Here is a 144,179-nt window from a genome sequence, read left to right on the forward strand (position 1 = left end):
GGCAGGTTTCAACCCCCCCCCCCCCAATTTTCAACCCTCCCCAAAATTTTCAACCCGCCCTCCGAAATTTTCAACCCCCCCCCCCCCCGAAACAGCGTGAGCTAGGAGGCAGGTTTCAACCCCCCCCCCCCAATTTTCAACCCTCCCCAAAATTTTCAACCCACCCTCCTCGAAATTTTTTTCTGGCTACGGCCCTGCCCATTGGAACTATGAATACAGAACATGATCTAATTCCATGAAAACCATTCAGTTCCTATGGTAAGAATGACCATTTTGGAGGCAGCACCTGACATGTGTGTGGTTCTTTTTTGTGTGAGATTCCTGCTCATAGAAAACAAACACACAACATTAAATGACTGCTTTATTGTGTTAATACATACCCACCACATCAAAATTGGCACATTCTGTGACTAAGAGGCCCATCTTGATTTACCCACAATTCCATCTCACCTTTCTTACATCTTTCTTACAACTTCTTTCAATATTAATATTCTCCTGACCTTCATTCCTTTTTCCTTTAGAGTTTGCCATTGGCACAGATGAGATTTATAAAGTAGTAGTGGGGCATCTCCAAAGCCAGCTTCCACATCTGTTACTTTTCAATATGAAAAACTTGGTTGTCAAAAATGCTAGAATCCCAAAGTGCTGTATTGGAAATATTCTTCCTGAGCAAGTGGGAATAAGAGAAGAGGATGGAGCCTTTGAAAACAACACATAGGAACTGCTTGATAACAATTACATTCAGCTTGTTTTGGTTTGTTGTACATGTGTTTGTGCATCTTTTGAAATAATGGAAATATCTATTGTTAGAAGCAACTTTGTCCTCCATTGGCTCAATTAAGCTTCTTCTACAAATCTTTGAAGTGACACAGCAGCCTTGCCCAATGTGGCATCCATTTGATGTTTTGGGACTACAATTTCCATCATTCCTGTCACCATGAGCTATGCTGTCATGAGCTATGCTGTCAACATATCTTGAGGACACCAAGTTGGGGAAGGCTGCGGGACAGATACACAAAGAAATGTGAGGCATCCTAGCTGTAAAAAGTACACGTACACATAGCTTAGAGTATTCTTCTTGAAACACAATTGGCCTTCCCCCTTCTAATTCCTTACAGGAAGGAAAAGTCTAAATTGTACATACCTCTATTCTCCACAACTGCCATACACAGTACATGTAGCAAACCTAAGAGGCTGGTTGCAGACATAGCTACTACCACCTCGTTTCACAAAGTCCTCTCCTTGAAACCCTTAGGAAGTGCAAATCAAACTATATTCTGCAGAAGAACTAACTCATGGGACAGCCAGTGCTTCTCCATTCAAGAAAATGAGGGGAAGATTGTGATCCTTTTGGGGAGAGGAATCACAATTTTCTCTCTCATATTGGTTCTCTGTAGGGAATGCTTGGATTGTTCCCAGGAAGATGTAGCAGCAGTCACAAGGTGAATACTGCCCTGCGGTGGAGAATATCGGAAATACATGGCCAACATCATTTGGAGCCATTAGAAAGCTGTTCCCATGCACAGATGCAGTTATTTGGTATTTGCTAGAACTTCATTATTATCTTGACAAATCAATCCAGTAAATGAAGTACTTCTATACCATTTTTATGGGAAAACATCAAGTCTATTTGGCAAAGGAACTGCACCCTCCTCTTTTGTAGAGACAAAGCCTGCTTCTTAATTCCTAGGTCTGCAAGGGCAGCTGAATAGTGGCTGGGCATCCCTACCCATCATATTTGTGGGGAGTACAGCTATGCCTTGCAGGTTCTCACTGCCTTTAGCATCCAGGGGAAAGGCACTATGTGGGGAGGCACTAGCAAAAAGATTGTGTTACTACTGGCACAAGCAGGGATGAGACCAGCAAAACCCAACAGTTTTGGCCATAGTTGTGCATCTAAGGGTGTAAGGAGGTCTGATTCTTCTGAAGAATGCATCATGGTTGAGCCTCCCAAGCCCTTCCAAATTACTTACATACTTGCTACTTGAGGCTATTGCTGCCATTCTGGCAATGGGAACCAAGAGATCTGTCTCTCCTTGTCTCCTTCAGTCATTGGTCCAGCCATGGCAGTCAACAAGGTGACAGAAGTACTAGAAATGTATCTTTCCCAGAGCACTGTTTCTCCTGGTTCTTTAACTCATCTTCCCCTCTCAATAGCCAGCAGTATTCCTAAACTTCAGTCATAAGGTCTAAAATCATGGTAAGCTATAGATCTGGAATCATGTGCTTACTGTTTCTTTTTACCATGTGTCTCTACACATGACTCCCATAGAGCCCTAAGTTGGTGCCAGCTGGAAGCTTCCATGTCAGTAGCTTGCTAAATGAACTCCAGGCTTTATCTTGAGCTTTAAAGAAGTGACCCCTGTCCTCAGAACAGGTCCACTACCTTGGACAGCATTTTCCGATGCAGACTGGGTTCATCTCCTTGCTGACATGAGAGGTCATGAGCTGCTACTGGCTTACAGTGCTGCAAAGGAACCTAATGATTTTAGATGTATGTCCTGAAAGAGTAGTGCATGTATAGTATAATTGTTCCTTCTTAAGTCATAGCTTGCCCCCAAGGAGAAAAGAAAAATCATAGTGGGAGCAGAGTGCGTTCATAGAGTATTTCAGTATTCAGAACCTGACTTTAAAATCCTGAAGTCACAGCAGCAAAAACTAGAGCTAAAGGGAAGTGAAAGGCAAATAATGATTCGGTATTTTAAAAGAAAAATAATACAGTGTCAGGATTCATAAAGGCTCCAAATGGTCTGATCGTCTCAGACTTTTCTCACCAACAGGAGAATTGAGGGGAGTCTGCATGCAAGAAGGTCAAGGGTGGAGCAGGGTGCAGAGTGCTAGAGGGCCCTAAAGAAGGCATATTTTTCTGACTTGCATATTGAATGCACATTATGAAGAGCTATTTGTTCCATTCTATTCCCAAAGACTGGATTCTGCTCACTTTCAACCAGACCAACGAGTTCCAACTCTATCCTTCCATAATGTATTGTACCCCGCAAGCACTGCTTGTATACCATAAATAAGAAAAACATATTCGCTGCAGAGAAGTACTCCTTAAATCCTAGGACAATCTAATGCCATTTTACAGATGAAAACTGGGCCATGTGTTGCAAAGCAATATCAGAGTATGGTCAAGACATACAACTGGGAAGAGGCTGCAGAAGTTTGCTTTTGTCTAAGCCAACTCTCAGTTCCACCATCTCCTTCCCCTGTTGAATTGTGTACAAATTATGTTTGCACTCTGAGCTCAGTTGGTAGCAAATGAAGTAAGCTGAGGATAATGAGAAAGCAGGAAGAAAAAAGACTGAGAAACCTGGACATTTTAAAAACAGCTGAAAAAGTGGATGGGCAAAGGATTCATTAGGTCTGTGCCTGCCAAATTGGAAAGGGTATATAGAACATTTACCTGCAATGATATTTTGCTTTCTAAAGTGAAAGATAAAAATGGATTGAATGAATGGCTAGCTGATCCTTCCTTGAACATGGGATGTGATACTATTTCACACTATGCCTGACACAACAGACTTGTTTAGGGGCACCAGAACAAAGGAAAAGCTTGGGAGGTTGACAGCATTGGGTCTCCGCCCCACAGTTGGATGGAGTCCTCCTAAAAGTTTTCTCATAGTAGGGATTTTTCTCTTCCTAGTTTGCTCTCTGAGAAACACTCTGGCTAAACACAACATAGATCTGTGTGTCAGAGAGAGAGAGAGAGAGGGAGGGAGATTGCAAGAGAGAAGGGGGAAGTGAGAGCAGTTTGTACTGTTTAGTCCCTTGTCCATTTCTTTCTTTCCTTCTTTCATCATCATCTTCATCTCCATCTGCCACATATTGACGATACATGCCCAGTAATGTACCCATAGTCCTTTGGGCAACAACAGCCCCATTCCTTCAGTCAGAAGCAAAATCCTAGTGGATCACTGTGTGGTGGGTTTACATTCATCAGTAAACAATCTGTTAATAAATATATCAGTGGTTCTGTTGTGTCTCTGGGGGTGGGACGCACATTGCTACACATATGCACACAAGGTAGGTGGACTGGGGAAGAAGTTATGGGAGGAAGGACAACAGGGGGCAAACAGCCTGCTATTTGAGGAAGAGTTCTGAGCATGGGATTCAGCTCCCTTTGCAAGGTGCTCCACGGGGCTGTCTTGCCACTGGAAAATGTCAGAGCACCACTAAACGTTCCACAGTTGGAGGCTGGATTAAAAACAAAATTCTGGGCAGTCAGTGAATGGAAATGAACCACAACTCCTGCCAACATTAATTCCCACTGCACAGGGCACCCAGGAGATGGCCTTTGTTTCATTTGGCCTTTGGAGGCCAGTGTCTCCATCTTTGGTTGTGCATTATGGAACAGGCAGGGGTGCAGAACTCTTTGTCTTATCAGGTTCTGTTTCTTCATGCCAAGTTCAGAAGAGCAGCAGCTAAGTGGCTATGATGACAGCAGCACTTCCTCTACAGGCTACACATGAAGGCAGGGGGGAAGGAAGTTCTCTCCCTGCAAATCAGATGGGTCACTCTACCCCTTTCAGTCACTCTCTCACCCTGCCCTTCCTAGCCATAGATGTTGTCCAGCTGCGGCCTTTGCAGGTCACCAGAAGTCTGTGCTCCGGGGACCCCTTTCCGAACGGGGAACTTCATGTGTTCTACGACTGCGGGCCCTTTTCTTCTCTTCTAAATGCTTCCACTTGTGATTTTTGGCCTTGACACTAAGTGGAGGGGGCAGCAGTGGCTTTCTTTTGGGCTGATGGTTCTTGCGGCTCCACAGTTGCTCACAGACCTGGTCCATGGTGCTGAGGTTAGGGTGATCTACAAGCTGCAGGAAGTCTTGGTACCAAAGCTTGCGATGGAAGGGCTGTGTGGGTTCCTCTTCCCAGGAAAAGGAGAGAGTTTCGGCCTGCTGGGCATTGATGACTTCAAGTCTGAGATGCAACAAATTCTGGGTAAAGCCATGCTCTGTGGCTTGGCAGTGGTAGAGGCCAGCATCTTTGTGTTGCACACTGCGCAGCAGGATTCCCCGCTCCATCTTGATGACCCGGTCATCCCATGACACCTGAAGGTCAATACAAGAAAGAGAAATGGATTTCTGGGAACAGAACTAGAGAACAGAAATCAGGATGAGTGAGAGAGAGAGAGAGAGAGGAGGTAGGCGAACACCAGGAATCAAGAGGCAAATGGTCCCATTAACAGCAATTCTATTTGAAAACAGATTCAAAGCAGGGGTGGGCAAAGTGTGGCTCATGGTCTGAATGCAGCCCTTGGATCCCACTTTTGTGCCCCCCATCCCACAATAAAGAAGTTATCTTTTAGCCCCAAACCACACAGAAAGCTACCCAAATGGGTGAAAATATACAAAAATACCGTCACACAAAGTATATTACCCTAAATAGTTTAATTATTTCCTCTCACCATTTTGAGAGGGACTACAGAGGAAAAAGGGGTTTCTATGGGATGGAAGTGTGATCTATGAGGGCTTCTTGGAGCATACTGGTCCCTGGTCCCAAGCAGTTGCTTACCACTGTAGTAAGGGATGGGACTCAATCTGATTTTGCTGGACCTGTTTCTATTTTGCTCTGTCAGACTACTCTCACACAACAGCCAGATTCATACCTCCTTCCGCGGGGCACTGCTGGTTTTCTGGTATGTCCACATAATCTGGGCCTGCAGGGATTTAGGAAGACACTCCAGGAAGGCACTGCTGCCCTCTACTCCATACAGTTTCTTTTCCTGCACACTGTTTCGTTGGGGATCTGAACAGATACATCAGGAACAACATAAGATATGTGGTGGAATGCCGCTAGCAGTGAACACAGTAAGGTAAGGATAAGTAGGAGCAAACATAGATGTCCAAGATAGAGACAAAGCTTGACTGACTGCTTATTGGTGAAAAAAAATGCTACAGTTCCTGGTGTACAACTATAAGTATACATATAGTATATGGATTCAGTCCTGGTTATATATGAAGGTTCACTATTTTGAGATAGTTTGAGATTTTTGTATGCAAGGGAATTGTTCTCCTTGCAAACAAGCACAAACCCTTACACTGCGAGTCACTTCTGGAAAGTTCAGGTGCCAATATTTTGTTGTCAGAAAAGCCCCACAACCCCCACAAACAAACACAATCAAAACTGAAAGAGGCCTTTCAGTTTCAGATATAACTCAGTGGGTCACGGAGTTATATCTCCTTGCAAACCCCCAATTCCTGGAGGCTTTTAGGAGCTCAAAGTTACATTTTTGTCTGAAAATTAAGACTTCAAAGGCTATCAAGGGTTCTCAAAGATAGCCCTGGACCTCTGGGCCCATCCTTGCCTCAAAGCATGGATTCTACTTAGTCATAAATATTTACTAATCTTTCAGGTTACTAAAAAGGACAGGAAGCTACTTAGACGAAGTTGATTTGAGTTGATTTTCTTATTCATTCCAAGTTAGGGTAACCTTGCTTCCAACAGCTGACAGACTTGTAAACTTCTTATATGCCAAAGTGTCCTGGTGTTAAATCTTGTGCATCAAGTTTGAGACAAACAGTGAGTGAAGGCAAGGAATCGGAGAATTGTGGTGAGAAAAAAAATATATGTAGTCATTGTACCAACAGCCAGAGCCAGCATGGTGTAGTGGTTTGTGTCTATGTGTGTCAGAACTGACTTGAGAAACTGCAAGTCAACTTGCGGTGTAGTGGTGTGATCACTGCACTTATGAGCCTGGAGACCAGGGTCTGAATCAAGGGCAAGGGGCAAAACCCCTCTAAACAAATCTTGCCAAGAAAATCCTGTGATAGGTTTGTTTTAAAAGGTAAAGGTAAATGTTTCCCCTTGACATTAAGTCTAGTCAAGTCTGACTCTGGGGAGTGGTATTCGTCTCCATTTCTAAGCCGAAAAGCTGGCATTGTCCGTAGATGACTCCTAGATCATGTGGCCAGCATGACAGTATGGAGCGCTGCTACCTTCCTACTCACATTTGCATGTTTTCAAACTGCTAGGTGGACAGAAGCTGGTGATAACAGCGGGAGCTCACCCCGCTCCCTAGATTCGAACTGCTGACCTTTCAGTCAGCAAGTTAAGCAGCTCAGCGGTATAACCCGCTTGTCACCGGGGGCTCCAGGTTTGTTTTAGGATTGTCATAAATCTGAAACAACTTGAAGGCACACAACAACAAACCAAAAACTCACTGAATGAAATAATGAAACCACACTATCCTGACACTATTTATATTTTGTATTTTTGTAATGATAGACCCACTTGATATGAAAAATAGAACAGGGGGTTTAATCACACTGACCTCCAGAGCACAAGATACTGGGATCTCCATTCCTCACATCCTGGCGCCGGAACCGCCTATCAGATGAGAGAAAGAAAACAGACAAAATAGTCAGGGAGCTGGGAACTTTCTGACCTGAGGGCTTCACCTAGACTTGAGTATACAGCTGTCAGGCCAATTTTCCATGCAGGAGCCATACGGGAGGAGCAACCCAGTAATAACAATCTAGAGATGTATCTTTATTAAATGTGGCACGTCTGCATAGAGTGATGCTGCTGACTGCCATGGATGTAAGTCACATCATCTCTGGACTTTTTCAGGGCTATCAGAAATCATTGCTTTCAAACAGAGAAGAATGGTGCTCTACAAATGGAGATGATGTTAGGGTTTTCATTTGAGGTTCAGCAATTAAAAAATGGCTCGAACTACAAAATAGGCTCCATCCTCCCCATATTGCCCATCATCAAGAGGAGGGTACCCATCATGACCTGTAGTTTCCTGGCTAGCCATTACCGTTTGGTGTTGTGCATGTAGCGAGTGCAGGAAGTGCCATCCCAAGCACAGTAAGGGTCCCTTGCAAGGCAGCATTCTGCACAGGCTTTGCCATAGATCCCACAACGGTGCAAAGGCAGCTGGGAGATGGCTGTCCTGGAGCCCACATAGAGCTGTTGCTGTGAGATGACAAAGTAACATAGCCTTATTAAAATCTACTAAGTGCTTGTTGCAGTCACATCAGATTCAATAGTATGATCCAATCTTGACCACTCTTCTCCAGAGAGAGGAAAGGCAGGAGTTCTCCCTAGTTTGGTGTGGGAAATGATAGCCAGGCCCTGGGCCAATCTGGGGCTTCTTGACAATGACTGATAGATAGAAGAAGACAAAGCAGCCTTTTGGTTCTCATGGGAGAAGTACTACCTTCTGCTCCTAAAGTCCCATGTCTTGTTCAATCAGGTCTTGCCTTAATTTCCCTTGTATCCCAGTCATTCCTAGCAGAACATCAGTCTCATGAGACTCCCTTCTCCAACCACATCACCCAGAACTTGTATAATTTTGGAAGCCCAGCAATAATACCAGGAATCTCCAGGTAGGAGTAGGTTAAAAATATGCTCATGAGAGTAACCTTGGAGACATGCTAGCACTCAATACCAAAAATACTTAGCTAGATGGGTCAATGATCTGACTTTGTATAAGCCAGTTTCCTGTGTTCCACATTGTGGGCAATGGTGAGCAATGATGAAAGCAATGCTTCATCAACCAATGGGAGAATCAAATCAAAACAGCTATTTCCAAGTCATAGATAAGGGATTCAGAGCAGAGAGCCCCTTAAATCCTATAGATCAGTGCTTCTCAACCTTTGTAATGCCGTGACCCCTAAATAAAGTTCGTCATGTTGTGGGGACCCCCAACCATATTTTTGTTGCTACTTCATAACTGCTACTATTATGAATCGTAATGCATCCCTCTCCTGGCATTGGAAGTGCGCGTGTAATAAGGCTGCGTGCTTACTGGCCTTGGGCACATGCTCCCTGCACCGGAAAGGGGGCCCGTGCTGGGGAGCGTGCCAGCCCTATTCCTCCACGTGCTTCCAATGCTGGAGAGTGTCCCTTTCCCGGCATTGGAAGCGCTCGAGGGAAGGGCCGGTGGAGCGAACGCGCACCGTGCACCAGCTCTCCTCCCCCACACACTCTTCCCCCACCCGCTTGTGTTCGCAAGTGGGTGGGGGAAGAGCACACTCCCTCCACTGTCCCCTGGGCACGTGCTCCCTCCCCCAGCCCTCATTCACCACACTCTTTCCAATGCCAGGAGAAGATCTAGGTTTCTTGGGGCCTTTTGGCACACTTTGGATGGTGCATTGGCATGTAGGAGGGGGAGGGGGAGGGGGTGGGGCCTAATGAAGTGGCTCCACGACCCCTCTGAAATTGCCAAACGACCCCTCTGGGGGTCGTGACCCCCAGGTTGAGAACCACTGCTATAGATGAACCCCTCAGTCACCATGACAATTGCACTGCTGATTGGGAGATTCTGGATGTTGTAGTCCAAAAGAGTTAACATTCCAGATCATATGGATGGATATCATAGGATGTATTGAAAAAGTTGGGACATAACCAATATTATCATGAGGAAAAATATATATACATTCCAGTCCCTATTCAGGCCCTAATGGATATCCCTCTTTCTCTGGCAGTATTTATTAAATGTAACTAGAATATATCTAGGTAGCCTTTTGAGGTCAAAATAGAAGCTCCCTCCAACCAAAGAGACATCCGATTTTTCAAAATCATTTTGTTGTACCACATACCCGCTTGGAGGAGACCTGCATACTGGTAACTGGAGTAGGGTCCTGTCAATAAGGGAGAAAAAAGGAAAGTAACATGTCTGGATTGCTGGTAACCTCAATTCCCAGATATCCTTCTCAATGACTGCTCATTTGCAATCAAGGATCCAAGCACCTTCCCAGAGTACCCAGGATTTTGCCTCAGTTCCAGTCCACCCTCCTTTTGGCCAAGCTTACCTTGAACACTTGCAGCTCCTCCAGTAGCAGCTCCTCCATGTTTTGCCACGTCTCCTTGGGCACAGAGACCACCTTCAGGACCGTGCCAACATCTGCCAGAGAGAGGGAAAAATAAGACAACTGCACTCAAATAAGGAGGTTGCAGGCAGGAAGAGAATTTCTACTGGCTAAAAATACAAATGAATGGGTCCTAGAACAAATCAGGCATGATGACTAAACAAATCAGGCAAGATGACTAAACAGAGGCTGTTTTATTTTGACGTATCATTAGAAGAGATGGCTCACTAGAAAAGATGACAGTGCTTGGTAAGATGGAGGTTTAGGAGAAGAGGCAGGCCACATTCCAGATGAATAGATCCTATCAAGGAAGTCACAGCCCTGAGTCTGCAAGACCTAAGCAAGTCTGTTGAGGACATGGTGACTTGGTGATCTCTCATTCATAGGGTTGCCATAAGCTAACGTTGACTTGATGACAGCTAACAAAAAAAGTATTTCTCTGGAAGCTATGCAGAATTATTATTCTCTCCTCCATTCTCCACATCTCAGGAAAGATTTCCCAGAGGCCATGCAAAGGCCCACAGCCAAACTACTTAATTTACACAAAAGTGGGCAAGATCAAAAAGAAGTCTCTTTTGCAAGGCTTTGCTTCTGGTCTCTGTTTAACTTACAGGGATGGGAAACCTCCCAGTGCTTCATTTAGATCAATATGTATGTTCCCAGTCTCTATTGGCAGTGAAATACATAAATGCTCCTCAATGCATTCAATAGCTAGGTATTCTTTGATTGATACACCCAGCTTCATTACTTGCTGATGCTTCCTTTGGCCCCCTGTTCTGTGATTATAGTACACATGTGTTTACTCATGTGAAGTTCAATGGCATCATGAGGAAATATAGCAGCCATCTGTGAATCTCTTACGTGATGTTAAATGACATCATGAGGAAACATGGAAACATGGCTGTGAATCTCTGTGACCATGGAGAAGCAGAAAAATGATCCAGCAAATGAAATGATGGTGGAGGGACATCTTTTACATGCCACACAACTACTCTACAAACATTGCCCATGGTTGTTCCAGAATAGGAACTGATACCTGATAAGGAAAATGGCAGCTCATAACTCACACTGGTATGAGAAAAAGGTCTTAGAAATACACATTTCCTTGACTTCTAAAGTAGGGACATCCCCTGGTAGGTAGCTTTATGGAGCACCTGGTGTTAACCTGGCCCCCATCAGAAGGGGAGGAATGCAGACAGACCTGTGCCAACGAAGAGAACATCATAATGCCCATCTGCAGCTGCTACGCGGTCTACTGCAATGCGAGTGAAGCTGTAGCCCACATTGGTTTGTAAAAAGATAGGCTTCTGGCCATGAGGCAAGACAGGGTTGTACATTAATGGGTGGTTGCGGGCAAATTGGATCACATCGTCTGGAAAATCCTTGGTGGAACTGAAAGTGCCAAAGGTTTTGCTGGGACACTGAGGGGGTAGAAAGAAAAAATAGGTGAATGGGGACAGAATGTCCCAACATGGCAAGGTTCTATATGTCAAGAAACTCCCAATTGCAGCCCTTCATGTTTTTCTGCATTGCTCACCTACTGTTCTGGAACTTGAGCAAGTTACTGCTTTTGGAAATATAGCACCAAAAATTCCAGTAGTCCTGCTAGCTGGGGGACTCTGGGTGTGGTACTCTAACAATTAACTTTTTAAAGCTTAAATTGGTGCCAGTCATAATCTCAATACTTCCCGTATTCTTCCATGCAGCTTATCTGATGCTCCTCTATTTTGACTCTTATTTCCTTTGTGTACCTCAATACTTCCCGAATTCTTCCACACAGCTTGTCTGATGCGCCTCAGTTTTGACTCATATTTCCTTTCTGTACTGAAGCTCTCAAGTCCCAGAGAATGCTGGCAAAACAGTCCAGTTACAACATCCTGCCCCACCTTCCCTAATCCCTTCCCTTCCGTTATATCTATTTTCCAGCTCTCCTCAGTCTGCTTTTATCTTTCTAGACTTATCTTTATGCTTTTATCTTTCTAATTTCTAAAGGCCTGGTTCTTTGTGTGTCCACATCTCAAAAGGGGAAGAAAAATACCCCGGCCCATTCCATGTCCCTAAGTTCAAGGCACGTACCATTCCTGGGCGGGGGTAAGGGACACGGCCCTGGTAGGACACCCACTGGAAATTGGGCCCCTCTTTGTGAGCAAAGGGCCCTAAGAAAGCCCTGCGGATATCATTCATGTGGTAGACGCAGACAGCAGATCCTTGGAAAACAGTGCTGTAGGGGCATCGTAAAGAGAACCATTAGTGGAAGCTGGGAGAAAGTATGGAAGTAGCCACAGGATGTCATCCCATTTACAGAGTGGAAAAGTTACCTTTTGGGCTAAACTTCTTAAAATCCTTGAGCCAGCATGGGCACTGTCTATGCTGGTTGGAGAGTGTGAGGAATTGTATTCTATAAGATAATGTTTGAAACCACTCTGCACCCACCATGTCTGGATAAACCTTTATTAGAAGGCCAAGTGGGAAAATACAGCTTTGAGTGAAAATGAGATAAGGATGGGATCGAGAGAAAGTACTGGGATTTACTGATCTATAACCAACCAGACAGTATTCCTAACTCTCAAGAACAGCAACAAAATTACTTTTCCGACTTTACTATAGAATCATAGAATCCTTGATTTGGAAGAGACCTCATGGCCATCCAGTCCAACCACCTGCCAAGAAGCAGGAAAATTGCATTGAAAGCACTGACAGATGGCCATTCAGCCTCTTTTTAAAAACCTCCAAAGAAGGAGCCTCCACCACACTCCAGAGCAGAGAGTTCCACTGCTGAATAGCTCCCACCGGTAGGAAGTTCTTCCTAATGTTCAGGTGGAATCTCCTTTCCTGTAGTTTGAAGCCATTTGTAAAGGAACCGTGTTGTTTAATCAAATCAAGTTTGATTAAATAACTTAGAGGCTGACTCCAAACTCAAATGACTTTCTTCTCTGGTGTGTGTGTGTGTGTGGGGGGGGGGGGGGGGGGTTAAACTCACAATCCCAACGCTGTACCACTACTTGTAAAAAGGATTATTATATAAATTCAATTAAGTGTTTGGAGGCTGCTGAGACTTTGCCACCAAAACACTATTTTCTGAGGTAATGTTCTGTGATCACTGGCTACCACCACACTTAAAAGGAATTTTGAGTTTCTGGTTTGGCAAGAGGTTTCAAGTAAGCTGTGTTGTGCTGGATTCGCACTCAGGGCTCAGAACTCTGAGGTAAATAACACTGAGATTCTTTTAAATAAATGCTGCCACCAATCTTAAACTCTGTTTCCTTTAACTGCTATGGAACTATTTTGCATAGAGGCACTCTTGAGACAGTTGTTTAATAAAGTACGAAGTTGTTTATTTGAGAGAATATCAATAATACAGGCACTTAAAGCTTAACGGTTGCTAGATTGAGTTAGAGCGTATGGTTACTTTAAAAACAGTTCAATGCTTAGTTCCAAAAATAACTCTTCACTCCCTCAGGAAACTAGCAGACTTCCCTCTGACTAGAATTCCTTAAAACTCCAGACAGTCCTTTCCCTTGGATCTGCCTATTCTCTATACCAGCTATTCTACCTAATAGCTATCCATCTTTACTAACTGATCACTTTTGACTTCTTTGACTTCTCTTCTCCTAACATTCTCCAAAACCTAACTTTCTTCTCCAAGGCACAAACCCAAACTGAGCTGTCAGATTTTAAAACCCACCCTTACAGGCAATTTTTTTTCCTCCACTCTGGCTAAGCTCCGCCCACTTTCTTCCAGCCAATTACAAAGCTTCTCCACATTTCCCTCCATGCTGCTCCTAAGCTCCGCCCCCTCTAGGAAATGGGTTCTCTAAGATGGCTGCCTCCATGCACCATCTCATAAAATGGCTCCCGAAATACTTGGGCCTAGGTTGTTGTAGGTTTTTTCAGGCTATATGGCCATGTTCTAGAGGCATTCTCTCCTAATGTTTTACCTGCATCTATGGCAAGCATCCTCAGAGGTAGTGAGGTCTGTTGGAACTAGGAAAATCGGGTATATAAATCTGTGGAATGACCAGGATGGGACAAAGAACTCTTGTCTGTTGGAGCTAGGCGTGAATGTTTCAACTAACCACCTTGATTAGCATTTGATGGCCTGGCAGTTTTTTGGTGTGGCTTGTTAGTGCCTGGGGGAATCTTTTGTTGAGAGGTGATTAGCTGCCCCTGATTGGGCCTACTTTCTGAGCTTTCCCTGGCCTAAAAGGTAGGCAATTCATCACACCATTGTTCTGCGCCCTAGTCTCCAGGGCAGCAGAAAACAAACTTGCTCCCTCCTCTCTATGATTTCCCCTCACATATTTATACATGGCTATCATGTTTCCTCTCAGCCTTCTCTTCTTTAGGCTAAACATGCCCCACTCTTTAAGCCACTCCTCGTAGGGCTTGTTCTCCAGATCCTTGATCATTTTAGTCGTTCTCCTCTGGACACATTCCAGCTTGTCAACATCTCTCTTCAGCTGTGGTGCCCAGAATTGGACACATATTCCAGCTGTGGTCTGACCAAAGCAGAATAGAGGGGTAACATGATATAAAGGATAGGGATTTATTTGTGAACAAATCCCAACCGCTGCAAACCAAAAATAATGGATTGAGGCTTAATTGGGGAACAAAATCCTAGCCCCTTGCCACCAATATAATATAGTTGAGGCCTTATTTGTGAATGTAAAAAATACCAAAGCGCTGAACCAGTTATAAAAAAATTGAGGCTAATCTCCCACCAATATGGCTTCTGGGAATTAAAACCCAAAATCAAAAAGCTATAATGAAACTGGAGCTTTCTTCAGGCTGAAAAACCTTTTGAAAGAACTCTGGCACCCACCAAACTCAAAAGCAAAGCCTTTAGCTTCCCTGAGGTATCTTTAGGCAAGAATGTGCTGGATTCGCACTCAGGCCTGTGCACTGAGGTAACACTGAAAGGATTTCTCCTTTAGAACATATGCTGCCACCATTATACCTTTTACTTCTTCAGTAAATTGCTTTTAAAACTTCCTACACCGAGGCACACATGAGGCAGATGTTGTGAACAATAAAACAATTATGTTTATTTAAGAAAAGTTGAACAAAATAGGCATTAAGCTTAGTTGATTTGGAATATTGTCATAAAAACGTGTGGTTTCTTTAAGCAGTTCAAATCTTAGTTGCAAGTTACCCTCCTTTCTCCCTCCAGAGATTACTGACAGGATTTCTTCTCTGAAAGTAACCCCAAACTCCACACAGACAGTCCTTTTCCTTTGGGATCTGTCACTCCACTCCCCAGCTATCTTCCCTAATAGCTGTAATCTTCCCACTAACTATCTCTGCTAGCTAACTGACCACTTTAGGCCTTTCTCACTAATCTCTTCTCCACTCCAAGCCCCTAGCTCCTTCCCCTTTGACACCCAGAGTCAATCCCCTCTGACAGGGTTTTAAAATGTCCCCTTAAAGTCATTTTCTTCCTTTTCTAAGTTAAGCTCCGCCCACTCTCTCCCAGCCAATCACTAACTCCTCTCATTTCCCTCCAAGTACCTAAGCACACCCCCTTCAGGAAATAAGATTTAAAATGGATACCCCCGGCACCCTTTTCAAAATGGCTGCTGAACTTCCTGGGCTTACTTTCTAGCTTTACCAAGCCCAACAGGTAGGGAATTCACGACACATGCCTTCCCTGGATCTAGATACTATACTCCTATTGATGCAGGCCAAAATACCATTGACTTTTTAACCGCCACATGACATTGTTGGCTCATATTGAACTTGTTGTTCATGAGGACTCCAAGATCTTTTTCACAAGTACTGCCATGTATCCCCCATTCTGTTTTTTTATTTCATTTTTTCTACCTAAGTGGACTATCTTGCATTTGTCACTGTTGAACTTTTATTTTTATTTATATTTTATTAGTTTTGGCCCATCTCTTTAATCTGTTAAGATCATTTTGAATTCTGCTCCTGTCTTCTGGTGTATTAGCTATCCCTCCCAATTTGGTGTCGTCTGCAAACTTGATGATCAAGCCTTCTAACCCTTCATCTAAGTCATTAATAAAGTTGTTGAACAGGACTGGGCCCAGGACAGAACCCTGCGGCACTCTGCTCATCACTTCTTTCCAAGATGAAGAGGAAGCATTGGTGAGCACCCTCTGGGTTCTCACTTAACCAATTATGGATCCACCTAACCATAGTTTTGCCACATTTGTCTATATTTGACTTATTTTCAAATGCTGAAATGGGGAAAAAAGCTTTAGGTAACTAGGATTGGACAGTAAAATGAATAAAGTAAATAATAAAAGGGGCACCAAAAACAAGTTGCTAACTTCAGAATGTGATCATAGGCATCCTATTATTTGACTCTGAGTGCTCTCACTATACATCATTATAGAACTTTCATGCCACTTTAACTGTTGTTGCAACATCCTACGGAATACTAGAATTTGTAGTTTCATGAGGCATTGTAGCTCTCTAGCCAAGAATTCTAGGTTTCCCTCCCTAAATTGCAAATCCCAGGATTACATAAGAAGCAAACATGGCTGGTCAAGTGGAGTCACTGTGCTATAATTGTGTAGCATGGAAGGATGATATGTGTACACTGTGTCCCAGCTCTGTTTGCTGATGTTGGGATTCTTATACTAAAACTAAGTAGAGCTGACAAACATGAAGCCTTCCCACCCTGATGTAAGCCACTCACTGGAGAGTATTATCCTTACCTGGAGGTGGTGAAAACTGCATAAAGCAATGGGTTACGCTTGTCTCTGGTTGGCAGCAGGAAGACATCACCTGAACATGGCAGAAGATGAATGGAAGGAATGATTAGCCTCTACATTTCCACCCAAACCATGGCAATACCCTTTCCATCCAAAGGAAACAGTGACCTTCCTCAAGAGTGACCATTCTGAAATCCATCCACCAAAAACCTCAAGGAAAATAAATATCAAGCCCCTCTGTGGTGTGATTTAATAGGAATTAAGAGGTACTATAGCTATGGGCTTAAAAAATTAAAAATGTAGAAAATCATATTGTCAGTCTGCAAGAATACAAAAGTACTCGAGTTTACAACTCAGGTTATAGGATCAAGTTATGATACAGAGGTGGGAGGGGATTAGGAAGCTATTATTAAATATTAAAATTAAGAAATTATACGTTCACATTATTTCAAATGAAATTGTGTTATTTGCTGACATTTGAAAGCAGCAAGTATGTAGATTTTCAAAGGTAATAATTACTGTGGAAAGAACTCTAGGTTTAGCATGAAAATTATTGCATAGTATTAGAACTATAATTATCATCATCAAGCTCGTTTTTAAAAAAACAAATATCACAATTGGTTCTTCCAGGTCATGTTCTAAAAAGTCTTCACCCTTGGCTTGGTTCTCTATGGGCACATATGCCCAGAACATTCTAGACTAAGATCTAGACCAGAGGTGGTGAACTCATGTTTGGTCAAATTGTGCCAGATGTTTTGGCCCACAACTCTCTGACTCTCTAACCAATAGACATGTTGTCTGAACTTTCCAAAGGATGCAACAACCCACGATGCCTGGAGGAGAAAGTTTCACTCCGAATGGTCAAGTGACTGGACCACAAATCTCCCATGATAGGGGGAGGCTCCTTCTTTGGAGGGGAGGAGGCTTCTTCTTTGGAGGCTTTTAAGCAGAGGGTGGATGGCCATCTGTCAGGGGTGCTTTGAATGCAATTTTCCTGCTTCTTGGCAGGGGGTTGGACAGGATGGCCATGAGGTCTCTTCCAACTCCAGAATTCTATGATTCTAGGGCTAAAGTTTCCCTACTCCAGTCTAGAAAATTGGAGAGATTCCTGTAGCTTTTAAGTTATCCCTTGTGGGAAAAACAAAGATAGCATAGGATGTACATCTTGCCTGGACAGCTTCAATGTTGTTTCCTGCCTATCACTTTCTTCCTTTTTCTGTTTTGTACTGATTCCAGTGAAAGCTAGCTCCAGCAACATCGATCTCTTTTGGGTCCAGCCTAACCCAACCTCTCAAGTCACTCACGGAGTTGGTCAAAGTAGGTGTCACTCCCGTCACTCCCCTGCACAGCACAGACCAGCCGGGCTTTCAGAAAGGTTGTCCATTTATTCACCAGGCTCCTTTGTCCACCCATGTCATTCTGCAAGGAGACAAAGAGACTGATTAAAAAGCCAACCAGGCACCTTTCCCCTGTGTTAGTTACACACTTCAGTTTTTTCTGTTCACTCAGACATCCCAAATTCACCTGGCTGTTGCCATAGGGCTTGGTTCACAGGAAGGCTAACTGCCTCACTCAGCCCAGCAAGCTGCTCAAGCATGTACAAAGTAGAAAGATCTGAAAATGGGGATGAACTTAAGAGTCATAGAATCCTAAAGGTAGAAAGGGCCTTGCGGGTCTTCACATCCAATCTTCTGTTCAATGCTAAAGCACTCTCAGCAGGTTCAGCCTCTTTTTGAAGACATTCACAGGAGACCTTACCAAGCCACTCTAGGGGATAGGTTCCTTTGCTGGACCATTTTTTCTCTCAAGAAGTTCCATCTGGTGTTCAGCCAAATCAGCCCTTCTTTTAACTTGAGTTTGTTAGACCTGATCCCACCTTGAACAGCGCTTGGGGCTACAGCTCCCATGATCCTCTAACCAGAATGATTAATGCTGAAGAATTAGGGGAATTGCAGTCCAAGGATACTTGGTGCTTTATTGGCATAGCTGAGATGAACATTCCCCTGAGTTCTAGTAGTAAACTATCTGTTAGAAGCTTCAGTGCTTGAGACACACTACTCCTGGCCTCAAAGCTTCTACCCTTCTGCCAGGTTACTTCTTAGCCAAAGCAATCCCCCCTCTCTCTCACACACACACACCTGTTTGACTAGTAACAACCCACTGGCCCTTGCCCTCTTCCTTGCATCCACCCTCTCTCCAGGGATCCTGTTCACCCCCAGATGGCGCAGGACTCTCACCCGGCAAATTTGGCCAATCCGGGCAAAAGTCTGCTTGCCCAGCCCTTGGGATCCCTCCACAGCCGTTTCCCGGAAGAAAAAGAAGATCTTGTCATCATCTGGGTTCTCACTTTCTGGGATCCAGAAGACATCTACAAACTTAGGCTCTTTGATCAGAAAGAAGGGAAAGAAGGTAAGTAAAGGACAAGGAGTCAATCTTGCAGAACTGAGATTTGGAAGTGTAGCGACTATGTAGCTTCTCTTCCAACTGTGCCTAAATGTTGGCTATTAGCAATGCTCTCCCATACAATCTGTGCCAAGCTCTTTCAAGGGAGAAATTACATTCAACACAGGAGGATTAACAATCAAGCTCTCCAATGTTTTCTTAGTAACAGCAGTACTGGTATTCACAAAGCTTTTTAGATTGGTCTACTGGTCTACCAATCTTAGGATCCTACCTGCTAGGATGAGAAATGGCTCTCCAGAACAACAACATTTCTTATTTACTACCCAAGAGGACCCTCCAAATGTTAATAAGACTGTAAATCCCATAAACCCTAAAAGTACAACCAATAGTGAGTGATGCTGGAAACTAAAGTACAACAGAATTATCCTTGCTCTCATTGGATATTTCAGGAACTGAATCTAGGATTTTAAGCATTCAAAGCACTAAGTCTATCATTTTATGTATGAGTATGTTGATATGTATGTGTGTGATGGACATGTGAAAACCATGTAGGAGGCAAATTGTTCCCAGGACCCACTATTTTCATGACTGAAATCTGTGGAACTTCATAAGGGAGGGGAGAAAAATGCAAATGCAGGGCCCATCTTCCTTTTATCAACAGCAATCCAACAGAACATTTCCCCCATAATTTTTGGGCCACAACTCCCAGAACTACAGCAAATGTGGTGAATTCTGGGCACTGTTTAACTTCATTTTGACAAAAGCTGCCATTTCAGTCATAGCCTGTATTGTTTAACAACAACAACAACAACTCAGTGCGACTTACAAGGCACTTCAGGATACACATATAATGTACAACAGCTAAAAATGGTACAAAAGTATAAACAAGTCACACAAAATTATAACAGCAACCCCCATCAACACATATAACATAAAATAAAAATAATACAATTTTAAAGCAACAGTAGATAAAACGATCAACTGTCAATTCACAAGGTGACAAGTGTCAGCTTCATATGGGCCCATTCAGCCTACTCAAGGTCAAATGCCTGTCTGAACATCCATGTTTTCTGGGTCTGGAATGGATTGAAGGGTGGGGGCTCATCTAATCCTCTTTTGGGAGGGTATTCCAGAGCTGGGGGGGGGGGACCACAGAGAAGGCCCTCTCTCACCAACCATGCTTGAGACAGTGGTGGGACCAAGAGAAGGGCCTCCCCTGTCGATCTCAGAGCCTGCGCTGGTTCGTAGAAAGAGATGCAATCACGAAAATAGGTTGGACCTGAAGCGTATAGGGCTTTATAGAGAATAACCTGTACCTTGAATTAAGTTTAACTGAACTATGTCCTATATCAGAAATTCTGTAGTTGCAATATTATGAGCCCAGGACTACTAACCTGATGTTATGGCTACATACAATGACAGACCTTGAGAAATATCCTCATCAAAAAGATGTCCTAAACACATTCTGTACCGGTCACATGAACCTCAGATAAAGATTACCATATATGCATTAGATATTGGTCATGCATGCTTTGTCTTTAGAGACACAACTCTGAAATTCTACAAAATACTCCGTTTTGAGCAGTGCTGTGAAGAGGTTGGAGTAAAAGCAGTTCTGAGGCTTGGGAGATATTTTGGGCAAACTTAGTGTTTGTTGTCTGTTTGTGCTCGGTTTCAGGGCTCATCCTAACTTAATGTTCCAGCGGGGAGGATACTGTAGTGCTGATATTTCAGTTCTACCCAACAGTTCTCTCTGCAGGAAATCTCCCTGATCTTCAAATCTGAAATATGGTGCCATTAATGAACAAAACAGAACAAAAAGGAACAAACAAACAAAAACCCTGGGGAAGATGCTAGTGATAGATTTCACATATTGTGTCTACTCTCTAGCAACTTATCAGCCTTCTGGCCTGTGATGGATAAGGAACTTGCACATCTGAATCTGACCGCTAGATGGCAGCCTTCATCAAATTGCCTCTATCTGTGATGGCCCTGATGGCAAAGAGTTGCCAAACCCATAGTTTTCTCTGGCACTTAAAGAACATTTTTTCTTCTTCCAGATCCAATAACCTCTAAGACAATAAAGTTAGAAAAAGGGCAACAGGAAGACTGAATAAAAAAAACCTTAGCTTTGCAGCCCCTGGCCCAATTTCTAACCCATGTTTCCCATTTTAAAGATGCCAAATCCTTCACTGACCATTGAGCCACCGGGAATCATGCTGCTCTGTACGGATGGATGGCCTAGAGCCCAGGCTGCGGAAGATGGTAAAGTCCCGGCCCATCAGGTCAGTAGCCACACCGGAATAAAGCTCTTCACCTGGACACAACAGATTAAAAAAACCCACATCTTTATGCATGTATTTATGAGTTACATTTATACCTGTTTTTACTTTAGAGAGGCTGCGTGGGTGTTTATCCCCACAATAACAGTGAGGCAGGTCAAGCTGACATAAAGTGATTGTCTTGGGCTCACTCAGGGATCATCATAGGGAGAAGATACAGGCATGGGCAAACTTCAACCCTCCAGGTGTTTTGGACTTCAACTCCCAGAAATGCTAGCCAGCTTACCTGGAGGGCCAAGGTTTGCCATGCCTGGACAAGAATCTTCCAATCCCAGACTACAACAAAGCCACTACAACACTCTTTCTTATTCTTTACATTATCTCAGAAATGTATTAACTACTCCTTAACGTAAACCTCAAGGTTGCAAAAAAATTTATTAGAACATTAATAAATGTATTTCTTTGTTTACCCTATACAGTCTAGAAATTTCAGTCAAAAATCAACCCCCCAAAAATGGTTCGACTTATCCGTGGATCAATGTGAGTGCTGTGCCATAACATTTATCCAAAAAAAGGAACCATCCTTTTGTTCTGGGTAAAGTGGTGAAAGTCAAGAACTTAGCCGATCCTGGGAGAACCTAAAAGAAGTATTGAGCTCTTCTCTCCACTGTTTCTTTCTTTCCTGGAAACTCTCCAGGGATTGGGATCTGATGGTGCCAGTCCATGGATCACTGTTTTGAGTTGAAATGTCTTTAGCTATCCTGTGGACTTCAGAAGTGGTAGAGGGCAGTGTCCCATTTCTCATGTTGAAGTAAGATTCACTGGTCAGCTGAGTTTGCTTTGGGACATGCAATGGTAGTGGGGAAAATCTTTGCCTGTGGCAGTGAAGTGTCCTAGATCAGAACTTCCTAGGATACTTCTGATGTTGTTATTAATAATCAGGAAAAGAGAGGCACATGGTTTGCTCACCTGCAAACACTGAGGCAGCCATGTGGCGTGGGTCATAAGGGCTCTTCCCTTTCCCATCCTCTAAGCTCTTAAGGTCCAGTTTAAACACAGCATCCTGGAGAAGGAAAAAGGCAGGAGCAAACATGTCTACAAGAAGAACCTGACAAGAGAGTCTGGGAATCTCTATTTCCCCAGCCTCACTCTTTCTACATCTCAGGACGTCCCTCTCCCCTGCATTTCTCTTCACTTTATGAAACTCTTACTCCCAGACTTACTTCCACACGCTGCCCAACTTCCACAAAGCCACAGATGGGGTGAAAGGCTCCAGTGCCACAGGCATACAGGTGTGTACGGTTGTAGAGGTGCAGGATCTTGACAAAGTTCATGCACTCGGCCTGCAACATGAAGCAAGAACAGCAACTGTTTCAGTGTCAATCCAGGATGTGACTTTCTGGCTTATTAAAAAGAAAATGAAAGGAAGGACAAGTGGATGAGCATGGAACTAGATCTATAGGCGCTAGGGTCTCTTTCACATGGCACAACTATATTGCTTTGATATAACTTTAGCTGCCATGGCTCCATTCCTAAACTGAGATTTGCAGTTTAGGAATGGAAATGTAAAATAATCTATCGAAAAGCATGAAGAAGTTACAAATCCCAGGATTATGGACGATAGATCTCTGTCATTTAAGTGGCATTAAAGTGTTATAACAATGTTGTGTGACCGTTATATGTCTGGGCTTCATCAAGAAAGGGAGCCAAGGGCTTGGATGGCTGTCAGGAAAAGGAAGCTAAAAAGAAAAGATGATTTCTCCATTCTTGGTCTATTACATTCCATCTCCAGGTTCTGTCCAAATTACTATTTCAGATGTGCCTCCCCCTCCTTGCCAGAAGGAACATCCCATGGGGGAGAGAAAACTGGGAATAGAGAGGGAGAAGGCATGGCAAGATGCCAAAAGGAGCGTGCAAGATTGCTTGCCCCCAGCTGTTGGCATGTGCTATGTCAATCCTATCCTTGCTCCCAGGCATCCTCCTATGGAATTGCTGAAATACCAGAGCCTGTGGGAGCCTCTCTTTGCATTCAGGACTGTGCTGTGTTTCCACCCTGGGAGGGTGAGAATAGCAGGTGCCATGATGTCCATGGCTGATCCACCTAAACTGGGCTCTACAGGCCAATGGATACTCCACCACAGACATTAGAAGAGCTTCAAGACCAAGAACAAGCCAAGAGAGTCAAGACAAAGATCCACGCAGAGGAAAAGTGTTCTTGCCATACATCAAGGGAACCCCTGACCGCATAGGGAAGCTGATGAGGAAACACAACATACAAACTATCTACAGACCCACCAAGAAAATCCAACAGATGCTACATTCAGCAAAGGACAAGAGGGATCCTCTCACTTCTGTAGGAGTGTACCAGATACCATGCAGCTGTGGACAAGTCTACATAGGGACCACCAAATGCAGTGCTCAAATACAAATTAAGGAACATGAAATGCACTGCAGACTACTTCAACCGGAGAAGTCAGCCATAGCAGAGCACCTGATCAACCAACCTGAACACAGCATATTATCTGAGAACACAGAAAACTGCTAGGCCATCAAATGTTAATCAAGGTGGCCAACTGAAACATTCACACCTAACTCCAACAGACAAGAGTCTCTCCTCCCATCCTGGACCTCCCACAGATAAATAAACCCAGTTTTTCCTAGTTCCCAACAGACCTCACAACCTCTGAGGATGCTTGCCACAGATGAAGGCGAAATGTCAGGAGAGAATGCTTCTAGAACATGGACATATAGCCCAAAAAACCTACAACAAACCAGTGATTCCGGCCATGAAAGCCTTCGACAATACAATGCTTGTTGCATTTTACTACCACTCCCTTTCAACAGTAGAGGGCACTGTTGTAAACAGAGGGTCTACAGAATAACATGCTTCACCCAGTAAGTTTGGAGAGGGCAGAGATATTACATGCCTCCCACCAAAAGACACAAAGACTCCAGTTCAACTGCCCTGCTTCAGTTTGTTTTTCCTGCAAAGGAAGATGCAGGGTCAGGGGATGAACATCTGTGTGACTTACTGCTGAGCACAATTAGCTGCCGACAGATCACTTCTGCCTGGACAGCTCATTAAAAAGTGGCTGACTGATCAAATGTCTGGAATAGCTCAGGCAGAAGGGAAACCTTCTCCATGATAAATGGGCTAGAAAAGGCAGTATGAAAAAAAAAAAGATCATTTTGAATGATAACTTTCAGAATCCTTTATGCAACATGCCATACTAGGGTAAGGATTTTGGGAGTTGTAGTCAAAAAAAGTAAATTTCCCAGGCTTAGAGCAAGCATAGAGGGTGAGAAAAGCTCCAACCTACAGTACCCTATGGCAGCCCCTGTCATGGGAAGGGGGGGGGGGGGCAGGTTTGTTCAGAGGGGATTTGCCTTTGCTTTCCCTGGAGACTGATAAACAAAAGTGACTTCACCCTATGTGTTTCCATGGCTAAACACCTTTAAACTATGCTGGCTTGCAACAGATCACAATGTTATCCCGGAATTCCCACTTTCCTTTGACTTTGGAAATTAAGCAGGATGAGGCCTGGTTATTATTATGATTATTATGGAAGAACATCTTCTTGGCAAAGCCAGGAAGGGTTTCTGCCTGAAAACCCAGATAATCATTCCTGTCATTCAGGGCTGAAAACACCAGACTTGATAGACGAAAGCTTTTAAAGCAGCTGCCCATGTTCCTAGGATATGAATGGTGCAGAGGTTTCTCCTCTTGATCTTTTTTGTTGTTGAAGGCAAGCTCAAAAGGAGCAGCCAACGCAAACAAGGGCTCAAGGGAGCTGAATGGCAGGCTGGCTCCCCAAGGACCCACTTCGCACGTGGCCATCAATCACATGGCAAACACAGCCATAGCAGCAAGTAAATATATATTTGAGGCAGCAAAGGAGGAGGGAGGAAGCCAGTGATGCTTAGGGAGTGCTCTTTTCAGTCTTCTGCATCACCCTGGAGTAGTCCAGGGCAATGGGTACATAGCCTGTACGTGTGTGTGACCTGTAGAAATATGCTCCTTGTAGTTCCACAGATGGACATCAGTGAAGTAAGTAGCTGCCATGGGCCCTGTACACAATTGTAATACTATGATTTCACTTTAACTGCCATGATTCCATCCTAGGTGTTAGCTACTATTAAAAGTACTCCATGAACAGAACTGAAAGGCTGGATCTTGCCCATGGTTTTGTATCACTTTCCCCCATAGGCACACAGTTTGGACTGAAATATTTTATTCTCTCCTCTTGAATGCTGTTACAACGGCAGTACAAAAATAACAGTGGTGCTGAATATGACAACATAATGTTCCTGTAATATATGTGGGCATCTTGAAATAGATTCGATAAGATTAAAAGTTATACTCTCAACAGAAAACGTTAACTTGGTGCCATTACTAACAATGGGCATCTGCACAAAATCACTCTGAACAGGAAAGAAGGCTTAGAAGAATTGAAAGAGAGAGTCTGAGAAGAGGATATATAATTGTATCCAGACTAATCATGAGGTGGTATATTGGTTCCTGGTGCTTTTATCAATGACTGACTGATGAGGTTAAGTGGAAGGAAGAACACTGGGCATTCCTTTAGTTAAGCACAGTTTAATGTGTTTGATCTTATTATCGGGCTCATTTACAGTAGGAGTGGAACTGTGCAATTTAGGAAAATGAATTAATGAAATCTGAAGAGTTTGCTGCAGTTCCGGATCAAAATGAAGACTTTTTTATTTTATTTTAATGTATATCCCACCCGATATGGGATTCAAAGTTTTAAGAAGCAATCATTCTGAGCCCAATGCGTCCCTTCATGGAGATAGGGTGGGCTATAAATAAAGCATTATTATTATTATTATTATTATTATTATTACTTTTATTATTATTATGGAAGAAAAGGTGAACAATACTTTCCCCCATCAGTCATTTCCCCTTTAACGGGAAAGGAAGGATTTAGCTTGGTTGTATTTGGAATCCTTCATCCAAACAAATAACTAGGAAGTCCCCTAAAATTAACCACATCTCCCTTCTGATAGTATGAAGTCATATTCACAACCAGAAGCATCCATGTGTCCATGAGTCTTGCACTCATTTGTCTCTGCCACACAATCAAGCTCTTCATTTGGAAAAAAAATCCATATCCAAGGCCTTCTCTTTGGATCTGGAGTTACTGACTTGGACTCCTGATATCCAACATTCTCATTTAGGTCAAGGAGAATTGAAATTTAAGAAGAGGGACAACGTTCAATATACACAAAGGGCTTGGCTTCCCTTACCCCTTTGGGCTGTCCAGCTGCCTAGCTAATGAGAAAGGGAAAGCCTGACACAAACATGTATGGATCAATGCATCAGAGATGAGCCAGATGTTCCAACCCAGTTGTCTGAGCACCTCTCTCAAAGACTGAATATGCACCAGTAAACTTCTACAGATCTCTTCCCTGCCCCTATATTTGTCAAGCCATCTATCATGGAGATGACAAGTCCTAGGGAAGAATAATGTGGCCAATGACCCTTGTGGCACAGTCTGGAAGGCTGCAGCTGGGAAGCACTTTGGGAGGCTGTGCATTTCACACTACACAAAATGAATTAGGTCAAGTTACAGGTTAAGTCTAGTTTCAGTGACAGTGCACTGTGCTTTGCATGCAAATGGCCCTGTTTGGCACAGACCAAGGAAAATCCATAGCCTATAGAAGGAACACATGGGTCTACTGATTTTGTTGGACTGCAGTTCCCATTATCCCCAAGTGTAGCTATGCTGACTAGGGGTGCTCGACGCTACCACCACACGCTCCCCTTACTTGGTCTTGGCAATAGTTAAGAGTGCATATCAATGGGAAAATGTATACAGCAAAAGGCCACACGCTGAGTACTCAGAGTGAGTTCGAAAAAGAATTCTAGCCAAACACACAAACAGTGCATCAAGTGCATAGCAGGGCCATTTTCTCTGCACAGAAAAATATATCCGACCTAACTTCAAAATTCACCACATTTCTTTTCCCATCACACTCCCCAAATTGTACTTTCAGTTCTCTTTCTCTCACACGGCTCTTTGCTGCAACCCACCCCCCTTTCTCCTCTTCATTTACATTCTTATTCAGCCAGAGTGTGAGAGGTTGTGATCTTGCCATAATGCTTAACCTCAACACTCTGGCACCAAATCTGTAGTGCTGAATTTAAAAGAACATTCACTGTAAAGGGCTGAGCTCTGAAAAATGGCTGGAAACTTTCCTAGTCCTGTTAGAATCAGCATGATTCTCCCTTCAAGAGTCTGGAAGAGGGTGAGCACACCATGTTGCCCATGATCCTTTCTTCACAGTAGAACATACATCGGGAGTTTTGCGCTCCTCCAGTGATCATTGTCCTGCCTCTGAATCATTTGCACAACAAAAGAGAATCATGTTCTTATTGTTTCTGTTCCACAGTGGAGTACACTGCCTTCGAGTGTGGTGGAGTCTCTTTCTTTGGAGAGTTTCAAACAGAGGCTGGATGGCCATCTATCAAGAGTCCTTTGATTGTGTATTCCTGCATGGCAGGGGATTGAACTAGATGGCCTTTGGGGTCTTTTCCAACTCTACGATTCTATTATTTCATTTTCTGCAGATGCCTCTCATGCAAGACTTGCTCTCAGAATGGATCTTGGGATATGGCACTCAAAAGAAAAGGCAAGAAATCGGGGAGAGTCTTATTAACCTACTAGCTATGCCCTGCCACGCGTTGCTGTGGCCTATAGTAAAACTTATCAAAGTTGAGGTAGATATCTGGACTATTATGAAAGAGAGGTACCTACCTATTCCTTCCCCCTTTTCCTCCCCCTTTTTCTCCTTTCTTCCTTCTCTACCTCTTTCTTTCTTTCCTTCCAAATTTATATATATAGATGAATCAGACTTGCTTGTTGCAAAAATTATTGTGATATTGAACTGAGTGCAAGAGGATAGCACTTACATGGTCATAATACTGCAATCAGTGCTGGTCCTAGCACTGAATTGAGACAGATAGCTAGCAATTCAAGTGGCATTTACCAGGGGATCCAATGTGCAAAATCCTATACAGTGGGATTTAGTTAGCTTTGGGATTTGTGCACCTTTATTACTGTAGGCTGCTGGCCATTTGCTCCTTTTGCCTCAGGCAGCCAAATGTCTTAGGTTGTCACTGGCTGTTTTTTCTCCCTTTTACTTACACACACACATCTTCTCCAGAGCAGCTACTGAGTTTTTAACCATTGGACAAGCAACTCACCATTCACCCACTTACTGCCAAGCAGGCCTGGCATAAATAGGCCCTGGTGGAAGCTGTCACATCCCACTATCATCACTGCTGAGCCAGCCCAGGAAGACAAACAACTTTGGGACTCTGTTTTCCTGCCCTTTTGCCCTGATGGATAAAGCAGGCTGAATATTGAGAGCTGTTGACAGGAGGAGAAAAAGGAGACTGGGATCCTTGACAGAGAGAAATGTCAGGCTACTATTGCCTTTTACAGCCGGCAAACAAAGCTTCCCTGCCAGCTGTTTCCAGGTCATCTACTTTGCAACTGATTTTTTTCTCAGTGGAGAGCAAGGTGCTGGCTTCCCAATCCACTTACATCAGGCTTCAGAGAGCTTAATATTGAAGCAAAAGAAGGGGGTCAGGTGGGGACTGCCACAATATGACACTATGCCTTGTGTTAGGTTCTTGAGTTTACCAAGAACCTGTGTTAGGTTCTTGAATTTGCCTAGGGACTGGTGGTCATTTTGCTGCATTTGGAATGACCCACTGCACCTCTTGCAAATTGAGTTGGAGGACCTGATCTACAACAGATGAGGAAAAGTGGAAACCTATGAAAGGATCTGGCATGGACTTTTGATGTCAGAGAAGTCACCTGCATTATATTTATATTCCACTCCCCCCCCCCCCCAAAGGAACTTAAGAAAGCATAAGGTAGGTTAGGGTAGAAATTCAGCTGAGAGAGACTGGTCCAGAGTAGTGCAATTAGCTGTGTTTAAACCTAGGTCTCACCAACCTTCATCTAGTACTCCATCAGGATGGTTCTAACTTGTTGTGTTTTGCATAAAGTTTGTTTTTGACAGTTGATGTATGTCTCTTCATGCCTATTTTCTTCTTCTATAGATTCAGTTATTTTATGCTGTTGTTTTTACATTTTATTTTAAACTTGTTTGGATGATAGGAGGAGGGGGATAAACTGTTGGGAAATAGAGGCAAAGGGTGGTGGGAGCTGTTTATTTATGTACACTGATGAAACAACTTGTTCAGTAAAATGTTAATACCAAAGACAAACAATGTGACGTAGGTAGCTCTCATGTGAACATTGTTCCTGTTTACTCCACAATCCAACGGCTTCCCAGAAAACCCATAGTTTCAGTAATTCTGGACTTATCATTCAGACCTCAGTTTCTTCTGAGCAGAATAAAAGCTATGTCTCACAAGTGGAGCTGATCCATTTCATATGGCTGCATTTCACAGAGGCTGAAGAGGGAAGAGATCTTTTCAAAATGCCAAAGGTCGCAGATTGGACACCGGCTTTCAGAAACACTTGGGAACCACTAAGTGCATTTGGAAGTCTCCTCATGCTGATGTGCTGGACTTGTTGTTGCGTGCCTTCAAGTTGTTTCTGACTTATGGACAGAAACATGGGCTTTCTTGACATAATTTATTCAGAGGGTCCTTTGCCATCGCCTTCCTCTAAGGCTGAGAGACTGGGACTTGATCCAAATTTCTGTGCCTGAGCAAGGATTTTAATCTTGGTTTCCTGAAGTCCTAGTACAATACTCAAATCGCTGCACTACACTGGCTTGACATGTGTAACAATTATTCCCATTATCCCTAGTCAAGAATCCCATGGTGATGATGACTCGCGATGGTGGAAATTGTTGCCTGGCACACCTGGAGGTTTCCAGATTGGATGAGGGTGGTTTAAATGATACTGAGTTAAATGTATAAATGGTATGATACTTCCCAGCCTTTCTCATCATCCGCCCCCCCCCCCCACCCCCAAGCTTCTGTACCAGATCAAAGTGCCAATTACAATGCCCAGCAGCATTTTCTAGGGGTAGCAGCCCACTGCACCCAATGAGAAGGGAAGAATGTAGGAGAAAGTAAGATCTTTTCTCCCTACAGTCTGAGAAATGGGGAGAATCTAGCCAGAGGAAATGCATCCAGTCACAATTGCTGTGAGGATTGAAGTGATCAGAGGCAAGGAGATATGGACTGTGGGCTCTAGAAACATTGAAACAGCACACGCAACTCCCAAATTACAGCTATAGTCTCTATCCTAAGGCCCTTGAGCCTGTGTTGCTTCCTGACAGTTTGGGAATTCAGCAATCCCTACTTATACTTTCATGCATTCACAGCAGCAATTGTCAATTCATAGCCCTCAAAATATTGCTGAAACTCCCATCAGTCCTAACTCTTAGGGCAAGGGGAAAGACCAAGTGATCAGGTGCTGCACTATATAAATTCCACTGATAATGTCTTAATCCAGTCTAGTCACTTTTCCAGTTGCTATGTTGAGCTTATGGAAGATTACTCTAGTCCGAGTTATCTGAGGACAATAATTGTCCCACAGATAAGGAAAGCATTTACTGATTTGCAGATCTGGGCAATGCCAATTATAGTTTTGGCTGGCAGATATTGGAAAACTCCTGTGACCCAGAGGGAATGTGTATGTTGAGTTGGCAAAAATTGAGGATCTCCTTTACTATATCTTTTATTGACCACTGCAATTCCCCCAGCAAAGATTTTTGTCTGACAGTTTTGATGGATGACTCAAAAGAGAAAAAAAGATTTTACTCAGTGATCAGGGTCTAATAAGGCTTTGGTCTTGTGACAAGAAAAAAAATCAAGAGAGCCTTATGAAAACTCATCAGTCTTACTGCACACTCTAAATGGTTTTATCTCTGCTTTGCATTAGCCATATCTGTTTTGGGCTGTTTGACAGCCACCTGGATGACCAGTGTTTTTAGGGCCCTGGAAGCCAACAATTTGTAAATAATTTTCTCTTGTGTATGAATCCCTTGTGGACATATTTATGTAGATCTGTCGCATATATTTCATCTGTTTGTATTTTAATATGATCAATATGCATACTTTTGGTCACAAATGAGGGCAGGAAGTAGTGAGGGATCAAGAGCAGGAAACTAACAATAGCAGTAAGGTTTGTGGTTTGGCCATCCCTACTCTACAGTGGGAACCAGCATGATATAGTGGTTTGAGCACTGGACTAAGATTCTGGAGACCAAGGTTCAACTCTTTGCTCGGCCATGGAAACCCACTGGGAGACCTTGGGTGACATGCCCTCAGCCATAGAAAATCACAAGATAGTGTTGCCTCTAAAATGATTTAAAGACAAACAACAACAACGTCTGCAATGCTGGTGTACAAAGCTATTCTGGAACCTTAATTGGCATTATAGACAGCAACTAGCCAACATCTAAGGGATATACTGAAATCTTTTGGTACCCTTCAGGCTGGTTTGCTTTGAACACCCTCAAGAGGAAAATTGGCCTCTTGTCTGGTCCAGGGCCAAATGGCCCTTTTTCAGGGAAACAGAGATTCAATGGTTACTCTGTAAAATCAAGTAAGAAAAAGGTTTCTCACAATGCTCACATTTCCAAAGCTGTGCCTTCCCAAAATGAGTTACAGCCTATATGTCCAAGGCTGTACCCTGATGGTGGCCCTCAGTAATCAAAGACCATCTAAGTGTGTCCTGGTTCATCTCTGCTCCTGCCAAAGGATGGTGGGAACCTTCTCCTTATCTCTTGGAAGGTCAGGATGGGTCACAGCACAGCAGGAATCTCTAAGTGCATCAAACAGTACTTCCACATCAACTTTACTCCTCTGCAACAGTGGGAGGGGGAGATCACAGGCTTGGGACTCAATGGTACTGTTGGGAAGACAAGCTAAGGCCAAAAAATTAATGTTTGCCTCAAGTGGATAGACTCATGCCATCTTTAACAGCAAGAAAAGGTCATGGGTGAATAAGGGAGAGGGAAGCTCCCACAGCACATCATAGTCCAGGAGTATGATGATGTTAATGATTCAGGGGACAAAGCAAAGGGAAGATAAAGCACTGGGAAATGTGAGGTAGGTTAGTGACTTCCAGAATATACACAGAAACCCTGTATCTCAATACGGGGTTGCTGTGTACATTCTGGAAGTCACTAACCTACCTCACATTTCCCAGTGCTTTATCTTCCCGTTGTTTTGTCCTCTGGATCATGCATGAGCTGAGCAGAGGATTATCCCTCCCCCTAGCCACTCCCCATCCTAATGGGCCACTTACGTTTATGTCTTTTCCTGCCCAGTTGCATTCTTCTCTCCATTCCACTGGAGCAGGCCAGTAAATCTGTGGGAGCAAAACAAGGCAGATCATTGACATACGTAGATTAATGAGGCTTTCCAGCTCTGTTGTTCATCACACTTGATGTTAGTCATATAACCCCTAGTAAGATCAAAACCCCTGCCTGTAATGTAATCCAACATAACACTGTTGGATTCCCTTTGTCATGGCTCATTGTCCCTGTGCATTTTAAACGCTGTAGTAGGATGGGGCACACAATAATGTGTAACAACTAGAGTGGTCGTTCTGGATGAATTGCAAGGCTCATGTTGCAAGCCCGGGACTAAGCTGATGAATACCTTGCATACCAGAGGTCACCCCAATTGATTTGCTTCAATGGATTATTGACTAATATATTTATGGATCATCTTTTGGCATAAGACCATCCAGGAAGTATACAAAGTAAATATTAAAACAATGTTAACAGCAAAAAAGATTAAGAACAGAGGAAATAAAATCGCAAGAGGAGTACAATAAAATCAGGTTTGGTATGTTGTTTAAAAATCAACAATCAGGAGAATCATGTCTTGATCATAGACATGAAATTGATGGCCAGTTTTGCAACTAGTTCCTGCCACACACACAAAAAAGCCCCTATCTAATATCCACAGATTTTCCCATTTAAAAAACTGTCATAAATTCAGTGGGAATAATTAAAAATTTCATTAAAAGGAAAAAATGAAACTAAATTTTTTCAAGCATTTTATTTTGTTTAATCCTGATATGAGCATACTAAAAATTGCAAATTTTCCCTACATTGGATAGACAGAAATTGAGATCGAAAAAGTTTAAATATGAGAAAAAGCAGAATGTATATGATTGCCCACCCCTACTCCTCTCATATACCGATCAACTTGAACTTTTCCTGTGTTTAGAAGCATACAATAGGATATTTGAAGAAAATTAGACTGTTAGCATCACCGACATGACCCCCAGTTTTAGGGAGCCCGGCTTACACCTACTGTTGATTAAGCTTGAACCCAAGAAGACAGTTGAAATGATCACATCTTTCTGGTGCAGAAAATAGCTTCTACCTGTACCTCAATTCTAGTTTTTGATCCTGTTTTCCGGAGCTTGAATGATCACCGTTTTGGATTCTAACTCCTAGAATTGTCCAGTCTGCATTGTCCGGGGTGAGTCTGGTTGTGGCGTTCTGAGGGCTGTATTCCAAAAAAAAGACAACTTTTCTAAACTCTAGTGTGTGTGCCCTGCAAATGGGAACAATGGGAGCACTCTGGTGTTCCATGGTAGAAAGAGGGTGCTCTGCAGAGGTACAGAGATGCCCTACATCAAACAACTTAAGAAGCAGTAATGTACCAGTTATTTAGTGTGAATTGTATCCTATATTACTAACTGTGGAAGCAAAGCTCTGTTTGTACTGCAGACACCGAAAGTGAGTCAGAAGATTGGGCATTTAACATGGCAAAGGAGCAAGGGACAGAGCTGGAGTTGTGTTCTGTTGTCCAGCCAGTCTTACATGACAAACAAGAAAAGAAAGAAAGCCTCCATCCTGCCCCAGAGCAAGAGGTCAGTGGAGGAGGCTCCATTGTGTCCCCAGAATGTTTCTCCTGCTGGGCTTGGAATGCAGCCTCTGTTCGCAACCAGCGGTGAGGGCACCAGCAGACTCAAGCCACCCTCTGCCCTGTTTCAGTAAGTAGAGAGGTTTATTATATAAGATTTCACGGAGGAGTCTGGAATGCGGGACCTGTTGTCATGACAAATAGAAAGCCCTTTCCGTATAGCAAAAAGAGTCACTGTAGACTTCAAGGCAGAGAAGGATGGACACAATAATCTAGCCTGTTAAAATCAAGTCTTCTCTCTATTTTTTAAAAAACTTATATACTGCCACTCAATATATAATTCCCAGGGTGGTTAAAAATAAAAGGTTTGAATTTTAAAGGTGATACTTTGGACAAATCATGAAATTGTATGAGTTATTGAAATCAATTATAATGTCTGGTAAAGTTGAATTTACAGTAATAAGAAACAGAAAACAATAATATAGATGGATCAGTTCAGTAAAGCAGGCCAAGACTTCTCTGAGTTCACAAGATTTGAACAGGGCTCTTGATTATAAAGGAGGGGGGAATCTCTTCATTAAAGGACTATGATAAGAGAGATATGCTGCAGTGGTTTGAGCATCCATTGAGATCAGGATTTGAATCCCTGTTCAGCCATGGAAACCCACTAGGTGCCTCTGGGCAGGATACACTCTGTCAGTCTCAGAGGAAGGTAAGGGCAAATCCTCTCTGAATGAATTTTGCCTTAGGACATTAAGGTTTGCCTAAGGATTGCCATATGTCAGAAGTGACGACAAACAATAATACAAATGAAATTCAGCTTGATGGCAAATAACATAAACAACTGATTATCCAGGAGCTCGGGCCTTTTTTTCCAAGCTGGATCAAATAACCACTTCCCACTACCCACAAATGTATTCAAACACATTTGAGATGGGCAGTCCAGCAAGGGAAAGCTGAGAGGTAGGCAAAGTACTTGGAACCTAAACACCAAGAAGCCAATTCTAAATAAGGCAGTGGTGGAAATCATGTGTACCTACAAATATTAGTGAACTGCAACTCCCAGAATTCATTTCTACTGCAGTTCCATAACATCCCTCATGACTCCATTCCAGAAATAAGGGGTGCGTGGTTAAAGAACGGGAGGGGGTGGCCTTGTAGGCCAGAGGTTCCCTATGGCTGCAGTCCAGATATTCATTACCTTCTTGTCCTGCTTGCTGATGTTGTCTAAGCTCAGGGATGCCAGGTAGTTTTTCCCACCCACAAAAAGCCGTCCTCTTTCTTCATCCAGCAACAAGGAGTCATAGCAGCAGGAGCGTTCCAACTCATAGGTGCGTAGTCCATGGCGCCCCCGCAGATCTGGAGAGCAAAAGGACAGAAGGAGGATGTTTGAGAACTGCCAAGCACAGAGGTGTTGGCATTTTACACAACGTGCTGTTTACATTCTTAGAAAAAGGCAAGCCAGGGAGAATTAGCTGGAGCCAACAGAGTATAGCTCTAGCAATGATATGAAATGCAAACAATCCATGATTGATTCATGCTTTTGTAATTGGTTTTAATGGTTACAGATTCCCTTTGCTTACAGAAAGAGAAATAGAGTCATAAATGTTAACATAAGCAAGTAAAACCAAGGACTGTCAAAAGAGCCCATTCCCACATGTGTGGATTCCAAGGGTATCCTGAGGCATAAATTAGGAAGTGACTGTCCTTGCACAGACTACTAAAGTTCTTGTACTGCAATGGATAGTCTGTCACTTAGACCAGGAAGCCCAGGAGGCAAGCAAAAGAGTTTGTCAACATTCTCGGAGAGAAAAGCCAATTTTCAAGTTGTGACTCTACAGATGATCTTTATGCAACTTTGTTCAAACTCGTGCCCCTTTCTAGGCCCCTGAGCTTTTCACACCCTTTTGTTTCTTCAGACTGAATGTTTCTCAGGGCTGCCATTAAATGCCTTTGCTAACTACAAACTCTGACATTTGGAATCCCCCCAAACCTGAGCCAAACTTATGTATTCATTTTGCCATATTTGACAGAAATATGTTTTTACAACATCTACAAAATGGAGCAATGAACATCTCAAACCAGAATTTCTAGTAATCCCCCCAATTCAATATTCTCCAAGTTTAGCAATCATTTTGTAGTGTTTTGCAATGAAAGCCCTATGTATGAGAACAGGCACTTCAGCTCGGGGTTCCTAGGGAACATCCCAAATATGACGTTGCCCGATTCACTCTAAACCTGTGCCAAAGTTTGGTAGTAGTTTTCATAACATCTTGTGATAAAACAAACGTTTTGCAAAGCTCTATTAAATCTTTTACCATTTTGCTGTAACCAGCAGAGCAGGTTCATATATTTTAGCTTTAAAGACCAGTATGGGGAAGGTAAAGGCTGCCATTGGAAAACATAAGGAGTGGCAGCCAGGATCTGGAAACACTTGCATGCCTCTTGCAAACGGAAGGCTTGTATTACGAACATTATCACAGCATTACATGAACACACTCTAACTGTGCATGGTTCAAACAGTTTGCAGGAAGGTGGCAGTAGGTAGAGGAAACACAGAACTCCTCCAAAACCAATGCGTATCCTACGTCAGATGCCATCCCACAGGACACCCCCCTTTAAAGACCCCTTCCCAATTGGTCCTACCAGCTTTAACAGGTTACCAGCCTCATCAGCAATATGACATTAATCTCCCAGCGCAACAGGCATCTGGATAGAGAAAGGGCCTTTTCTCTCCCCATGGAGCCTAATCTGCTTTCGGCAGCAGGAACAAATAAAGCATTGTGGGGAAGTGAAAGAGAACGGCTGGCAGGGGAGCAATCTACCCGTTAATGAGTTATTGCCTTTGAGGGCGGGCACACAGGTCCATAGGGAAGTCACTGTCTGGTCAGCTTCACTATCTTGTAAGCACTGGGTTTCAGAACCTTTGGGTCCAGAAACACCATAGCTTTTGGACAACCTCCCAGAAAATCCACAATAGGTTCACTTATGGCCTTCTATACCTGATATCACTCAAAGGCATTCAACAATAACAACATGTTTCACATCTGAGGGTACATTTGAACCTAGTACTGCATCATTACTGCTACATGATAATAGGCTTCCAATATTTTTCTTCCAATATTTTCCTATCCCAATTTTGATTTAAAAGGAGCTTTGACTCTCCCACCCCTAAAATTATCAATGAAAGCCTATCGGGATGGTAGCAAACCCTAGTACAAATAAAACTTAAATGAGCTAATTGACTTTGACCTTTAAACACTATGGATCTCTTTTAATTTGCATATAAACTGGCATGCTGCTTTGCACCTGACCAGCATAGTCATTCCACCTGTATGTTTACATTTTCACCTTTAGGCCAATCCCCACCTCATGTTCTGTGGGAGAAATATAAAGTGCATGGAGGGGAGGGAGAACTCATGCAAGAATGAATAAGGAAGGCAAGAGTACCTCTGCAAAAATGGCTTTTAATCACATTGACTCTTGGCAAAATAGATTAACTGGGACTCTGGATTGTGTTGTATCCCCCACATAAGATCTCTTAAGAATAAGACACCCCTCAACAATCCTGATTTGGTGGGGACACCCCTCTGTCGTCTCACTTTTCAGTTGCTTTCCAGTTCCTCTATCCTCCTCCTATTTTTTCTTGGTCCTCAGCTTCCTTCATTGTCAAAAACTGAGTTCAAAGTGTAAAAACAGTTTGTTTTCAATTAACTCAGCAGCAGGACAGTAAGGAAAGATGGGAGACTGTCCCTTCCTTCTTACAGGTCACATGGGCTAAGCTGAGATGCAGCTCAATAGTCAGCTGGGAGCAGCTGTGATAACATGGAAGTTGAGATGGTGGTGGAATGAGGCTAATGTGGGTCTGGCTGAACTGTATGGATGCCAACATGATGCCACACAGAGCTTGACTGAGCATGTCTGGCCTCAGATGAAGTGGCCAATGTGGACTCATCCGAAAATACAATAGGTCCTTGGTATCTCCTGGATTCCAGGACCCATTGTGAATACCAAAATCTGTGGATGCTCAAGGCCCATTATTCACAATAGCATAGTAATAAGGCGGCTCTTATATAAAACGGCAAACAACTGAAATGAGTGCTAGCAATTGCCTGAGGATCTGTGGCATGGCAGGAGGCTACAGCATGGTATGCCTACACACATCCCCTGAAAATTTTTGATTCTCTTTCTTTCTGTCCAATCTAGGAAGGGAATTAGGCTTTTGAGATTGGGGGGAGGGGAGTGGTCAGTTAGTGTTCAGTATTTTAGTTTTAGTTTAGTATTATTTCCTGCCATATATATATATAATATTTTTTATTCCTTATTTTAATTTTCTTCTCCTTCCTGCTGTGTTCTTTTTTAATGTTTATTACTTTGATAGAATAATAGGCTGAAATAAATAAATGGGAGTAAGAGGGGAAAATCACAAGCAGGTTGCTGGAGTTAAAATGTTTCCAAAGGAATCTCAGTTGGGATAAGGGACTGCATCACATTGTTGAGGTCCCCTGGGTTGATACACCAGCCTCCATGGCAAATCGGCAAGACAGTGGGGCAATCCTGGCACCTCGTGCTCCGCTGGCAGAGAAGCTCCCCCATTATAAGTGGGGAAGTGTCACTTTACGGCCTATCCCCATGTTAGCCCCATGGTTCCTTATGGAACATGGGGGGTCTCAATCAATCAGTTGTGCTGTAAGTGTTCTAGAGTGCTTGTAGCCCATCGTGTGATGAGGGCTAAATTCCTCCCCCAGAATGCTACAGAACGAATATCTACATGCCAGCATAACATCACTCCTCAACAATTCTGTCATTGCTGCTTCTTCTTTTTCTCCTTCAGTCTCTTCTCAGTGATCCACGTGGCAAACTTATTGCCAGAGGATTGGGGCCACAGGCATTCTAGGTTTGAATTTCTACAGGGTAGCTGGGGAATCTAAAATTTGTCTTGCAATTCATCTGGAATTCATCAGAGTTTAATAGCCACCATGGTGTAGTCAATTGATTGATGACTAGAGTTGCACAAAACCATTGTCTGGTCAAAGAAATATACTGATTGGTGCTGGGAAAGTCATATTCTCTTTGACTCCAAGGAAGGCAAGGGCAATCCTCCTTTGAGCAAACCTTGCCAAGAAAAGTTCATGATACAATCACCTTATTGTTGCTATAAGCTAGAAACCATTTGAAGGCACGGAGCAACAACAGAACTTGGAAAAATCATTTTTTGAGTAGAACTCCCACAATCTTGTATGTGCTGGAGGTGGGATTTTGAGATCATAGAATCATAGAATCATAGAATCATAGAATCAAAGAGTTGGAAGAGACCTCATGGGCCATCCAGTCCAACCCCCTGCCAAGAAGCAGGAATATTGCATTCAAATCACCCCTGACAAATGGCCATCCAGCCTCTGCTTAAAAGCTTCCAAAGAAGGAGCCTCCACCACACTCCGGGGCAGAGAGTTCCACTGCTGAACGGCTCTCACAGTCAGGAAGTTCTTCCTAATGTTCAGATGGAATCTCCTCTCTTGTAGTTTGAAGCCATTGTTCCGCGTCCTAGTCTCCAAGGAAGCAGAAAACAAGCTTGCTCCCTCCTCCCTGTGGCTTCCTCTCACATATTTATACATGGCTATCATATCTCCTCTCAGCCTTCTCTTCTTCCGGCTAAACATGCCCAGTTCCCTAAGCCGCTCCTCATAGGGCTTGTTCTCCAGACCCTTGATCATTTTAGTCGCCCTCCTCTGGACACATTCCAGCTTGTCAATATCTCTCTTGAATTGTGGTGCCCAGAATTGGACACAGTATTCCAGATGTGGTCTAACCAAAGCAGAATAGAGGGGTGTTTGTGGAATCTACAAACACAACTCTTCCAAGCTTTGAAGATGAAAAACTCCAACATGCAGCTAGTTTTGGCCCAAATTCCAGAATATAAGAAAATTTCAGGATAGTATTTGAAGGAGTAAATAGAGTTCAACAAAAGTTTATCTGAAGACCACTCCCTGGGCCAGTGCTTCAGCACCACATGTAGAATAAAACTGGAGATACTAGGATGCCTGGATTTTACAGAGTCTAATTTGACTTACAGCAAAAATGATAAACAGTACTTTGGCAGAATTGACTTATCAACAGTCTAGGATGTATTATAGTTCCATGAACTATAGCAGATAATCTAATGTGTTTCAGAAATCTAACATGTCCAACATTCATAGCAAAATGTTCAAAAACTGAGTAACATATAACTCAGGAATGTGTAGGTAGTAGAAATATGACAATTCTAGGTCTCTATTATTAAACATTTTAACTGTCAGTTAAAATTGAAGATTTTTATGGATCCAGAACAGTCTATAACAGTGTTTCTCAAACTCTGTTCCTCCAGGTGTTTAGGACTTCAGCTCCCAGAAATCCCAGCCAGCTTACCAGCTGTTAGGAATTGGGGGAGTTGAAGTCCAAAATATCTGGAGGGGCACAATTTGAGAATCTCTAGTCTACAGGGATGAAAGACATGTGGCCCACTAGAGATTATAGAATCATAGAGTTGGAAGGGATCGCAAGGGCTATCCAGTCCAAACCCATGCCATTCGGGACTAGACAATCAAAGCACTTCCCAACAGATGGCTATCTAGCTCTGGAGATTTTAATTCATTTCGAATAGTTAGGCATTCCCGGATGACTCTTTACCTATTCTGTGCTGCGTTTCTCCTACTGCATAATTCATTTTCCCTAGGGTGAGCACTGCTTTCTCTTGGTGAGAAGACTGAGGCAAATAAGGTGCTGAGAAGTTTTGCCTTTTTTCTGTTCCCTGTAAGAATTTTGCCATCTTCTCCTCACAGTACTCTATTATTCACTTTTCTTCCTTTTGCTACAGACATAACAAAATAGTCCTTTTTATTGTTTTTAGCCTCTCTAGCAAGTCTGGGTTCATTCTGTGCTGTAGCTTTTCTAACCTTCCTCCTACACCTATGGGCAATTCATTTTAATTCCTTTTTGGTGATCCTCCCCACACTTTTCCATTTCTTATACATGTACCTTTTAAATCTTAGTTCAGCTGAGAGTTCTGTACACATACATCCTGGGTTTTTAAGTTTATTCAAGTTTAATGTCCCATCAAATCTAATGTGTATTTGGGTTCCTGTCACATGTCATGAGCAGTGGCAGAAAGTGCAATCTTTGTCATTTAAAACACCAAGGTAAAGGTTTTCCCCTGACATTAAGTCCTGTCGTGTCTGACTCTGGGGGCTGGTGCTCTGGGAGTTGTGGTACTCTGGAGGTAAGACACCCCCTTACTTACTTACTTTACTTTACATGTGGCTGGCATGACTCCATGGAGGGCCGTTACCTTCCTGCTGGAGAGGTACCTACTCACATTTGCATGATTTAAAATTGCTAGGTTGGCAGAAGCTGGGGCTAACAGCGGGAGTGAGGCAGAAATATAGTAAATAAATATGTAAAATCTAATGTGCATCTTAATTTGAGCAAGGTCATTTAGGCACAAAAAATTGAGAATTAGATTCAAGTAAATAGGTATTTTCCTCCTCACTGAAACTGTCTGAAATTGTGCCTTCAATATCTCACTTTAAAGAAATTTCCATCCATCATGTTGTTGGATTTCCAACAACAGCATACAAGAGCCAACACTGAACAATGATGGATGTTGCATTCAAACAACATGTGCGGGGTTCCCTCTCTGATTTCACTGGACCTGATTTCCCCTTAAATTAAGCAATGAAGTAGATGCCATTCTGTGGTTGATTCCAGCATGAAATTCAGTGAGATCATCTCTTTTAGTGCATTATGGGATCAATCTATTGTTTCATCCTCTCTGAGAAACATGTGCTTTTGTATCTGGTTTCATATCAGAACACCCATTACAAACAAATTGATTATCTCATCTGTAAAACACTTCCAGATACTTTCTAATATCCTTCTTCAACCTGGTGCTCTCCAGATGTTTTGGACTACAACTTCCATCATCTTAGGCCACTGTGAGCAGCTGATGTTAGTCTGCCCTTCAGCCAACATATGGCCTGTGTCTATTTAATACTTGTTGGTTACTGTGAGTCTTCTCAAGATCTTAAATGAGATGAACCTTAATCTGATCTGATTTCAAATCTCATGTTTCTTCTCTTCTCTCTCTTTGAAATATTAATATCCCCTCTATATCCCAAGAGCAAGATATGCACTCTGGACCACTTGGCAATGAATAGTTATGCCTTAAAATTAAGAAGCTCTGAGTATGCCTTCCTAAATTGTAATAGGCCAAAGAGATTCTAGTTGTGTGCTTTTTTAATCCCATTAGAGCATTTAAAACTGAAATAAGCCAAATACTGAGCTACATCTTCCAAACAGCTTGGTTATTATCACCCACAAATTTGGCCTGTTGTTCATTAATCTGTCTAGTCCTTTCTAAAGTGCAGTTGTACTGTTGCCCATGAACATATCTTTCTCAGATTCTTCCTATTCACTTTAAACTAGTGGGGTATAAATATCACAATTTAGTCTATGTCATCAGATAGAAGCAAACAAATGTTCTGGTTTTGGATTTTCTCACAGTACTTGAATTTGTACAGACCCCAAGTCTACTGTCTGCATTCCCCCCCCCCCCCCCTGAGCTGGAATTATCCACTAACTATAAAGTCCAGATTTTTGTGATACCAGAAGATAAATCTGACACCATGAAAACTCATTCTCTGGCTTTATATAAGATAAAACGATAAAGGATCTGTTTTTTGTGCTGCTTTTACAAGAACAGAATTGCTGCAAATTTAAACCAAACGTTGGCTTTCCAGAGCTCTCACACATTTGTAGTTTCAGCATACGTTCTCTGTCCCAACTACAACCAGGAGCATCAGAACAGTGCAGAGTCCAATTGTGTGTATCTTTGTAAAGACCACTTGCTTGGTCATTGCATGCAGGGAGAGCAAGTTACCATAAGATGCAATCACACAGCATGCTGTCAATCGTTACATTTCCTTCCAGTGCTTATCCCTACTTCACAGACATCAACTTCTGTCTCTGTTTACCATCTCACAGCTTGCCTCTCTGCGATTTGCTCCAAGAAAATATATCACCTGCAGTTGACCTTGTGATCAGAGTATTCCCCTTTTCAAAGGGTTAGGGAAACACTACAAAGCTGATAACTTGTTCATAGCTTCATAATGAAAAAGCAAATTCCCCATCCCATTGAAATACTCCACTTACCATGGAAGGAGAGTTTCAGGCGTGGGTTGGTATTGGTACCCGTGACTCTGCTCCCAGCCAGCAACAAGAGCACCAGTGCCTGGATCATAGCAATCGCTGCCCCTTTGCCTCCTTCACAAGTGCTGGACTCTGAACCTCCGGCAGCTGAAAGAGAAGCAAGAGTGAGATGGTCTGCCTGATCAGGTTACAACAGCATTCACAGGATGAATGGAGGGGAGGAGGCAGTGAAGGGGAAAATCCTCACCCCGCCTTAGAAAGGGAAAGACCCATCCAGATAAACACTGGAGTCCTCCCAGACCTTCTTGCCTGTTTGATACTTGTCAAGTCACATCCAGAAGAATTACTAAAAAGATGTTTTCCTACAAAAATGTGGACTATGGCAGAGGTTGAGGCAAAAAGGAATGCATCTGAATCCACAATTAGGCTGCAGTTTAGTGAAGTAGATCAGCTGGAACATTAGGCTTGGAACAGATAATTTGGGCCGGAACTCCTGCTCAGCCAGGAGGTTCACCGAGTGCTTGTCTACACAGAATAGAAAGCAAAACATATGGACCCTGAATCCAGCTCTGGAAGTATTTATGACACACAGCGACTTTGGGTAAGTATCCGGAATGTTTAGCCCTTAACCTGACTTTGTTCCACACTTACACAGGATATTCTAGAGTTTGCAGGTCTAGTGTGGCCTGATGTTATTCACACTTATGTTGCCACCATCACCCTTTCCCTGTGCTAATCAATATGGGGAAAGGGATGAATCATTCATGTGCTGCTGCCACTACTCCTCTCCAGCCACCTGGCCATTGTGTATCTCATCTGCTGAGGTCAGAATTTTGCATTCACCTTAATAGCAAGAAGAAAGAGGTTGCTCTACTCCTCTTCTTGCTGATGACCTCAGCAGGCATGACAACCAATGGCCAGATGCTTGCAGGGAGCTCTGTAGCTGCCAAGAACCAATAACATTGACAAGGGTACAGGCCAGTGGGGCCAATGTGGTCTTGGCCAATGTGATGACACACAGAGTTGGGCCTGGTGACTGATCAAGGGCCAGTCTGGAGTATAATGCTAGTATAGACATGGTCTAAGTAACCTTGCGACAATCAGTAACTTACCTGATCTGCCTGAATCATAGTGATTCACATATATCTTTTAGCAATTAAATTGAAAGAAATGTTGTTTATATAACAAAACTAAGGAGGCAAAGACAATAAATTAAAAATATTTTGAATTTTCAAGGTTTTTCTTAGAATTTCCACAGCTGATACCACTATTATTAAAATTTAGCAAGCATGTCTATATCACCTTCCTCCAAATGCTTCAGTTGGGTCCCTTTTCTCAGAGTTGTTTTCAAGCTAAACTCTCAACTTTCTAAGTTACAGATCTATAGCGTTTGGTACCACTGAGCATTTACATTGAGAACTATGTCATACTCTGGTGCTGATCCAATTATTTCTGCTGCAATGCTATAATGACACAAACATTGGGACTATGTTCAAGCTGTCAGCTTTAACATCTTCCAATCACATCTAGATGTGATGGACTGGATGTGGGCTAAAAATCTGAAGCTTAATACAGACAAGAAAGAGGTCCTCCTGGTCAGTCTTGAGGCCAATCAGGGTACAGGGTGGCTACCTGTGCTCGATAAGGTTACACTCCCCCTGAGAACACAGGTCCTCAATCTTGGGGTCCTCCTGGACTCAGCACTGATGCTTGATGCCAGCGGTACCAGGAGGGCCTTTGCACAGTTATAGCTTGTGCGCCAGCTGCGACCATATCTCAAAAAGCTTCACTTGGCCATGGTGGTCCATGCCTTAGTTACACCTAGATTGGATTATTGCAATCCACTCTATGAGGGGATGCCTTTGAAGACATCTCAGAAACTGCAATTGGTGGAAAGAGTGGAGTCCAGGCTACTAACTGGAGCTAGCTATAGAGAGCACACGATGCCCCTACAAAAGCAGATTCATTGGCTGCCGATAAGTTTCCAGTCCCAATTCAAAGTGCAGGTTACTACCTATAAAACCCTTAATGGATTAGGTCCTGTCTGTCTTTGTGACCTCATTCCTCCCCCGTATGAACTGACACAGGCTCTAAGATCTGCCAGGAAGGCCCTCCTCTCCATCTCACCACCATCACAAGCCTGGTTGGTTGGGATGAGGGAGAGGGCCTCCTCAGTGGTGGTCCCTTGGTTCTGGAATGCCCTCCCCAGGGAGATTAGGCAAGTCCCCAAACTGTCCTCCTTCCATAGAGATCTAAAGACCTAGCTGTTAAAACAAACTTTTGAGAACGACTAGTCCCTAGTTACCTATGCAATTGTTATGCATTCAATGCCATTTTCCCATGGTTACAGCTTGCACTTATCCCATTCTCAGCTCAATTGTTTACTGCCTGGCCATGTTTACCACCATTGGTTGATGAGCGCTGTCTTTAATTCGGTGTTAGTTGTTGTTTTATATGTCTATATGTATTATTTAATTGTATTTTTAAAATGCTTTAATTTTATGTTCTGTTTTTAGGCACCTTGTGCTGTGTGTAAATCACTTCAAGTCCCTTCGGGAATACGGTGGCGGGATACAAGAATAAAGTTGTTGTTGTTGTTGTTGTTGGTGGTGGTGGTGTTGTTGTTGTTTAATAGCACTAGTTTCTAAAGCAAAGCACCTTATCACATTAATGCTTGTAATATTGGAAAGTACCCCAAAGGTAGCCATCTAACAGTGAAGGAAAGTCTATGAATTGCTGAGGTAGTCTGTTCCACTTCTAACAGCTCTTACCATAAGGAAGTTCTTTCTAATATTTAGGTGAAATACTTTTCTTTCAACTTGAACACACAAATTCAGATCCCATTTTCTGTTCTATTTTGCTAATGTCTTTCTTAAATTGAGCAACCGTAGGACTCAGCATGCGATGAAGTAACTTTTCTTGTTGAATGGCAGCAATAAATAACAAAATAAAAATTTCCAATGGATCAAATCAAGCGTCCTTTTGCCCAGTACTTTGTGCATACAATGACCTACAATATGTGATAGAAAACACACAAGCAGAACATGGTGAGCAGAAAATCACCAGACTGCACACGTTCTTCAGCAACTGATATAAAAAGGTGTGCTCTCTCTAATACTTGGAAGTGATGATAATCATGACTGAGATTTATTGCTAACCACGCCTAATCCCCATGCTTCTTCCCCACTACCCCTGCTCTCCACTGGCCAGTAAATAACTATTTAGTGGGGAGGGCTGCAGCAGCTAAATGGTGGCTTTGGTGGGGGAGTTTGGTTGTTGCGAGGTTGGTAGAGAATTTTGATCTCTGCAACAAACAGAAAAGCAAGTTACACAGAATTAAGCTGAATTTACATCTGAGTAGATTACTAACAGGTTGCCAACCTTTGTGCAGTATCTCAAAACCAACAAATGTCATATGGCTTTCATAGATTACCTTATGTCCATTTCATTTGAGTTTCATAGCCAAAACAATAACAATTCTCTAGAACTATCACATTTTGGCTTTGTGCTGCATTCATTCCAATATGCTGTCAACAGTCCATGAAACACAGAAAAACACATGTGCAAACATATTACTGGAGAGCATGGATTAGTCATGTACTCCCCAACAATCCTTTGAAGATAAACCTGGATTCCACAGAATAGCCACTCACATATCACATAAATGAACTGAAAGGCTGAACACAGGCATCCTGTTGACTACAAAGGCCCATATGAATGGGCCTTTAAACCTTATGAAGCCTGGAAAGAAGTGATGAGTGGAGTGCCGCAGGGTTCTGTCCTGGACCCAGTCCTGTTAAACATCTTTACTAATTACTTAGATCAAGGGTTAGAAGGCATGATCATCAAGTTTGCAGACGACACCAAATTGAGAGGGATAGCCAATACTCCAGAAGACAGAAGCAGAATTCAAAACAGTCTTAACAGATAAGACAGACAGGGGCCAAAACTAACAAAATGAAATTCAGCAGTGACAAATGCAAGATACTCCACTTAGGCAGAAAAAAATGAAATGCAAAGATACAGAATGGGGGATGAGTGGCTCGAGAGCAGTATATGTGCAAAAGATCTTGGGGATCTCATGGACAACAAGTTAAACATGAGCCAACAATGTGATTCAGTGGCAAAAAAAGCTAATAGGATTTTGGTCTGCATCAATAGGGATATAGTGTCTAGATCTAGGGAAGTCATGCTACCCCTCTATTCTGCCTTGGTTAGACCATACCTGGAATATTGTGTTCAGTTCTGGGCACCACAATTGAAGAGAGATATTGACAAGCTGAAATGTGTCCAGGGAAGGGTGACTAAAATGACCAAGGGTCTGGAGAACAAGCCCTATGAGGAGTGGCTTAAAGAGTTGGGCATGTTTAGCCTGCAGAAGAGAAGGCTGAGAGGAGACATGATAACCATGTATAAGTATGTGAGAGGAAGTCATAGGGAGGAGGGAGCAAGCTTGTTTTCTGCTGCCCTAGAGACTAGGATAGATTACCGCAGATGCAGACTGTGGCCAGGAAATCAGAAGACGCTTACTTCTTGGGAGGAGAGCAATGTCCAGTCTCGATAAAATCGTAAAGAGTAGAGACATCACACTGGGAACAAAGATCCGCCTAGTCAAAGCCATGGTATTCCCTGTAGTCACCTACGGATGAGAGAGCTGGACCTTAGGGAAGGCTGAGCGAAGGAAGATCGATGCTTTTGAGCTGTGGTGCTGGAGGAAAGTGCTGAGAGTGCCTTGGACTGCGAGAAGATCCAACCAGTCCATCCTCCAGGAAATAAAGCCCGACTGCTCATTGGAGGGAAGGATACTAGAGACAAAGTTGAAGTACTTTGGCCACATCATGAGGAGACCGCAAAGCCTAGAGAAGACAATGATGCTGGGGAAAGTGGAAGGAAAAAGGAAGAGGGGCCGACCAAGGGCAAGATGGATGGATGGCATCCTTGAAGTGACTGGACTGACCTTGAAGGAGCTGGGGGTGGTGACGGCCGACAGGGAGCTTTGGCGTGGGCTGGTCCATGAGGTCACGAAGAGTCGGAGACGACTGAACGAATGAACAACAACAAAAGAGACTAGGATGCAGAAAAATGGCTTCAAACTACAAGGAAGGAGATTCCATCTGAACATTAGGAAGAACTTCCTGTGAGAGCTGTTCAGCAGTGGAACTCTCTGCCCCGGAGTGTGGTGGAGGCTCCTTCTTTGGAAGCTTTCCTGAGTCCCCCCCCCCGGGGGTGAGAAGGGCGGGGTAAAAGTGACGGAAATAAATAAATAAATTAAGTAAACAGAAGCTGGATGGCCATCTGTCGGGGGTGCTCTGAATGCAATTTTCTTGCTTCTTGGCAGGGGGTTGGACTGGATGGTCCATGAGGTCTCTTCCAACTCTATGATTCTATGCCTTAAGCAAGGACAGGGGAAACTATGGTTTGCCAGATGTTGGTGGACTGTGACATTCATTTTATACACAATTGACCATGCTGATATGGCCACTTCTGACCTAAAATGATTTTTATCTATTTATCCAGAGAAGTAAGAACTGGCAGAAACACCTGTGAATATTTCTTGCCTAAGAAACTCCTATAAAATTCATGAAGCTGTCATAAGTTAACAGGATACTTGAAAGCACACACAGAGAGAGTTTAAAGTAGTGATATACTAAAGGAAATGACATTTCGTGTGCAATCCTGTACATTTCTCCTCAAAAACAAGTTCAGGGAGCAATAGTGTTTATTCCCAGACCAAGGGATCATCTTGACTGGTCAAAAGTTTTGGGATTCGTCACAGTTGTTTTATTATTATTATTATTATTATTATTATTATTATTATTATTATTATTATTTCTGGGAGTTTCCAACAGAGGAAAAAGGTAAATTTCCATATGTGCCTCCATCATCTCACTTCTTCTTTTTGTACTAGGCAGTCTCATTGAGGAGCCCTTACTGGATACCTAAGGAACATAATAGTCCAACTTGTACCAGGATGTTGGAGCCCCCGGTGGCACAATGGGTTAAACCCTTGTGCTGGAAGGACTGAAGACTGTGGCTCCCCATGTGGGTACATGAGAAAAGACTCCCACAAGGATGGTAAAACATCAAAACATCTGGGCATCCACTGAGCAACGTCTTTACAGACAGCCAATTCTCACACCACAAGTGACTTGCAGTTTTTCAAGTCGCTCCTGACACGAGAAAAACAAACAAACAAAAACCCAGGATGTTGGCCCATATGGGGGAGCCCTTAGTCAAATATTGATAAGATTAGAAGCATAGTCTGAGAAATCCTGGTAGTACACTGCAAAGATAGGTTTTCCACAGAATTCCTTGTTGACAGCAGCATGGCAAATGGGTTTTTACTACAGAAGTTTCTACTATAATGCAGACCAATCATACAAGGACGTAATCTCATACCTTTGACTTTGGACATCTGCTATCCTTTTCCATAGCATCAGCCAACATAGTTTCACCTCTTCTGTTGTCAAATGATTTGCAGAATCTATCAATTTCTGATCTGTTGTCCACAAATGTCTCCACAAATGCTGGTATATCAGCATAGTCTTTCTTGCAGTCCCATTTCTATATTGTACATTTGTGTATTGCATGTCAAGCCAATCTTGACCCGGACTACCTTCTACCTGGAAATGGATGTCCTCACTGTGGAAGAACATGCGGATCAAGAATAGGGCTCCACAGTCATCTATGCATCCACTGCCAAGACACTACACTTGGAAGGCCATCATACTCGGAAAATGAGGGATCACCTATGTAAGTAAGTAAGATCTGTATACTAATGAGCAAGAAACCCTTGACCTAAACAATCATGGATTACTGGAAAACATGGAGATAGAAATGTCCCATAGAGCATTTCCAAGATGTAGTGGTCAATTGGGGAAGGATGAAGCAAAGTAGTAGGTCCAAAAAGTGTAAAAAAGACCTCAGCAGTTCCCCTCTCTACTGGAATGTGATGTTTTGGAGCTTAAACATAACATTTGTATCCTTGGCTGCCTAGTTCTCACCTACAGTGCTTCCAGTAATGTGTCATGTCAGTTATTAACACTTTTATCCTCATTTCTATCAAATAGAAGATAGTAATTTGTAATGTGGGCTGCATCTATATTGTAGAATTAATGCAGTTTTACAGCACTTTAACTGCCCTGGATCAATGCTATGGAATCCTGGGATTTGTAGATTGATGAGGCACCAACACTCCTTGCCAGAGAAGGCTAAAAATCTTGTAAATCTACAACTTCTGTGATTTCATAGCATTGAGCCATGACAGATAAAGTGCTGTCAAACTGCATTAATTCTACAGTGTAGATGCACCCACTGTTATCTCAGCTGTTATGTTTCTTCAATCTACTCCGACTTCATGAACCTTATTATAGCAGGTACTCCAACTAAAATAAAATACTTCTCCCATTTCCCAGACCAAGCCATAGCAGCATCATATACTTTGTTCATCACAGACACTGGAACAATTCAATATCACAGAAGGATTTTTGAAGTAAACTGTGCTCTAGTACAGTTTGAGTTTATTCTTCCATGATAAATGCATTATGTTTCTGATCCTGGCATATTAAAAGACTATGCAGACTCAAATGCTACCCAGTACAGCAACACCGTTGTATCAGAGTAATGGATAGCCTTTAAGATGATGAGTGGGTTGGCCAAGGAATGTTTTCAGAACTACATTGGTCTGAATGCTGGAATTAAAAATGTTGAATGTGATCTGGTGCAGAATAACACAAGTTCAATAGTGTAAGTTCATAGAGGGTATCCAAGTGTTTAATGCTATTCAAGAAAGACAGAGATCGGTAACTGCAGCAAGTCATGGGGCCAATTTTCTGTCTTGAGATCCTCCAGGAGATGCATAGGCAGCCAAAAATATCAAAAATTGGGGGAAATAAAAAAAAAACTAGAGGCAGATTAATTTTGAACTGGCCTTTTAAAGATGTTAAACAATGTTAGGAACAATGGCAACCAATTTAATAGACAAATTGCTACTGCTGGGAGCATTCAGGTAATAAATTCACTCCTCTCAAATAACTTCTTGACTTTGTTTACCCATGTCCACATGAGTGCAATCATTATTTCTGCCTTTCTAAAAGAGTAAGGCTTTGTTTAGTTTAGCAAACAATCCTATTTGAAACAGGATTGTTCTTTTAAAGAAGTAAAAACCATGGTTAACAAGATGCACATAACATACATACATGGGTAAATAAAACTAATTAGTGTTTAGAGGGGGAAAACAAGTGGAAGGAAGCGAGTTGAACTTTATAATGAAGAAAAGAGAAGACAGGCAGCAGTCAGGAAGGCAGAATAATTCCACTTGTAGGAAGAAGTGAAGGAGAGAAGAGAAAGACAAACAGAAGCAAACTGTGAATAAAGGACGGCAAACAAAGGCAGTAGGAAAATAGAAAACCAACAAACGAAGTGAATCACCCTAGCCTCTCTGAACTATTCTGTCAAGAGTTCTATTTGATTATTTTATTACTTTATTTATAACCTTAAATAAAGTTGAAATTCACAAGTGGCTTATCAAATAAAAAGAATTGAAGATTAAAATACATGAAGCAGTGGTTGAATCCTGTTATGCATCATCTTTATGTCCTCATTGGCTACTAAAATTACAGGAGATTGAGGGATTTGACCCTTATTTCTTTTTCTCCACCTGGCTTCCCTTGCTTGCCCAAACTGGTGTTATAAATATCCAGGGCAAAAGCAGGCGGGAACAGAGGCAATAAATATCAGAATTGTTGAAATCTTCCATTACTACCACATCTCTTCTTTCTGCATGTTTGGTCAACTGTTCACAGAATAGTTCATCCTGTTCTTCAGTCTGGCTTGGAGGTCTGTAGTAGATCCCCACAGCTGCATTTTTTCCAGTTCTTGTTCCCGTAATTCTTATCCAGATGCTCTCAACCTGGTTTCCAGTATTGAAATCCTGCATCTCTTTGCAGGTGTAAACATCCTTGACATATCATGCTACTCCACCCTCTCTCAAGTTTGGCCTATTTCTCTGAAATAAGTCATACCCCCCCCCCCTTTATTACATTCCAATTATAGGACTCGTTCCACCAGGTTTCAGTTATGCCTATTACATCATAACTGTTTGTTGTGCTAAAGGTTCTAGTTGATCTTGTTTATTTCCTGTGCTCTGGGCATTCATGGAGAGACATCTAAGCCCATGGGATGCTCCCGACAGCTGTTTATTTGAGATTATTGTCCTCTCATTACTTGGTACTTGTTCTGTTTGTCCAACTCTCTCTTTAGCCTTTGGTCTCTTCCCTTTGGGCCTTGATATGGGCACCCTCCCACAGAACTCAGTTTAAGGTCTGCCTGATCAGATTTGTGAGTCTCTCAGCAAAAATATTCCTTTGTGAGGTGCAGTCCATCCCAGGCCAGAAGCTCATATTCCTGAAAAAGCAGACCATGGTCCAGGAAGCCAAATTTATGAGTATCCTACAGATAAGAGTCCAGTTTGGCTCTCTTCTCAAACCAACCAGATGTCGCCTCTGTTATAATCAGCGATATTCAGAACAAATTGTTCCCATTGTATATAGTACGTGACTGGAGAACATGAACATCAGCTCCCATAATCTCTCACCACTGCCTCTACAGGCTTGGACTGATGGCAGTTGCAGTCAATAATACATAGAGGGCTAAATATTCCCCAAACCTGTTGTAGATGCCAACCATTAAGAGAATGGTTGGCATCATTCACACTCTGAATGATAGAGGTTTGATGCCACTTGCTATATAATGATAGAGGTTTGATGCCACTTGCTATATAATTCTGGGATCTGTAGTTTTGTGAGATATTTATCCGTATCTCTTAGGAAAGCTCTTGTGCTACAACAAACTACAAATCGCAAAATTCCATAGCACAAAGCCATGCAGTTAAAGTGGTGCCAATTTGCTATAATTCTAAAGTGTGGAAGGTCTCAGCAAGAATTTCCTTCCTTGGTGAAGAAGTAGAGCTGCTTGCCAAGCTCCTAGCAAAGAGAATAGATTCAGTCTCTTTCCCTTTCTTCTCTCAGTCTTCCTTTATTTCACTCCTGTTTTGCATTTTCCCCCAATGAATCTTCCCCAGCCTGTTTTTTTCAGAGAGAGCTGGCCACCTCTGAGCCCATTTGTCTGTGCAATTATTTCCTTGCCTCCCTGGCAATTAAAGGATGCCAGCTTCCTCAAGCAATTATAGAGATGCCATGTAAGCCCATCTATAGTACAGGGGGATTTTATGATAAGCGGGCCATGGTTGGTATGTCAGCTAACGAAGCCTGCCCCGGCCTCAGGCAAGCACAGGGCTCCCTTCCCAGGGAGTCTGTTAAGCTATGAACAATGAGGCAAAGAAAAAAGGACTAGCCCTTTACAGAATTGTTTAATTAACTCTAGATGGTCTTAACTAAGGTCTGACGTGGGGTGGATGTACACCTGGAGGATTATCCTATAATTGTTCCTGGGACATATGGTTTATTCTTGGTTTTTATGTTCTTGGATCTGCAGAAGAATCACTGTTAGGTAGAGTTGGTGGGGCCTGCAATAAAATATTCAAGTGTGAAGTGTTTCTGTTTGGAACTCCAGGCAACCCATTCTATTCTTTCTTTGCTCATTTCCTACCCACCATGCCAGTCCCTCAATAGTCAGTTAGAATATCACTATGTGTGCTTTGTTTACCTTATGCTGTTTGGTTATGTACTCCAATCCAGTTAGCAACACTCACCACCAACATTTTTTGTGCTTTTGCTCTATCTTTATGTAGTCAAGGATTCTTTACAGTCCCAGTTCAGCTGATTTCCCCCATCCAAAAGGAAGAGCATTCTCTACCCAGCAGGGAAGGGCTTTGTGCCGGGATTACTGGAGAAACCCTTCTTTCCACCCAGCAGATGCCTAATGAGAACACATTAAGGTTATGGCATACCAACACTTCTTGAAAAGGAGTAAACAAAAGTCTGAGTAAGAATGTGCTGTTCTCTCCCTGACCCCCTTCAACTTTTCCAATTATCAGAGTATGGGAAAACTACCTTTTTGACTACTTCTCCCAGGCTAACAAATCCATGACATTCTGAGCACTGTAATCCCAAGGTCAACATGGTACGAATACAGAAGACAGCCCAAGGGTGAACAGAATGACCACTAACCCATCTCTCCATGATTGCTCTGACTGTGGCAAAAAGGACAAAAGAAGTTTGCTCAAACATAAAAGCAAAGGATTGAGATGAAGCAGAAGGGGACAGTAAGTGCCCCCCCAAAATGACATCTTGCACTATAAGTGGAAAACACGATAGGGGAAATGGGGAGCTGCCAGGGCTTCTCTCAATCCCATAGGACTGGTGTATGCTGTTTACGCATTAGTCAGATTATCTTTAACTTTCAAGGAGCATGGATCCTGCTTTCAGTGTCAGAATTTTCCATCTCCACCTCATTATTGAAGAGCTACAAAACCTCTTTCCATTTTCTTACCCTTGTCTTTATTGTCTCTTGGCAAGATCTGTTGTCACTCAATACGAACAGCTAGGCTGGGACAGTGTAGTAAAGCCAGTCCAGCATCCATCCATCAAATTTTGGCTTCTTTTCCCAGAGGGGAAAAAAACTAGAGCAAGAAACAAAGGGCAGCAATAAGCCCATCCACCTGGTAAAAATCTGTCACCTGCTGAGCTAGGATTGAGCTGATTTTGGCAAGAAAAGTGTGGAGCAGGCAAGTGGCCACCTCTTTGTTTTGAACTAAGTGGGAATTGCAAGACTAATGTGGCTACTGGGTCAGAAAAGACCTCTGCCCCCTACGGAAAAGACAAAATAATGAAGCTTTTCTTTTTCAATCCCAGGATAACTGTGAAAACCTCTGTGAGATCAGTAGATTTAAACAGCTAGAAGCAGAATAGTCGGAAACTGTACATGCATCATCTACTGGATACACTGATGAAGGAAGAATAGTTGAAACACACACCAGGAGTTGGTTGTATATCAATATATGGAGTTTTCAATGCAATTTGCAAAGCAAACAATGCATATAGGAATGTATATTGCCGTGAAGGATACAAAATGCATGTTACAGAAAAGGGCACAGAAAAAATGTTCATGAGAAAAGTCTGGGTTTTTGTGTACATCTGTAAATTGATTTTTTAAATGCATACATTTCAAATAATTGACAAAACATAACCATTCTCATAATTTTTGATTTGACCTTTAAAAATCCATGTGCACAATATGGTTTGGGTTAACTTTCGAAAAATGACTCAATTTCAGATTCAACCTCTGAAAAATGAGAAACTGAATGAAATCAAGCTGGACAGGTTTGTTTATTGCTAACACACCCTGAGAGCAATGACCAATCTTGATAAAATACTGAAGAGTAGAGACATCACACTGGCAACGGAGATCCGAATAGTTAAAGGAATGGTATTCCCCATAGTCACCTACGGATGTGAGAGCTGGACCATAGGGAAGGCCGAGCGAAGGAAGATAGATGCTTTTGAACTGTGGTGTTGGAGGAAAGGTCTGAGAGTGCCGTGGACCGTGAGAAGATCCAACCAGTCCAAGATGACCAAGAGACCAAGATGAAGTACTTTGGCTATATCACGAGAAGAAAGGAAAGCATAGAGAAGACAATTATGTGGGGAAAATGGAAGGAAAAAGGAAGAGGGGATGACCAAGGGCAAGATGGATGGATGGCATCCTTGAAGTGACTGGATTGACCTTGAAGAAGCTGGGGGTGGTGACACCTGACAGGGAGCTCTGGTGTGGGCTGGTCCATGAGGTCACAAAGAGTCGGAAATGACTGAACAAATGAACAACAATAAAACACACCCTAAATACTCCAAAGGCACCACATCCTGTTTGAATTAGGAATCCAAGCAGGATCAGCCCTGATTAGTATTTGGATGGGAGACCCAAAATATATACACCTTTTATCAGCTTTAACAGCTTAAGGGCATCTAAGATTATTATTTGTACACAAATATATGTTTATACTGAAACATAAAATCTAAAATGCCTTTATATTACAATAGTGTAGTAAAATGGCATCCCTGATATAACTAATTTACGATGCCATAAAATTCTCTAGCAGTGTGCAAAACAATGAGGAAGTATCTTGTGGGTTTTTTTCGGGCTATATGGCCATGTTCTAGACGCATTTCTCCTGACGTTTCGCCTGCATCTATGGCAAGCATCCTCAGAGGTGAGGTCTGCTGGAACTGGGGGGGGGGGGGGGAAGGGGTTTATATATCTGTGGAATGACCAGGGTGAGACAAAGGGCTTTTGTAAGTTGGGCTAGGTGTGAATCTTTCAGCTGACCACCTTGATTAGCATACAATGGGCTCACTGTGCCTGGAGCAAACTCTTCTTGAAAGGTGATTAGATGTCCCTGCCTGTTTTTCTCTCTGCTGTTTTTGCTGTTGCAATTTTAGAATTTTTTAATACTGGTAGCCAGATTTTGTTCATTTTCATGGTTTCTTCCTTTCTGTTGAAATTGTCCACATGTTTGTGGATTTCAATGGCTTCTCTGTGTAGTCTGACATGGTGGTTGTGAGAGTGGTCCAGCATTTTTGTGTTCTCAAATAAAATGCTGTGTCCAGGTTGGTTCATCAGGTGCTCTGCTATGGCTGATTTCTCTGGTTGGAGTAGTCTGCAGTGCCTTTCATGTTCCTGGATTCTTGTTTGGGCGCTGCGTTTGGTGGTCCCTATGTAGACTTGTCCACAGCTGCATGGTACACGGTAGACTCCTGCAGAGGTGAGAGGATCCCTCTTGTCCTTTGCTGAACGTAGCATTTGTTGGATTTTCTTGGTGGGTTTTAGAATTGTTTGTATGTTGTGTTTCCTCATCAGCTTCCCTATGCGGTCAGTGGTTCCCTTGATGTATGGCGGGAACACTTTCCCTCTGGGTGGGTCTTCATCTTTACTCTCGTGGCTTGTTCTTGGTCTTGCAGCTCTTCTGATGTCTGAGGTGGAATATCCATTGGCCTGTAGAGCCCAGTTGAGGTGGTTCAGTTCATCTTGGAGGAGGTGGGGTTCGCAGATTCTTTTTGCACGGTCTGCCAAGGCTTTAATGGTGCTTCTTTTTTGACTTGGGTGATGGTTGGAGTTTTTATGTAGATATCTATCTGTGTGTGTGGGTTTTTCTGTAAACGATGTGACCCAATTGTTGATCTGGTTTACGGATGACTAGGACATCTAGAAAAGGCAGTCTTCCTTCCTTTTCTTTTTCCATAGTGAATTGGATGTTTGGGTGGATGCTGTTAAGATGTTCCAGGAACCTGTTGAGTTCTTCTTCTCCATGGCTCCAAATGGTGAAGGTGTCATCCACATATCTGAACCATATTGTGGGCTTTTTGGTTGCTGTTTCAAGAGCTTGTTTTTCAAAGTGTTCCATGTAGAAGTTAGCTATGACTCCATGTAATTCTAAAATTGCAACAGCAAAAACAGCAGAGAGAAAAACAGGCAGGGACATCTAATCACCTTTCAAGAAGAGTTTGCTCCAGGCACAGCCATCCCATTGTATGCTAATCAAGGTGGTCAGTTGAAAGATTCACACCTAGCCCAACTTACAAAAGCCCTTTGTCTCACCCTGGTCATTCCACGGATATATAAACCCCTTTTTTTCCCAGTTCCAGCAGACCTCACCTCTGAGGATGCTTGCCATAGATGCAGGCGAAACGTCAGGAGAAATGCCTCTAGAACATGGCCATATAGCCTGAAAAAACCCACAAGAACTGAGTGATTCCAGCCATGAAAGCCTTCGACAATACAATGAGGAAGTACTCCATTGGTGTCACAAGTGGATAGTGAAGTGACAGCTCCCCCGGTGGCCGGAATTAAAAAAAAAGCATACCCTCATGAAGTTGGAAAGTTAAAAAGTCTCTGTATCTCTGACTATATATGTTGTGTGTCTATGGCATTGTGACCCGCCCTGAGTCCCCTGCAAGAGTGAGAAGGGTGCAATATAAATATATAAATAAATAAATAAATAAATGGCAAAAGGTTACTTTTTAGATTTTAATTTTTAAAATATATATTTAAAGCTGTGAATGGTGAAATTCACAGGTACAGAATTTACGGAATGTATACAGAGGGCTAACTGTATATGTTTGGGGAAATTACAGTATATTTCAGATGAAGAAACTGGCAAAACCACTTCTTGTGCATTCCTTGCTTAGAAAATCCTATCAAATTCAGAGGGTCACCATAGAAGGCACACACACACACACACCTCACTGTGGTGCACAAAAATATCAAACAAATGGAAATCGGTCAACAAGCTTCTCAGTTTAGCCTTTCTTTGTGGAACAACCTGTCAGAATTTAAAAACTATCTAAAGACTACCCAGATAGTTTTTAACTATGAATCTTAAACTTTCATCCTTTGTTTGATATCTTTTTTGTGTATTTTAATTTTTTTATAGAAATGCAGTTTTAATGTGGATCTTTTATAGAAATATGTATATTTGTTGAATTTTTGCAATGTTCATGTTTTTAATTGACTTTCCTCGAGCCCCAGGATGATGATGATGATGATATGTTGTGTCCCTATATATTTTGTTATTACAATTTATGAATATGTTTGTATTTCTTTTAAAGGGTTGATTTAACCTCCAGGTTGCTATTAAAATTGGATTACTGTGTCACAAAATGATGCGTGTCTAAAAAGTGGGTCACCAACATGAAATACTTGGAAAACTCTGATTAAGTGCTTAATACAACAAATATACCATATTATCCTGAGAATAAGCTACTGAATTTACTGCCAATATAAGATTGCCAAGCTGAAGAGTGTCACAGACCATTATATAACTAACCTAGACTGGATACTCAGGCTGCCAAAAAAAAAAAAAAAGAAAGAAAGAAAGAAAGAAAGAAAGAGAAAAGAAAAGAAAAGAAAAGAAAGGACAAGAGTAGGACAGGACTAGTGACAGATTAGTTCTGATTGAGCTTTCATAGTACTTCGTGCCTATTAGTATTTGGAGGATGGCAATTTATTGATCTGTTGGGTCTCCTGCCAGTCAAATCAGGAAAGAAAACATCCAAATCTGTGAACCTTAATCAGTTTGTGGTGTTTACCTTTCCCTGTTGACAAACCCAGGTTACCTTGGAATTTTTTTCTAATTATAAGATACTTACAATATTGAAGGATAAAACCCTTTGTCACTTTCCCTTTGAAACTGGTAGGAACTGCAAAAGTAGGATGAAGTAGTAACGGAAATTAATAAGGAGGAAATTGGGAAAGACTTGTCAGAGGCCTGATTTAGTAATTTAGATTAATTAACTCAGTGAGTTGTTTCATTATAATTTCAAGATAATTCCTGAGGAGTCAAATTTTCATCATCTGTCTACACGAACTGAATTTGTACAGTATAGATTGAACTGGACTAGTTCTCCAAACCTACATGAGGTCATCTTGGCACAATGGTTGCCAACTGCTGAGTGTGATGGCTGTTGGTAGCTCTCATGTCAGTAAATTTGCTCTGGATTATAATTTCACCATTAAAGGAGCTATTCAAGGTGCTGAACCTATTTTGGGGAACAGAGTTCTATTAAAGTTCAGTCAAAAACATGGATGAAGTTCATTACCACACTGACATGGAAGCTGCCATCTGTTCTTGGATATAATAAAAAAAAACCCTTCTTCCACATTGGTTGTCATTGGGCAGTGACAAAGAAATTGAAAATACGGGAACAAATTCAGCTTTAGGTTCTTGTGGGTTTTTCAGCTTTATTACAGTCATTTTTTGTTTATTCACTTTTTAATGTAGCCGTAATAGGGACAATAATGAAATGTTTCTGGCTTGGTCATACCCCTCCACTATAATCCTGCCACAAATTAATAGCAGCTACACTTATGTTTTTAATATCCATTACTGCCCTCTAGAGGCATAATGCCAAGTTGTGGAAAGGGCTTTTGAGATTCAGGAGCAATTATTTATTCATCATTGCCTCCAAGTTAGAGGACAGAGCCTTGAATCTTACTGCCAAGCAATTGCTCTGAATCAATTGCTCTGAAAATGATGCCATCCTAGGAGCATCCAGGTTTCTTTGGCTGGAAGAAGGAGGGGAGCTTTTGCTGCAGTTGACACATTTCTGCTTTTTGGAGTCTATAATCACTCCTCAGTTTTCATAACAATATTGTAAAAAAGATACCAGAGCTATCTGTTAAATCAAAGGACCAAATTTTCTCCAAAGTCAGGTCTAGACATCATGCTGAATTACATTACAGGTAGAGTATCCCTTATCTGGAATTCTGAAATACTCCAAAATCTAATATTATCCACATAGGTGGCTGAAAATATACTGACCCTTTTGCTTTCTGATGATTCAATATACATAAACTTGGTTTCATGTACAAAATTATTGTATAAAATTACTTTCAGGTTAGGTGTTCAAGGTGTATGTAAAACATAAAGATATTTTGAGTTTAGACTTAAGTTCCATCTCCAAGATGTCTCTCTCTCTCTCCACACACACACACACACACACACACACACAAATATCACGTGCCTTTTTGATAAGGATTACTCAAATTGTATAGATTTTCTTTGTAGTTTTCTACAATCTTTCTGATGTTGCTTTTAAAACACTGAAGTCATTTTAAGTAGAACTCCTGGGGAAAAAAACTATTTGCAACTGGCTATGTTTATGCTGATTGCAAAATAAATGACTACTCTAAAACTATGGCAGTGGGTACTGCTTTGCATGCTTTCCCTGCCTGCTGAAAAAGCAACCTGTTCCAGATGGTGGTTCGTGCATTTCTTGACGACGTGGTACTCCTTTCCAGACCTGTGTTGCCAACATGGGGACAGCATCAATTTCCCTCCAATTTTATTTCAAAAAGTACACACTGTTCCTTTAACTGCAAGAGGTTCAATGCTCCAGTACTGCCAGCAAATGAAAGCAGTGCCAGAAAAAGCTGCTTGAGGACTGTAAAAGTTTATTACTGTACATGGACTGGGTGACAAGCAAAACAAGAGTCAGCTGGTAAAGCACTACTCTGAACTGCCCGGCCCTCCATCCCTCCTCCGCGGAGGGGAAAGGGGGTAGAGAGTAAAAAACAGAGAAGTTGCCTCCAGCAAAACTTGGAGCTGTACAAACCGTGCATCACAGACTCAGCTGCTATTATGCAGTGTTCTGCATTATGAAGGAAACTCTGTGGCCCCAGAAAACCTGTCCATATTAGGCATGTTTAGCAGTGAAGGTTGCTCATGCAAGAGAAAATCCTGATGCAGCCATGCTAAACTCATATTGCTCACTGGAATTAACCACTAAGTTGATCCTCAATATTTTAGTAAGGAATGATAGCTAGGAGAATGGATACTGAAAGTCATACAGGTTAAGTAGCCCTTATCCAAAATCTTTAGGACCAGAAGTGTTTTGGATTTGGTGGAATTTTGGAATATCTATTAGCATACATGTACATAGTGAGATATCTGGAAGATGGGACTGAAGTCTAAACACCAAACTCATTTATGTTCCATGCAAACTTGATACATCTAGCCTAGTGGTTCCCAGTCTTTTTGACCAGTGACTACTTGACCAGGGACCACTCTCCAATATTAGTACCAAAAGGGTTAAGAATCAGCTTCTGGTCAACTTTAGATTCAGTTTGGTTATTTGGGATGCTGAATCAGAAATTTGCATTAGATAGATCACATCAGCTCTAGTTTCTGATACAGAACATATGCTGTCCAGTAGTCACCATCTGGTCTCCCACAGAAAACCGTATTTAATAAGCCTTGGCACTATAAGAGGGTTTTGAGAGACCAGTTGCTCTCGTGGCAATGGTGAAGTAACGGTGAGGCCGGGAACTATATTTTAGTTCTTGCAGACCACTGGTAGTCCACGGACCACAGGTTGGGAGCCACTGATGTAGCCTGACAGCAATTTTATACATAATATTTTAATAATTTGTGCATATAAAAAAGGTTTATGTACACCAAACCATCAGAAAGCATCAGAAAATCAACAGAAAGCTCCTTCCTTGGAGCCTTTTAAACAGAGGCTGGATGGCCATCTGTGGAGGGTGCTTTGGTCGTGCTTTTCCTGCATGGTCCAAGTGGTCTCTTCCAACTCTATGATTCTATCTATATATAAAAAAATGCTCTGTGCATAATGAGTACCTTAAAAACAAAAGAACCAATGAATGAAATCACACCAAATTTGGCAACAAAACGTCTCACAACACAAGGAGTTACCATCACTCAAAAATTATGATTTAGTCATTTGGGAGTTGTAGTTGCTGGGATTTATAGTTCACCTATAAATCCCTCATGGCCTTCCGTAAGGGCCTGAAAACCTGGCTCTTCGAGAAGGCCTTCAACTAAGTGCTATGTTTTTGGAATGATCACCGGAATGGACTACGACTATGAGATTGATTATGACCCAAAACAAAACGAAGCGGATTTTTAGTTTAATTAGTTGTTGTATTAGTAAGATGTTGTGTTATGGTCTTGATCTATTGTAAATTGTTGTTTTTTCTATGTTTTGTACACCGCCACGAGTCGCCCTTGGGCTGAGAGTGGCGGTTAACAAGTGCAAATAATAAATAAAATAAATAAATAAATAAATAATAAACCTACAATCAAAGAGCATTCTGATCTCCATCAATGATGGAATTGAACCAAACTTGGCACACAGAACTCCCATGACCAACAGAAAATACTGGAAGGGTTTGGTGGACATTAACCTTGAGTTTGGGAGTTGTATTTCACCTACATCCAGAGAGCACTGTGGACTCAAACAATGATGGATTTGGAACAAACTTGGCACAAGCACTCAATACACCCAAATATAAACACTGGTGGAGTTTGGGGGAAATAGACCTTGACATTTGGGGATTGTAGTACTGGGATTCACAGTTCACCTACAATCAAAGAGCATTCTGAACCACACGAACGACAGAATCAGGGCAAACTTTCTACACAGAACCCCCATGACCAACAGAAAATACTCAAGGCCATCCAGTCTAACTCTCTTCACCAGGGCAAGAAAACGTAATCAAAGCCCTCCTGACAAAGAGCCATCCAGCCATATAGATAGATATGATTCACACACACACAGATATAATGTCATAGATTTGAAAGGGACCCCTAAAGAAGGAAAATTATACATTGCATGTTCCAGAGTAGTCAAACCAGACACTCTCCACATCAACACTGACAAAGAAACAGCAAGAAATACTGTTTACCCACAAGCATAAAGAAATTACATATATTAGAAAACAACATTTTCTCATTACTTTATTTTCTAGATCAACAGACTGGGCCACAGCAACGCGTGGCAGGGGACAGCTAGTGATTCTATGAAAACAAAGCTGCCACCCATATGAATCACTTTAGACTTCAGAGTATTTTAGATTACAGAATTCTGGATAATACTCAGAGGGCATCAAATGGGGATAGTATGGTTTAATCATGAAGATATTAATATTGACAAGATTTGTTACTGCTACACCTCCAACTTATGGAGACCTTTTCCCTGGAGATTTCTTAGCAAGATTTAGTCAGAAGAATTTTACTCATACCTTCCTTTATATTGAGAAAATGTAATTTGCCCAAGGCCATATTCTGAATTTCCCTGGCTGAGCAGGATTCGAAACCTGGTCTCCCAGAGTTCTAGTCTATACCATACTAACTCTTAACAAGCATTTTATGCCTCCTAAAACCACAAGCAAAGCCCTGTGTCTCTTCATTTTGGATTCATACAAAGTTCTTCCCACAGCATTATTTTTTTCTGATGTTATTACTGATTTAGTGAGTGTTAGATCAGTGGTTCTCAACCTGGAGTCCCCAGACGTTTTTGGCCTTCAACTCCCAGAAATCCTAACAGCTGGTAAACTGCTTGATATTTCTGGGAGTTGTAAGCCAAAAACATCTGGGGATCCCAGGTTAAGAACCACTGTGTTAGAATATAGGTTATACACCCTAACAATTGTCTGTGTTTATTTTATATACTGCTTATACACCATATATATGTTTTAAAAATACTCATCCTGCTATCTTTGTCCTATGTAGGTCTTATTAAAGTCTACAGATCCATATCACTTGATTACTACAGTCAGATTATTGAGGTAGATCTACTCTGTAGATCTACTTGCACTTTGAGGCCAGGAGAAATATATCCCTTGCTTAGACAAAATGTATACAAAATATTACCCAGCTGAGTGCATGTTCTCATCACAAAGGGAACATGTACACATCAAAGGCAAGAAACATCATGCATATGTCTTCCCTTGGGTTAGTCAAAGTCCTTCTTTACTCTTTCAAGCTACCTACTACTATCTGAAAAATGTAATGTTCAAGAGCTCCATCCAAAATCTTCATTGAGTCAACTACATAATCAGCAAATATCTTCTTCTTAATATTTTGGTGAGGAAAATTGTTAATTGCAAACTAGATAATAACATATCCATGAAGGTTCATGGCTAGTATTAAAACAATATCAAAGAATAAAGATGTTCACCGCAGGTTCCTCATCACAAAAAACAGAAGAGCTTGAATCCACTGCTGCTAGACTTTGTCCTTCACAGCCTTGAAGAGTTCTCTTTTATGGACCAAATTTCTCAGTGGATATGCTGGGTGAGAGATCTGGTGAACTGTATTCTTAAAAAACAGCTTTTTCCAAACTCAGGCCCCACATCTGAGCCTCCTGGGACAATTTAATCAATAGCATAGAGCAAGCACCCTCAAACTGCGGCCCTCCAGCTGTTTGGGTCTTCAATTCCCAGAATTCCTGACAACTGAACATGCTCATGAGGGCTTCTGGGAGTTGGAGGCCCAAACAGTTTGAGGATGCCTGGCATAGAGCAAGTATCCTCAACCTGCGGCCCTTCAGCTGTTTGAGCCTCCAGCTCCCAGAAGCCCTAGACAGCTTGTTCAATTATTGGGATTCTGGGAGTTGGAGATCCAAACAGCTGGAGGGCCACAGTTTGAGGATGCCTGGCTTAGAGCAGGACAATAAGGTCAAACAAACACATGGACAGTAACATCACAGGTGGCTAGAAAACATTTCAAAACAACCTTGAAAGAATTGAAAACTTGTCAAAGCCAACAAAATAAATATCAACTATAAATTGATTCAATTGTGAGCAAATAAATAAATAATCAGAATCACATGTATAGAATAGAGAACCTAACAGTAACACAGGATCTTGGAACGATTTTAAAAACCTACAAAATGAATGTTTTCCAGTGGCATTAAACAGCTGAAAAAGGCTAATACAATTTTAGTAATAAAACCCTAGTTTTTAAAATACAATACTGTACAAGAAGTACAGTATTGTATTTTATTGTGCATTAGTCAGTCCTCATTGGGTACTCTGTGCTTTGTTGCTGCAATGATGCAAACTGGAAAGGGAGTACAATGAATGTGGTCAAGAATATGGCCAGTAGAGACAGGTTGAAGGAATCAGACATGTTTAGCCCAGTAAATAGAAGACTGAAGGAAGATATGATAGCACTCTTCAAATATCTGAAGGGCTGTTGCACAAAGCAGGGTGAGACTTGTTTGCAGCTACCCTGGAAGGCAAGACCACATCTAGAGGGGACAGTATCTCAGTTGAACATTGGAAAAACAGGAAGCGTATTGTTGAAGGCTTTCATGGCCGGAATCACTGGGTTGTTGTAGGTTTTTTGGGGCTATATGGCCATGGTCTAGAGGCATTCTCTCCTGATGTCTTGCCTGCATCTATGGCAAGCATCCTCAGAGGTAGTGAGGTCTGTTGGAACTAGGAAAAGGGGTTTATATATCTGTGGAATGACCAGGGTGGGACAAAGGACTCTTGTCTGCTGGAGCTAGGTGTGAGTGTTTCAACTAACCACCTTGATTAGCATATAATGGCTTGACAGTGCCTAGAGCAAACTTTTGTTGAGAGGTGATTAGATGTCCTTGTTTGTTTCCTCTCTGTTGTTGTGCTGTTGTAATTTTAGAGTTTTTTTTAATACTGGTAGCCAGAATAAATCTGGCTACCAGTATTAAAAAACTCTAAAATTCAAGGTTCTGGGGAATTTTAGTTCAAAGACAAATTCCAAGCTTTAACCAGGGTGAATACACTGAGAAATCACTGCAATTTGACACCACTTTAGTTTCCATGGTTTAATGTTATGGAATTATAGGAGTTTTAGTTTTACGAGGCCTTTAGCCTTCTTTGCTAAAGAGAGCTGGGGTGCCACCAAACTACAAATCCCAGGATTCCATAGCATTGAGCCACTGCAGTTAAAGTGGTGTTGAACTGCATAAATTCTAATTAACTGCATGTATTCTTAGTTCGGGGAATGCGAAAGATGGGATAGCTTGCCTTCCCTGGAAGTCTTCAAGCAAGGAGGAACAAGAAAACCCTCTAAGCTCTGTTTCTCTGCCTAGACCAGATGGGTCTTCAAAATCCCTTCTTGGGTTCTGTGTTTTTCGACATGAAAGCTACAAAATAGGAGGGCTGCTTTAATACTTAGTTTGAGATCCCGTGATGTGGGGAATGTTAAATCTCAGGCCGCTCTGTGCAACAGCAGAGAAAATTACAGAGCGAGCTGACACAAGGAAGCAGCTTCTGTAGTTCCCCAAACCCCTATCCCAAAATAATGATGCCCCTGTCCCACATAGGCCTGGCCTCTTTCCACTCAGCCTGGCTCCAGTGGCTTTGCTGGGAGAAGTGCTGACTCGAGGAATACCCAGTTAAAGGCTCCTAAAAAAGATTTCTAAGAAAGGAAGGCCTGCTTTGAGCCACACAGCCTGCATGTAGCAGAACTGAGTCTGAATTTGCCCGCTAGTCACCTGTTCGTCTTTCTGCCATCTCACCCACAAAATGAAAGGCATCTGCTCGTTTGGATGGCACATCAATAGACCCATAAGTGGTCTTCTCAAACTGGGCAAACCCACAGAATCCCAATGTCATTCAGTAGTAGAAAGTTTGGCTTTCTAACAGTGTTGCTGTGGAGATACCCATCCCATCATCAAGTGACAATATACTTAAACAGAATCTAGGTGGTGATTTTGGTCCATGAGGCAAGAAATCCTACAAGAGCTTCTTCCCCTCACTGCAATACAGAAACAGTAACAACCAAGTCAATAACACATTTCATGACACAAAGCTACCTGCAGCCTGAGGTGGCTGCTTCTCTGTTCTTTTACTCTGCCTAATTCTTTTATAGTTTTGCCTTCTTGTCAAAGGACATGAAGGGATCTGGGATCTTTTCTTAGTTCCAGTCCCAGTTTCTCTAACTTTTAGATATGAAGGCCTGGGGGTGAGGGGACGAAGACCAAGGGTGCATCTCAGTTGTAAAATGAAAGCAGTTTGACACTACTTTAACTGCCATGGCTCAATGCTATGGAATTGAGGGAGTTATAGTTTTACAAGATCTTTAATCTTCTCTGCCAAAGAGAGCCGGTGTCTCACCATATCCTGGCATTGAGCCATGGCAGTTAAAGCGTGTCAAACTCCATTAATTCTACAATGGAGTGACCTTAAACTCTGTTCCACTTTGGAATTCCCTGATTCTGTAGTGCGGGCTGACTTGTTCACAAGTATTTTTTGCACACCATTCAGGGTGGACTCTCAATGTTACTGATAGCACCTCCATCCCACCCCACAAGGTCCACCCACAGAAGCTGATGAATTGTGATGGTTCCTTCACCCATGTTACAAGGAGGGAATGTGGAAAATGAGTGGGGGGGGGGGGGCTGTCACAACACATAACACATAATGACAGTTCAGGAGGCTGGGGACCTCACTTAGGTTACCTGAAATATTTTCTGCCAAGCAACACATGTAAGTCAATTTCTCGCTCTGGAGTTTAGTGTTCCTAGACTACCCCATGAAGTATAAAATTATTGAATCACAAGGTGTTCTTCTGTGTATGTGTGTGTCAAGAGCAACTGCAAGTCACTTCTAGTGTGAGAGAATTGGCTGCCTGCAAGGATGTTGTCCAGAGGACACCCGGATGTTTTGCCATCCTGTGGGAGGCTTCTCTCACGTACCCGCATGGGAAGCTGGAGCTGATAGACGAAGCTCACTCCGCTCCCTAGATTCGAAATGCCAACCTTTGGGTCAGCAGTCCTGCTGGTACAAGGATTTAACAAGGTTAGAAGGGTCCACAAGAGTTACCTAGTCCAATCCACTGCTCAGTGCAGAAAATTCAGCTGAAGCCCTGGCAGAAGGTGTCTGACAAGCCTCTGTCTGAAAGCAATTGGAGAAGAAGACCCTGCCAACTTTCTAGGCAATTTGATCCATAGTCAAAACTGCAGTCACTGTCACTGTTCCTTCAGATGTTCAATCATCATCCACCTTCCACTGACTTCAAACCATTAGACCTGGTCCCACCTCTCTGGGACACCCCTTGTGGTACTGAACAAGGACAACAACCCCCCTTCTCTTCCACAGCCTTTAAACCTACACAACATTCATCCAAACTTCTGACACAACAAAGGAAAACCCAGAAGCCAAGAAGGGAGAGGTTTGAACCCAACCTCACCCACACCCTGAAGGTCCCTTCCCTTCACTTTTTGGGGCACTTCTTATGTGTGGAATCTCTTCTGTTCCATAGGTTTTTCTTGGCCAGGTTTGTTCCAAAGAGCCTTCCCCTGAGGCTGAGAGTGTGTGACCTGTCACAGTTGAGCAGGAAATCCTGCCCAGTCTTCCAAGAACAGAAACTAAGAAGAGATCCCTCAAACCGCTTTGCCGGACTGGAATTAATTATCCCCACGGAGTTCTCATCTACAGTTTGACTCACCATTTGAACTGCCAGGGCTCCATGCGGCGGAGTCTTCGGAGTTGTAGTTTTAGAAGGCCCTCAGCCTTCTATGCCACAGAGAGAAGGCGCCTCACCAAACTACAATGCCGAGGACCCCATAGCATTGAGCCATAGCTGTGCAAAGGTGCCATGTCCAGCTGCATTACGTCTAGATCAGGCATGGGGCCTGAGGCTATTAGGAATGGTGGAAGTTGAAGTCCAAAAAACTTGGAGGGCCCAAGTTGGCCCAAGCCTGGTGTGGATGCATCCTGTCAGCAGGCAAGGTAAGCGAGGAGGCGAAGAACCCACCTGCCTGGCCAGTTGGGGCGCTTCTTCGCTGTCCTGCCGCGGCCGAGAGGGGGCGCCACCAGCTGGGGAGGGGCTCAAGCTCTGCCTCTCTCTGCCAAAGGGAGGACAAGCCCACGGAATCCCTCAGCCCCGGGTTCTGCCCGTGCGAAGCCTCCTGTGGCCGGCGGCAAATGACCGAGGGAGGCGTCGAGGGCAGAGCGCGCGAGAGGGCTGCCCGGCCCCCTCCCCACTCCCGCCGCCTCCTCCTCTCTCCGCCCCGCCGGCAACTCAGGCGCAAAGGGGGCGGGTCCGGAGCGGCTCGGCCCGGGTGGGGCGCCTGGGATCCCGCAGAGGGGAAAGGCAGGCGCGGGGCGCGGGCGCATCCTCCTCCCCTGGCTCGGGGAACGGGACGCCTGGCTTGGCTGCCTTTTGCTTTAGTTTGGCGCCCTTGAGCAGAGACAGCGCCAGACCCGGTGAGACGTGGCTTCCGAGGATTCCAGAGCCTTGAGCCGTGGAAGGGTCCCAGCCCGAGCTGCCCGGGGAAGAGAGCTGGGGGGCGCCAGGGAAGCTGATCTCCACCGTCTCCCGGTTCTGTGCCGTTTTCTTGTCACCCGTGGGACGCCCACGCTGCCGCCGCTCCCCCGCGGAAACGCGCAGCCAGGGAAGGGAGGCGCAGGCATTCCCCTCTTGGCCACCTTTCTACCCTTCCAAGGGCCCTTCCACACAGCCCTAGATCCCCGAATATCAAAGCAGGAAATCCCACATTATCTGAGTGTGGACTCTGATCACCTAGTTCAAAGCAGAGATTGTGGGATTTTCTGCCTTGATATTCTGGGACAGGCATGTAGCCGGGAAGGGGGGGGGGGCTTGAGGGGCTTCAGCCCCCCGCCCCGAAATTCTCATGGTGGTTCGCGAAAAGGCCTTACTGGTGCATTATTTAAACCAGGGGTCAGGAACCTTCGGCCCTCCAGGTGTGGTGGACTTCAACTCCCACAATTCCTTGAGGCCAAGGTAAGCCTTTGGGGCAAATGCCGAGCCTCAAGGAATTGTGGGAGTTGAAGTCCACCACACCTGGAGGGCCGAAGGTTCCCCATGCCTGATTTAAACTCTCTTTCACTCAGACTCAGCCCCCCCCCCCCCGAAACAACCTCACCCACCCCCCCAATCGAAATCCTGGCTACGGGGCTCTGGCATATAGAGATGTGTGGAAGGACCCTGCAGAAGAGCCTCATCTGGGTTGTTCGGATTTTTCCGGGCTGTATGGCCATGTTCAGAAGCATTCTCTCTTGACGTTTCGCCTACATCTATGGCAGGCACCCTCAGAACAGGCATGTAGCTGGGAGGGGGGACTTGAGGGGCTTCAGCCCCCTCCCCGCCCAAATTCTTAGGGTGGTCCACGAGAAGGTCTTACTGGTACGTGGCACGGTGGCGTCCTTGTCTGTGCCCGGGCCCTCGGCGCACTCTTTCCTTTTCGGTGCCCCTGGTTTCAGCCTTCAGTGCCGGGAGAGGAAGGGGAGTGCGCTGACAACCAAAGGCGCCAAAGAGGATGCCGCCGCACCACAGACTATTCAGACTGTTTATTCATATCACGATCTGATCACCATGCTCAATAGATCCCATATGCATGGGGGTATTGGGATAACGATGCAAAAGGTTTGCTAGGGTAGATCCTCTCTCACTCACACTCAGCCCCCCCCCCCCCCCCAATCAAAATCCTGGCTATGGCCCTGCCTCAGAGGTTGTGAGGTCTGTTGGAAACTAGGGGAATGGGTTTTATATATCTGTGAAATAATGCCCAGGGCGGGAGAAAGAACTATTGCCTGTTTGAGGTAGGTGTGAATGTAAGAAGCCAGACCTTGAAAGTGCTAGGCCATTCAGTGCAAATCAAGGCGGCCAATTGAAACATTCATACCTACCTCAAACAGACAAAAGTTCTTTCTCCCACCCTGGACATTATTCCACAGATATATAAACCCCACTTTCCTAGGGCCCTTCCACACTGTCCTATATCCCAGAATATCAAGGCAGAAAATCCTACAATATCTGCTTAGAATTGGGTTATCTGAGTCCACACTCAGATAATGTGGGATTTTCTGCCTTCATATTCTGGGATATAGGGCTGTGTGGAAAGGCCCCCAGTTTCCAACAGACCTCACTACCTCTGAGGATGCCTGCCATAGATGCAGGCAAAACATCAGGAGAGAATGCTTCTGGAACATGGCCATACAGCCCGGAAATTCTGGCCATGAAAGCCTTCAACAATACATAGGGCTTCATCTTTTCTTGAGCCAGGAGCCCAGCCAGTACGCTTTTGGGTCCAACATGGTTTTTTGTTGCAAGGACGATTTTTTGAGCCTTCAGCATGCAAGCCAGGAGGCAGGCTTGATGCTGAGTTAATGTGGTTTGACACCAAGGCCATGGCACATTGCTATAGAGTCATAGGAGCCGTAATTTGACAAGGTTTCTGGCCTTATCTCCAGGGGTGCATCCATACTGCAATGGGATTGCTGGAGTTATACTTTTCCAAGGGCTTGAGCCCTCCCTGCCAAAGCCTACTGCTGGTGCCCCAGCAAACTACAAACCCCGTCCTTGAGCCATGGCAATTAAAGTGGGACAAACCTCACTAATTTTGCAGTGTAGAATATGAACCCTGCGAGTCTTAAGAAGCATATACACCAGGCACGGGCAAACTTCAGCCCTCCAGGTGTTTTGGACTTCAACTCCCACAATTCCTACACCAAGGGTGCCTTTAAAAATATGTTGGAAGGCACTTTGGATTTCAGTTCTATGAGAAAGGTGTGATAGAAATCTAATAAATGTGACACATAGTTTTCAAGAGTTTGGAAAAGTTACTTTTTGGAAAAGTTACTTTTTGAACTCTGGATCTCCGCCTAGGCAGTGTTTTTGAAATTATAGCCCATTCTCTAGTTTATACACAGGGAAGCCGCAGTGAGTATAGGCTTGCCATCCCCTCAACTGGTCTTATTTTCCAGTGTTGCTGGTGGGGCTGGGAGAGGAGGCTCCCCCACCCACACACACACAGCCAGAGCGGGGCCTCCTTTTTTGCAAAAGCTCTATGGCCCCAGTATTTGCTGTCTCCATTGTCCATTCTTGGGCCTCCTTTGCAAGAGTGTCTGGGGGTGGAACAGGCACCGGGCCCTTCTGACCTTGCATTCTGCTAACAGAGGCCCAGTCTTTGGCGCAGGGTTCTGGGAAAGTTCATGGCTGCTCTTGCAGTCTGTTCTTACTGTAAGGCATTCTCTTTGCCTCCCACACTTGGACATGGCCCTTCTCTCAGATGTCCTCCCCCACCACAAGCCTCGCCCAGCCCTAGCTTCCTGCAAAACAGGTTAGTGGTCGGAGATCCCTCTGAAGGCAGCTGAAGGGATCAGCAGGGCCATGGAGGCTGCTGCCTTTACTGCTTCTTAGGAAATCCCTCAGCACCTCTGTGACAGCTCTATAGCTCTCTCCTGACTCATCCTTTTTGTTATACATTTTAAATAAATAACAATAACATTGCTCCATGGATAGTGTATAGTACAAATAAAGTCTTCCCCAAACTGCTAGTAACAGTTGAAAGAAGTATACTAGCTTTCAAGGTAGATCTTCCATCTTTCCATGTTTCCATCTCATGCAAAATTTAAGTCAAATTTTTATTTTTTTTAAACAGGGCAACTGTTCCTTCTGTTTCTAACAGTTCTGTTCTCTCTGCCTCTAAGGGTACATTGAAACTACTTGTTTGTGAGAACAGGAGGAAGAGAGAATATATAGCCAAAGTTTGTTATTTTAAAAGGTAGAAGTATGTATGCTGTAAATATCAGTATCTGAGCCACATAGAAGAAAAATGAATGCAAATGCAAACAAGGGATGTCACTGTGCAGAGAGCCTGTTAATCCTAATAAGTGGAATACTAGACATCTAGAGGAGCCCCCATCTAGACATCTAGAGGAGCCCCCGGTGGCACAGCAAGTTTAACTGCTGAGCTGCTGAACTTACTGACTGAAAGGTCAGCAGCTCAAATCCAAGGAGCAATGTGAGCTCCCACTGTTAGCCTTAGTTTCTGCCAACCTAACAGTTTGAAAACATACAAATGTTGGTAGATCAATAGGTACAAGTCCAGCAGGAAAGTAACAGCACTCCATGCAGTCATGCCAGCGACATGACTTAGGATGTGTCTATGGACAATGCCGGCTCTTTGGCTTAGAAATGGAGATGAACACCATTTCCCAGAGTCAGACACAACTGGACTTAATGTCAAGGGGAAACCTTTACCTTTATTAGATGTCTAGAACCATTGCTTGAGTTGCAAACCAAAAATAACCACACGCCAGCCTCTAGTACCACCATTATTTTCTTTAGTCTCCTCTGCCTTCTTTCAGTCACAATCAAGTCCACAAAAGAAGAATCTGTATAGCTTTTGAAGAAGAGAGAAAAATAATAAAAAATTCCACTTCTCCCCCACTATTTTTCTCTTCAAGTATATCTCTTGGACACAATGTTGTGTGCCTAAGATTGTCTGCTTGCTTGCTGGCTTATCCTAGATGTTCCAGGATGTGTGTGGGATGAAAATGTTTTGGCAAGATGAGAAGGACTGTTGATATGTCCAACTGCTGTGCTGAAATGTCCAACAAAGTAACCCTAAGGGCTCCTCCATCCATTGTGACATGCTTTCCAGAGTGTCTGGGTATCCTTGCCTAAGAAAACCCTGGGAAATACATGAGATAGCCATAAGTCAACAGTTGAGATGTACATACACACTTAAAGCTAGATTTTGATACCCAAGGCATAAAATTGCACATGTGCTTCTGACTATCCCTGGTTAGCAAACTATCCTTTTGTGGCACCTAAAATCAGATACCTTGAGATAAAGAGAAGTAAAAGTAAGAGGGGGAAAAACCATAGCAACTGGCATAATATAAGCTTTAGCTTGACATACCTTTGCTACCTCTTTGTTTAAAAACAGAGAGAAGATAGAGATGGTTGTGTTTTGAAATTTCCTAGGACTTCGCTGAGACAGTTAGCTGCTTTCTTTTCTGATGTAAACTGTACATGTTTCTGGTTATGCCCCTGCCCTCTTCATATGTAATGGAAAGCAGGGGCTATTTGTGGCTTTTCAATCAAATAGATGTATCTGCAATCACTGTGATTTTGTGTCTTTTTTACTTCTTTCTTTTTTGTGGGGATGTTTTCTTTGTAGAACACATGTTAACCTTAGATAGGATCCCACAACTACAGACTACCACATGGTGTCAAATGTTTAATTTAGATTCTATAGTCAAAGTTTAGATTCTATAGTATATTTACATGACTAAGTGAAGACTAGTAATTATAATTTTTAAAAATGCATTTTAGCCTGTTAAAGGGAGGGGAGGTATTTAGCATTTTAATACTAGATGATTTCAGCATTAGTTTTTGTCGATTTTAAACTACTTATTTAAATGCACTGAAGGAGTAATATTAAAACCACAAATACAGTATCTAAGCAGTTGTCTAATTGGAATAGGTGAGTGGGATTGTATGTCTCGGGATACAGAAATATACAAATTGTGATAATTTGAATCTTCAGTGAATTAAGTAAAGTGATCCAGGTTTGTCAAATGACAGGTCTTTTGCCCCTGAAGTGTGGAAACAATAAAATCTGTGTCCCCTAAAGTCTATTTCTTGAAATTGGAACATTTTACAAAGGTAATTTTTGTTACACTTGTAGCTGACATAGCAACTGATGCTATGTCGGTATTAATATATGTAGTGTGCCAAGGTATACAAATAATGCAACAACAACATATGAAAGAAATAATGTGTATGAGAAGTGAGAGCCGTATTGTCTTTCAGATGCTGTTGCCTAAAATTCCAGTCATTCCTCTTAATTATGTATACTGACTGGGACTCATACGATATGGAGTTCAACAGTATCTGGAGGACTATATCATCCCTACTCCAACTATATAATAATCACCGCCTTTAACATAGAGTTTGAGTGCCAACAGAAATGAAGCCAAAATGGGCTACTGGAAAATAAAAGGGAAATATCAGCATTTTCTGGAGGCTGTCAGAGTTGCCTAATGTAGGGTTTTAATTTTATTTTAGAAGAATATAGATGTGGTACATGTACCCAAAGCCCTATACATATGACAACGGTTGATTAGTGGCTGATAATGAGAAATACATAGAAAGAGAGGGAAGAGGAGACTAGGTGATATTAGAATAAGAATATATCTTGCAACATTTCATTATATAAAACTTGAAACAAATTGTAATAGATTGCCACACAGTTTGATCTCACATGCAATTCTGTGTAAGTTTACAGAAATCTATGCCTGCTTAATTCATGAGCAAATGTGAATAAAAGTGCTGTCCTGTTGAGAAAAGAAGCCTGTGACGTCGGCATATAGTGTCTTCCAGTGGAAAGAAAACACGGTCTGATTTCATATATGTATACAGAATAAGTATTTTATTTTAGCTAGAAAACAGTCTGTTGTAACGTATTTCACCTATTTGGCCATTAATCACAATGTGCATGCAAAGCAGTTCACATGCCAGGTTATCTTCCACCCAATGGCTGGTTATTAATGCCAGTTAAGGGAATAGTAAATGTTTGCGCTCCTTACATTTCATTTCCCCTCTTACCTCATTCATTACATCCTCTCCCGCAATCTTGTGTATAAATATCTGACAGCTGAGGCAACTCCATGCCTCTGATAAAGTGTGCTGGAATCCACAAAAGCTTGTGCCAAGTGAAATGTGTAGGGTTGATATTGTTGGCTAGATAAAGGTGGATGCTACTTCATGTTATACATGCTGTAAAAATCTAACACTACTACCCTTTTGCAAAAAATTATAAAGTTTTCTTAGATGCAATAAAATATGACACCTTTTCTCCCTAATAAACTGATATCCTTGTATTTTCCTTTGACAAATCCTTTCTGCACCCTTGCCCTTGTTTCTTGGATAGAGTTAGCATTGCAGGGGTAAATGGCATTCCTTTCTTATTCACATTGAATTTATTCAGATGTAAGTGTGAGTGAACAGGCCAAACAAATGTTGAGTTAGTCCATCAAAAAAGATCTTATACAGGTTGAGGCTCCCTTACTCATAAATCCAAACTTTTCAAAAATTGTCCACAATTGTGATTGAAGGCCATAAGCATAAGGCTACAAGGAAAGCCCCGCTGGGTCAGAATAAAAGTCTTTCTAATCCAATGCCTTGTTTCCCACAGGGCAAACCACATTCTTCTCAGAAGGCCACAAATAGGACATGAAACAAAGAGACTTTGCGAGCAGCTGTTGCTCAGAAATTGACATTAAAGCTTTGAGCATAAAGGTAGGAGATAGCCATTGTGTCCAGCAGGCACTGACAGCCCTGTCCGCCATGAATGTGCCTGATCCCATTTCAGAATTATATAAAGTTAGTAACCATCATCACATTTTGTGGCAGTGAGTCCCATCTTTATCTGTGAATTATGTGTGAAAAGTGGTTCATCCTGAATCGGAGGAAACAAACCTAGGGGACTGGTTTGCCAGTGAATTTTAAACAGGCAATAAAAAAAGCTGTGTAGAGTATTCTCTCCACTTTTATTGGGGTTAGGCATGTGGCACAAGTGGGAAAACCATGAATTTTTTAAAATGCTTTTTTTTTTGGTACTTGAGATAACACTTCTCAGGGACACTCTATGTCCTCCAGAATTCGTCATAGAGTCATTGTGGAAGATCTAGAGATTCCTAGGGATGACATATTAATCAAATACGTGAATAATCAAATCTACAAAACTTAAACACTGCAAATATGGAGAGCTGGCTGTACTCTTTTTCTCTTTTTGTTAAAATAATATTTCAATTTAACATTTATTTATGAATTGTTTTTGTGTTATGTTTTACTGCATTGCTTTGAGGACTCTGGAGGGAGAAAATGCAATACATAAATATATTTAATAATTAATACTAAATAAATGTCTGCCGTGGAGGCTTTTTAACAAAAGGACCTCAGTAATGCTCCATGATGTAGCTTTACACTCACAGAGCAATTCATATTCAACATTAATATGAAAGTAAGTGGTCTTCTAGTAAAATAGATTGCTCAAAAATGCAAAAACATTCACACTAGCAATAGGTTTTAAATGAGATTATCAAGAACTGACAGAGTGCTTAGAGAGGAGTGGTAAGTGTGCCCCATATCAAGTAAGTGATTAGTACACATAGCTGTCTAGAAAGAGCAAGCTGCTTTCATAGAATTTGGTAGCAGATCCCTTCATGGAATTTCTGGAATGCTGGGCTGAATTCTTTCTGCAGCCTCTAAATTGTGAGATTTAGGCTAGATTGGAGGCAAGTGTTCTTAGCAGTCCGTGCAGCTGAATAATTTTGCATATAATTGCAACTTTAGACATGGGTAATGTGAATTCTGTTGACATAAGCCTTCACAAGGGTGAAGTCTAACACAGAGTTAAATGTATTTATGGGCATTCTTGCAGTCCCAAACTTTGCTTCCAATGGGCTTAGGCATGTTTAACGCTTTGTTGAGCTGTGGCCAACATTTTTAGACTGGCTGCAGTCCACTCTATTTTAAGAATGGGCATCAGACAGACAGCTGGTATTATACCAAACTAAACAGGTAAAGCTAAAAGGTATGCTTCAGTGTGGAGTGTAAATTCAGTTGCAATTTTAGAAATTGGTGCATATTCTAAGAAAATGAGCAGGCTAAATAAATAGCATGCACTCTAAAAATATATAAAAATTAATAATACATACAATTCTTCAGTAATAAAAATGGGGGTTCAAATATTAGTATTTCCCAGGATTTGAAAACTTTTTATTAGATCTCTGGTAAACAGAAAAGGCATCAGAGAAAGCTGTTGCACCATAAACATTGTGGGAATGCTGTAAGTGGGATTTTGGTGGTGATGGTGGGCTGCCTGGTTTTTTAAATGTAATTTTTATTGTATTTTAACTGTATTTAAACATTTACATTCATGGCACACAAATTTAATAGTTTTTTAAATTTTATATTCATAAGTATATGTATTAGCTTTGTTTTAAAATTCTTTTGTTTTGTGTCATGGCATTGAGAAAAGCAGGTGAAAAATTAAATTTTAAATACATACATAAATAAATAAAATAATATTGGCGGGTTTATTGTGGAATAAATAACTTTATTTGTGGTAACACAATGCTCAAAGTGTCATCATAAAAGCACAAATGTTAAAATGACATGACCAATACTGTCACACCAGACATGAAGTAAAAGCCAGTTCTGTAATTTCTAAATTACATTCGCGTGTTTGGGAAAGGAGGCAAAGCAGGGGCACTCACAGCACACAGAATATGTAATACTTCAGATGCTTAAAAATAACTACATCCACCATTCCTCAGTATTGCCAAGTTGGCTAGGGCTGATAGGAACTGGAGTCAGGATTGTCTTAACAGCATTATAGGTCCCCAAAGCAGTGCTTTGGGCCCTGCCTACTCAACCACACACAGGAATAAACATTTAAATGATTGATAAAATAAACCTATATTTATTGGTATCTCTAGCAAGATCCGTGTTTTGACATGAAAAACATGCTATACAACAAAAAATTAATTAATACAAACATGAGCCTTGAACTTGAAAAACAAACATTTTAATGTAAAAATGGTATTTAGTAAGATTTACAAGTCGTAATTTTTCTCCTTCTGAGTTAGTAGAAGATTTTAATGTTAAGGCAGATGATTGGAAAATTAGTTCAATTCTTGTCTGTGCATAATTAGCATGGGGTCCCTATTCATGGGCCACCCAGACAACTGACCCATGCATTAAGACGGCACTGACTAAGGCAGCCCAACCACATTTGGAAACAGGCCAAGAGATATACAGGTGTTCCCTGGGGATATCACAACCTCTGGAGACAAGCAGCTCTGGATGATGTGATCTACACAGGTTCCCTCTGGTTACTCTCTTTCTCTGCAGCTGTATCCCAGATGCCTGGCTTCCTCCCAAATAAATGGAAACAAATTTCTTTCGAAGGTTCCAGTTTTCCAGCCACTGTTGCCAAGATTATCACATTCTGTCCAACTTCCAAGCAACTACCTCTCTGCCTTTTATCAGAAGGGCCAAGAAAACAAACAACACAAATTGTGACCTCTACGCTGACTTTGATGCACCCTGCCACATGTGCACTCTGGCAGAATAGGGAATCCTGTGAGCAGCTAACAAGTGCATAAGGATGCAAGCTAATGTTTCTCTCTCTCTCTCTCTCTTTAAGCATTCCAGGAATTTCGAGAGGAAAAATGTCTCACCTATACCACACTAATTTGATTCAAAACTTGCATTTGGGAGTTGGTCTCACTTTTGGAGTTTGGTGATTTGCATGCATGTAATGTAGAAATTGATTTTCCATATCATTGATCAAATATTGTGTAAATATTTGAAAGGATGTCACATTGAAGTGGGGCAAACTTATTTTCTTCTGCGCCAGAAACTACGGACCTCATAATGTGGAGGTCTAGAAGCCTGGGGACAGTGTAGGAAACTGGGGCAGCACCCAGTTTCGCCCCCTTACCATTATGGATTGTATACTGCCATCCTGTAATATTTCCATGCTGTCCCCGGCTTCTTTGCATGCTGTCCCTCATGGAAGCTGGGTGAAAACATTCTCCTGAACGCTCATGGGACAGCTGCTGTCTGGTAAAATAGGCAAGAGAGACATTCAGGTCATAGACAATGCAGAAAATGAGCCAATAAATTTTAAATTTGCTGTCAAAACTTTTAACAAATTATTTTTAACAAATTGTGGGGAGAGGGAGAACAAGATGTTGCATTTGGTTATTTTAAGCTGCATGTTCCACCTTTCAACTGGTTGCCTGAGGCTGCCTTCACTTACAAAGATAATACAAGGCAACCTTTAACAAAAAAATATACTATGGGACATCTGTACTATAGAATTAATGTGGTTTTATACCACTTTCACTGCAATGATTATATAATCCTGGGATTTGTAGTTTGATGAGGCACCAGAACTCTTTGGCAGAGAAGACTACAAGCATTGAGCTATAGCAATTAAAGTGGTGTCAGACTTCATTCATTCTACATAGGTGCACCTTATGTTTGTGAATATAATCAGTGAGCCCATTTTAAAGCATAAGATGGAAAGGGTGTTTGGCTACTTTACCAAGGTTTTTAGTTGTACCACCAGAAAACATACAGTGGTGGACTATATCAGATAAACTCTGAAATTCTACCAGCTCCATGGATTTCTGTGAGAACAGTTGAGCAATTTGGCAGTCCATCTAAGGATGGGCTTTAAATTCAATCACAATAATGTTTGTAATCAAAACCATCACTGATTACACCAGGGTACAATTTTTTGGAAGTGGCTACAGCTGGCGGGCCAACTTGTTGACAGTCAAGAAGAATACAGTACTAGTATGAACGATGTTTGGAGTTACTGTTGAAGATACCCTGAAATGTCACAGTGATTGAGGAAAATAAATGTGGGAAAGGAGGAGGTTTTGTGTATATGTGATGGTCAACCTGTTTTTCTCTTTTATGATGGTGAATAGCCATTTGAAGAAGGATTCTAGTCCAGCATACCTTGTGTCCACCAAGAATGACTCAGTGCCTCAAGTACCAGTTCATCCGGGATGAGTAACAAAAGTGGCAGTGCTTTATCTCCCTCATTTAGAGCAGTTAGTGAGGTCATACTATCCAGTGAGATGTAAACAATTCCCAGCATTTCACTCGCTTGCTGTCTGGGCTTCCGTGTGTTGTTTAGGCTGTGGGCAGACTGTTCCTGTGTGAAGGTCTCCTCAGCATATACAGAGCTGCCAAAGTTCAGGGCCAACTGAGGAAAAATAAGTGTCTTTCTTGGCACTGATATCTGAAAAATCTCTCTGCACAACAGGGTTGTCAAGTTCCTGAAAGCTTCAATGCAATGATCTATTGAATGGCCCAAATGTTTTATAATAACTTTAAGATGAAGGGCATTTTTCACTAGCATAGTAATTTAATTTAGTTGCCGTGCCACTAGTTATTATGGTTCCTGAGACTGAATCGGATCTGGAGAGTCCAGGTAATAAAGTAGATGTGTTCCTGGACATTACTTCTTTAACAGGGGCAAAAATAGCAAGAGAAAATAGGGATCATTTTCTACATCAGAAAAAAGGAAGACTAATTCAGCACATTTCATCAATCCTTCTGGTCAAAACAATATACATATATATGAAATGAAACAACCAAGTCAGGTAATCCTTGCAGAAACAACAAAAGGCCTTGTAAAAACCACTTCAAAATGTATTCCAAGCTACATCCAGGGAGCATTTTTTTTCTTTTACCAGACTCTGCTTCCTTGTGATTTTCATTTTTGGAGAAATTTGCAAGGCTTCCTTAACATAGGGATGCAAAAGCCAGAAGAAGCTGATGAAGCAGGCTTATCTGCTTAGCCCATTTCTCTCATTTTCTGTTCACATGGACACAGTAAAGGGATTCTGGAGGCAGCTGCTATTCACTTTGCCTATTGTAGGTAGGCACACAGTTACAGTAGGATTGGGCTAGAACAGAATCTCATTCTTTCTAAGCTCGAGCTTTATTGCACTTTTTACTGCAGACACCTGTAATACCATCTGTGTTTCTTCATCCCTCCTTCACTGTTCTCCCAGTGGTAGCTATCCAAAAGACAAGAAGGGCTTCCCCTGGGCAAGTGAAAAAACCTTTGTAAAAAGACGTTGCTTTGTCAGAGGTTTTACTAATTGAGATATGGCTGTAGTGAGAAAAAGAGAGAAAATGACCCTCTTCACTATAGAAAGGGTCAACACCAATATAGCATCTCTTTGATATCTTAAGGAATGTAACTTATCTACAAATCTTTGCATGCATTTTTCTGAAACACAACCTTCCTCTAGGCTGAGGATGCATCTACACTGTAGAATTAATGCAGTTTGATACCTTAATTACCATGGCTATGGAATCATTGGAGCTGTGGTAATACAATGCCTTATTTGCCAAAGAGTGCTGGTAACTCAACAAAGTAAAAATCCCATGATATGTAACATTAGACCAGGGCAGTTAAAATGGTAATCAAACTGAATTAATTCTACAATGTAGATGCCCCCTTGGAAATGTAATTCCTTGTGACTCCAATCAAGTTCTGATGTTGTATCTGGTCGGAATATTTGGTGACAATAGTAGTATTGATGAGTCTCCCCATTGTGTCTGCTTTGAATTGCAGCCTTAATCACCACTGACTTTATTGCATAGAGGCAATTTGATGCTCTGAACTCAGAAAAGTTATGACATCATCCCTGTAGGAAGCATGCAAAAGCATTTACATGGCCAGCATTGCCCACTTCAAAAAGCACAGATGTTGGTTGCCATACCACTAGTTATTATGGTCCATGAGTACAAGGCCCTAGAGACAGCATATGGGCTAGATGAATCGTCGGGCTGACTCTGTTCCAACACAGCGGTTTCCTTTAAACAAGGCCCAATTCCTGCCAGCTTTGTCAGTATCCCCCCTCTTCCTCGGGGGGTGGGGTGGGGTGTATGACTGGCAACTCCCCAACCCCTGATGTAAACATCTTGTTCCAAAAAATCCCAGTGCCTGACAGTCCCCTTCAAAATATTTTAAGCACAGCTTACTGTATTTACATAGTACTATACTCTAAAATTTTTCATAGGGACCACAGTGTTGTGTGCATTTGTATCTGAGGGCCTACTCTATGTATGCATTCCTGCCCTATGTTTCTTAACATCTCTGTGGTGATGAAGCAACAGTAACAAGACATACACACTTGTCTCGTGTCCTGTCAAAATAACTGGAAGGAATCATCCTAAAGGCACAAGATGCTGTCTGATCTTGGAAGCTATTAAGGGAGTCAAACTTTAGTTAGTTCTTGGGTGGGTGACTGCCAATGAATATGAGGTTTTCAGTATTGCTTGACTTTAAAAACCCTATGAAATTCATGAGGTCATCATAAGACTTGAAGACTTTGTGCACACACAAAGGGACTACCTGGACAGAACTGTTTGTAAATTGGGGGGGGGGGTCAACTTTGTGAAGTAGGTTATTATTCATTTTGTCAGTATAGTATGTAGTTGTCATTTCTTAGCACATCATTATTTCTTACAGGTAGTTCTGCAGAGTCAATACTGATGCAAGGTTCACACTTTGGTCTAGTAATATATACACTGTGCATTGTGTTTCAAGAGTGAGTAACACTTTTCAGGATAGAGTGCCTGCCGATACTCATACTGGATGCAAATACTTGCATTGGGCAGATATACTCCCGAGAGAGAGGACTGAGCATAGCTACCAAATGGGTACCCTGTACCATGGGGCAAACTAAGTCTTACTACTGTATATTTTGCAATGTGGATCTTGAACAGAGTTGTCAATGAGAGAAACTCTAATGTATATCATATCACAAAGCCCAAGAAAAGGATTGAGGAATTCTTGCAGTCCCAGACTTTGCTTCTAGAATATGGAAAGCTACCTTAGAAAATTAATTTATTACATCTTTGATACTAAGAGCAAGGGGCCTAAATACCCTAAGGGCACCAGATCCTGTCTGGTCCTGGAATTTAAGCAGGGTCAACCCAGGTGAGTAACTGGGCAGGAGAATGTCAACAAATATGAAGTTCTGTTGGCTCTATTTCAGAGGAAGGAGTTGTAAAATCACCTTTGAGTATTCCTTGCCTAGGATATCCCTATGAAATTAATGAGGTCTCCATAAGTCAACAGGTGACTTGAACGCACATGTACACCTGTTGCCGCAAGATCCAAAAATAAGTGGTTAGGAGCATAGAAATACAGGGAATAGCTATACACAGGAGAAACCACGGGTCTATCTAGTCTGGTATTGTCGATTCTTACTGGCATAGGCCCTCCAGGGTTGCAGGCAAATCATATTTCCAGTTCAAACTAGACTCCAAATCCAGAGATTTCCAGGGCATTTTCACACAAGAACAGTTATTTTCCAGGGAGACTTTAAATGTAACACTGGCATTTCCTGCAGAACATGCTCTTCTACAATGTACACAACTCTGGCTAGCAAAAAGCTATTTGAGTGAGATTCAAAGGCACAGCTTTAGTATCATATGTATAAACATTCTTAGTTCTCTTTTCTTTGAGCACCAGATTTTATTCCTTCATTTCCTTTCTGGCTCATTCCAAGTAGTTTGGTACATTTTAGCATGTGCAATATTCATGGCATCTACAGATCCTTACAAAATATGAACAGAGAATAGTTTAACACTGACAAGCACATTTAAAGCATATGGCATGTCCTGGAAAAATAAAGAACAAATAAGGTCAACAGTGATGTAGGCTCACTTGCCCAAATTGCATTCTTCTTTGCTTTCCTCTCTCTCTCCTGAGTCCATTATTGATATCACAGACTGCAACCATGAGATGAAAATGACTTGCATGCTTCCTGACACAGTTCCTGTGACCTACCTATTCCTAGTTACTTAACAGATATTGATTTCATTGGATGCTCAAATGGAGCATATGAGGTGACCTAGATGAGAATATTTGAGAAGGAAGATAGAACGCCATAGCTTGAACTGTCCAACCAAGAGGAAATGAGAAGAGAAAAGAAAGCCAAAGAAGGTGAGGCCACGCCAACATGCCTGGGTCTCTGTTGATCTAATTTCTCTTTTTCTGCCTTGGAATGCAATCTGGCTCCCCCTACAAGCTCTGGCCTGCTTCTGCTTTTGCTTGAGGAATCCTGGTTTGTACATTAACACAGACTCCTTCTGGAACCTTTCCTGTCCATCACATGCCTGACCTTATTAAACAAGGCATTTCCAAAGCTTAATTTATAAAAGGAGAGCTTACTGGTGGTGGAGATATCTCTCTCTCTCTCTTAATTCATATTTCCATATAGATTGGTACTGATTGTTAGTGTCAATCTCTGGGAAGGGAAAAACTCTTTTTGTCTATGTTCAGATCTACTCTGGTCTTTTATTTCATAACTTCCAAACTTCTGCAGCCCAGGCTTTGCAAATACGTTTTTCAGAGTGAAATTCAAATTGAGCCACAAGTATTTTTTTATCTCTACTTAGGTGCCTTGCTGTTGACTGTGTAGTTATGGCACTGCACACGATAATCGGAAATCCAGTTGCTATAGCTTTCTCTGTCACATAATGATAGTAAATTATTATCCACCAGGTTACTCTGTTCAGCACCAACCAAGGCTTGGAGGGCGGAGAGGCGGAGTCGCAGTGGTCTATAAGGAGTTTATCCCCTTGATCAGGTGTCCCATCCCACAATCATCTTCTTTTGAATGTGCTGGCTTTAGGATAGGTGACCGGGACAGGATAGCGACTCTGTCGATGCTCTGGCCTCTCGCTGGGACAGTGAGTTGACCAGGGCAATTGACACAATCGCTCCGGAATGTCCCCTCTCGAGTAACCGAGCTAAACCAGCCTCTTGGTTTACTGAGGAGCTGGCAGCGATGAAGCGAAAGAAGAGGAGGTTAGAGTGCGTGTGGTGCCAGAATCCCACCAATCCAGCCCAAACACATCTGAATGCCTTTTTAAGGTCCTACGGTGTGGCAATAGCGGCAGCTCAGAAAACATTCATTACAGCCAATATTGCATCCGTGAAGAACCGTCCAGCTGAGCTTTTCCGAGTTGTCAGGGGTCTGTTAAATCCGCCAAAAAGCGAGGCCTCGGATAACTCGGTGGCCCGTTGTGAAGCATTTGCTCGATTCTTCGCGGATAAAATTGAGCGGATTCGGTTGAGTTTTGATGTCATGTTAACGGCAGTCTCTGGGGATGTAACGAGAGCATCTGCTTGTCCAATTTTGTTGGATTCTTTTCAATTGGTTCAGCTTGAGGATGTGGACAGGATCCTTGGAGAGGTGCGACCTACCACATGCATCCTAGACCCCTGCCCATCCTGGCTGATAAAAGAAGCCAGAGGGGGTTTGGCAGAGTGGGTGAAGGTGATGGTTAATACCTCCTTACAGGAAGGAACGTTTCCAGCGAGCTTAAAACAAGCTATTATAAAACCGCTGTAGAAGAAACCATCACTGGATCCCACTCAATTCGACAACTATCGGCCAGTTTCCAATCTCCCCTATTTGGGCAAAGTCATGGAACGTGTGGTGGCAACACAACTCCGGGGGTTTCTGGTAGACACTGATTATCTAGACCCGGCACAGTCTGGCTTTAGGCCGGGACATGGAACTGAGACAGCCTTGGTCGCCTTGGTAGATGATCTTCGCCGGGAGCTTGATGGGGGAGTGTGTCCCTGTTAGTTCTGCTGGACCTCTCAGCGGCCTTCGATACCGTCAATCACGGTATCCTTCTGGGGCACCTCATGGACATGGGGCTCGGGGGCACTGCTTTGCGGTGGCTCCGATCCTTCCTTGAGGGACGGTCCCAGAAGGTGTTACTGGGTGACACCTGTTCGGCCCCACAACTGTTGTTGTGTGGAGTCCCACAGGGTTCAATTCTGTCCCCGATGTTATTTAATATCTACATGAAGCCGCTGGGGGAGATCATTCGGAGTTTCGGAATGAGATGTTATCTCTAGGCAGATGATGTCCAGATCTGTCACTCCTTTTCACCTGTCACCAAGGAGGCTCTCCAGACCTTGAATCGGTGCTTGGCTGCTGTGTTGGACTGGATGAGAGCTAACAAATTGAAATTTAATCCAGACAAGACAGAGGTCCTACTGGTCAGTCGTAAGGCCGAACAGGGTATAGGGTTACAGCCTGTGTTAGACGGAGTTACACTCCCCCTGAAGACGCAGGTTCGCAGCTTGGGAGTGATCCTGGACTCATCACTGAGCCTGGAACCCCAGGTCTCGGCGGTGGCCGGGAGAGCTTTTGCACAATTAAAACTTGTGCGCCAGCTGCGCCTGTACCTTGGGAAGTCGGATCTGGCCATGGTGGTCCACGCTCTTGTTACATCCCGTTTGGATTACTGCAACGCACTCTACGTGGGGTTCCCTTTGAAGACTGCTCAGAAACTCCAACTAGTCCAGCGGGAGGCAGCCAGATTGCTCACCGGAGCGGCATACAGGGAGCATACCACCCCCCCTGTTGTGTCAGCTCCACTGGCTGCCGATCCAATTCTGAGCACAATTCAAAGTGCTGGTTTTGACCTACAAAACCCTATACGGTTCTGGCTCAGTGTATCTGTACGAACGGATCCCCCTCTACGTCCCACCTCGGAATTTAAGATCTTCTGGGGAGATCCTGCTCTCGACCCCACCTCTATCACAAGTGAGGCTGGCGGGGACGAGGAGCAGGGCCTTCTCGGTGGTGGCCCCTCACCTGTGGAACTCACTCCCTGGGGAGATTAGATCAGCGACTTCCCTTTTTTCATTTAGAAAAAAACTGAAGACCTGGATGTCGGACCAGGCATTTGGACATTCTGGCAGCTAAAGAAAGACCTGATGATGAGCAGGAATTGACGAATCGGAATGGATTTACGGAACTCTGAACACTGAGCATGGGATTCGTTTTCTATTGTGTTATGTACTGATGATTTTAACCTGTTAATTGTTTAACTGCTTTATGTATGTATGTATATTTGACATGGGCATCGAATTGTGCCTTCTTTTGTAAGCTGCCCTGAGTCCCCCCTCGGGGGTGAGAAGGGCGGGGTAGAAGTAACTGAAATAAATAAATAATAAATTATTATTATTATCATTATTATTATTATCATTATCATTATCATTATTATTATTATATTTACTGCATTTCTATAACGTGTTTCTCACCCCTAGGGGGACTCAAAGCAGTGTACAGAATAATAATTAGCAAAAATTCAATGCTTCACATACGAATAAAAACAATACATTACATATCTTAAAACAATAACATAACAGTAAATTAAAATCATTAAAATTATCAGACATGATCGTTTGCCAGTTTGTGTAGTTTTCAATTACCGATCTTGTAGGCAGTGCAATTATAACGAAAGTTTGTGATGGGGACCAGAACCACCAAGGCTGCCCAACACAATCAGTAAGGAATTGATGGAAAAGCCTCAGAGAGCAGTTTAGCTAATCCAGGTAAGTAGTCCTCACACATCAACAGATATTACAGATGCTGGGCAGCAAGGAGGCAAGGCAGTGGGGGTGATGGGGGTTCCCTGCACAGATGTTGTTGGTACCGGGCAACTCCCCATTCAGATGTAGCTGCTGCCAGGTGGCGAGGAAGCGAAGGCCCTTAAAGGGGCCAGGCAGTGAGGCAGTCCCTCTTCTCTTGTTGCTCTTTGGTAGTTCTTTGTCTCAGAATGATAAGCTCTCTGTTGGTTGTCAGCATGAACTGATTTTTTTGCACATGTATAATACTTCCCAGTGGTTTCACCTTGCAGTTGGTGAAACCACTCACATAGTGGGGTAGGGACAACGTGAGAGGTGAAGACCACAGACACCACTCTGTGGACAGTTCGTGTTTGTGCATGTGATTCTGTGTTTGTGTATGTGAATGTGTACAGTTCTCAGAAGATACGTTTAGGAGTATAATGTATCTCAAACTGGCCTACGACCAAGCATTTTGTAATGTTTATGCTGTGCTGGCATAAAGTCTTGAGTGGCCTGGCAGCAACATGCCACAAGTTATGAGATGCTGACATAGCATTCTCTGTTTCTGAATGGAGATTTATGAGAAATTTCTTGTACCAGATTTTAAAAAAATCTTCACTATCTGGACTGAGCATGAAAAATGACCCAATTTGCAGTTGGAGATCCATGCATTTCTGGGAGCATATGTCATTTAATATGTTCATTTGATAATGTTCATAAACCTCAATATAACTGGCACAGAATGTTCTCGGAGAAGAAAGAAGCATGAGAGATCCCTGTATTTCCAGAGCTTTATTATAAAACCCAGAATGCCCTAGCCAGGGTGCCTAGGCTGGCTGCAGGGACTGAAGGAGATTTTCTTCCCAGATTCAATCTTTTACTGATCCTTAGTTTCAAAGACTATCTGCTACCATGTCCATTCACATGATTAAACAATGAAAATGAATGATGGATTTGAAACCAGCAGCTTGAGAACTGGCCACAAGTTTGGATATGGCAACACATAAATACGCTAACAAAGTCAGCTACCAGGAAACATGAGTAGAAAGGTGCTATTAACCTCGCATCCTGCTTGTGGACTCCTCATAAATTTTGGCTACTATAGGATCAGAACATTGAGATAGCCTAGTGCTTGAGCCATGTATGACATTTTGTTATATTCTTACAGAGCTATGGCTGCTCAATTTTACAAGGTGTAATTCTATAGCCTTACAGTAAACTCCTCAAAGGTATTAACCTTTCAGCTGAGTAGGACACTGTAGTCGTTTAAGCAAGTTCAAGAATACAACTACAAAAGGTTCCCTCACTTACTGATAGCACTGAGACATTTTTATTTCTACTACTGTATATACTGAGAAAAATGTTCATTGTAAAATGTCAAAAGCACACAGAATCTGCTTTGGAAACAAGTTGCATGAGTCTCATGATTGGATTATACTAATAGAGGGGTATAATCTATTTCAGAGAAATAGACCAAACAGGAATGAGGAGGAGTAGCATTATATGTCAAGGATGTTTACATATCTCAAGAGATCGTTGACCTAAATCTAGAGAGCCAGTTTGAAAACACATAGGTAAAAATTAAGGGACAGAGAAACAGCACTGATATCATTGTGAGTATCCACTACAGATCCTAAACTGAGGACATGGATAAGGCCTTCTTGGAACAGGTGACAGGGCACTGAAAAAGGAGAAGAACAATAGTGATGGAATATTTCAGCCATTCTGCTATTTTCTGAAAGTTCAGGTCTGCCAAGAGTATTAGCTCCTTGAATAAATTGATAGACACTTCTCTGAAGGGCCTTTCAAATACTTCAGAGGTTTTTACACTCTCAGTCTGAGCGAGATGACAGCAAGACCTGTCAAATGTGTCACCTGCACAGTATGTGGGTAAATAGCTCAAAGTCTTGCAATGCATAAGGATTTTGTGGCAGACACACTCCAGTACTCTATGCACAAAATGTTCCTGAAACAAAAAGCAAAAAAACCGTGACATACTTCTTCAGTTCTCAAGCTCTACACTTCCCTCCTCTCCTGTTTGGATCATCTTATTTAAGTATAAGCTATTCCTAGTGCACTTGCCAATGACATTCTCCGTTCTCGCTGGAAAACTTAACACCCATTAGCATATAGGAATTAAGTGTTGTGGAATTGCTTCAGGACCCACAGCAATATCCAACCACTGGCAGAAGGCACGGAGAAAGGGAGGAGATGAGGGTGGGGTAAGGTTTGGAAAGCAGAAAGGAGTCCTGCCCAAGGCCTGGCAGAAAGTATGCTTTTCTTTACTTGATGTGACCCTTATCACACTATAGAGCAGTAAATGGTCCCAGATGAGGGGACCATTTAGCCAAGGGGAAATCAGTTGCAGACCTGCTTATAGTTGTGTATGCATGCAAAATATTTCCCCATACAAAGCAGAGTGAAGACTTTTAGCAGAATGTCATTTGGTGGATTACCGACCTACAGACTTTGTGGTAACATTAGGGGCAGTGTATCCTGCTGCAATCAAGATGATAGTTCAGAAACCAAATTGAACTGACTTTTCATCAGCATGCACTTTATATTGAGTTGTTCACACCTTTCCACATTGTCAAGGATGTAAAAAAACAAAAAGGGGTTGTGGTGAAGACTGCCACCTCTCAATTTCTGGAACAACATCTTATATCACTGGCCATGTTGTGCTTGTTGGCTACTGCGATGACAAGAATAGGGAAGACGATAAAGGTGGCTGTCTGATGATGGTGAACCAGGTTCAGTGCTGCTGAATGATCAGGACTCATTCCTGCCTATGTAGCAGCCAGGAAGATGCAATCAAAACCATCCCAGGGTTAAATTGGCATTCACTGCCCCAGATTGGGCCAGGGCTAAATTGTCCATGCAGAGCCATCCATGACACTTGGATGTAAAATTGAGAGTGCACTGTATAATCAATGCAATCTGACCCCACTTTAATTACCATGGTTTAAAGCTATTGAATGATGGGAATTATAGTTTTACAAGGTTTTTTAGCTTTTCCTGGCAAAGAATTCTGGTTCCTCTCTAAATTAAGCTCCCAGGATTCCATAACATTGAGCCAAGCTAGTTAAAGTGACGAACTTAATTAATTATACAGTGTATAGTTTCAAATAGAGAAGGAGTTGCACTAGATTGAGAGTTTATGATGCATGAAGAGGAGAGGAAGATGAGAGGAACTAAGCGATAGAGATTAATATGTAGTCTTATTCAAAGAAGACTGCATTACACTTGCAGACCTCTTAGGCCAGTTGTGTGTCCAGTGCCTTTTGCAATGTCTTGTTGCTAGACAACCAGAATTGCAACAGCATAGAGATAAAAGCTTGGAAGTTGTTGATTTTTTCCATGTTGGGTGGCTATTTAAAATGTCTTAGAGTGGGGAACTGGCAATCAGATCAAGGAACAGAATGCAATAATTCTGAAATTCAACCTCTCAATTTTGCACCGTGAAACTTGCTCTATATACTAAAGCACAATTTTTTAAACTTAATCACACTCTTTCCTTCCTGGCAGGGCTTCTGTGGTTTTTGCAAGTGCAGCTTTCTTTTTCACTATGTTTGTGTCCCCCAAGAAGAGTTCCATGTAACCAAACACCTGCCTCATAGGTGCTTAGAAAAGTCACGAGAGTGTTGGAAGCAAAAAAACCAACATTAAAAAAAACAGACATAGTCCGAGTTATTCACCCATTGAAAGCTTGTCGGAAGAGAAAGGTTTTACAGGCTTTCCGAAAAGCAAGTAGGTCTCGGATAGATCAGGTTTCAGCTGGCAAGGCATTCCATAAATAAGGGGCTACAATCGAGAATGCTCTCTGCCTAGTAGAGGACAGATGATAAGTACGGATGTTGGGGACTTCAAGCACATTTTGGTCTTCGGACCGAAGTAATCTCTGGGGTTGGTAGGGGGATAAGTGGGCCCTCAGGTACGCTGGCCCCAGACCATATAAGGCCTTAAAGGTTAATACCAGCACCTTGAAAGTAATCCGGTACTCAATCGGTAGCCAGTGCAGCTGTTGTAGAATTGGGGTGATACGACAGCTCGCCAGCACTCCGGCAGAAGACGAGCCGCCGCATTTTGCACCAGCTTCACTTTCCAGATCACTGATAAAGGAAAGCCAATGTCTTGGTGGGCATTACAGTAGTCAAGCCTCGAGATGACCATCGCCTGGATCACCGTAGCCAGGTCGTTCCTAGATAGGTAGGGAGCCAGTCGCCTAGCCTGATGTAGATGGAAAAACGCAGATCTGCTCACAGCAGAGACCTGGGCCTCCATTGTGAGCAAAGAGTCCAATAAGACACCAAGACTTTTACAGAAGGTGATGGACGTAGTGTCTCGCCATCCAGGGTAGGCAGCTGGATCTCCCTCCCACCCGGATGGCCCAGCCAAAGGATCTCCATCTTCGCTGGGTTCACCCTCAACCTGCTGGCACGCAACCATCCAGTAATGGCCTCAAGGCACTGATGGAAATTTTCGGGTACAGAGTCCAGCCGGCCCTCCATCCTCAGAATGAGCTGAGTGTCATCAGTGTACTGGTGGCACTCAAGCCTAAAGCTCCGCACCAGTCGGGCAAGTGGTTGCATATAGATGTTAAATAATAGAGGAGAGAGAATAGCTCCCTGCGGAACCCCGCAAGTTATTTGCGGGGTCCTGCAAATACCTTGCATTGAGTTTTCTTAGTCAAGGAATACTCAGAAGTGGTTTGCCATTTCCTTCCTCTGGAATAGAGTCATCACCATCTATTATTTAAGCATTCAGGCATTTCCCCATCTGGTTACTAACCAGGATGAGCCCTGCTTAGCTTCCAAAATCAAATAACATCCTTGGTACAGTGGGTCCTTGGTATTTGCTAAGGTTTTATTTCAGGCCTCCTGAAATCAAAAACTGTGGATGCTCAAATCTCATTATGTATAATGGTGGAGTAAAATGCTTTTCCTTATATAGAATGATAAAATCAAAGCTTGCTTTTTGGAATGTGGAGGACCAACTGTAATTTCACTAGGCTTAGGCAGCAAAATTGTAACAAATGGGTAGAGTGATCATAGCAGACTTGCCCAGCTTCTTCTCTAAAATGCGCTCCAGAGACCATTTCTTTCCCTCATGAGCAACCTAAACTCTGGATTCAGCTTTCTCTCAAAGTTAAAATTTCGAACCCTAGAAATCACAAGGAGCATAAGATTTTAGCTGCTGAGCCCTTGGAGAGTAGGAGGCTTTGTAAGTCAGCAGGGGACATCTGTGCTTGTGACTGCTTGTGCCTTGTTTGACTGAGTGCCAGAAATTGTGTGCCAAGTGAGAAAGAAGCCCTCAGGTGACCTGACACAATTCCAAAGCATTTCGCTGTTGGCCTTGTTCATGTCAAGGGGAGCCCAGTGGCACATTGCTTTTGGTTCAATTTGCTTCCACCAATCCCTGAATTTTTAAATTTGTTCCATAACTTAGGCCCCTTCCACACAGCTATATAAAATCCACACTGAACTGGATTATATGGCAGTGTGGACTCAGATAATCCAGTTCAAAGCAGATATTGTGAACTATCTGCCTTGATATTCTGGTTTATATGGCTGTGTGGAAGAGCCCTATTAGGCAGACTCCAGATTAAACTTCTATAATATAACAGTTTGCCATTATATTAAGATTTTCTATACAGGTCCTTCTTTAATTACCCTCTGTAGCAGAAGCATGTACAGAGCTTGAACAATTACTTCCTCAACCACAATGTCCAGTATCCCATAGGCAGCATAGCTACTGATTCAAGGATGCTGGGAGCTGGAATCCAAAAATAACGTTTAAAAGATCTGGATATTTTAGGTGTATATAAAAGAGCTGTTCTGTGTTACACTCAGTTCTGGAGTTTCATTAGTGCAGACACTATTTCCTTTGTTAAATTAACACCTTCTGCCTGGCCAAGTTAGAGAAAAAGTTGCTTTCTGCACAAATCTATCCAAATGTTAACATGGTCTTCAGAGGCCTTTTTCTCAGTACCCCCATCTGTTTGAAGTTACATGAGTAATCAATCTGGCACCAAATTCTATGCCAATCCAGCACTAAGTGGAGCTTTTCTTATTCTTCCAACATGCTATCTAAATGGTTTTAAAAAACAAAACAAAACACGTAACTCTAAAGGGTTGTTTTCAAGGCTCTGCTGAGTAATTGTATTCTTGCTGGCATTTTATACTGTGAATCAACCTGTGCATTTTAGAAAATTGATGGGTGATGGAAAAGTACTATATTATATGCATATAAGTGCATGTATTCTCTGAGGTAATGCATTGGAAAGCATATTTTGTCTAGATCTGGTTACCTTTCAGTCCAGGGCAGACACGGTTGTTCAGCTGGCATTTTCCTTCTTGCTCCTGTAGGCACATGGTTCATTTTAAAATGTATATGTGTATGTATATGTGTGTGTGTGTGTGTGTGTATGGAGCCTCTGGTGGCACAGTGGGTTAAACCGCTGAGCTCTGAGCTTGTTGACCGAAAGGTCACAGGTTCGAATCCAGGGAGTTCAAAAATATGCAAATGTGAGTAGATCAATATGTAACACTCCGGCGGGATGGTAATGGCTCCCCATGCAGTCATGTCAGCCACATGATCTTGGAGGTGTCTATGGACAACGCTGGTTCTTCGGCTTGGAAATGGAGATGAGCACCAACCCCCAGAGTTGGACACAACTGGACTTAATGTCAGGGAAAAACCTTTACCTGTTTACTATATAAAACAACTTTGCATCTATTTTGCACAGAAAACTTGAAAATTGCTTTTTAAAAGTGTCTTGTCTTCATTATATGGTTTAAAAAGTAACATGTTATCATTGCTTATTGTAGGTTTTTCATACTATGCTCATTGCATCATTTCTTACTTTGCTGTTAAATGGGAGAGAAGTCTGATAAAAAAATCCCATGAAATTTGGGGAAATATCCCTTTCAAAATGGATTTTGAAGTGCTTAAACATGCCCTCAAAATGTTTCGAATTGTATGTTTAGAACATTAATGATGACCCCAGTAAAGCAGTATCATTTCAGTTTGTTACATTCTTTTTTTAAATGCATTTAACAGTTTGGAGAGGCTGTTAAAGTCTCCTCCCTAAAATACAAACCCCAGAATTCTGCAGGAGGCAGCAACTAGAAAGTGCATACATTCTCTAGTGTGATGAGGCCCATTATATCTCCAGGAGCAAGAAAATTGACTTGTTAGCATTAGCTGCAAAACTTATAATTCATTATCTCAAGCACTGAATGATATTTTGCTGTTAAGCTTTTAATATTTTGTCCTTTCCTTACACATGGAGCCTGCTTCTTCAGCTTTTCAGCTCAAACTCACATTAATAAGATGCACAGCCATATTTATGTTGTTGTGTTTCTGATTTATATGTCACTACTGTGAAACTATCATGGAATTTTCATGATAGGATTTCTTCAGAGGAAATTGGTATTTTCCTTCTTTTTAGGTTGAGAGAATGCAGATTGCCTAAGAGGTTACACGGGGAGGGGGGAGGGGGTTTCATGGGTGAATGGGGATTTGAACTTTGGTCTTCCAGAGTCCTGGTACAGCACTCAAACCATTATACTTCTCTCTTTCTCCCTCTCCTTTCAGGTTCAGAAGGAAGCCCCTGACCAATGCCATGGGACACCTCACCATTGAGTAACCTCCTTTGGAAAATAGTTGTTCATAGCAAACTTTTTAAAAATTTACAAAAAGAATTTCGTCAACAACTAAAGGCACCAGGTCCAAATCTGTTATCCACATCTCCCAGAATCCCCTAGCAGAGTTTCAGAGTTGTAGTTCAAAAGTAACACATCCAACCTCTGTTAACACACTCTCTCTGATGCCCTGGCTACATTGATATTTTACATCCTATAGACTAGGCTCTTTCAAGAGAAATTTGAGAGCAACCAGAAGTATAGGATAGATTTGGATAAGGCCTGACCTTTTGGAAAACCAGAATCTCCATAACGTTATGGAGAAAAATGGCATTCACAACCATTTGAAAATTGTAACATTTGTAAAAGTGTGATCTTCCAGAGAAGAGCCAAAAACTCTTTTGAGTAAAATCTTCCCTTCAGTAGTATATAACCACATGCACATATGCAGGGCAATTTGGTTTTCATGTTCGATTGATAACCTAGTTGTCTCTGATCTGTTAGGAACAGAGATTATGCCAATGCACAAAATATTGCAGTTCTTTAGAAGTGTTCTTTTGAGTGCCCCAAAACATCTACTCTCCCATAAAACATTTTGTTTCAATATCATGCTCTCGATATTGCTGTGTGATCATGCTAATTTTTAAAATGTCAATTAAATCTGCACAAATTCATAGAACGAAAGCAATCATTAGAAGGAGCAGGAGGGAGAAGAAGAAGAGGAGGAGGAGGAGGAGGAGGAGGAGGAAGAAGAAGAGGAGAGGTGGAAGAAGGGGAAAAATGCCCCCTGGATAAATCAAAGGAGTTGAAAGCTACACTTCCTTCTGATAAGAAAAGGAGAAATTGTGTCCAAAGATGATGACTTCATGCTTTCAGTAATGTAATAAGTATTATTTCTAAAATAATTATTTAATATGTTGCTTAGTTAATCAGGCATGGCATTGTATGTAGTTGAAAAAAATCAATGTATCTACTTAATTTCATTATCAAAACATTACCATTGTAGGTACAAATGCAGGGGTTTTTTTTGTTGCAAGGAATAATCAGTGCCACCAATAATTTCAATAGTGCACTGAAATCAGTCTTTTAAAAATTGTAATTCAATAGTTCTGGATCCTGCAAACACTACTGAATCAGCATAGAACTGTAGTATTGGAGTTGTCAGATCTGACTGAAAGCCACTCTGTTCTCCAAAAGTAGTTATTATTGTGCATGGAAAGAAACACTGTTACAATGCTCAAGAGATCCAGTTCTTCCTTGAAATTGGGCAGTTTCAGTGATCAGTTCATCCAAGTTTCTATGGATCAATGAAAGGACAAATTTTACTTTAGACATCAGCGTGCTTACAGTTGCAGTCTGATTCCTCTTCCACGTAGATATTTATCTGCAGATCATTTTGACAGGATTAGCATGAAACAACCAATAAATCAGAACCCATGCTGTAGGTTTTCCTGTTGTGACCACCTTCCACTGTGGATGGATACATACATACATACATACATACATACACACATACATACAAAATTGCAGTATTACAGGTCAGGTTCCTAGCAGGTGTTTTTGATATTGAGGATATGACTTGAGAGCCATCAGCAAAGTCTTCAGAAATGCTTCACAAATATGGTTTTCTTTTCTGTATCTATCTGCGTGGTCTCTGTGTGTATTTCAAAATTTTGCTCTGTCTGGAAAAATAATCAGTGATAAGAGCTGCCGTGTTCCCATTTCAGAATAACAAATCCATTGCAATTCAGTGCCATAATCTGGCAGGTAGTTTTGCAGAAAATAACGACTTTTGGTATTTTCTTTTCCTTCCCTTACACAGGAATGGTGACAATTCTCTGCCGACTCCAACACGGTCTGCGTTTGTAATCAGCACTTGTTTATATCTTCATTTCACTCAGGAATTTTGCCTCAAGCCTCCTTCCCAGAGGATATATTTGTGGGGATAAAAATATGCTAAAAATGTCAAACACTTTGTAATAGATCATAAAATCACAACATTTCTTCCTGCTTACACCTTCCATCACACGTGATTTCTAACCCTCTTCAAAGTTGTAGCAGTAAGATCTTCTGCTTCCACCTATATGGTGAAATAAATTTTCATGTAATATTTCACACATGTAATGGTAACAGTGGAAAAAGTGATTCATAAAACAGCCTAGGGGGGTTTCTTTGAATGGATTCTTTTGAAAAGGGAGTATAGGCTGAATGTCTTTTATCTAAAAAGCTTGGGACCAGAAGAGTTTTGGATTTCAGATTTTTCTCCTGGAACTTGAAATACCAGCATTTTCATATAAGCACATAATGAGATGGCTACATAATGAGTTAAAGGGTCTTCCTGATAGGCCCAAAATGCGTGACCTGTCTCACTTTTACCTGAGGCACCCAAACAACACCTTGGGTAAAAGTAAATTAATGTGAAAAAACTGAGTTTTCCCAGTTTGCCCTGCATTAATTAAACACCTGGAAAGGTCCAGGCTTTAAGCTAAGGTTCATATCTTTCCAAGTACTGGGCCTGTTGGGATTTTCTCCCAGGACTGCTTCCACAATCCTGGAGGTCAATCCCCATTCCCCACAGCCATCCTAGTTCTTCAGGGCTGGTGCCACCCCTCCCCTCTATCCCCCATCCCCCCCCCAAAAAAAACTTACCAAAGGGGCCTGCCAGCAGTGTAGGCCCCTCTATAGAGTACTTCTGATGTGCAAAAATGGTTCATCAGGAGGTGAGGGGAAATTTTCCTCTCCCTCTATCTCCTGACGTCATTTTTGCATGTCAGGAGAACTGCGTAGAGGGGCCTACACTGCCAGCAGACCCCTCCAGTAGGTCTTTTGGTTGATCCGGGATGCATCTAGCTATCCTTCAAGGGAAAGCCCAAAGCTTGGGTTACAGGTATGGACAGAAACCTGGGAGGATCTAGTTATTTTAATCCATTTCCTCCCAGGTTTTAGGGAAGTGGAGAAGAGAGTGGCATGAGCTTGCACTGTCAGCCCCAGCTTCTGTCAACCTAGCAGTTCGAAAACATGCGAATGTGAGTAGATCAATAGGTACCAGGCATGTAGCCGGGGGGGGGGGGGGGGGGGGGCTTGAGGGGCTTCAGTCCCCCCCCCCCCGAAATTCTCATGGTGGTTCGCGAAAAGGCCTTACTGGTGCATTATTTAAACTGTTATGTTTATTCATATCATGATCTGATCACCATACTCAATATATCCCATATGCATGGGGGTATTGGGGTAATGATACAAAAGGTTTGCTAGGGCAGACCCTCTTTCACTCAGACTCAGCCCCCTCGAAACTCAGCCCCCCCCGAACCCCCCCCCCCTGAAAAAATTCAGCCCCCCCCCCCCCCCCCGAAACGAAATCCTGGCTACGGGCCTGATAGGTACCACTCTGGTGGGAAGGTAACGGCGCTCCTTGCACTCATGCCGGCAACATGACCTTGGAGGTGTCTATGGACAACGCCTGCTCTTGGGCTTAGAAATGGAGATGAGCACCAACCCCCAGAGACAGACACTACTGGACTTAATGTCAGGGGAAAACCTTTACCTTTACCTTAGAAGCGCCCAAAGATGGGATCAAGTCTAAACATGAAATTTATTTAAATTTTGTAGATACCTTGCACCGATGAGCCTGAAAATAATTTTATACATTTTTTTTCATAATTTTATGCTTGAAAGAAAGTATGTGTACCCTGAAAAACCAGAAAGCAAAATTGTAACTGTCACTGTGGACAATGTTGGATTTAGTTATATATTGGATTTCCAATTCTGGATAAGGGCTGCTCAAGTGTAATGTTCCTAGTGTGCCTTCTTTCCAGTTATGGCAGGACTTGCAATAGTGATTCTTGTTAGAAGATTATAGGTTCCTGGACCTCAGCCATTTTTGGGCTGCTAACATTGCACATCACTAAATAATTCAAAGGAAAATCAGTGTGGATACCAGAAGAAAGTGTACAAAGAACAATGAGTCAGGTGTGGAACTGTTCATCAACTTCCTTTTTAAGAAAAAGGTACCCAATTATCTGAAACTGAACTGTAAATGTTTCCCATTTTTCTCTTGTTAACCTTAGAGTAAAGTCAAAATAAAGTCAAAGATACTGTTTAGGAGCAGGCAGGTATATATATATATCAAGACTGTTGTACTGTTGATTATAGTATGCGTTTACCTAACAGTAGGTATTCATCTACCACTCAAGTAAATAAAAGCTGAGTAGTAAATAAATCTCTTGGCCCAGTGCTGTATGCATTTCCATTATGGTAAGAAAACCCCCATTCCTCTGCAGTTCCTCTGTGGGTATTGACAGACTGGATTTCCTCTTTGTGAATTGTGAAAATAGAGTGCAAAGTGGATTAAAGCTGTAGGATTAATGCATAACATTATGGGAGAAAGGACCTGGCAGCCAGCAAAGTTATCAGGAGGCAATTAATTCATGTCACGAAAGCATGAGCAGTCAATGTAATTAGAAATTTCTATGCAACCTGCCCCTGTGCTTAGATTATCACATTCAAGTCATCAGATTTTTTTACTGAAAGATAATGAATGGACTTTTATGAGTCAGTAAGGGATTTATGTCAGTGCAATTTCAGAGTCTCTCTTTCTGATGTTTGAATTAGCCTGAAATATTCTCTGCACATAGAAAACTAGCATGTCAGGAATCAGACTTCACTATATCCTTTCTTGTCGACATGACATCTAATTTTATACAGGGAGCCCCCGCTGGCGCAGTGGATTAAAGCCCTGTGTCGGCAGGACTGAAGACCGACAGGTCGCAGGTTCAAATCCGGGGAGAGGCGGATGAGCTCCCTCTATCAGCTCCAGCTCCTCATGCGGGGACATGAGAGAAGCCTCCCACAAAGGATGATGAAAACATCAAATCATCTGGGCGTCCCCTGGGCAACGTCCTTGCAGACGGCCAATTCTCTCACACCAGAAGCAACTTGCAGTTTCTCAAGTCGCTCCTGACATGACAAAAAAAAAATTATACAGGGGAGCATTGAACAGTGTGAGCTGCCTGCTTTGTGTAACAATCTGAAATGAGGTAGCTGCAGACTCAAGTTGACCTCTGTGAAAAATAAACCACTGGCACGTCTTAAAGAAAAAAAGGCCTTAACAGTAGGACGGTTGAAATGAGGGGACAGAAAAATACTGAACAGGTGCCTGGGATGAAACATTAAGGGCAATTTTTTTAAAAGTTCATATTTACATTGAAAGTAAAAATATTCCTAGGAAATAGTAAAGCCCCTTGCCTCACTGGGATAAGGTAAATCTTGATTGAAGCTGGATTTTAAATGCACTATAACAAACAAACTTCTGCTAACAAAAGGTGGGAGATTAGACAGGATTTAGGGAGCTTTTCTTTCTTAAACTTTTATATTCCATTTCTGCCAAGCGGATAAGGAGCTGAGAGGGAGAGTGCACAATAAAGAGCCCAGGAGTTTCCATGAAGACTGTGGCTCGGTACTAAAGAAAGCCGTGTGAGTTGGAAACACAGACCTGAAAAAACTAGATCCTGGATTAGGGAGACTTCAGTAGGTGTCACTTCTCAGGGGTGGAATAGACCCAAATCGGTGCTTATTAAAAGAGCGGTATTGAGGGGTATTAGTTAAACCCTCTGTAGGAGTATTCCGCTGAGCCAGAAAGGAAACGTGAGACTAAAACACAATTGTAGCAGAAATATAGCAAAGGGTCTCTTAGGAATGCAAATAGATGCCCTTGCAAAGGGGAGTGCTCTTTTTCTCTAGCCAGTTTGGCTATTTGCAAGCCATGCTGAATAATCCCTAAAATAGGAAATTGGTTCAAAGGAGCTCACACCAAAAAGCTGGGGCTGTGTCTGTGTGCATGTGTATGTGTGCACAAGAGAGGGGGGGGGGGGGACTCAGGGGAGGAACTAGACAGCTAAAATCCTTGGCGTGATTGCCTGGTACCGCAATGAGCGTGAGAATTAATTCTGGCGTGCTTCCAGCCCTACTTAAGGGGAATTTTCCTGATAAATAGTTGGAGGCCAGGTACTTTGCTTTGCTTGCCTTTAACTCCTTCTGCATGCTTAGTAACCACATCTGGCTTCTTTCAGGACTTGGGTCTCTCCAACCTGCCACATCCTCCCTCTGAACTGTTTTCTTTTAAAATATTTTTTGTTTGCTCCCAGTTTTATTTATTGTTTCAATGGATGGTTCAGCAGAAATAGTACTATTTACAGCATCAACCTTGACAAAATGGTGTGGCAGATAGAAAACTTAATGGTTATTGTACTTATTTGGAAGGTGTCCATGATTCTACTCAGGATTACATACCTTCCAAAAGCCCAAAGTTGGCAGAGGCAGTCCTGATTAATCCTCCCTCTTCTCATCTGTTCAGCTACATTTAAAATATCCCAGTTTCTCTCTTCTGCTCCCATTATCTCCTATAATCCTCTTCTTTCTTCAATTGCTACAAAATAGGTTCAACTTGCAAAAGTATTTTTCACTGTTAACTCAGCAGGGCAGAGATGATTTAAACAAAGCCTGGATGGCCATCTGTCAGGGGTACTTTGATTTTGCTTTTCCTGCATAGTGCATGGGGGGAGGGGGGGCTGGTAGTTAACTAATGGGAGCCATGATTCTAAGGGCCCTTCCACACTGCCCCTTTATCCTGGGATCTGATAGCATATTATCTGTTTATCCCAGGTTATTTGGCAGTGGCAGTCATATATTCAAGTTTAAAGCAGATAATCTGGGATCAGATCCTGGGATAAAGGGCAGTGTGAAAGGGCATTAAGTCTTGCCCTTCCCATCAAGCTCTGCCAAATAGAGTCTGTTTTATCCCCTCCTATCTTATCTGTTTGTCTTCATTTTTATCCTTTCTTGACCATACTCTGATCTTGCTTGGTCATACATGTCTTGGCTTTCATCTGTGAAATATTGCTGGGTATAGGATTATGTAGCATAAATCTCAATATGCAGAACTAAACAGTGAATGTGTTGCAAATGCAACTAATGCACAACTAAAGAAGTTCAGCAGGAGCAGATGATGTATACTGGGTAAAATGCACATTCATATGTGGAACAGCTACACACCTGCCACTTTGCTTGCAAGACCTTGAAATAGATGCAAATGCTATACATCAAACAAAAATGTCCAACTACCTCCATATGCCATATACAAATCCAGATTATCTGTTTTGAACTGGATTATATGGCAATGTAGAAGAGGCCTAAGACACTGACAAGGTTCTGGTGTCAAAGTCAAGATTCAAGCTTTACTGGGTTGCCCTGGGCAACCCATTATCATTTGATTTCACATATCTAGAAGATATTAAGTGTGAAACTAAAATTATTATATTCCTTTATCAGATTGGCTGTAGTATCATGAACCTTTGAGTGCCCATATTAGAGACTATGGGAAATCTCCTTGGAGCAGCAATTCATCCTTTTAATATAATAATTGAATGGGTTCATACTACCTGTTTAACATAATTAGGGCCATTTTTTTAAGCTAGAAGGGGATGCTTAACTATTTGTGTTGTTTTCTGTTTTTCATTTTAGGCAGTCCATGAAGGGTTTCAGGGAAATAATATCAACTCACTGAGCTGCAGAAGTTGCCTTCCTTAATATAGACTATCTAGTTCCCTGTGAGGTCAAAATGACATGCTGTCACTCATCATCATTCTCAATGTGGCTCTTGAGTAACCTATCTCAACCCACCAAGGGGAACCCTTGGACTCTTTCCATTTTTGGTTGGTGATGAACATCTTGGCACTGCCTTTCCTTTCCTTTCAGAGCACAGTTTGACTTTAGCAGTCAGACAAGGATTGTGATAATGGAAGTGGAAACTTGACCTCTAGGGCAGATCCTATATTTAGTGAAATAAAAGCTCTTTGGTAAGCAAGAACATGTTCTTCTTCCAAGTTTCTAAAATCAACAACTGTGTCTTGTTGCATCTTGAAAACTATGAGATTTATTGTGGCATAAACTTCCACCGTTTGGAATGCACTTCATTGGGTGACTGAAGTATTATTTACTCAAATGGCAAGGAAGTATGCATCCACATACACTGAAATACAGTGTGTGACAATTTAATTAATGTTCAAACAAATGCAAAATAAGTGCAGTGACTGGGTTAAGAACAGATATTAATCTTGGCTGTGGATTCTTTTGAAATGGGCGATTTTCCATCCTAAAAAAGTCTTGTTTGAGAACGCACTGCCAGGTTTTTGTGGTTTATTTTTATTATGATCAATTGATAACAAATGCAGCACTTCTAGTATAAATTTCCCTGTCTGACGTGCTGTGGACCTTGTTTACAATATTTTTTTCTCTATACCCAATCTTACCATCTAGGGACAGTCCTGAATGCATTTGATGAAAGGGATTTTGACCCAAGAAAGTTTATGCCATATTACATGTATTAACCTATATGATGGTATAAGATCATGTGGCTTTTGCTTACAACTGTCTAATAAAGCTGTCCACCTGGAACAAATTATCATGGAAATGAACAGTTTACAGAAGTGTTCTTATTACACCATGTAAAATGATTTTTGTTCCTGGGTTATGAATGTCATTTCCTAATTGGTTCAATCATAAAAACATGGGAAAAAGTTTATTAAACAGTCTGAACAAAAGTTTAAAAATGGCAAATGAAAGGTTAAAATTAGCAGCCACAAAAACAAAGTTTCTGGAGTATAACAACTACTTTCAAAGTAAGTACTGCACAATTAAACAGGAAATAACACTTCCAAAACAGGAACAGACATTTTTTCAAATTTTCTAAGATAGTGTAATTCTTGTGGTTTCCCCCTATGAAAAATTTTCATAGATTTGAAGAGTGAGAGGACAAAGCAGTAATAGAATTAGGTGATGATGATCTTGATCATTTTGCAGATCTGATAGTGTGAAACGGATTTTGTTGTTGTTGTTGTTGTTGTTGCTGCTGCTGCTGCTATTGTCCTATTATAGCACTCTTACAAGTTGAGTATCTCTTATTCAAAATATGTGAGACAAGAAAGTGTTTTGGATTTTGCATTTTATCAGATTTCGGAATAGATGTGTGTTCATAATGAGATACCTTTGATATCATTAATGTCTCATATGCACCTTAAATACATAGCTTGAAGGTAATTTTATACACAATATTTTAAATATTTTGTGCATGAAACAAGGTTTGTGAGCACTGAACCATCAGAAAGCAAAAGTTGCACTATCTCAGTCATGAATTTGTACAGTTTTGGATTTTGGAGTATTTTGTATTTCAGAATTCCAGTCAAGGGATGCTCAACCTGTACTCCATTTTAGCTACCACAATAAAATCCTAGGAAATCTTGGGATTTGTAGTTCTTAAATTTATCAACCAGGCAGTTTTCCTCTTGTGCCTCTGAGCAAACGATAAACCCCAGGATTCCACAGTGATGCAGCCAGAGCAATTATAGTGGAATCATAGCATTATAATTGTGTAGAGTGTAAGGACACTAGGTCTGTGATAAGTGTCCATGCAGGTAAGCACATTTATGTGCATATCACATGCAATGAAACAGAACCACTATTTTTATCCAGAAATTATAGTTACAAAGGAAAATGATCAAGAGAAGTTGGATATAAAGCATATTACAGTTAACCGGTATCCTTGGGGATTGATAGATACAAGATAAAATGTAGTTTCTGGTTGCTTGAGAGTTTCTATTTTAAATAGGACTAACAAATACTATACCACATTCTATATTATATCACATCATACACTCTGTATTTACTTGGTTTTACTGTATTATAAAAATTGATTACTTCTTTGATTTTTTTTTTGCCAGTTACTTGAATTGTGGTTAACAGAGTGTACTGTGCCTAGCTTAGTCCAGTGAAAATGTGTACTGAATCTTTTGATTTTATAAGACTGTTTGGAAATATATTTTACCACTGAATCTGAAAAAATTCCCACTCTCAAGTTTAAGTTGTATCACTTTGTGATGATTTCTTTAGAAAAGTCTATTTTTTTGTACAGAAAGTTCCTGGGATGTTGACTCTTCTTTGTTATTGCTCCTTTTATTTGTTGAATAACTATGCAGATATTCTCTTTTCAGAGTCTCTTCATATGCATGCCTGCCCTGCCTCTGGTCTTTTCCTAGTATGGAGACAGCAATAGGTTTTTAATTATTTGTAACCTTTTTGTTCAAATGTGGGGCTTTATTCATATAACAAATGAGCTACTGCAATGTCAGTATCCCAAGAAGAAAGGGCCTTTTGTCTTAGTTCAATAGTAGGCTGGGAGGTCATCAGGAAAATAACTAAAATCGCCACAGAATTCTTCTAGGAAGACATTATGACTGTAAGATGAAGACAGATGCAGATATAAGTCTTTCTTGAGGAAGATAAAAGTGCAGATTTTGATTTTACATGCCAGGTCTCACATGTTCAAGCAATTTTCTTTAGGTCAGATTTCATGGTGACCCTCTTTTCTGCCTTTTTTCCCTACTATGTAGCTTCAGCTATACAGTCTGTGTAATGAAGCATAATGCTTTCTTTGAGCCTGTCTGGAGTTGTGAACCCTGGTTTCTCTTGTAATCAGGGGTGGTTTACCTTCTAGATATTATGGGTCTGCAACTCTCATCAGCACTCAACAGAATTATGGTGTAACCTTCCTCAAGGAGAGGTGGGTAAGAAATAAAATAATTATTATTTGAAACACAGCAAGATTAGTACACAGCAAACAAGATCACTATGCTGGTTGTTACATTGGATCACACATCGGACACTTCCCAAGTGCCTAGGACATTATTATTATCATCATCATTATCATCATCATCATCAATGGTAAGGGGTTATGGGAGATTCAGTCCAACAACATGTCTCCTATATCTGGTTTAGATAGATCTGATTCTCTTTAAAATCAAGCCAATGAATTAGATAGCATGTGGCTCATTCCGGTGATCATTTTATTTGATCATTTAGGGAATAAGGGATCCCCTCAAGGTTTTATTTTCCTATTTTTCTCAATTTCCTTATTTTTCCTAATTTTCTACTTCTTCAGACTCCAAGCCCATTGATACTTCCCTTTACAAATTATTGTGTGTCTTTAAGTCATTTCAAATTTATGGTGACCCTGATACATGGTTTTCTTGACAAGAGTTGTTCAGAGGAGGATTGTGGGATTGCCTTTGCTTTCCTCTATGATGAGAGAATGTGATTTGCCCAAACTCTCCCAGTGAGCTCCCCTGGTCTCCAGAGGGATAGTGCAATACCCAAACTAATCCATCACACTGACTTTCTTCTTTATACATAGAAAATGCTATTTTTTGGCTGTGACTTAAAATAAACAGAGGGACTGATTATTATTTTAGTATTGGAACAGTCTCTTTTAGTTTGCATGAATAATCTGGAAAACGGAATTAAAGATGATAAAGCCAAATTTCTGGATGGAACTGAAACATGAAAAACATTTTAATTAAAAGCAGTGTGTGAAAAAAAGTCTAGAATGATCCAAGCAAACTGAATGACTAGGCTGCAGAATCATGGATGAGGTTCTTTGTCTGTAAGTGTTAAGTAAGCTATATACGTATTGACAGACTGTGTACTGCATGCAGATACACGGAAAAGAGATCACAATGATCACAGCTGATGTGATCATGATGTTATGCATAGCTGCATAATCTGCAATCATCTAGGGCAGGCATTCTCAAACTGCAGCCCTCCAGCTGTTTGGCCCTCCAACTCCCAGAATTCCTGAGTACTGAACAGGCTGGCTAGGGCTTTTGGGAGTTGAAGGCCAAACACCTGGAGGGCCGCAGTTTGAGGATGTCTGATCTAGGGAATAAGTCTAAAAATGCAACTGTCGTGTGTCTAGGGACTGATCACATTCAGCTGGGCTACAATGTCCTGGGCTAATGGGTCCTATGTCAGTGGGGTGGTGAATATATTCTGATTTTTTCACTAATTCTTTGAAGGAGTTATCCGAGGGACTGAATCAATGACTTGAAACAGTCTCAACATGTTGGATAGCTCATTTAAAGCTAACCAAATGCTGGATCGAATTCAGCAACTCTCTGACATGAGATATACTAGCTGCCACTGCCAGTAGTCACTTTTACAATACAGTCAGTTTTCCATATACCATTCACAAGATCAACCATCCACAACTTGAAATTATTAAAAAGGATCCAAAATACTCACCTTGATTTTACCATTTTATATAAGGTACACCACTTTACCACACCATGGCATTTAATGGGACTTGAGCACTCATGGATGTTAGTGTCCACAGAAGGAGGGATCCCAGAACCAAACTTCAGTGAATTCTGAGAGTCTGCTGTTCAAATATCAGGGTCAAAAGGAAGCTGAACATTTTTCATATCCTCTTTTGGCTACACATCAATGGTGTGGGCTTTGTCTTTATATTCCTAGCATGTTACAGAATAGAATTTTGACATATATTTGTACATATTCACCACTAAAAAAAGGCCATGATTGGTGCTCCAAAATGCTGATCTGATGAACACAAAATCCCATGTTTGGAAGATGATCTGGGAAACAATTGCAAGGTTAAGGTCAGTTTACAGAAGGTTTTGTGTTCATGGTTCCATTTGGACAAGCAATCCCTGTAATGGCATCTGTGCATGGTGGATGAAGAGGCAAGGCATCAGCTCAAAACATTTCACGTATTGTCTGACTCTAACTCTAACTCAACAACCCACTCCCAGATAGATGATATCAAAGGCACTCTAAAGACACAAGAAAAGATAAGCACATTTGTGAGGAAATACAAGCCTTTTTCTTTCAAGGATCAAACAGCAAAATCTGTGACTTAGGTGCATCTGTAGTGGAAGTTGTAGTTTGGTAAGGCACCAGCATTCTGGCAGGGAAGGCTAAAGATCTTGTACAACTACATCTCCCATAATTCCACAACACTGAGTCATGGCAGTTAAAGTTGTGTCAGACTGCATTAATTCTATAGTGTAGATGCATCCTAGTTTACCCAATATTTTCTCCCCCACAATACATTTTAGTTCAGTTACATTTGGAATAATAATAATAATAATAATAATAATAATAATAGCTTTATTTTTGTATCCCACCACCATCTCACCAAAGGGATTTGGGGCAGCTTACTAAGCTCAGAAAAACAGAGTTAAAATATACACAATAAAAATACATATACAAACATCATAAAAACATAATTCTTCATACAATCAATAGCCGGGCTTATTGGACATTTCAAAACTAGGGGGTGGGCAGTGGCTTATGCAATACAACTGCAAGGCCAGGGCTGACAGAAAAGTGCAAGAGCCAGATGATAAGCTAGGGCTGGAAGGACCAAGTCACATTCGTGCACTATAACTACAGGGCAGGGACAATAGTAAAGAGTTATGGCTAGAAGGGCCCATTCATCTAGTGAACAGATTAAGCAAAGGCACATTGGAACATCCACTTTTTTAGGTGTAGGAGTATTCACCAATTTTCCCAGTCAAACCAGCTTCTCTCCCAGACTGCTCTCTGTAAGGGCAGGAAAATGAAGTTGTCTCTAGTTAATGCTATTGTTTTATTTTTAAAAGGGGAAGTTGCATTCAGCAAAGTTGTGATAAAAAGGTGGGATTGCTCAAAACTTCATTAATACATGGGAAACTTATGTGATTAGCCACACTACAAATGAGTCCTGACTATTCCTGTTTCAGCAGAAAACATGGAGGATTAAACAAGCTATAAGAACACAGATTGTGTTTTAGGACCACCGATAAGCACAGTTGTGCCAGAACATTTGCTTTGAGGGCCGGTTGTGGAAAAACTTGGCTCTTTTTGTTACTGCTGTCCTAATCCAATACTTCTTAATGAGGGTAGTAAGGGGAGTGAATGTTGACTAACATACTAATCAGAAGAGAGGTGTTGAGGTGAGGAATTACTTGGCAAAAAAGTCACTGCTCCAGCCTCCAACAGACCCTCTTAGTGCGCTCACTTGCTGGGAATGTCACTGGCTGGGAATAATAGAGCTGGCACGTTCTTGAGATTCACTCCTCGGCTCTTACATGTTTCCTACTTAATTGGCATAGTCTCTGTTCCCACTTTCTATGATGTTGCAGGCAGGTCTAAACAATTGTAGTAGGGTAGGAGGAATGTGACGCAAAAAGGAAAGAAGGTTTTAAACAATGAGTGAAGGAGTAGGAGGCAGAGCAGAGTGAGTCAATGTTTGAATTGTGACCATTTGTATTTTGAAGAGCTGACTTGTAACTGGAGTAACGTGATTATTAAGAAATATAAAATAACAATTCATAGCTGTATAAAAGCAAGCTGAGAACACAGAAATGGTATTATGACTGGAAGAGGGATCATATAGAGTTGGCAGATAATGTCATAGCTTTGCTAACCAAAAAAGTCTTTGGGCTTTGACCCCAAGAGCCTTGGCTCCACTGCACTTCTGCATATGAGTTTATTTAATCAGGCTTTCTTTCCCATATAGACAGGAGCTAACCATGTTTATGGTAAAGGTATGTCTTGGCGCAAATTTATGATTTGCACCAAGAAACAAACAGTGCGAGAAGTAAATCAATTACCCTTGTCTCCAAGGGAATGAAGCAGAGAGACCAAAAATTGTATCCTATCTGCCTCAAATGAAGGAAGATTACAGCTGTCTGGAAAATAAAGACAAGCTTCTTCCCTGTTTTCAGTGGTGAGAATGAGAACTCTCATTCTGATGTGTTAGAGACAGACGAGTGACCACACTACGATTGTTGCCGTTGTCATTGTTGCTGTGTCCCTTCAAGTTGTTTCTATCCTACGGTGACCCTAAAGTGACCCTATCCTGGGCTTTACTTGGCAAGATTTGTTCAGAAGAGGTTTGTAGTCCAACACTCAAATCACCACACCTCACTAGTCTTTGAGCAAACTTTCAGAAAGGGCAAAAGGAGCAGTTGCTCTTATTATTTGGGTTGATTCATCCCTTTCAAAAGGAATGAGAATAACAATACTGTTTATGTGCAATAATCTTGTGATGGAAGATCAGCATTGCAGCACCAGCAATTGCTGAGAAATGCGGATGTTTTCAGAAGGTCAGGTTACAAGTGACGCAGAAAAGTAACAGACCGGAGGATCCAAGTCAGCCTGTTATGTACACTCTGGAGATGGGGAATAGATGACTGTTGTTGCCAAGGGGAAAGGGTGAGATGACACATGGCAGTGGAAGAGAAAAAATCATGGGACTTGCACAATATATTGTAGCAGAGTGTACGACGCATTGATGGTTTCATACAAAAGAACAGAAACAATGACATCTTTCTCCTCAGAATTTTATTGTTTATTTGTTTGCTCAAAACATTCAGGAAAAAATGGGATAAATGCCTCTGGCTTTGAAACTCTTATGTGGAAAGCAATAGTTTATGTGAAATTGTTTGTACATTTTAAGCCTTTTGTTGCACTATACACTTAAGTCAAAGTATGTACGTAGCTAAGCCACATTCATTTCAAGCACAGCTTGATTCTTTTAATTTCCCCACATTAGAAAGTCACACACACACACATTTCACACTAATACTATTTAACTTAGCCTTCCACAAGGAATCCCAGTTGATAATTTAATTACTAATTTAAAAATGAATAAAATAAACCAACCAACTGATTAAACCAATTTGGTAAATTTGGTTTCAATTTTTCAACTTCTTTATTCTTTTCTTTAATATGATCGATGCATAATAATACTATAATGTACACAATTCATGAAGAGGTTTGTGGGTGACCACAGGGAATCATTTCACTTCACATTTGTACCAGATATATGAAAGGGGGGGGGGGATCTGTTTACCACTTGGCAGGATGATCAGGATAAAGTGTCTTGAGCTCTATTTCTAGTGGAAAGCAAGGGCATGAATTGAATGTGAAGGTTTTTTTTTTAATTGACTGTCTGTGAGAAAAAGAATTAAAGAGTGTATAGTTAAATGGTTATAATTTATCTTTAGAGAAGATAATGATGGTGGGGGGAAAGGAAGGAAAAAGGAAGAGAAGCCAAACAAGGACAAGATGGATGGATGATATTTTTGGAGTGACTGGCTTGACCAGGAGCTGGGGGTTGGGACGCCAACAGGGAACTCTGGCGTGAGGTCGCAGAGAGTTGGAAATGACTGAATGAATAAACAACAAAGTTAAATGGTTCCAAAATTTTGGAAATAATATTGAATTGAACTGTTGGGAAATAAGGTGGGTTAATGGGTTTAAAAATATAGAATCTTTTGACTTAAATGAAAACTTTTATAAAATGATGTATAGAGAATACTTAACCCCAACAAAGTTATCCAAAATTTATAAGGGGCAAAAAATGTGTGTTGGAAGTATGAAAGTCAAGAATACACTGTCTACCATATGTGGTGGTCATGCAAATAAGCTAAGAAATAGTGGAAGCTGGCACTGATGCAAATAAATTTTTCAAAATAGAATTCACCTGAAACTAGATCTATTTTTTAACTAGGATTTCCAAATGAGCAAGTTAAAGAGGTGGATTACAAGGTGTGGCATTTTAAGTTCTTAGCAGCAAGACTATTGTATATAGCCCGGAAAAACCTACAACAACCCAAGACTATTGTATACACAAATATTGAAGCATAAAGTCTACTTGCTTAAAATATTGAGAGCCATTTTTATCCTTTATAATGATTAAAAAAAGGAACTACAACACCCATGGAACTTTAAGACTATGTTTTATGGTTTGATTGTTAAGCATAAGTGTACAATTTAGTTATGTAGTAATGAAAGGTTTGCAGCATTTTATTGATGTTTTTGTGCACAGCTATTTTTACTTTGTTTAGGTGTGTAGTGGGTTGGATGGAGGGTAGATTCATGACTTTTCTGGGGTTTCTGTATTGGTTTCTTTGTTCTGTTTTCTTTTTCTTTGTTCTTTCATTGTAGTTTTGTTATGTAGATGCCATTAAAACATAATAAAGTGTATAATGGACTGTGTCTGAGAACCACCTTGAGTTACACTCTGGAGAAAGTCAGTATATAAAACAATAAAATACAATAACAAAATACAACAAAACAAAACAAAACAAATGGATAGATGAATAAATGAAAACCAAAGCTTAGAGATCCCCTGGGTTTGGGCATTTGTATGGTTTCTGCCATGGAAGAAGTTCAAGTTGAATTAAGCAATGTTTGGGAACATCAAAGATTTGTAAACTCCACTCAATGTTCCTTTTAATTCAAAGAAATATGCAGCTGATACAGCTCCACTATGTCATTTTTTGCCATATACATTTGCTCCTCTATAAAATCTCATTAGATGTTCTGCTCTTCCTACTATGAGCTTGTTGTTGTTTATTCATTCAGTCACTTCCGACTCTTCATGACCTCATAGACCAGCCCACGCCAGAGCTCCCTGTCAGCTGTGGCCACCCCCAGCTCCTTCAAGGTTAAGCCAGTCACTTCAAGGATACCATCCATCCATCTGGTCCTTGGTTGGCCTCTCTTTCTTTTCCTCCCATTTTCCCCAGCATCATTATCTTTTCCAAGCTTTCATGTCTTCTCATTATGTGGCCAAAGTACTTAATCTTTGCCTCTAATATCCTTCCCTCCAGTGAGCAGCCAGGCATTATTTCCTGAAGTATGGACTGGTTGGATCTTCTTGTAGTCCAAGATACTCTCAGAATTTTCTTCCAACACCACAGTTCAAAAGCATCTATCTTTCTTCGCTCAGACTTCCTTATGGTCCAGCTCTCACATCCATAGGTTCCTATGGGGAATACCATTGCTTTAACTATGCGGATCTTCGTTGCCAGTGTGATGTCTCTATTCTTCACTATTTTGTCAAGATTGGTCATTGCTCTCCTCCCAAGAAGTAAACGTTGTCTCATGTCCTGGCTGCAGTCTGCACCTGCAGTAATCTTTGTGCGTAGAAATACAAAGTCTGTCACTGCCCCAATGTTTTCTCCCTCTCTTTGCCAGTTATTAATGGTTAGGAAGATGAAAAATATGGCTTAGATCAGTGGTTCTCAGCCAGTTTACCAGATGTTAGGATTTCTGGGAGTTGAAGGCCAAAACATCTAGGGACCCACAGATTGAGAACCACTGGCTTAGATATGGAATCTAAGGGTGGACATTCTGGCATTGCTACAGGCTTTCACAGATAAATATGATGAGTAGAAAATAAGCTTCTATTTCAGTGTTATCTCCTACCTAAAGAGAACCCACAAATGAGTCTAAATAGCTCTTATGACAATGGAATTGAATGAAGGAGAGCCAGGGAAAAGCATGGCAGTTTGAATGTGATGACATTGGTCACATTGTATCTCATACTTCATAATACCACAGTGCTACCTATTAATACACACCCATAGATAATCCGAGCCTAGGCTAGAATAAATATTGACTAAGTTGACTAGCCCTTCAGAGGAAAAGATTGTATCAAGGCCAGAAGAAGCAACATCTAAGCAACAGGATCTTTAGAAGATGAAGGCCAATCCAGTTCACTCATTTAATCAGGATAGTGCAGGAAGCCAACTCTTTAGTATAAAGCAGGGAAGTGTGATGCAATTGTGCAGATACAGATTCAACCATCCATGACTTGAAAATATGCCCCCTCCCCACAAGAAAAATCCCAACAGTAAACTTTGATTTTGCCATTTTATATCAGGGGCACTATTTTGTTATACATGCGAGTCCTGGAAGTAATTCTGGCAGATATTAAGGGAACCCTGTAATATGAAATGTTGCATTTTGAATGTTTAAAAGATTCAGATCTAAACTGCATGTGAAAAGAGGGACTCTCTAGTTTTAAGTGTTGTTATTTGCTATGTTTTTAATCACATGCTTATATCTTCTTTCTCTCCAAGGAATGCCAGGCAGCTTACATTTTCTCCTCCCCTCCTTTTTGAGTTTCACAAAAACAATATGAAGCAATCAGAAGGAGGGTAACTGGCTCCCAGCCTGGCATTCTGTTTGAGAGCAGGAGGTTGAACATGGATTACTCATACTTTGGTCTAAACTCATGTATTTGAATCATGTGTTTTTGCAGATTTGTTGGATACCAGCTCCAACTATTTCTCACTATATTGACAAGGGTTACTTGGTATTTCAGTTCAATCACATCTGGAAAGTTGTATGATTCATACTTCTGACCACTAGGCCAATGTGGATTCTTTTTACTTGAAACCTGGTGAAAATGTGTCCAGTGGTTTTTCCCCCCCACCAGAGTGGTTGTAATACAGGAAAAGAATATTTTAGCTGCTTTTGTGTGCTGTTTCGAATTTCAACTGGCCCTTTGGGGATACTATTTCCTCTGCTGGAGGTGAATAAAGGTGGGGGAAATTACCTGTTGGGGCTAATATAATGGAGATTGAGTGAATTCGACAGGGAAAAGAGTATTAAATGCTTCCACCCTAGTACTGCTTTCTTATTTGTTCCAAAATAGCAATGTTTTAAAATTCCAAGTTCCAGTTATAACTCTCTCTCATCTCATGTGGTTTGGCCTTTGTATTCTGCTGAATTGGTTTGGGTAATCCTCTCTCTTTTCTAAATCCATCTTGCTTAGAATGTTAAACCTCATTTATCAGCTCTGTAGTGAGGAAACTCCCTTGCCATTTGAATTGAGTTTCTTCAGACCAGATGCATGTTTTTATTCAGGTTTTTTAAAACTACGAACTATTATAACAAAAATACCTGTTGGATGAAAATTGACTTTCTCCCCCTCTTCTGCTAAATGATTGGTTTAGTAGCAGACTGGGAAACATATGTTCATGTACTGCAACTCCCAGCATTCTAGGGCTGTCAAAGATTGGGTAAAATGTCACCATAAATTACCATTGATTTGATGGTGGTTAATAACAACAAAAATACTCACTAACTTAGCCTGCTGTCTTCAGATGCTGTGGAGGATACTATCTTATCACTATTAGATGCGTAATAATATCATAGTGTTTTCTTAGGTAAGATGGCTTTGCCAGACCCTTCCATTACAATATAACACCTGGTATTAATTAGTGGTCTTCCACTTAAGCATTAAATAGGGTCCACTCTGCTAAGTTTCCAAAATCAAGTGGGATCTGGTGTGTTAGATCTGTGGTTCTCAACCTGTGGGTCCTTAGATGTTTTGGTCTTGAACTCCCAGAAATCTTAACAGCTGGTAAATCAGCTGGGATTTCTGGGAGCTGCGGGCCAAAACACCTGGGGACCCACAGGTTGAGAACCACTGTGTTAGAGTATTTACACCCATACACTTTTTTTTGGCAAATACCTTGGGTGTTTCCGCAGGGATTGTATCAAAATATTTTGTATGCTACCCCAAAGACATGTAGTCCTTCTTTCAAATCTGAGCTTCTAATTTCATACCTCCTGAAATCACTGTTGAAGTTCCACAGTAGGCTTTGACCATGTTTTATACGAAGCCCTTTCATTTGATACCATACCCTCTGATACTAAGCCCTTTTAAATACTTTTATCCTACTGAGAAATGGTTAACTACTGCAGGGCATGATACTCTTGCCAAAGCTCTGTGGAAGTTGTTCATAATACCATGTTGATGTTGGGTGAACAATTTTCAGAATCATGATGGGCTCCAACTTCTTATCATATCTGTGCTAAAATGCACTAGCCAAACAAAATCCAAACAAAAGAATCAGGCTGAACTTGCAAAAGGAATAATTTCCAAATTATTAAGACTCTTTCCAGGCCTCAAAGAGATCATTCTTGAAAAACATATAGCCCACAAGAACTAATGCTGTAAAGTCTGTGGAGTACATTGATAAGTCTCCATCATATAATCATTTCACAAAGAATTTGTGGCATGAAACAAATTCCACAGAAACATGTCGGCAAGGATGTTTTGGTTCTGTTTTTTTTTTCTCCCAGAAGCCAGCCTGTCATCATCATAACTTTTAATTATGTCAATATGATTGTCATTCTTTGGATTAAAAACAAAAGAACTCTTCTTGTTTTAGAGAAATGCAATTAACTAAATGAACGACTGTATCAGCTGAATATGGCTAACAAATTCAATGGGCAATTTTCCTGGATAACAAACTCTATCATTCTTTACCATACTGTCTAGGGCTGATGAGACTTGAAACCCACAGGACCTGCACTTTACCCATTCCTGTCCTTATGGATATATTGGTTCCTCCTTCCTACTAAGCTAGGGAGTGAAATCAGCTCATGCCAACTGAAAATTCACAATGGCCTCAGCATCTCCTCTATCCCCTTATTCCTTTAGCTCATTACAAGCACTCACACTCCTACACTGCTGTAGGGAAGGTTCAAAAGGAAAGGAGATATCTTCTTATTAACCCAAGTAACTTGCCATAAACCTGCATACTAACACAGTTGTGACCTATGCACTCCAATCTTGTAAAGAAAAGAGCATTTTTTTTACTCTAGCAACTTAAAAAGTGAGCCTAAGAAGAAATAACAACAAAACCTAGTTCTCATTGAAGCCTCCATGCCTGCCCTTTTCCCAAGATCCCTCCTGTTTTTTTTTTTCAAGAGAAGGAGTGGGATGCTAGATAGGCCAGCATGCTTTTATGTTAGCTTGCTTTCAGGAAAAGATGAAACTGCTGTGGTTTTGCACAGCACGGGCTGTGGTTTTGTTTTGGCCAGGCTCTTTTTCATGGCAAAGGCATTGAAAATTATGAATGTGGCCAGGACATGAGGTCCCGTTCCTTATGATGTTGGAGATGATCCATGTGGAGGGTAAAGTGACCAGGAATGACACTGTTCCCCAGGCCAGGCCAGCCCAAAAGGGAGGGAGGGATATTGTCTGGATCCCATTAGTGGGAGGGAGCAACGCCAACAACTATGCAGTTGAGATGGTTTTTCCTGTCCCTTGAGGAATGTGAGTCAATTGCAGAAACAGTTCTGTGTTTGTTCATTGCTGCCAGTGGCTGTGCTAAGGAGTGGGAGAGAGCAAAGGCACAGAGATATCAGCTTGGATAGATTTGCTTTGCACTACCCAGTCTGGAAGCATCTTAGGTGAATACATATTAAGCAGGAAGTGGGGTAGAAAGCTCAAGCTGCAAGAACTGGAGTGTTCAGTGATCAAGAGACAGGGAATGTTGTCTTTGTTCTGTAGTGGTTTCAGGTCTAGTTAGTTCTCCAAATGTTCTTGGACGGCAGTTCCCATCATTCCCTATCATTGGCCATACTGGTTAGGGAAGCTGGAAGCTGGATTTTGCAATGTCTTTTGGGCCAGAATGTTCTTAGCACTAATTTAGGTGAAGGAGACAATAGCCAAGATCTCACGCTGTTTCAGTGCAGCGTAAATATCTAGTGGTGGAGTTACATTACACAACCCCTGTAATGGATGCCAAAACAGTGCCATGTATGGGGACCTATGGACAATCCATATGGCTGACAAGACATTGTGAAATTGTAGTACACAATGACAAAGACAATCCATAGAGGTAGCACAAAGTCACACACGCTACTTTGCATACTTTACTGCATTTACTGCATTCACAGTAAGTCCACATATGCACTTCTGTTCATGCGGCAATCAGATAGATATACCTGTTGTATAGTCTTAGGCTCAATCATTGGCTTCTTGGGCTCCAGTCTGTGACAGATGATACAGTAGAATGGATGCTCCAAGAGACAAGCAGAAAAAAAATTGGCTCCGGATTTTTGTGATTTAAAAAAAAAACAAAAACAAAGGAAGAGTCAGTTGAACACCAGCATGTTTATACTGAGCATTTTCCTCCTAAGCAAGCATGAAGAAAACAAAACAGAAAAAACACAATGTCAATTATAATAAACCCATTAATTTAATTTCTGTTTGGAGTGAGATAGATGAATCTTTATAGTCAAAGAAATGTTGTTCCTAAAACACAGAGAGAAAGGATAAAGAAGCTGCAATAAATCTCTGGAGATGTTCTGCTTGGGTACTACCGTTTTCCAAGCAAGGACACTTGGAAGCAATTCAGGATGGTAATGAGCAGTTAAGTTTCTGGGGAATAGGTCCAGGGCCCCAATTTAGTGGCTCCAACTTGCCTGTTGTACAATATGGGGGAGAGAAACTGGGGGAAAGGGTCAGAGAGGCAGAAATGACATGAGAAGGTTAAAGCATAAAGTATCCATCCCTGAGAGATGCTCTTATCCTCAACAAAAGGACAGAATTGTTCCCTTGCTACTAAGGAAGCCTTTCATGGTGTTCCAATGGATGCAGCTGCCATTTATCATTGCATTCTCCTCAATTAGGTGCACTAGAGCATGATCACAGCAGTTTTGCCTTCTCTTACTCTTGATAACACACACAGAAGTGGAACAGTGTGCTTCCTTGTCTAGTCGTCAGCACCCAGGGATAAGAGAAACAATTCCAAATCTACTGGAAAAATGCAAGATTTTGTCCCCTCTTTTACTCTCCTCCCTGAAATATTTTTATTAAACATTTACTAGGAAAGTAGGAGATTGGGGGGGGGGGGGGGGCAAGGGAAGGAAAAAGAAAAAAATGGGGATAATGAATTAATTATTGGTGACATGCAGCTTTACAAATGTCTAGTATGTTGTAAGGTGAAAACAAAGAGGGTGAAGGTTGCAAAGGAATGAGGGGTTCTTTTACAATATGATCATTGTTACAACAAGCCTTCCTCTCTATTTCTTCAATATTGAGGATTCTAACCATTTTAATTTTAAGTCCATTGGTTGTATCTTCTTTTGTCTTCTCACATTGTTTCCTGGTCTTCATATATTCTTTTCCAGTTCTTCAATGGAAATTAAATTGAATTTTTCATAGCAGATTGTTTCCCATTGAAACTTTTCTTAACATATTTATCATTAATATCTACAAAGAAGGTTCTACAATTTTCATGTAGATTGTTAGTTGGTCAGTGTTTTTAGCATTTTAGCATTATCATGCTGTCTCTCTTTCTGTATTTATATCAAATACATTTTCCATCTATAATTCTTGGTGTCAAAAGCTCTTTTGATTTAACCATAATCTCCCAGTAAGATAATATTCTTATAGTCCATTTTAAAGAACTTTCCCAGATAACTCCTGAAGGCCAGATCTCTCAAACTTCTCTTTCTCAAGGTTTTGTTCACACTAGCCTGTCTAGACTTCTTTTATATCAATCTTTTATATCATTCTCACTCTCTTTCTGTGTGTACGTAGTGGCTTGGACTGTTTGGAGAAGCAATCTAACAACATATGGAGGACTATATGTATCCCACCCCTGGTCATGTGAATGAAGGGAGGAGTTGACTCCTAGGCCAGGCATGGGTGGCCATTTCTCCTTGCAGCATGAAAGGGCCATGTATACCTTCAAGCCACCTGCTTACTTAGGGTGACCTCATATTTTTTTCATAGGGTTTCCTTAGACAATGATTTTTCAAAGATAGTTCTGCAGTTCCTTACTCTGAAATATAGCTCACAGCACCTGGTATTTGTCAGCTGTCTCCCATTCAAGTTGAAACCAGGGTTGACACTCCTTAGCTTACAGGGGACCTTAATAAAATATGTTGATCTGTAAGAAGCCACAAGAATCTCAGTAGAATTAGCCCTGTAAGGGTTGGTTCTGCTGCAGCAGAGTATCACTAAGTTTGTACTCTAAAACCTGACTACGAACCATATAGCTTACTTCTCTCCTTCCCTCCTCCTTTTGACTTCCAGTTGAAAGCCAATGCCATTGTGGCACACCTCCAAATATTAAAAATAGTTCCCCTGTGCCTTTGTTCCACCCTGCCATTGGGCTGCTGTTTTTAAACTGGGTGTGCCCATCATGGAAACTTCTAAAGCATTTTATCTGTCTATGCTAGCCAAGATCTTTTCCTTTTTCCACTTTCACTTTCCACAGGGAGCAAGCATTTTGCCAGGCACTTATGGCTGTATCCACACTGCTAATTTCAATCATCCCTCCTCCAAACTACCCAGTGTAAAAACTTGACATTGCAGGATTGGTTTTCCTGATTAGTCCTCTTTTGGATCAACAGTCTTCACCCCAAACAGTTCCTTCTCATGAGAGTTTAAAAAATGTCTTTCCTTTAGACTGATACATTTCTTGAACCAATGAAAACAAAACTCCGGAGGTAGAAGACTGGATAGTCAAGCTACAGGAGATTAAGGACATGGACAAATTAACCTACTTTTTGAAGAAAAATACGGGAAAAACAATAAAAGAGACAAACTTGTCTTCACTTGAAAATAATTTAAAGGAAAGAACTTAGCGAAATGAGAAGACAAAAATTAACTGAAAATTTTGTAAGCGAAGACACAGAATGGAAGTCAACAATTTTTTTCTTTTATTTTTTCTTTTTCCTTTTTCCCAATTTTGTAATATATTTTTCCTCTTGTTTTTCGATACTTTTTTTTACTATACAGATTCTTAAAATTTCCTACTATCCTATATCTAAATGTTCTCCCACTTTCCTTGTAAACCTTTTTCTTTTATGTAAATGTATAACTTAATAAAAAACTATTGGAAAAAAATCTTTCCTTTAGACTGATACATTTCTTGAACCAATGAAAACATATTTCTAGCATTTCTATCACTTAAAATCAAAGAATCATAGAATTGGAAGAGACCACAAGGGCCATCCTGTCCAACCTTCTGCTATGCAAAAACACAGAATCAAAGCTCTATCTATAGGTGATCACTTGTGGCCAAGTATGATAATCTTCCAAGGTTAGAGTCTTAGTGATGGGTCCATAAGTGACTGTGGAGACCTATTCTAGATCTGCATGATCTTTCACAATGAGGACATACATTTCCAGATAAAAGGCAGTTTATTTGGTGCACCTTCCTCTTGGCATATTTCTCCCTTACACCCTCTATTCATGATGCCAGTGCATGAATTTGGAGATTGGTGCAAGCAATCATCACATAGTCTTCACAGAAAAGGGTTCTGATCCAGTGGTATGGAAATCATGACAATTCGTGGCCTCTTATCTGATATTTAAAGCGAGAGTCATCACAGCAATCTGTGATTTAAAGAAGCCTTTCCAAATATAGCAACCCTAACATGAGAGGAAAGGCTTTGAAACCTGATCACCTATTCCCTAATGATATTTCTCCTGATCTCCTTGAAGTGAAGCTCAACAAAGTAAAATTATTTTCTCCTGAAGCTCTCAGCCTCTTTAAGTAGAAAGTAAATTGGTTCTGTTCTAGAGATCAAAGGGAAACATCTCCTCAACCTTTGCTCTTCACTTTTCCCAAGGTCTGGTCTACCAGGTTTGCTTTGTACTGGGTACTCTTGATTTTTTTTAAAAAAACAATAACAACACAACAGAAGCGTTGAGTTAGGAGAAGATTTCACAGCAAAATCTCCCCTAGATTTCCTTATAGTCTTGAGGAAAAAGGACAGCAACTTTTAGGCTGACTTTAGGTCAGCCTAAAAAAATAAGTCCTCCTTCCACTGAAAATCCTAAGCAATTAACTTTAAACAAAAACAAAACTATCATTTTCTGGAATAAACATCTCTTCAGCCAGTAATGTAAGTAATCAAACTAGAAAAAATATGGAATTTCTGGATCAGCAGCAAGAACATCAATTACTGCCAACAATAAAATGAAGAAAAAGCCCTATTTATAAATGATAAATACTCAGTGCAGTGAAATACAGTCACAAAAAATAAAGTTTCACTAGATTTAAGACAAGGAAGGAATTGGGGTTCACTCTCTTCTTGTGCATATTCTTCTCTTTATATCCCATCTTTCTGCTAGTATGGGATTCAAAGGTTATTCACAAATCAAGACAAAGTGCAACTAAAAACTGTTAATAAAAAACCCATAATTAACATTATGTTTCAATAATTAAAAGTTATTGAAACATAGTAAGATATGAATATTAAACATTCTGCCTGCCACAATAAATTAAGCTAGTATATAGTGTTGTAAAAATAGATCCCATTAGTACTGTAAGGGCATCCCCAGAAAAGGACCCTTGATGGCAAGCACCTCCGTTTTGTCTAGATTCAGTTTTAATTTGTGTTTCCTCATCCAACTCATTACCTCCTCCAGGCATTCATTCAGAGGAGAAACACTCTCTTCAACTGAAGCTGTTTTTGAAGGCATGGAGAAATATATTTGGATGTCATCAGCATACTGATAACACCCTGCCCCATGCTTATGGATGATCTCTCCCAGCGGCTTCAGGTAAATATTAAAGAGCATTGGGGACAGAATGGCACCTTGTAGGACACCACATAACAGCTCCTTTTTGAGGAGCAACTATCCCTAAGCACCACCATGTGGAACCTGCCTGAGAAGTACGGCCAGAACCACTGCAGATTCCCAGAACCTCCAGGAGTTCCAGAAGGATACCATGCTCATTGGTATCAAATACCACTGAGAGGTATAGAAGCACCAACAAAGACCTACACCAGTTGTCAGTGTTAAGATGGATATCATCCGCTAAGATGACCATAGCCATCTCAATGCCATATCTTGCTCTGAAGGCAGTTTGAAATGTGTGAAACTGCCTGAAGTTGGAGGGCAACTGCCTTCTCAATTATTTTGCCCAAAAAAATGAAGGTTAGAAACTGGTCTGTAATTATTAAGGTCCAGGAGATCCATGGAGAGCTTTTTCAGCAAGGTCTAACTTCTGTTTTTTTTTTTTTTTAAAAAAAACAGGATGGAAAATTGCCCTCCCTAAGAGATGCATTAATAATTTGTTGTATTTGAGATCCAATTGCATCTCCTCCCTGGATGACCAGCCAAGAAGGACAGGGATAAAGAAAGCAGGTTGTCTTCCTCTTTTATGCTTTGACTCAGGCAACAAAATGTCATGGCCTATGCCTGCCAAGTAGATTAAGGCATGGAAATAATGTTATATTATGTAACTCATAACAAGCGCGAGGAGAGCTATGTGGCCCATTTTTCATGAAGAAGTTGAGAAAAAATCAACATCCCCTAAATTTTTGAGAGCTATTCCTAAAGCCTTTTGGGGAATAGAAAGCATATTGCCAAAAAGAAGCTAGGATAACTGATCACTGTAAAAGAAATAAGGAAATGTGTTGACAATAAATCATTTATTATTATTATTATTATTATTATTATTATTATTAGCATTATTTTTATGTTTATTTATACCCCGCTTTTTCTCTGCACCAAGAGGTTCAAAGTGGCCCACAATTAAAAGCATTACTTAAAATATACAAATATACAAATATTAAAATATACAAATATTAAAACATTATTAAACATCATTAATATTTAAAAAATCAAGTTTAAACCATAAAAGCATATAAAACCATGGTATCGCTTGACTAGATCTTAAACACCTTCATCTTTAAATGCCTGTCTGAATAAAAACGTTTTAGCCTGCCATAGAAAGGACAGCAGGGAGGAGGCCATCCTGGCTTTCCTGGGCAGGAAGAATTTAGGGGTAGCCACTTGATTCTATGATTCTATGAGAAGGAAGGCCCAATCTCTCATTCCCACCAGCAAAACTTGAGATGAAGGTGGGACCCAGAGAAGGGCCTCTCCTGAAGATCTCAGGGCCCAGGTAGTTTCATACAAGGGGATGCGGTCAGCCAAATAGCCCAGACCTGAACCATCTAGGGCTTTAAAGGTTATAACCAGCACTTTGGATTGTACCTGGAAACAGACAGTAGCCAGCCAGTAGCCAGCCAGTAGCCAGCCAGCCCCAGTTAGCAACCTGGCTGCAGCTCTTTGGACCAGCTGAAGTTTCTGAGCACTCTTCAGAGGTAGCCCCACATAGAACATGTTACAGTCATTTAGACAGGATGTACCTAAGGCATGTACAACCGTGGCCAGGTCTAGTTTCTCAAGGGATGGGTGCAGTTGGCACAAAAGTTTTAATTGTGCAAAGGCCCTTCTAGCCACCTCCAACACCCGGGCCTGCAGGTTTAGTGCTGAATCCAGGAGGACCTGTAAACCTGTGTCTTCAGGGGAGTGTGGCCTTATCTATCAACAGGCTGGATGTAAACTATTCTATTTGCAAGGATAGTAAAAGATGTAGAGGAATTGGTGTGTTACTCTTCTGGTTAAATATTTCTGCTCCTAATCAGAAAATATTATTTTGGAAAATAAGTTCAACAGGCCTTAAATTGAGTTTCATGACCTCTATGACTTTAACTTGAAGTCTGCCACATTAAAAAAAAACTTATTTTCTGCTGATGGTCAGGTGTGCACATTTCAGCAGCAGCCCCAAAGTCTTCTTTGCTTCCAGCAACACTTTCCTACATCTTCATTATCCTGCCATGGCAATGAAGATAAGGGCTTACTACATAGAAGAACTTACTATGCTGAAGAACTCCAGTCAAATGGGTAGTGGTAAATGGCTCAGTGTAGCATAGTTCCACATGTAGACCTATTGGGCTGTGCTGAGCTGTGTAGGGCTGCAGCCTTGAAGTCTCTGTGTCTGCAGCTGTTTGTAGTGTTCAAGTCACACCAGACTTGATGCCTCTTGGTAACCGAGGCATTGCTCCTTACTGTGCCAACAAAAGCCTCCAAAGCAGCTCCAGCTTGTTTTCTTGTATCACATCTCAGCAGGGAACAGGCAAAGGTATTCATCTGAGCCAAGTTGTGATCAATTCTGTCCCTGGGAGCCAGGGAAAATTTACTGTTTGCCTGTGTAAGTGCAACAAAGCTAAGCATAGAAGGTTTTTGTATATCTCTGTGAGTAAGACGCCAGCAGCGGGGGACCCCTTCTCCTTAGTTCCTTACTTAACACAAGTGTCTTAGGGAACAAAGAAGACTGAAGTTCATTAGGACATGGGCTGGTAAAGGGAGGGGGTACTATGCTGTGTCTGGACTGCTAGATCCCAGACTGAACTAGAACTACTGGAAGTCTGGGCCCTGCTGGGAGAGTAGACACAGTACAGTAGTCATTGATCTTCCTTGGTCTCAGTCTTATGCACAGGCCCAGCGTGCGACAGCACAGTCTCACTTACTTAGGAATGGTAGGTTACTGCAGCAAAGAAAAACAGAGAAAACAGCTTTGAGGGCACATCTTCATGGGCAAGAAAATTTGGGGTTGGTTCGAAGAATTGCTGCAAATTATCGGTGAGGGAGAAACTACCAAGTGGGCTGGAGCATCTTGTTCCCTCTTGATTTTTTCTAAGTGGCTACGTGTTTAGCAAATTATTCCACTTTTTTCTTCAAGGAGGTTAGTCTCCCTTTGCTCACCTTTGCAAGAAAGATGTTGTCACTCATTCTAGATAAAGGGTGGGCAATAGTAGTGTTTAGGGGGCTGCGTGCCCCCAGAGAACTTTGGAGATTGCATTTTTGCCACATTTCCAAATCCCTCCATTATTGTTGTTGTCTTGACACTAGATTGCAAGTAGGGATTTTTGTTTTTACAATCGTGATAAGTAAATTGTTGTTGTTAAGTATCTTCAAGACTTTAACTTATGGTGCTCCTATGGATGAAAGACACCAAAGTCACCTTATCATCAACCTTTGGGCATTGCAAAACCTGCTTAGGTCTTACCAACTCAAGTTGTTGACTTTCTTGACTGAGTCCATCCATCTGGAATGAGGACTCTTTTTTCTCCTCTCTTCTTCCTTACCAAGCATCCTTGTCTTTTCCGGTGAGTCATGTTCAGAGTAGTTTCTGTTTAGTCAAATTGGTTTCCAGGGAAATATTTATTTATATATTTACTATTGATTTAAGGTATTTCCATAATGTCTCCCAGCCCAAAAGAGTTCCCAAGGCAATGAACAAATAAAAACCAATTACATAAAATACAAAGATAAAACCCTTTAAAAACATTCCTAAGAGAAGTTTAAAAACACTACTAGAATCTATGTCTGAAACTGTCAAAACATCTCTGTGTTTTCTGGGCTGTATGGCCATGTTCCAGAAGCATTCTCTCCTGACATTTCATCCACATCTATGGCAGGCATCCTCAGAGGATGTGAGGTTCGTTAGAAACAAGGCAAGTGAGGTTGATATATCTGTGGAAGATGGAAGAAAGATGGAAGAAAGAGCTCTTGTCTGTTTGAGGCAAGTGTGAATGTTGCAATTGGCCACCTTGATTAGCATTGAATAGTCTTGCAGTTTGAAAGGTAGTTTCAAAGGCTACTTTATTTTTATCACCATCCTGGTCCAATCCTTGGTTCCTCCTCCAGCTAAACCCCTGGCACACTTAGCCCGACCCGTGCGGGTATTAAGATCCAAAAAGGCTCGAGAGGGTGACAGAGGAGGGAATGGCCTCCTCTGTTTGAAGCATGTGTGAATGCTGCAATTGATCACCTTGATTAGCATTGATTAGCTTCTGGAACATGGCCATACAGCCAAAAAAAAAAACTCATGGCAACCCAGTGATTCTAGCCATGAAATCCTTCAATAACACTGCTATTGCAAACATTGAATGCCAGACAGAATAACACTGATTTGTTGCCCTCTGAAAGCTTAAAAGAGACAGGAGCAGCCTAACTTCCTTGAGTAGGGAGTTCCACAGTTGAGGCACTACTACAGAGACATGGAACAATGGCTTCAAACTACAAGAAAGGAGATTCCATCTGAATATTAGGAAGAACTTCCTGACTGTGAAAGCTGTTCAGCAGTGGAACTCTCTGCCCCGGAGTGTGGTGGAGGCTCCTTCTTTGGAGGCTTTTAAACAGAGGCTGGATGGCCATCTGTCAGAGGTGCTTTGAATGCAATATTCCTGTTTCTTGGCAGGGGATTGGACTGGATGGCCCATGAGGTCTCTCCCAACTCTATGATTCTATGAAAGTCCTGTTACTCATCAACCTAAGTTCACACACAGCAAGGCCTCCCCTGAACATCTCCTCAAATATATAGCAGACTAATATTGGAGGGAGTGGTCTTTCAGCTGTTGTGGCCTCAAGCCATTTAGACCTTTGTAGGCAAACACTAACACCATGAATTGAGCTTGGAAGAAAAATGGCAGCCTGTGTAGTTTTGATAAGATTGGTGTTACATGATTTCTAAAATGCATACTTGACATTAGTCTGGCTGTTGCATTTTTCACTAACCCTAGATTCCAAACAATTGGAAATTATTCTGTTTCTTCCAGTTTTCTCTGACTCTGGTACTAAGTACACTCAAATGTTGAGACTATATACACAAAATCTAGCATTGGGAGCTTTTGTTGAGAGTCTTTTGTTTCTTTTCTCCTATCCCTGAATGGATTTTCTAAGACAATAAATGTTCTTATTTTTTCCTGTTTTGAAGTCATGTGGTTATAGTGCTAATCTTCTGTAATCTGCTAGTAGAAATACCAAGTATTATTACATAATAAATCTTGAACACTGACATATTATCTGTTGCAAGAAAAGAGACCTCAGTGTGCGTGTTTTTATAGTAGATTTCCCAATAAAGATCAAGTTCTTGGTGGGGTTCCAACAAACTAATATTTGCCAGCAGATTAACAAGTATTTAAAAGCCAGAGACACAGTGAACCCAGATGCTTTGCAGTGAGCAACTGCATATTTTCAGAGCCATGATTCCAAATCCATCCCTTTATACCAGTGCTTTAAATAGAGCATCTGCACACTGAGAACCTGTCATATCTATAGCTATGTGTTACGGATAGCTCAAGATATTTTGTATATTTGAGGCAAGGGACAAAATGGGTACACCAAAACTCATTCTATATATTTTTAAAAGTGAGATATAATTGTGTGTCTCACAAGCAGAATCATTAGTATTAATAAGAATAAGGTAAGTAACAATCAGACTATTCCAACTCCCTTTCAAGCAGAGAAATAAACACTCATGAAGTAGGTTTACTAACAAGTATTAAAGGTTTCATAACATCTCATGATAAGACCTGTAGTATGTGCCCTTCAAACATGAAGGGAAGAATCAGTTGTGGGGGCTGCAACAGATAATATGTCAGTGTCACTTTCCCTGACTCTACTTAGGATTCATTGCACTTAGTAATTATGAACCAAACCCAGCACTTAATTTGCTCAGCCATAATATTATTGCTTTTAATTGTTTTTATAATGCCTGATTTTATGTTTATTGATATTTGATATTGCTTGTTCTTCAATGCTTGATTTAACCTGTTTTGTCAGGCATGTCCCTTTGTAAGCCACCCCAAGTCCCTTCGGGGAGATGGAGGCGGGGTATAATAATAATAATAATAATAATAATAATAATAATAATAATAATAATGCAAATTACAAACTGGTGAATGAACAAATTTGGCCTAACTGCACATTGATGTAGGAAGCAGGAAGATGTGTCTAAGATTGTGGATACATGCTATCATCAAACCCTGAGAGACACATGCAAATAAAAACCACTGAGAATGGGCATGCTAAAGTTTTAATCTCTAAACTGAACTGGAAGTTGAAGCTTATTTCACCACTGACAGAAGGATTGGTGGTTTAGAATCATTCCAGGCCCAAATGTTTCAGATACAAAACCCAAGACAACTTCATCATTTGTAGCACCCCACGCCACCCACACACTGTTTCCACACACTTCTAAAAAAGTTTGTAGATGAAGTACCAGGGAGTCCACCATATGATGAAGACAGACTTCCAGCTGTCATCAGTGGTGTTTTGTCAGTGAACTGTGTCAGAAGTGTGGCAAAATGGGAAACTGAAGCCAGGGAGAAATTGTATTTTGAGCTCCTGATGCATCTGGGAACAGGAGAAGGTACTTAAAAACACAAGGGAAGGGATCTGTCAGATTTGACTGTGTTGAATCATTTCAGTGATGTGGAGGAAGGAATAGGTGTTCTTAAGAAAGGTGTCTTGGGTCTCCTCCAAAGTTAGGAGATTGAGGGGAAAAGTCAAGTATCCCAGAAGTGGTGTTTGTCTTAAGAATGATGCCCTTAGGTCTCCTCTAAGTGGATGCTTGAGGCAGGAGGAAGCGATCCTGTTTGATGGGAGTAAGTAAATTCTCTCTTCTTTAAAGACGGAATCCCCAGCTCCATCTGATGAAGTCCCTAGAGACAACTCCAGGTGATTTTACTATGTGTTGCACATTAACCACTACAGTTTCTCACACTTTATTCAAATACGTGCACAAGCACAGAACATGTGTCCTTGATTGGGATGACCAAAAACCTAACTAAAAGGGCTGCTCCCATATCAAAGTGAACCGAAGGAAGCATTCTTTCTCACCTACTTGTGGTGATAAATTAAGGACTATTTCACCTAGCCTACATAAGGCATCAAGTTCTGTCTGATCTCAGAAGTTAAGTAATGTCAACCCTGGTTAGTACTTGGATGGTAGTCACCAATGAATAATAGGGAAAAATTGGCAAAACCATCCCTGGATATTCCTTGCCTAATATAACTCTATGCATGGGATTACAATAGGTTGACATGTAACCTGAATGCACACACACACACACTTCTGCCCAGATGGTGGATGCAAAGCAGGATGAGCCCTGACATCAAAATTTGGAGTGAAAGACATGTTTTTCTACAAAGAGGAAACTAACCAAGTAGATACATAGATCCTCCAGCAAGTAATTGCAAGTTGTAACAATGAATCAATCAACATTGCAAAATTAAACACTGCAATATATATATATATATATATATATATATATATATATTCATGTCAGGAGTAACTTGAGAAACTGCAAGTTACTTCGTTACTTCTGGTGTGAGAGAATTGGCTGTCTGCAAGGATGTTTCCTAAGGGACGCCTGGATGTTTTACCATCCTGTGGGAGGCTTCTCACATGTCCCTGCATGGAGAGCTGGAGCTGACAGAGGGAGCTCATCCACGCTCTCCCCAGATTCATCCTTTGACCTGTTGGTCTTCAGTCCTGCTGGCACAAGGGTTTAACCCATTGTGTGACCAGGGGCTTAACATTGCACCACCATAACTGAGGGCAGTAGGCTAGTTCAAAAGGGGTAGACCAGACCATGTGACAACCATAACTCTGTACTTTAAAAGAGGGGTAGTGGGCAGAGGTCTCAGAAATAATGGTTCAGAGAATTGCTGTTGCTGTCACCCACCATCTACCTGATGGTTGCCTTCCTCTGCCTACTGATGAGGCTGGCTCAATAGCTGGATGCAGGAAGGAGATAAGACAATTTAGCAATGTGATTCAAGCAGGAGTGGGAAGGATGGAGGGAAAAAAAATCTGTGAGACTGGTGCTCACCAAGTGGAAGGTGCTTGCAATGTGTATGTTGGAGGTGAGGTGGAAAGTGTCCATCTTCATTTCTTAACATCCCCTCTCTGGATTAAGAGTTGAATTTTGATTCAGTGTCAAAGGCTGGGGTGAGGTCTGTATATCCCAGCCTTGGTTTTTTAGTAGAGAGAGTAATGGGTGAATGTTGCTTCTCTTTTTTGGCCTAATATCACTCTGCTATGGACTAGCAGTTGGCAGTCCCTTCATTAAAAAAGGAAGCAATTCTGTGTCAAAGAGACCAGACTACTCACCATGCCAAAGAAAGATTTCAATGGTCCTTCTGTTCCTTTCCCTGTAAACAGCAGCTGAGACAGGGTGCCAAACATCCCCTCGATAAGACAGTCACAGTAAATGCCAAGGTTTTTTTTTTTAAAAAAAAAATCTTAATTAATTGGTGTCTGTTCACTTTGAGAATAAGTCAGGGCCAGGAGACTTTCCCATCATATTCCGTATGATCCTTTCACACTATGCAATTATACATAGCACTCTGATTCTGCTTCATCTCCCATGGTTTCATTCTATGGAATTCTGAATGTTGTAATTTCAGGAGCATAGTGAGTGTGGTATAGTTTGAGAATGTGGCATTGTACTGGAGAACTCTCATTCCACACCAAACTACAAGTCCTCAGATTCCATGGGATACAGCCATGGCAGTTAAAGTGGAATCATAGTGTTATAACTGTAACGTCTGAAGGGGTCCTTAGGCATGAGAGTCAAAAGACTAACCTACTCAGGAAGATTTATTATTATCTTCTCACTTCCCTGTACATTTCCCTGCTGCATAGGTGTTCCTTTGCTTGGTGTATAATGGTAGCCCATTGGTACAAACCACACAATTCCCAACATTTCACAAATAATAACTGGAACATGTGTGGTCAAGCAGCATTGAGTTGTGGTCGGGATGACAGACGTTACTAATGAGAAAGAACACAAATGTAAGAAAAGTGAGAAAAGACTGCAGCAGTTTGCTTTTGCCTGATCCTCTTGGGAAGAATGAAACTGCTTTCTCCTCTCCCCCTGCAGGGTTTATAGAGTTTTTAAAACACACTTCACAATTATGAAGTATTGTGCTTTCTAAAGAAAGTTTCAGCTAGAGAAGATAGCCTGCGGTCACAGTAATGCCAGACTGCACCACACAAGGTATGCCCTGGAACTATGGTGAGATCAGGAGCTATTCACAGGATGGTTTCATTATGGAGAGGTGGCAGACTGGCAATGGGTATCATGTATTGATGAGCAAATTTCCACTTCCATATGACAAAGTTTTGCATCATTTGATGTCTGTGGTGAAGGACAAGAGGGTGTCTTCCATCCATTACACATTCTGACAGTTAAATCGTATGCTTCCCCTGAGAAATATTTTGAGGACACAAACAAAACTATGATCTGTTCCTCTCTCCCACCATGAAATCTGATTTTTGAAGCAGTTACTTCTCTCTGCCAGATGGGTCTGTCCTGAAGAGGTGGGCATTGCTAAATCCTATCCCATACCACGTGTCTAAGGCTGGCCTAGGTTAGCCTGTGTTAACCACTCTGAGTCCTCCCCCCCCCCGGGGGGGGAGGGTTTGGGAAGGGCAGGGTACAAATGTTGTAAATAAATAAATAAATAAATAAATAGGCCATGTAGCAGAATTAGGCTTGTATAGAATCATAGAATAATAGAGTTGGAAGAGACCACATGGACCATCTAGTTCAACCACCTGCCATGCAGAAAAAGCACAATCAAAGTACCCCTGACAGACGACCTTTCAGTCGCTGTTTAAAAGCTTCCAAGGAAGGAGCTTCCAGCACACTCTAAGGCAGAGAGTTCCATTGCTGAACAGCTCTTATGATTAGTACTACTAAAGAGCAGCAAAATGGGCAGCTCTGTGTGTGTGCACATGTGAATGCATCCGTGGTTGGGTATTTGTATGGATGTGTATGTAAGTTTACCTAGCATCACCCTGGCTGATGATTAAATCTTATGCTACCCCTGAGAGCTATTTTAGGGAGCATTAGGCTTATGATTTGAATGAATGACTCCTTGCAAAATGGTTCAAAATCAGTAATTTCCTTAAAATGGAGGGTTACTAATTTATCTCATAATACCCAAAAATATTTAGGCTGTCAGCTTAAGTGCAAATATTATGTTTGGTCAAAATTAGTTCATGAATATGTTTCCTAAAGCCAAAATATTGTCGATATGAAGTTATTTTTCAAGAGATACTTTTAGTAATAGATTAACTGATTCTTAAAAATGTAGTATATGGATTTAATTTTGGTCCAGTTAGATAAAATACCAAGTATGGTGATCCTATGAGCAAGTATGTCAATTTCTACAGCATAGGCATACAGAGAAATGTAAAGTTATGGAATAAGATGTCTCCCTGAGAAGTGATTCCAGGCAGAACCTCATGCATTAAAAGTGAATTGGGTTGAGCTTGCTAGCATCAGGTTGGATCCTACTACATTTTGGGAGAGGCTAGGCTTTCCTGACTGCCAAACAAATTGACACCGGGCATCCGATCCAACTTGGCACAGCTGTTGGTGCCTGCAAGATGGGATCCATAATAGAAGATAATCCACAAATGATCCTCTTTTTGTCCACTTGACACTCCCTCTAGCCACCAAGTGACACTCCATGCAAACAGAGAACTCTCTCTGACTCAGCTTCACCAACCCTTGCTGTAGCTGTGACGTAAATGCCCACAGTTTATGGAAATTGGATATGCTTGCTTAAACCTCAGAAATTCTGTTATTCATTTCCTCTCCTCCTGTGTCCAGAGCCTCACAGAAGGTAGGGATACTAACAAGCCAAAGTAATCCAAAGCATATTTGGAAATACCAATTTAAAGACAATTTACTATAGAGTAATTTCCCTCTCTCTGAAAAATCAAATATTTTATTTGCATGTGAGTGCTTGAGAGAAAGAGGGGGGGGGGATTGTTAATCTTTGTGCACTACTGAAAGCTCTTTAACTCCAAACAGCACCTCAATGGGCAACAACTATGGCATACCCTCAAAATTTTCACAAATGTAAACTGATACACCTGTGCCCAAACAACATCAGAGCATAGTCAAGATGCCCAAAAGTTCTTAACTCAAACCTCCTTCCTCTCTTCTCTACTGAGTGAATTGAATGCAAACTTTTGCACTTTTTTATTCAGCAGTTGAAGTAAGCAGAGGACAAAGAGGGGAAGAAGAAGAAGAAGAAGAAGAAGAAGAAGAAGAAGAAGAAGAAGAAGAAGAAGAAGAAGAAGAAGAATAGGAGGAGGAGGAGGAGGAGGCGGCCGCGGAGGAGGTGGAGGAAGAAGTTTATTTTTCTACCCTGCCTCCATCTCCCCAAGGGGCTTACATGGGGCCAACCCCAGGCAGCATACAGATTAAAACAAAAACAACAGTAAATTACAAATTAAAATAGCACAAACATCATAACAGTAATAACAAGTATCAAGCAACAGCAAACCAATTCTGGAGGGGGGAAGGAGGCAAACAAACAAATTGATTAAATGGTAAATAGTTCAATAAGGTGGATAGGAACATATACATTACTGACATAGGAGATATCATGGAAACAGAGCAATTAACCAGGATCAGGATCAACTCGGTTAACTTACATATATGAATAATGATGTAATATAGGAATTCAGATTTAATGGTGAAATCAGATCACGGAATAATCATTTGTCATAGGGGTTATCAGTCAAAGGCACAACGAAACATCCAGAAATTATGTGGAGAGAGAGACTGGGACCTTTTAAATTCAACTAAAATGGAGAGATGGATCCAGGATTGTCCATATCAAATTGGGTTAATTGGAGGCAGGCATGTAGCCGGGGGGGGGGGGGGGGTGTGGCTTGAGGGGCTTCAGCCCCCCCCCCCTAAATTCTCATGGTGGTTCGCGAAAAGGCCTTACTGGTGCATTATTTAAACTGTTGTGTTTATTCATATCATGATCTGATCACCATACTCAATATATCCCATATGCATGGGGGTATTGGGGTAATGATACAAAAGGTTTGCTAGGGTAGACCCTCTTTCACTCAGACTCAGCCCCCCCCCCCGAAGCTCAGCCCCCCCCCCCCGAACCGCCCCTGAAAAAAATTCACCCCCCACCCCCCCCCCACCCCCCGAAACGAAATCCTGGCTACAGGCCTGATTGGAGGGTATGCAGTGTTATGGCTAAGATCAAAATATCCCACATTTCATGACATTTCCAGGAACTGCTTAGACATGATTAATTCTAGTTGCCTCCCCAGGCGTTTAGGCTATTATGTGTCAATTGTTGTTTTAATGTGTTGTTTATCTGTATCTTTTCATGTAGGAAGGGAACATAAGATGGAGTTGGGAAATAGGTTAATCACAGTCCTTCCTGGTTGGGTAGAATGTCCAGTTGGCCACTTGATAACATTATTTAGGTAAAAAGCATTCATGGGATCAGAGAACTGGATTAAGATTGGGAAGATCCAAATCAGTCATGAAACTTCCTTTGGTCTAGTTGTAATCTCTCAACAATTAAACTCCATCATAGATTTTAAATAAATTGGCCTAATGATTAATGAATTCACAGTGTTGAAGCCCTAATATTCTCACTAGAGTTTAGGTTGCCCAAACTAGCCAGGCTGGCATCTCCTCACTGCTCCTTGAATGAGCAGCGAGGAGATGCTTCACAGCTTCACATAGTTACATTTTGGTTCTTGCAGTTGAACAAAGGCATCGCAAACAAACAATCAAATATTAGCCACAAGCAATTCTTCTGCTAGGAAAGGCAAGCATTGCAAGTGGCAAATTTATTTATCCTAACAAAGCCCCATGTCCCGTCCTTCCTCCATTCCTTGCTATGCTGCAGCTTGATATGCCTAAAATGACAGCATTGCCTCTGTCCTGACCTTTTGGGGTGCCTTGTTGCGTCTGCACAGCTCTGCTTTCGTAGACACCAAGTCCAAGGTCTACACAATGGAACATTGCCTTTTCTATACTGAAAGGCAGCACATGATTCCTCCTCCACTCCCACTTCCCATTACTTTTTATCTAGGAAACCAGCAAGAAGAACAACAATAAATGACTTTTGTCCCTCTGTCTAGAATGATTCAAATTCACAAAGAGGTTCTTCAAAGGCTGGGGCTTTGAGGAAGAAGATTAATTATGAAACTGTGGGAAGGGCAAGAGATGTAAAATCTGAGATCATGCTGAGCCCTTTGACCAATTCTGGCTTTTTGCTCAGCTCTAAGGCAATTCTCACGAAGAAAAGGCAGCCTTGGAGCTGGCCATGAGAACAGGACATTCAGAAAAGACAGAACCCCTCTTCCCCTTGGAAGACCAACAAGAGCGAAAAAGGAGATAAGGTCACATAAAATTCTGCTACAATCTAACAGGCAAGGTCTTACAGTTCCTGACTGTCATCTGTTTGTCTGCCTGACTATCTATTCCATTCACATCCTTTTATTCTCTCAATTTGGTACCCAAAGCAGCTGACAGTGTAATTTAAAACAAAATAAATTGTCACATAAAACTGTAAAAAAGCATTACACAGGCCATTTAAAGTATTTATTTTAAACAAATTTAAAGACATCATTGATTTAAAACATTAAAATTGCAATTACTTTGCAATTTTATCCCACTTTAACTTTCAGGGCTCAGTGCTATGAAATCATGGAAGTTTTAGTCTTTTTGCTTCTTTGCCAAAGAGTGCTGAAGCTGCACCAAACTTCAAATCCTAGGATTACGTAGTACTGTATTGAGCCATGGACACTACAGTCCAATGATATATGGCTCTGTATTCTCCAGAACTGATCTTAAACTCTATTACTATGAGATGAGGAGGGGTGTCTCTCTATCCACTTTCTTCACCTCATAACATTTTATAAACCTCTATCTTGTCTCCTTTCATGTGTCTTTTTCTGATTTAAGGAGCCCAAAGTTAATGGATACTCATAGCAGTGGAGTCTGAGATTGCAGCCCACATGCTCTCCAAAAGATGATTGAATTTCATTGCATCCAAAAATGTGCAGCAAATTAACATTCTGCTTAAGCAAAAGCTTGGTTTCTATCCCGTTTGATTCCACTGTTCTGACTTTTTCTCTCTTTCCTCTGCTAACAATTAAACAAACCAACACAAACAAACACAAGTGTTTTGGGCATGTAGAGAAGACTTTGGATGCAAGTATGCTATTCTTCCAAATTGTACAAGTCATTTTAATTAATAACAAGTTTTCAAAGATTTTGCAGCCAACTCTCCAACCCAAGAAGAAAATAGATTCTGCTCTGAAGATTTTATTCAGGGCTACGCAAATGGTTGTGTAAACAGGTTGTTCTTTTAGAAAACAAGTTAAGAAATGTTGGAATGCATTTTTAACATGTATAAGTTGTTAATTCTTACACATTTCTTACATTTGCTGTTATACTATCTGGATGATGCATGAAGAATGTGAATTTGGGAGTATACAACATTTTCCAGCTCCTGCAGATTGTTATTGCTTAATGGAAGAATCCATTTGTTTAGAAATCACCTCTTCTTAGAATAGCATTTTGGAATGACAAAGATCAAGATGATTGATCATTTTCCTGACCTCAAAAGATGATACACAATAAACGGACTACAGTTGGTCTTCCACATTTGTGAGTTTAGCTTTTGTAGATTTGATTAATATGGTCTCTGGTTGAGGTTGTCCATAGAGTCATATTGGAGGACCTAGAGGTCCCTAGAAAAGTGTTCTTTCTGGTTAAAAAAGTGGGTTTTAAAAATATGTTTTAAAAATAAATTTGTAAATCACTTCTAAGTGGGTGAAATCAGGTGTTTTTCTGTTGAAGTTACAGGAGTAGATTTTGATTGAATATAAGAAGGAACTTCTTGCGTGTAAGAGTGGTTTGGCACTAGAACCTTGAGAAATGATGGGGGCCTCCTTCTCTGGATGTCTTCAAAAATAATCTGTACAGTTATCTACTGGGGGTGCTTTAGTTGGGGATCCTGCATTGAGATGAGGATTAGACTCAATGGCTCATGAGGTCCCTTCAAGCTCTATGGTTCTATACATCTATAATCATGAAATCGCTATAATTCTTTGTCCTTTCCTTATTGTGTTTGCCTACAACTCCCACCAGCACCAGCCAGTATAGAGCATGATCTGGTACTGTAAGTGTAGCACCAAAAACATCTGGAGGACTATAGCTGACTATCTCTTTTCTTGATGTTATATGATGGAATCAGCACCAGTAGCCTAAACAGCTATCATTCCATGCTGTGTGGACATGGTGCTGTGACTGGTGCTTGGCTTTTTTTCAAATGCATGTCTTTACATATAAAACAATGGATTTTCCTTTCCTGATCAGGGGTTTTCTTATTTCGAGGCAGGATTTCTTGGCTGAGTGGAGGGAAACATTCTTGGATAATGAGGTTCTGAGCATCCGGATCCTTACTTTCCTAAGCACTATGTGTAGATGAATTTCGTAGCCCATCCAATGGACTATGACTCTTTTGTTTCATGAAATGGCTCCAGTCCAAAGGAAAAAACATTGTAACCTCTGCATCCCACTTGGAGAGCTGAACTGGCTTTGTTGGAATCTCAGCATCCCCCACACAATGCATGCCATTGTAGAACATCTTTCAGCTATGGACAAAACAAGGGGTAACTTTTTTTCAAATGCCAGCAGGATGTCCTGCTTGACTGATGGGTGGCCTGGGATAGGCCTTTGACAGAAGCTCAAATACTGCCAGGTTATTTCAGAGAGAGAGAGAGAGAAGCATATGTTCAAGACTTACCTTCTTGCTTATGTATTGTTACCCCAATACCCCCATGCATATGGGATATACTGAGTAGCAGGCATGTAGCCGGGGGGGGGGGGGGCTTGGGGGGCTTCAGCCCCCCCCCCCGAAATTCTGATGGTGGTTCGCGAAAAGGCCTTACTGGTGCATTATTTAAACTGTTATGTTTATTCATATCATGATCTGATCACCATAATCAATATATCCCATATGCATGGGGGTATTGGGGTAATAATACAAAAGGTTTGCTAGGCTAGACCCTCTTTTACTCAGACTCAGCCTCCCCCCGAAACCCCCCCGAAAATTTTTTAGCCCCCTCCGAAACGAAATCCTGGCTACAGGCCTGCTGAGTAGGGTGATCAGATCATGATACGAATAAATATAACAGTTTAAATAATGCACCAGTAAGGCCTTTTCGTGAACCACCATGAGAATTTTGTACTGGCTACTAAAGTTCCATTTTGGTGGGAAGCCTTAGCATTGAACGGTTGTGTTGTTAAAGTACAAAGTATGGAACCCTGCACAGATGGTCAGTCAATGTGACTTAAGCAACGTGCAGTCCTTGAATTCTTGACTGCAGAAGGTGTCACCCCAAAGGAGATTCATCAGAGAATGCAAGCTGTTTATGGTGATTCTGTTGATGTGAGTACTGTGCATCATTGGGCAAATGAGGTGGGAACATCTGACTTGCATGACAAACAAGGAGTTGGATGTCCTGTGATAGCAACCATCAAGTTTCACAAACAAAAGATTGACAGATTGATTCAGGATGATCGTTGTATCACTCAGAGAGAAATTGCAAGCATAATCAGCTTTTCACAAGAACATGTGAGTCACATTATTGCTTTGTTTGGCTATCGGAAGATCTGTGCACGATGGGTACACAGCAGAATTCAGAGACTGGATCTCACCACCGTACGGCATCCTCCATATAGTCCAGATTTAGCACCGTCTGACTTTCTTCTCCATTGGGTGGCTCCAAGGAGCCCTGTTCCAAGCCCCAAAATTCTACCTTCAATTTATTCACCAGTACATCAAATTTTCAACTTGTATGCAGTTGAAAACTTTTCAACTTGTATGCAGAACACATCATGCGATGTACGGGGCTTGATGAATGCAAAGCTGGGGTGAAAATTGCTGGAAGAAACATTAACAACCTCAGATATGCAGATGACACCACTCTGATGGCCAAAAGCGAGGAGGAGCTGAGGAGCCTTCTAATCAAGGTGAAAGAAGAAAGCGCCAAAGCTGGGTTGCAGCTAAACATATAAAAAAAACCAAGATTATGGCAACAAGAATGATTGACAACTGGAAAATAGAGGGAGAAAACGTGGAGGCCGTGACAGACTTTGTATTTCTAGGTGCAAAGATTACTGCAGATGCAGACTGTGGCCAGGAAATCAGAAGACGCTTACTTCTTGGGAGGAGAGCAATGTCCAGTCTCGATAAAATAGTAAAGAGTAGAGACATCAGACTGGCAACAAAGATCCGCCTAGTCAAAGCCATGGTATTCCCTGTAGTAACCTATGGATGTGAGAGCTGGACCTTAGGGAAAGCTGAGTGAAGGAAGATAGATGCTTTTGAACTGTGGTGTTGGAGGAAAGTTCTGAGAGTGCCTTGGACTGCGAGAAGATCCAACCAGTCCATCCTCCAGGAAATAAAGCCCGGCTGCTCATTGGAGGGAAGGATACTAGAGACAAAGTTGAAGTACTTTGGCCACATCATGAGGAGACAGCAAAGCCTAGAAAAGACAATTATGCTGGGGAAAGTGGAAGGCAAAAGGAAGAGGGGCCGACCAAGGGCAAGATGGATGGATGGCATCCTTGAAGTGACTGGACTGACCTTGAAGGAGCTGGGGGTGGTGACGGCCGACAGGGAGCTCTGGCGTGGGCTGGTCCATGAGGTCATGAAGAGTCGGAGACGACTGAATGAATGAACAACAACAACATATCAAATTTAATAATTTTGGCCCACAAATGTGCTTTCAGCATATACGTGAGGTCTACTTATACATGAGTATATTCAGTAATTAATTTTCAAACTTAACATCTCAAACTCTGGACAAAATGTCAACTTATAGAAGGATGGTCTGCTTCACTGAAGATTAGCTGCTCGGCCATGGAAACTCAATGTGTGGGTAAGTCAGAACCTCAGAAAAATGCAACAAAAGCAACAACAACAACAACAACAAATCTTGCAAAGAAAATCTAAACATAAGGTCACTGTAGGTAAGAGTCAAAAACTCATAATAGCAATACATTACAAAACTATTTTGTAACTCATTTCTGACTTGTGGGCTTATGGCAAACTAATCACAGGATTTTTTTGGATTTTCTTGGAATGGGATTTGCTCTTGCATTTCTCTGAGTCTGAGAGAGTGTGACTTGCCCCAGCCCACTCAGTGGGCTTATCTTTTCTCATTTGAGGGGTTCAAAACTTAAAACCAAAGTGGGTATCCTGAGACATGTCTGTGCATTTACGATACAGCCCCATATTGTAATAAGCTGTTTTTGGCCCAGTCTGCCCATCTGGTTTGCAAATTCATAGAAAAATGGCCATGAGGCACAGGACTGGAATGTGACTGGAAACAGCCCTCTGGGGAAACCCTGGCAGGCCTGGGCCTTATACCGTATGACAAAGAATGTGTTGAAAGTGGGAAGGAAGATGGAAATATTCCCAGGCATTTTGGAAGAACACTGTGGTTTAATTCTGCTCCCAAAAGGCTGATGGGGCCTTCTGTGGGTTTTTGTATTTTCACAATTCACCAGAAATGCTCACCTGTCTTTTGACCTTATTTTACAAAGCCAAAGAGCCACATTAAGTATTGTGAGTTTTGGTACCCATAAAGCATTTCTGTTTAGAGGGAAATATGTAGATTTGGGTGCGCACCCAGCAAAATAAACACACGTGCAGTTGTCACATAATAATGTCAATGTAAGCCGAAGTAATAGGAAGCTGCCTGAATTTAGGATTCTGAAATTGAAAACTGGAGAGGCTTCTGTGCCTTTAACAATTGGGTAAAAGAGAGAATTTCAGCAGCTTTTGCTTGTTGTGCAACTATGTAGCAAGCAACACCTCCTGAAATTTCCTCTTACACAACGATTACAGTTACAGGAGCCACTTTGACAATTGTATGTCTGATACCAGCTCAATTTCATATCAAGCTGTAGGCCTTTTCACAACCTTTAGGCTTTTCATCCACTTTCCCTGGATGAATGGCCTTTCTTTGAGTTGCCCCAGAAGTGGCTATTTGCATCTTGGTTGACAGAATAAGCATTGAAAAATACCAGTTCATCATCACTAAAAGTGGACTTCCAGCTATTTCTGTGTTTGTGTTTTCTATTTGTTATTTTGGGCAATCTATATAGTCTCTAGAGTATCCTGGTCAGGAAATTGTCTCAAGTCCTGCAGAGGTTGGTCACACTGACAGATGATAGCTCTCCAAGACTTTTCGTACTGCCTCCCAACTGGAGACGTTGGAAATCCTAATTCACAACATTCTTGATTGTATTACTGAGCTACATCCCAGAAAGGAAGTAAGTTAAATTTAAATACAGAAACATTTCAGTCCAAATGCACTTGTTAGTTCCAACTACAGATGGCCCATTGGATTAATTGAAGTGCTGACTAACTAAGTTCTTGTTGATTCAGTGGATCTACTCCACATGATCTTAATCTGGATTTATAGCATTGTTTCCAAGCTGACACACAGAACTAGGGGTAGTAGAACAGAAAAAAAAGTGGATGGAAATTGAATGTGTGAAAGCAGAGATATTGTGCAAAACCAGACTGGGAACTCTAAGATATGTTTGTGCATTTACATGAGAAAAATATTCCATGTATTGGGCCACAAGGCTTTGAAATAAAGCCTATGCAGGGAAACCTTGGACTGGAACTCTGGACTATGATTTAGATTTGCGGACTCAGACTTGGTTGTGTTAATAATTTAAGGGCCAATATTTTAATGTATTTTATTGCTTTTTAAATATATTTTCATTGCTGTTGACTTGTTTATGTGAATTGTTGTGTTCTAACTGTTTCTTGTTGGTACCTAATGACTGCCAATTGTAAGCCGTCCTGAGTCCCCCTTTGGGGGTTGCAGAGTGTAGAGAAATGTTTATTATAAAGTGTTTATTATACTGTGTTTAAACTGTATTTATGTTTTACATTGGTTGCCATGTCCTAGCTGTGAGAGATAGGTTGCCATGGTGACAAGGCAGAAGAGGAGGTGGGCGGAGCTTAAGGAGAAAAAGGTTTGAAAGTGACAGTTAAGTTTCAGTCAGGAGGATGAGACCCTGAGAGGAGGAGCAGAGTCAGATAGGACTCTGGAAAAGTAATAGTCAGTCAGGAGGATGAGACCCTGAGAGGAGGAGCAGAGTCGGATAGGACTCTGAGAAAGTAGTTTAGTCAGGAGGATGAGACCCTGAGAGGAGGAGCAGAGTCAGATAGGACTCTGGAAAAGTAGTTCAGTCAGGAGGAAGAGACCCTGAGAAGAGGGCAGAGTCAGTTAGGGCTCTGTGGTGTGAAGCAGTGTAAATTCAGTTAGTTCTTAGTATTTGTGAATATTTCTTCAGCAAGGGAGCTGAAGGAGAAACCTCGTTAGATTGCTTGAGTTAAAAAGAATCTAACAGAGGGGGTTTTAGGATCGCCAGTAGTGGAAGACTGGAGATCAGTGGTTTGATCCGGTATAGGACAAACAGTGTGAATATTCACAACAGGGAACACTGAAATAATAAAGCACTTCACTGTAGAAGGAGTTTATAAGATTGTAACAACTAAAGCCTGAATGTATCTCAACCAAGCCATATTGTAACCATCAAGCATATGCCAAGCTCAACATCTCAATATTGCAACAATTACGCTTTGTTTAACAATAAACAGAGAGGAGATTCCATCTGAACATTAGGAAGAACTTCCTGACTGTGAGAGCCGTTCAGCAGTGGAACTCTCTGCCCCGGAGTGTGGTGGAGGCTCCTTCTTTGGAAGCTTTTAAACAGAGGCTGGATGGCCATCTGTCAGGGGTGATTTGAATGCAATATTCCTGCTTCTTGGCAGGGGGTTGGACTGGATGGCCCATGAGGTCTCTTCCAACTCTTTGATTCTATGATTCTATGATTCTATGAAACTTGTTCTCTTTGTATTTTAAACCTGCCTCCTCCATTGATTTTACGTTCGGTGCATTCTACTCTACCAAAGTTACCTCACAACGCAAATAGGGATAAACAGAGACTTTAAGACCAGCGTCTCTAAACATATTGGTGGCAGTTTAATTTAATAGCAGTCTAGGAACTTTCTTACATTTTTGGTGGTCCCATTTGGTGGGATTAACGCACGACTTTACTTTTTATTGGTGGCGTTGATACGTCTTTACACAGAGGATGGGATACAAATGCTCTAAATAAATAAGCAGGAAACAATATTCAAGAAGAAAAAGTGTCTTTTCAAGTTGAGTTGAATCTTCTTCTTTGGAGGTTTTTAAACAGGCAAGACAGTCCATTGTCAAAAGTGCTTTGGTGGTGCATTCCAGCATGGTACAAGTTGGATTAGATGCTGTTTGGGGTCTCTTCCAACTCTTTGATTTTATTTACAAAATGAAAATAAAATCAAAGGCTTATAGTGATTGTGTACTGATGGTGTAAAGTC

The 144,179-nt window shown here is 41.6% G+C and overlaps 1 protein-coding gene across 1 annotated transcript; it reads right to left on the reverse strand.

Moving 5' to 3' along the window:
- Positions 1–343: 343 nt before the first annotated feature.
- On the reverse strand, positions 344–69,782 carry SEMA3B (semaphorin 3B). The gene is made up of 18 exons (XM_060765753.2): positions 69,212–69,782; positions 43,213–43,356; positions 35,228–35,385; positions 32,450–32,512; positions 22,409–22,528; positions 22,155–22,248; positions 21,101–21,220; positions 18,738–18,883; positions 17,805–17,919; positions 16,504–16,573; positions 11,900–12,044; positions 11,025–11,244; positions 9,767–9,858; positions 9,554–9,595; positions 7,768–7,925; positions 7,276–7,331; positions 5,611–5,750; positions 344–5,053 (listed from the first exon to the last, which is right to left on the reverse strand). Exons 2-18 carry the CDS (start codon positions 43,298–43,300, stop codon positions 4,592–4,594), a joined length of 2,289 nt encoding a protein of 762 aa, XP_060621736.2. The 5' UTR covers positions 43,301–43,356; positions 69,212–69,782; the 3' UTR covers positions 344–4,591.
- Positions 69,783–144,179: the final 74,397 nt, after the last annotated feature.

The sequence above is a fragment of the Anolis sagrei genome, chromosome 2 (assembly GCF_037176765.1).
Source record: "Anolis sagrei isolate rAnoSag1 chromosome 2, rAnoSag1.mat, whole genome shotgun sequence".
Taxonomy (NCBI): Eukaryota; Metazoa; Chordata; class Lepidosauria; order Squamata; family Dactyloidae; genus Anolis; species Anolis sagrei.

Excerpts from the sequence above, each read along its gene's own strand:
- SEMA3B (XM_060765753.2), bottom strand. The coding sequence starts at position 43,300 with ATGATCCAGGCACTGGTGCTCTTGTTGCTGGCTGGGAGCAGAGTCACG. Across the intron at positions 7,332-7,767 it reads TACATGCACAACACCAAACG|GCGGTTCCGGCGCCAGGATG; the intron begins GTAATGGCTAGC and ends CTCATCTGATAG. Across the intron at positions 5,054-5,610 it reads GCAGTGCCCCGCGGAAGGAG|GTGTCATGGGATGACCGGGT; the intron begins GTATGAATCTGG and ends ATTGACCTTCAG.